Source organism: Medicago truncatula, chromosome 2 (assembly GCF_003473485.1).
Source record: "Medicago truncatula cultivar Jemalong A17 chromosome 2, MtrunA17r5.0-ANR, whole genome shotgun sequence".
NCBI lineage: Eukaryota > Viridiplantae > Streptophyta > Magnoliopsida > Fabales > Fabaceae > Medicago > Medicago truncatula.
Window position 1 is genome coordinate 43,599,611 of NC_053043.1, and position 108,953 is coordinate 43,708,563.

Below are 108,953 nucleotides of genomic sequence, written 5' to 3' on the forward strand. Positions count from 1 at the left end.
CAAATTTACAATACCCATACATGGTTTTCGATTAAGAAATTGAAATTACTTTTGATTAATGAAACTGGAATCAATACCATGATTAATCATTGATGTATAAACAGGTTATGAAATGGAGAGATTCATCAAAAACTAAGATCATGTGTTATGTATTGAATTAATTAGATTTAATGGTTGAGATTTGATGTAGGTGTTTTAACTTACGTATGGTGTCAATGGATTATGACTCAAATGTTAAATTTATTTTTGGTCCTTGTAAATATACAAACTTTTCCTTTTAGTCGTCCTAATTTTTTATTTTATTTTTAGTCCTCAAAATGTTTTAAATCATCACTTTTGGCCTCTACTTTTAAGTTAACTCATGCATAGTCTTCCTATTTTTGAATGAAAATTTCTAGAATTGTTTAGAATATTAAAAGCATCTCTCCCAAAAACTATTCTATTTTTTTTTTTTTTTAAGAAAACATGAATTAAATATAAATTTTTAAGCGTAAAAAACGAAAAATATTCATATTTAATTCATGTGTTATTTTAAAAAAAAAAAAATCATGGGAGTGATTCTTATAATATTCTAAAATTACTGAAAAAATACAAAGACTACACAAGAATTGACTTAAAAGTAAGGATCAAAAGTGGCGTTGAATTTTTTTTTAGGAGTCGAAGAAATTATTTTGAAGGACTAAAACGAAAAATCTATATTTAAAGGGACCAAAAACATTTTTAACCAAATATTAAATAAACATAATTCAAATTGCATTAAAAAATTACACCAAGGATAACATGGTTCAACACAATTGCATATAGGTTCATCGTTCAACCTAATTTTAAAGAGTTTAGTTACTCATGGTAACATAGGACACCATAAAAAAAATTAAACATACACCAAGTGAAGAGATTAGGCTTCAATCTTGTTTCCAAGGCTGAAAAACGTCATCTTTGGTTGATTTGGTTGCACCTCTGACTCTAAGCTGTCAAGATTCAAAAATCCTTCTTTTTGGGTAAAAAATTGAACACGTACACTTTCTCATTAACAACATAGGGTGGGGTCTAGACGATCAGAGGGAGCAGCAAAATGCAATATAGATGCGACAATTTTTAAAGAGTAAGGATGTTATGGGATCAACATGGGTCTTAGCGATGATCGAGGGGAGTACATTGGAGCGAAGACAACTTCGTTTAAAGGCCTTCCACAATCCAACGTGGAGGAAGCAAAAGGTTTAAAAGAAGCGATAAATTGTCTTGGTAATTTGAGGTTTCCTTCGTTGTCTATCAAACTTGATTGTAAGCAAATCGTTGACGACATCTCTAGCAATCTCAATACCAATTTCATGTGTTGACATTATTTTGAATGATTGCAAAGCTTCACTACTGAATCATCAAAACTTTCAGATAAGTTTCATTAGAAGACAAGTAAATAATGTTGTCCACTTGTTAGCTAGGACGTCATTATCTCATGCTAATTTTCAAGTTCATGAATTGAGTTTGTTTGTGTAAAAAAAATTATTAATCAAATTCACAACCAAAATATTGTGGGTTGTATAAATGTGATGGTACAGATAAGCTAGCTAAAGTGGGTTACTGGAATATTCTTAAAGATGCTCTAATATGATATTTTGATAATTTTCTAATTTACTAACGAATACGAATATTCACTGAAATATATTTGCTTGTTTTACGTGCTACTATATGTGTACAGTCTTTTAGTTATAGTGATTTTTTTTTTAAAGGAGTTGTAGTAATATTTTTGTTGAGTAATTTACACACACTGTCCTATAAAAACTCCTGAAATATATGCATACAATGAATGACCATAGTTTTTCACTACAAATGTTGCCACGTTAGAGGACAACTCAACAAAGCAAACTTAGGAAAACCATGAATTAATAACCACCACCAATTTGTACCCTAAAAAATAAATAAGAAAACCACCATCAATCTTAATGCTACTCCTATATTTCTATACGTCAAGTATATCATTAATCATGTCACACTCAATCTACCTTGCTTGTTGCTACTATATGGTATAATTTGATGACTTATTCTTCACCATCTTGCTTGTGTTGTGTTAGCCAACAATATTAATTCACTTCTGAATCTTCATTTTCTTTTGTTGCTTTCATTCTCATTAATGGAATTTGTGTTTCTTGATCTTGGGTGATTTTTGTTGTAACAGCAGCGTTTCTTGGGGGTAGGGGGATTCCACATTCTTGGTTTGGTAAGGATTAATCTCAATTTCTTTTTCTTTTTCAAATCTTATGTCTTGTATATATATATATAGCAAATACACTTCTGATGGAAGGTGTACCCCGGTGTCTGACACCGACACATTTAATTACATTGAATTAAGTTATTTTCTCAAAATTTTATCAGTATCGATGTGTCAGTGTGTCCGTGCTTCGTATCATCTACTAGCGATCATTACATATATGTGATTTTAGTCATATAAACCTTAGTCATACAAATGATGTTTAATGGTTGTGTGACAGTGTGAAAAGTTTTAGTGCATCAAAATTAATCTTTTTAAACATATGATAAGGCCTCATCAAAATTGAATCATTGATAGTATAACAACGTTTTATGATTAGATCATGGTGTATGTGCATACTGCATAGTGGTTAAAATCATTCTGTTTACATTTAATTTCAAATCAGAATGATGCTACTCTTATTTTTGTAATGATGCTTTGATTTCTTTGGTTGTTTTACTTGAAATGGCAAAGGATAAGGAGCAAAGCAGTTCAGATTACAGAAGCTGTGTTCCGTCCAATCCGATCCATTCCGATCCAATCCATTCCATTTCATTTCGTTTCATTCCATCAGGTAGCTGTGTTAAGAGTTTTGTTTAGTTATAGTATGAATAACATCAGTGATATTTATAATAGGAGCATTTATGGAAGCTCTATGTGAGTTTTGTGGGGTTGCAAGAGCTGTGGTTTACTGCAAGCCTGATTCCGCTCGTCTATGCTTGCATTGTGATGGGAATGTCCACTCTGCAAATTCTCTGTCTCGCAGGCATCCCCGCTCGCTCCTCTGCGATAAGTGTAATTTCGACTCAGCAATCGTGCGCTGCGTCGATCATAAATTGTCTCTCTGTCAAGTTTGTGATTGGAATACAAATGACTGTTTTGTATTGGGACATAAACATGTGCTACTCACTTTCTACACTGGTTGTCCCTCTTTGGCAGAGTTATCTAAGATTTGGCCACATTTGGTTGATGCAAATTCATCAAATGCTGCTTGGGAATCACCTAGCACTAGTTCTTTGCCTAAAACTGAAAGCAGTTCCGGCCGCGGTCAGCATTTGGAACAGCAACCTGAAAAGAATGGTTTCGTTGGTTTGGCGAATGACAAGTTGGGCGAAGGAGATACGTGTGTCAAATATGAACCTTGGATTGAAAATTCTCCTATTATTCCATCAAATTCAAACTGCACACAATACTACAAAGATCAACCATTTTTATTTAATCAAGACTCAAACCAACAGAAGGTTTTGATTTCGTTCTAATCTTTTTTTATTTTAGTTGGTGACATATCTGCATACTTTTTTAAGTTTAAGTTTTTTTTAGGTCTAGACCCTCGTTACTCTCCGAGCCGGGTGGACGCACATAAGGCGGCAAAACTTTTCCAGTGTGCCTATGTTTTCCATTCACAAGACTCGAACATGAGACTGCGTAAAGAGATTCATGCTCACTGCCTCATCGACATAAGTTTTAAATTTAAGATAGCACACCAATGATCGGCATATAATTTGTGTGTTTTATTATTCCGTCATTTCAAAATATTTATCGTTCCATGTACTTTCAAACATATTCATAGTATTATCACCACACTAATGCTCTCACTCATTTACCAATATGGTGTGACAAAGTTGGCAGCTAACTGAGTTCCTTAAGCATGCGGTCATGAATTCGATTCCTGACCGATGTGTACGGAAGAGCACCTGTTGACTGTTGTGAGAGGTCAGCCCCTTTAATCGATCTCCAATTAGAAGAGTTAGTCTCTAAGCTCATTCACTCATTCAATTTAGTAAAACTAAAGATAACTAGAGACATGAATAAAGTTAAAAATGCATATATGTCATATGTGTTTTATGTGCTTTAGTTTAGACGAGTTAAAGAACGATGAATGATCTGAGCTAAGTATAATTGTTGATAAGTGATTAATATGCTCATGTTGATATGATTAGTTTAGTAGTAATATGGTAACTGTTGTGCTGAACCAAAATTGACACCAAATATTTTTCTTCTTTTAACACATTAGCTTCAAGGATTCCATGATGTTAAGGATCTAATAATTCATGAGGGGACCAGTCTATGTGAAGGTTTCAATGTGGATGATATTCAATTAAACTTTGAAAGTGCCGACGAAATAATATTTGACTGCTCTCAAACTGCCACAAAATACAACCATGAAGATGGAGGAATAGAATGTCTATTAATGGATAAAAACATTCCAGTCACAAAATGTAGCAGTCACATTGAGACTGCGGTAGAGGTTACCGGTTATAAAACATTTTTTTAGGATTTAATTTTTATACACTGTTAATGTCAAGAGTTTTACACTGTCAGCACATCACAACCAATCATAAATGTGACTTTATAAGTAGTTACGATCAAATTCAAACATGTTTAACAGTTATGATTGATTGACAGTGTAAAACATATTCACACTGACAGTGTATATGAATTAAGTCTTTCTATTTTTTTTATCATTCTCCTCTCTAAATCTCTTTAGTGAGGTGAAGTGATGTATGAAACTAATTGTCACTCATGTGATTTATTATTAGGCTTCTTCATCAGTTCAACAAGATTGTATGATTTTTCCATCATCAGGGGCTGGTGGATCAACAAATTTGATGCAGGGATTCAACAATAGTGCAAATTGTGCACTTATGCCTCCTAGTTGTAACAGAAGCATGCCTCTAGAATTTCCTCAGAGTCAAACTCATTCAGGCATATCAATTCAATTACCTAACATAAATGGTGAAAGCAATGTTGCTGAACTTCTAGATTGTGGGTTACCTCCAGTGTTTCATCCTGGTGAATCGCATTGGGAATCAAATTTGGAGGGTGCATGTCCTCAAGCAAGGGATAAAGCCAAAATGAGATACCAAGAGAAAAAGAAAACTCGAACGTAAGTGCTTTTAACTGTGTATATACGTATGAAATGATATTTTGATACAAAATTTGGCAACAAATTTCGATAACAATTTGGATGGTTAATGCAGTTCAAATATGTGATTAATTACGTTCAAAGTATGGTTAACGAACATGCATGTCGAGGTGTCACAACTCATTAACCATCTACAAACATAATTAGCCACGACTTTGAACATCATTAACCACGATTTTCAGGTTTTCATGTATATTTGAACATCATTAACCACAATTTTCAGGTTTTCAAATATATAAGATATCCATTAATCATTTAAATTGTGTTCAAATATACATGATTTTCATGTGCTCAAATGGAATGGAGACAATTTTATTATAAAAAATGTATACAACTTTCAAGACTAATATGCCTATTTAAGTTGACATGCATGGATAATCATAGGCTGAAGTCATTAGAAGTGTCTACAAATCTAGAACTATTTTGTTATTTTCTTTGTTTCTTCCTGCATTATATATAAATGTGTATTGAAGTTTATTCTCTATTGTATAATAATACTGTAAAACATAAATAAGTGAATTAGAGTGCTAACAGTTATTTGGACTGTGTTAACTATCATATGATTCTAAAGTTAACAACTCATCGAGCGTTAACTATCATATGATTCGTAAATTTATAAGTTGACTTGGTACAACAAATCAGGTTTGGTAAGCAAATAAGATATGCGTCTCGCAAAGCAAGGGCTGATACAAGAAAACGTGTGAAAGGTAGATTTGTTAAAGCAGGTGAAGCATATGACTATGATCCTCTTTTGAGCGACCACTAAACATTATCTGCAATCACAAAATTTTCCTTGCAGGATATGATTCTGATTGGTAAGCTAAGGTAGTCCCATTGTGAATACATTGTTTTGTTCATTCTTAATCAAAACACTTTTTGTCCAAATTTATGAAAAATGGACCAAATTTTAATGCAGCCAGATTATTATTCAAAACTTGACTACTTAGGTGGTTGGTACAGACATGTTAAAGCATTCAACAAGTTAGTATTTAGAAATTTAGATGAAAAATAAGATATAGAAAAGGTTTTGCATTTAGAAATTGCAGAATAAGAGATTTCTTGTATACAAAGATATTGCATTTAGTTATATATAGTAAGTAAAAGAGGTACTACTCTAGTCACAAATATTAGCAGACAAGAAGACATATTTGATGGTCTAAAGTATTAGTAAAATCTTAACAAATTTGACCTTACTCAATGCTACTATTCTCAAATAACCTTCAATAAAACAAGTTCCATACAAAATTAACTGAAAAGAAACGGTATGGTTCTGGATATGTCATTATTTTTTGATTACATCAAGAAAATTAAACAAATCAAACCCCGGTTAACCACTATTGCTAATATATGTGAAGTTTGTTATAAGTGAGACGAGTAATGAACACATTGAAATTGCATAACAGTCGATATCATTTCAGAACAAAATATGGAGGGTAAGATAAATACCATTTCATATATCAGATTATCTTTAAAAAAACTATAAAAAGAGTTGAATTGAATACACTTTTCTCTAGACTACCACCATACCTATACTTGTTGACATTAATATCTAAGTGATGCTAAAAAAATTGAGTGACCAAATTCTGATTTGTTTTCCATTTGCTTCTTCTTTTCTAACAAATAAGATAAAAGTTTGTTTCAATGCATAAAAATTGTTGAAGATATCACACATTTTCCATTCTGAATTTCCACTATATTATTTGCAGACCTACATAGTATTTCTAGCTTGCAGAGGGGAGTCGATGGCGATCCACCCTAAACTTTAACAGGTTAGAATGTATGAATCTCTAAGCTTGTGTGTCTCAAATAAACACAGGCTATAATAAGGAAGAAACGGAGAGCTGGTGTTTGAAAAGCAGACCTTATTTTGTCATTTCTAAGAAGTGATGAACCTTAGTCCTTCACAAACACTACCTTCTCCATCTCAAGATATTGTCCAAGAATAGCAAACCTTATTTTTGATTACTGAGCATTGTCAACTGTTGATTGAGATACATGTTCCTGACTTGCTGGAAGCCACTGTCCACCTGCAGCAACTGTATGCATCTTTGACAACCTTTATACTGCCTCAATTATTTCATATACTGATAGATTACACCATTTTTTATGATTATTCATAATTGTATAAACATTGATTCATTACACCATTTTTTATGATTATTCATAATTGTATAAACATTGATTCATTTCCTTCAAGGGAACTTCCTCTTAAATATGAAATTTTATTAATCTTTGCTTGATTGTTTCAAGTAAGAAACTTTACCTTTACTGTTCCAAATTGTTTGCCATTAAATTAAACAGGTCAAATTGTGGTCCACCATATAGACTGTTTGCACCAAAAACATGTGACATCATCGACGCAGGGACACAAACACAGACATTGGACACAAAACAAACACTGACACATCGACACTGATAATAATTTGAGAAAATGCCACAATTCAATGTAATAATATCTGTCGGTGTCAGACACCGACACATGTTCGGCACCGGGACATGGCTAATCCCAGAAGTGTCCGTGCTTCATAGGTGACATGTGGCTTTTATATTCAAATCAAATATCAAAACAAACAGAAAAATATTCTTTAGGTTGGTGGCACAATTGCTAAAATATTTGTAAACCCTAAGCTCTCTGTGACAAGGAATCAAATCTAATGGATTTGAGTTAAGAAAACATTTGTTGATAAGGACTAGGTGGAGTTAACTTTACTTGGCAGACATATATGGTATAGTTAGTAGATGCAACTAGCCTTAGTTAATAGACATATCTGGTGTAGTTATCAATTGCAGATAGACACAACTAGTTGATACAATTATCAAGTTCGTTTCATTTTAAGTTTAGTTATTTTCATTTATTTATGTTATCCAATTCATGTTGTATGAATCTGAAGTGTATATATGCATAACTTTTTCTAGCAAGGAATATAACCAAATTGATTTAAGTTGCAAAAGCTTAGTCTTAGCTGATTAGGACTAGACATATGCACTACTTAGCAAACAGGTGCAGTTAGTAGATGTAACTAGCTTTAGTTTCCAAGCAAACAGACACAAACTATTGATACAAATGCTATTCAATAATGAATTAGTTTCACAAGGTTGGTCACTTTAAATTATTTCTCTTATCTAATGTTTGTTGCATGAGTTTAAAGTGTATAAATACATACATAGCTTTTTGTGGCAGGGGATGAAACTTAATGATTTGAGTTGATAAAAAATGTGTTGGTTGATAAGGACTAGAGACAGTGACGCAATTAGCATATCAACTAGCTTACCTAGCAGACATACAATCACAATCAGAAAATGCAGCTGGCTTTAGTTAAAAGAAAGATGAAACGCAGTCAATGGATGAAGATGAACACAAATATTGATATTGTTACTATAATTATGTGTTAATTTCGGTTGACATTTGTTACTTTATAATATTTTAGGTTTGCAATGTATGTTGCAGTAATCTCAAGTTCTTATGTGAGTCTACACACACAAACACACACATCTTATGCAATTCATCCTTGAAGCAATGATAATATACACTCCTTTTCCCTAAAAAAACATAAAAATAAAAATAATCACTTCTTTATTCATAATAAAATACTTCACGTTTGTATGATTATTGATTATTAGTATTATTATTATTATTATTATAACTAATGTAAAGACGAGTACTCACGTGTCTATTTTTCAGTTCTTTTTATTACTCTAATTTTTGAAAATTAAGAACTATGAATTTTTTATTTTGATTAAAAATATAAATATAAATATAAATGTTTGTTACTTTCAAATTATAACAAATCAAACTAAATATGTTTATATATATTTTTTAAAGAAAACTAAATATGTTAATGTATTTCAATGACACCAACAATGAAGTACGAACAAAAACAACACAGACACAAACATTGACACATCAACATTGAAAATAATATGAAAAAAATGACACAATTTAGTATAATCATATGTGTTGGTGTCGCGTCGGTGTCAAACATCGACACATGTTTGACACAAAGACATGGCTAATTCGAGTAGCGTTTGTGCTCATACGTGACATGTGACTTTTATCTTCAAATATCAAGACAAATAATAAAATATTGTCTTAGGTTGGTGGCACAATTCTAAAATATTGTAAACCCAAAGCTTTTTGTGATAATGAATAGGAAAAAGATAGGTAGACACCCTTTTTTATACACCTCTTATGTACATCCCCATGTGTTAGGGGTATTTTAGTAATTTTACATCATATCATCACCCTCTTTTTCATCTCTTCTTTCAATGTTTTTGCCACATGTCACAAATGTGTGTGAGTGTAAAAGGATGTATGCCAGTTAAGATGGTTGATATATAAGAGCTCTAATAAATATAATCTAATGGATTTGAGTTGAGAAAATGTGTTTGTTGATAAGGACTAGGTGCAACTAGCTTTACTTAGAAGAAGACATATCTGATGTAGTTAGCAATTACATATAGACGAAAGTAGTTGTTATAACTATGTTAACTACAAGTTTATTTAAGTTTAGTTACTTTCATTTATTTATGTTATGTGCTTCATGTTGTATGAATTTCAAGAGATATATACATAACTTTTTTTTAGCAAGGAATATTACCAAATGGATTTAAGTTGCGACAACATCTTAATCTTAGGTCCCATTTGGCCTACCTTTTTATTGACTTATCTTCTACTTCAAAGTAAAAGCAGGGCCAAACAACATTTATATTAAGCTCTTCAATTAAAAAGTGACTTTTTTATAAAGAAGAAAATATGACTTTTGAAATAAGGTGATGAGACTTACTTCTACCAGGCACGCGCAACTTATTTTCCCAGCTCCACCCTTCGAATCCCAATGAACATGAATTTTATGTTTCTAACATTTTTATTTTGAGAGCAATTTTTCTGTTAAATTGGTTTTGTTGACGTCATGTGTTCTTAAACTCAATTTTGTTTACCAAGTCATGTGCTCTTCAATTGATGTATTTATTTTTTTACCGTATTTTTTTGTTAATTAATTTAATTTGTTTATTTAAAAAATTGGTTTTCTTTTTATTAAACAATCTAAAAAATTGGTTTTCTTTGACATCATGGTACTTTTTCTGGCAATGGTATATTAGTATTTAAATAATATTTTCTAATGATATTACTAGCATTTGATTATGACTTTTAAAAAAAAAATTATGATGTAAATTTAAAGGTCCATTATTTATATACTTAATCAATGTTTTTTTAAGGAAATAAAAATTATTCTTCAGGCCTTTTAATATAATTTACATTCTCATTATGATTTCTCATTTCTAAATTTTTGTTTCATTTAAAAAATAATTATTTGTTTTAATATTAATGCATGATAAAATATGAACTTTCTTAAAATTAATTCATTTTATTTGAAAATATTATCAAACACTTTATTTGGTATAAAAAAATATTATCAAACACTTTAACATAAAAAAGATTTTGAAAAAAAAGCAACATTTGCCAAACAACTTTTGACTTCATTTTTAAAGCTAATGATTTTAACTTTATGTTTAAAGTTTCTTCAAAAAAACTTTATGTTTAAAGTTGCTTCTGTCTGAAAAAAAGTTGGGCCAAACACACCCTTAGTTGATTAGGATTGGACATAGACATTAGTTAGCAGACATATATGATGCAAATAGCAGATATAACTAGCTTTAGTTAACCTGCAAATTTAATTAGCAGATGCACACAGACGCTGACTATTGATATAAATGTTATTCAATTATGAGTTAATTTCACAAGATTAGTTACTTCAAATTATTTCTCTTATTAAATGTATGTTGTACGAGTTTGAAGTGTATAAATACATAGCTTTTGTGGCAGGGGATGAGACTTAATGATTTGAGTTGAGAAACAACGTGTTTGTTGATAAGGATCTCAGAGACAAACACAATTAACAGATCAACTAGCTTTACCTAGCAGACAAAAAAACACAATTAGAAGATACAACTAGCTTTAGTTAAAGGACAGATCAAACACAATCAATGGATGAATATGAAACCTAAATTGTTTATGTTGTTACTATAATTATGTGTTAATTCCTGCCAACATTCATTACTTTATGTTATTTCGAATTTTCAATGCATGCTGCATAAATCTCAAGTGTAATATATATATATGTAATTCATCATCGAAACAATGATAATAAACACTTTTTTACTCATAACAAAATACTTTAATATTTTGGGAGTCAAATACGTAAGTAAGATGTTAACTAATATTTATTGCATGTGATTTACATTTTTATGAACTAACTTTGTTTTTTTTTTTTTAAAGAATGAACTAACTTTATTTATCATCCAATGCATGAGAATCTTAATTATTTTTCCTTTGCATAGAAAATACTAATGTGTTTTATATTTTTTTTTTAAAACATAAGAACAAAGGCGTACTTAAACATTTTCAACAAAAACAAACTCGCAAAATAATTAAAGATTAGAGTTCCTACATAATTGCATAAACTCTGCAATCTATTTTATGCTGCCAATATGCAAAGACAAACATAAACTCTGCAAAATATCAATATAGAACATGACTAGTCATTCACAATTCTTGTCATTCCTCATTTTTAGTTTCCAAATGAAAATAAAGAATCTAATTTTTACTGTTAAAAAAACTCCATTAACTCGGAGGAACCATTGAAAATTTGTAAGAATTTAGTCAGCCAAGCAGAAAAGAAAAGTGAAAAAGGGACGATAAAAAAACAAACTACTAATTCATTATCTAAATTTTCTATTATTCAACACAAATTAAGGAATATTACTATGAAATTTGTCAACAAAATCATATTTTATTATTTTAAGGATTAAGGATAATACAAATTATGACTTAATTGTCTGTGTTAGAGAGATATTAATTAAAATTGTAGCAAAAATTTAAGAGTTTAACTAAGTATGTAATTTATGATATAATAAACAATTGTTGTATATATAAATATATTTTATTTTGTAATAGATTTGCTAACATAACAACATTACTTTTCTTTTCCCGAGAAAAAAAAAAAAAAACATTAGTTTTTCTTGCTTTGAAATTGATTTTGAATATAACAACAAAAGTTGTTATTCAAACACTTAACACAAGTTGAAAATTGCACTAAATTATACATTTTAACAAGCTTATATCATTTCTATTGAGTTTGTAATTGTTAGGTTTTTGTTGATTTGTTGGTGATATTAACGAGGATTGATGCATCCCATTTTTCTCTAAAAGCATGAATAATTCTACAAGTTGAAGTTTATTTCGTCCACTATTATAATCTAATATGTGGAAAGTCACTTTATAAAATAAATTTTTAATTTGTTATTTCTTCCCATACCTTTAACATGTTGAGTTTTTACTATTTAATGTATAAACGAATCAAATATATAAGAATTATATTTTTTTACTATGAAATCGTATGATTTGTTTAATATTGTTGTAAAATAAATTATAGACAATAATTATAAAATAATTATCATCATGTAGTAGAAATTTTTATCTATAGAAGATAAAATTACTTTAGTTAACTCTATACTTTCTGGTTTACCTCTAACTTACTACCAACACACTGTTAATATGTTTGTGTGTTAATAATCGTCTTAACGAAGCTCTTCTAATCTTTGATAAGATTAAGTCTGCTGGTTATGAAGTGGACAATTTTATATTTGGAATATTGATTGATGGTTTCTGTAGAAATAAGGATTTTGATGCTGCCATACTCTCTTTAGATGAAGTGATGTTCAGCACAATCTTAAATTGTTTATGCAAAGAGGGTAAGCCAAAAGAAGCTCTCAAACTGTATAATGTGATGCATTCCAAAAATATTTCTCCAGACATAATAACTTTAATACTCTTGTATGCATGTTTGCATGTATCAACCAATTTCAAGCTCTTTATCTCTTGCACCAAATGAAGAGTTATAAAGTAGTTCTTGACATGTACACATACACAACATTGATACAATCATTATGCAAAGAGGGGAAGCTTCAAGTGGCCAAATCTATTATCCCTAGAATGCTTAGGTTAGGTATTAAACCTGATATTGTTTCATATAACTCTTTAATCTATGGGTACTGCCTTATTGGTGAAATGGATGCAGTTAGGAAGCTATTTGACAATATGCACTCTATTGGTATTGAACTTGATTTGTCTAGCTATATCACTTTATTTAATGGTTATTTCAATCGTCGGATGGTTGATGATGTTTCCTTACTTTTGCTAAAGATGCGTAGCACTGGTTTGATGCCAGATTTACATGTCTATAATTGTTTGATCCTTGGTTGTGCTGAATTTGATAGAGACAACTGAGTTTTAGATATATTCAATGAATTGTTTTACACTGGTCTACGTCCCGATACTTATACTCTTAATTTAGTGCTCGCTCTTTTATGCAAAACCAAGAAGGTGGCAGAAGTAACGGAATTGCTCAGTAAGATGGAGAATTTTGATATTCAGCGGGACACTGTGTCCTTTAATATTATCCTTCATGGATATTTTTTGATTGGAATGTTAAATGATGTGATTGGTGTCTTCTGTAACCTCTTCATAAAAAATTCCATGAGTGTGGTAACTTTTAATAGTCATTCATTCAAAGGCTCTGTATCCGCAATATGTGTCGTGAGGCATTGATGTTATTCATGAAAATGAAAGTGAAGGGATTCAATCCGAACGATGTTACATACAAGCTGCTTATTCAGGCTCTGGTGCATGCGTAACTCGGATCACGAAAAGGCTTCTCTTCTTCGCAAAAAAATGCATTCTGCTGGTCTCCCACCAACTAGTCTACCAACAACCGATGGACTAACCACTGAGATGCTGGCAGCAGTTCCCTAGAAGTTTCTTTTCGAGGAATTTTACGCATAGATGAGTTGTTATTCATTTGATGTTTTTTATATAAAAAGATACCCCTTTTATAAAATACAAAGGTTGCGGATGCACATGTGTGGTTGAAACCTGAATAAAATCATATATTCAATTACATGCATACCACAAATTCATAACATACGCCAATTGGTTTATGGACAACGGAAGAACCATGGTTGATTTTGGTATTGTCACTTTGAAATATATTTTATTATGTAAGAAGTCAATCTGATGTTAACTTGTTGGACCTAAATTGTAAAAAAATAAGACATTTTTTTATTTCTAAAAAATGGATAAATTTATTAACAAAAATCTAAATAACCAATTAGGTAATAGAATCAAAGTGTTTAATGAATTCATTTAACTTGAGTAGCTCGAGTGAATTCGAGTTCACATTTAAGCTAGAACAATCTTTGTCATATTTTACTTTTCTCGCGGCCAAACTCTGATTATAAAATCTCATTATGCTACAAATTGGAGGGTTAAAGTCTTAAAGACCAAGAAAAAAAATTACTAAACTATATACAAATTTAAACAGATAAGTAATAAATTAAGAATATAGGTATCGGGACGTAGACCAGTGTAAAGCAATTCATCTTACTGAGCAATTATGTTACTTCTTAATAATATGTTTTGATCATTTTACACAAATCAAGAAATCTAATTTATATATTTGATTACTTAACTTATTTATTAATTTTGTTTTGGTCTCATAACCAATTGTCGTTACGTTTAAGTTTCTTAATTTCCCTTATTTTAGAATCTTATGAACTTAAGTTGAGAGAATGTTTTAGAAAAATATGAGATAATTTCATAAGGTTAGTTAATTTAAATTATTTTTCTAATCTAATGTATGTTGCATGAGCTTAAAGTGTATAAATACATAGCTTTATGTGGCAGGGGATGGAACATAATGGATTTGAGTTGAGAAAAATATGTGTTAGTTGTTAAGGACCAAACTAAGATGCAATTAATAGATACTTCTTTCTTCACCTAGCAAACATACAAATAAAGTTAGAATATGCAACTAACTTTAGTTAAAAGAAAGATCAAACTCAATCAATGAATGAAGACAAACATAAATTGTTGATATTTTTAATATAATTATGTGTTAATTTCAGTTAACATTTGTTACTTTATGTCATTTCAAATTTCTAATGCATATTGCATTAATCTCAAGTTCGTATATATACGTCTTATGCAATTCATTCTCAATGCAATGATAATAAACACTTTTTACTTTATAAAAAAACACTTAATTATTTTGGGGTAAAATGTAATAAGTAAGATATCAATTAAAATCTATCGTGTAAGATTCACATTTTTATGAACTAACTTTATTATAAGGATTGGTCTCTAATTCTTTCTTGTGGTGGATGTTGAAAGCATATCTCATTATGCTCCTAATTCATATCCTTTGAGCTTTGGAGTTTATATAAAAGGTAAAAATATATATAGGGTATGATATTTAATACGGTTTGTTGCGCCGTGGGTGGTGAAGTTATATATGAATATTGTAATATTGAAGGGGAGATACTTGTAATGTTGATGGAATAGTAAGTTATATCAAAGTTCTTTCATGGAATTGATTCATTTGTTAAGAATGTAGAAACATTGGGAAAACAATCTATGATCGACATATTTTTCATGTAACATATGTATTTAAATGCTTGTAGAGAGTGAATTATATTTGTATCAGGTTTAAGTACCCCATTGTACCCCTTTGAATTGATTTCATTAAGTTTTGCTTATAAAGAAAAGTTGAGCACAACAAATTATAAATTGTAACATATACTCTTGAGTTTTTTTTTATTAAGGGGAAAAACAAGAAAAAAACTAAGTAATTCACTGCCTTAACGCACCAAAAATATCCTCAAGTAAAATGATATCTAATTGAGGAGGAGGAGTTGTCCATATTTTCAAGGAGTCGGCGTTGGTATCACCGAGCTTGACCAACCAATCAGCACATTCATTGCCTTCTCGTAAGGTATGAGTAAAGAAAACCACCCAATGAAGAGAAATGAACTTTCTAATTAAAGAGAGTAAAGTTGCATGTGGATGAAAATTATTCTCCTTAGTATCTGCAATCAAATCCAAAGCTGTCTGAGAATCAGATTCCAAGATGATTGACCTATAACCAAGATCCCAAGCCCTTTGAAGACCTCTCCAAATAGCTGAAAGTTCAGCCAATAAATTAGAAGCTCTAACACAAGTTTCGAAAAAACCATGAATCTAGACACCACTATTGTTCCTCAAAAAACCTCCAAAACCTGCATCGCCAGGAATGCCAAAAGAAGAGCCGTCCACATTTACTTTAATACAACCTTCAGGGGGAGGATACCAACGAACATGACGCACCACACGATGCTTATTGGTAGAACCAAGAGCAACAATCATGGAGGAATGATAAGAGAATATACCATCGACAGAAGCCCAGTGATCTTTCTTCACATTTTGAAAAATCTCTTCGTTTCTATTTCGCAAATCTCAAAACAAGTTACTATGAACATAGTGCCCGTCTCAATAGTAGAATGATGTGTAAACCACTGTTGACAATCTTTCATGTAAAAATCATTAGGATAATTCTATTGAGTTTGCAATAATGAGGATTGGTGCATCTTATTTTTCTCCAAAAGATGATCTATGCCTTAAGGGCACAAGATAAGAAACAAAAAATAGAAAAAAAAAAATCTTGGAAATTATGTATGCTTAATTTTGAAAACTTTAAATTTAATCTTTTTAGCTTGTGTATTTATTGATTAATTCCTTTTTAGTTTCTTAACTTGTTCCTTTAGGACACAAGTTAACATGACCCTTATTTATTTTATTTTAATGTGAACAAAGCACGAATAATCTATTAAATAATTCAGCACAACAAAATTAGAAATTGTAACAAATGCATATCGTTTCTATTGAGTTTGTATATTTTTTTTGGAACATATTGAGCATGAATAATTCTACAGATACATCAATAACAACTAATCTCAATAAGGATTATGCAATGTTTATCAAAGTTGAAGTTTATTTCGTCCGCTAATGCAATCTAATATTTGACGAGTCACTTTATAGAATGATTTTTTAGTTTTTTATTTCTAACATGTTGAGTTCTTACTATTTACTATTATAAAAGGACCAAAGAGATTATATAAAAAACAAAATTTGTATATATTTTAATAAGAAACTGTGCATTATTTTCTTTAATATAGTAGTAAAACAAATTATAGACAATAATTATGCAATTTTTTTTTTTAATAAAAATACAAAATAATCTAGGAACAATTGATATTTCCCGTGCACTAGTAACCAGTACAAATTCAATTTTAATTAGCTTACTCTTCCCCCCTAAAAATAAAAATTAACTAAATCTTGCAAAAGTTAAAGAAAACTAAAACATTGGACATGTCTTCTATCTACTGAATCTAATTGCATAAGCAACTTTTTTTTTGAATCATGATATTGGAAGAAAAAAAAAGTTTTGCATTTTCTAGTGTTCAACAATACCAACAATGTATGCTTAAGAAGTTGTTCATTGAGCTTTCTATCTATCAACCAAGAGAAAATTAAACAGACCTATTACACAAGATCATCTAATAAGAAAACATAAATTTAAAGAAACATGGAAGTACTACTATGAGTTTTTGAACACTTTATGATGGTGGTGTTATTAGGCAGGTTTCCTTTGTTCCAGCTAATGTTGGCTGGAAGTATCATCTCTACTGAGGCTCCAATAAGATATCTTCTTGTAAGATTTTGACATGTGTTGCAAAGAAAGCACCTAATATGCCTTAGGGCTAAAAAATTTGCTTCATGAACCTTTTTGTCACATTTTCTACATAAATATGCATCATCAGCTTGGCAATACAATGAAGCTTGTAATCCACATAGTTCACAACATTTATAATCTCTTGTTTTGTTATGTGAAGCACTCTCTTTAGATGTTGGGAAGAAGTTGTGTTCTTTTGGCTCTGCTCCTTTGCACATATTGATATGAGAATTGAAAAACTATAAATGAAGCTTGATAGTTTCTTGAATTTTATGATGTAATTGGAGGATGAATAAAGGCCTTTTATAACTATAACAATAGCTTGATTAATGTTCCTAGCTTTAGACAAATTCTTGTGGACAAGGACATGGATACCACACCACACCTTCAAGTAATCACGTGTCTTTATTTTACCCATTTGTCTTTTTCAATAGGAACATATAAGGTTAATTTAGTCATTGAGAAAAAGAATATGTGACTCCACTAGTTTTGACAAAATAAAAGGTTTGCAATTGATTAAAGTTTTCAAATTTCATTAGATGCTTGAAGAGTTATTATGAGCCATAATTTGTGAGTTGTTGAGTGGTTATTAGGAAGACAAATTGAGAGTACTAAGATGAAAGGTTTATTGTATGGTGTAGAATTACCACCTTTAAATTTGTGACCCACCTAAGCCCATATGGTTGCACGTAAGGCCACTTGAAAATGGAAACTGATTATTGACTTATTGATATTGGTTGGAAAGTTCTACAATTTTATACCATAATTTTGTCATGGACGGTTGGACCCATAAACTAATAATAAAAGTGTACAATTGCTAGCCATAAGATGTCTTTGTCCACAAATTGTTTATGAGGTTGACAGTTTAATACACATGTGTGGTAGAAACATGAAGAGCATCATCATATGTCCCATTACATGCATGCCACGAATTCATAAGATACACCAATTAGTTTATGGCCAAAGGAAGGAACCATGATTGATTTTGGGATTGTCACTATAAAAATATCTTTTAGTACGAATGACGTAGATCTAACATTAACTTGTTGGACATAAATCGTATGACAATAATAATAATTTATTATTATTATTATATAAGATATTTGTAAATTTATAAAATCATCAATTAAGTAATAGAATTCAATGGATTAATGAATCTAGCCGAGTCGTTCAAAAGAATTCAAGTTCACATTTATGCTAGAACAATTTTTAGAAACTTTACTTTTCTTGCGATTAAACTTTGATTTTTATGAGTTCATTCCGCTACGAATCGAATGGTTAAAGTTTTAAAGATTAAGAAAAAAAAATAACATGACTAAACAATACTAAAATAAAAAAGATAAATAAATTTTCTTCATCCCAAATTATAAACCGTTTTGATCATTTTACACAAATAAAAAAATTTAAATTACATATTTGATTCCTTAATTTATTTATTAGTTTCGTTTTGCTCTCATAACTAATTGTTGTTATGTTTAAATCCTTTAACTACACTTTTATAAATTTAACCATTTTATTTGATTTTGTCAAAAAAATATATATTGAATGTTGCATGTCTATTACATCCCTACTAACATATCAACTTTGTGATTAACATATCAAGTTTTGTTTTTGATACTTCAAATTCTTAATTGAAATCGATAATAAAGTGTTTACATTTTGTTTTTATTTGAGGGGTGTTTACATTTAGTTATCATTAACATTGAAAATTTTGTTTATCTATCTTCATTTTGTTAATCAATGACGTTGAAAAGTGTAAAAGAGAAAAACTTCAACAAAAAATGATTGTTTAAATTCAATTCGTTCACTAATATTAAAGAGTTAATTTATGTGAATAACGTATAAGGATTATGTATATATTTTTGTATATTGTAGAAGAGGGATAAGAGAGAAATAGAATCTCTTAAAAAAAGAAAGAGAAATAGAAGAAGGTCTGTCGTGACAGCGATACCACATGTCGACGAACTATCTATAATATCTTAAACATGTCTATAAAATAATTCAAAAATGTATATTGATTTCTTTTTTTTAGAGAATATATTGATGGAAGTACTCCTGGGAAAGATTGATGGCTTGATGCGTAATCATGATACATATTTCAATTTGATTCTTATGGGAGAGTAGATTTTCCAATATTCTTCATGCGAAAATACATGCGTTTTTAGTGGACATTATCCAATGTGTTTCTTAGATTCCTTGCATGTCGTTCAACTTGTCGTTATGTTAATGAGTGAGAGATTTCATATGAAAAAAGATTTGATAATATCTTTTCATCACACCTTTCTCATGTAATAAAAAAAAAATCAGAGACTAAAGTCGTTCCGTTTGCATACTAATTTTATTTTTGTGTTGGATTTTGTGTTTACACCGATTATTTGCAATGTAAACTTTATTATTCATCAGCACTTTAGGATTGGATAAATGTCTTTTTATAGTGTCCGTTTAAGTCTCACAATTTATGATATCACTTTATGCGTTCTTTAAGAACAAAATTATTGTTATTAATGTTGTAATTGCATCCAACAACTTTTAATAACAAGTTGTCTCATGACAACATAATAGAAAAATACTCAAGTGAGCATATTCAAAAGAAAGGAAAATAAAGAAAGATGAAAATAAATGCAAATTGTGAAAGAAAAAAAAAGGAAAATAACGGAAGAACAAAACAATACTAACTCCGTTCCTTGAAAAAAGATTGAGTGTTCGGGGTTCGAACCCCGGCTCATATATATATTATGCATTATCTCTTATTAAATGAGTTAAGCTAACAGAGACATTTATCAATTTAATTTAATAACCTAAATATGATTTGGCATAGTTTAAAGCTACTATATTTGGAATGGTAACGCAATTAGTGATTTGTTTCTGTTAGATTAAGATCAAACTGTTTAGAATTCACAGTCACTATTATTATTAATAAGAAGAAAAAAGAAATGCATTTATTTAGGACTGTCCGATCAAGGATTGATCGAATGAGGGACTGCATATTTGCTGCCTTTGTTGGGATAATTTTAATATGCATGATCACAAAACAAGTATTAATATAGACTTTATTTAATATGATCACAAAACATGTATAATATAGACTTTATTTAATATGATCACAAAACATGTATAATATATACTTCTTTAAAAAAAAAGTATAATATATACTTTTTTTTATGATAACTTAATATATCCAAAGTTGGAGTTTACTCCCTAACGAAAGGGTAAATTTCATATCGAATATTGCAACTTCCACCAACAACTCTGCCTCCTTTTTTTCCATCACAACAATTTGGAAGTTCACTAATTGCACCATCAAGACACTTCTTACAATCAACACTAGAAATGTCTCTAGTGCATTGAGTTAGCCCATAAACTCTCTCTGATTCTCCAATCTTCAATTCTCCAGTAGCATAAAGTTTATGATTCATAGAAGCTTCATTAGCAAGGAAGCTCAATAAGTCATTAGTCATGTTGTTGAATTTGATAGGATCACTAACATTTTGTACATTCAATAAAGCGAACTTGTTTGTATTATCAATTTTACCAAAGAAATCATTGTCCAAATATTTGAACATGCAATTATCATACCATATAATGGCACCCTTTTTATATGGACAAACATTGAGAATTTCTTTAGTTGCTTGTGAAACACAAGTTTTGCATTCCGAGGTTGATACATCGCCACGGCAAAGAGCTAGCCCATATGCTTTTTGATTTTGGTATTGGGTCAGATCTATTGATCCACTGCCAAAACCTGTTGAAGGGGTCTTGTAGATAAGTGAGTTAATTAGTGTTTTCAAGTTCGATTCATATGGACTATGAGCCGTGAAGTTCTCAGAGGTTGAACAAATGTGAAAAAGTGGGTCGGTTCCTAAAGTTGTTTGAATAAGGAAAACAAAAGTAAATGAGAAGAGAATAATTGTGAAGAGCTTTGAGGAACCCATATTTTGGATGAAGGTGGTGAAGAACAAGCTGGTTTGATATGAGATTTTTTTTAAGGTTTGATATGAGATTGTGGGGGAGTGAGAGAATTTATAGAGAAAATAAGTTGGTTTCTTCTTTGAGTAAAGATTAAGAAGGTTGACATTCTCTATTGACCAATTTATATTGGCTAGTTAAGCAGGCACCATGTCAACATTGGACTGTGCCTTCAACATTTTGTCTGTAGATTAGGTTTATAAATTATAATAACTTGGCACAAGAGTGACAAATTCAAGCATGGCTTTCTTCCTCTTAATAATCTTCAACACGCAGTTAATTTGACGTGTAGATTAAAATAGTTCATATATCTTCACCTTAACAATTTTTTTTAATCTAATCCTAATTTTACTTTTAATTGTTCAAGATTTGCATTTTGTCTCTTGGACAATTAAAAGTAACAAGGCAACAGATTTTCTAAACTATATTAATTCAATTTTAAATTAAAAATATAGTAAATATAATAATTAAAATAAAAATAATAAGGCAACAGATTTTCTCTATAAATACAGTAAAAATTATTCAAAACGTGTACCCAAAAAATATTATTCGATTCAGTACCTCTATTTTATGTGTTGCAAATTAAATATCTTCAGTATTTCATTTGACAACACAATGAATATGAGCAAGATGACCGATACGTACTAAACAAATAGCACACTGTCCTTTAGCAGAATAAGAAGGATTATCTTCGTAATTTTCTCCGAATTGCATTGCACGTTCACCTATTTGAAAACAGAATTTCGTCTGATGTTTTTTCATTAAAAAAATAAAATAATGTTTGTTATTAATATTATAGAAACAAGCACGGGTAAACACGCATTTTGGTTTCTAGATGTACAACTCGTTGTTATAAGGGTTCTGACTCAAAAGAAAACAAAAAAAAAAGTCTATAACTCCAAAATATGTTAATCACTTTGGTTGACGACGTTAGATTTAGTTGTTAACTCTAAAAAAAGTAGTGTTGATATTTTTTTGAGATATGTAAGTTGTGAGATGGCAACAGGGACGAGGGACGGGTCCAGAAGTGTGTTAGATGGGAGACTAACAACTTTTTGGTCCAGCCCACACAATTAAACGTGAAGAAGTGGGGTGTCCGAGGTTCGAACCCCGGCCTCTACATAAATTATGCAATATTTCTACAAACTGAGTCAAGCTAACGGAGACGTAGGCTAACAAAATTTAATTTTAAATAAGACATATTTAAATTTTATATGCTATTTACTCCAATTTTAATAAGCAAAAAATATATAAATGAAAACATTATTCCTTAACTTAATTTCAGATACCAATTTTATCATTTGTTTTTCAAGCATCAAATAAAAAAAAAAATATGAAAACACAACTGAATAACCGTAGATTTAAACACTAAGGAGATAATTGTCATCGCTATCTAAGATTGGTGTTTCGTTACTACAAGTAAATAATATTTTAAGAACCCAAAAGTCAAAACAATTCGAGTTGTAAATATTGACATTTTCTGATTGGTTTGGATAAAAAAATAATAACATGGCTGCAACAGAAAATAATGTAGAAGTAGCCACTAAGAGGATCGTCTTGTGGGATTGTCATGGTTAGTTTTTGAATGGTAGTTGTATACTTGAGAACAAGTGCAATGAATGAAACAATTTGGCCTTAGGTGACTTGGATTTAATTTGTTAAACGTCCACTATATAAAGTTAAAAGCTTAAAAAATTTAAGTGCTTCTCAAAGTTTGTGTCCTCTCCCAGATTTGCTTCGTTCTCCATAAACTTTTTTTTTTTGGACCCGTTGTATTACCAAAAGAATAAAATTAAAATTATGAGTATAACTAATTAATAAGTTATTCTCTATCCACGCTCCATATACAGGACTTGCGACTAATTTGAAATCTAATCACTTCTAAATAAAAACATTTAATTTGGATGGACGGCTGCAAATCATATTTTGCTTAAAATCAAACAAAAAACCACTTTAACGTAGAAGTTTCAATTCTCAACTTCTTAAAATCACGGCAGATTTACATCGAAACATATGTAGATGTGCTTTTGCTTCATCAAACGCCACTCCAAGCAGACAGACACTCAATCAAAAAAAATAACATAACAAAATATTGAGGCTTTAAAATTACAAAATATTGTGCAGTTGGCCAGTTTTCGTACAGTAAATTCAAAAAAATTATTTGCATAACTTGCTTTCATGTGCTATGCTTTTACTGTATCAAGAGCTCTAAATATGTGTGTGTATATATAAGACTATCAGTATAGAATCCCAGAGATCAAACTAGCTGTAGCTGTTATGTTGAACCTATGATATGAGGTGTAGTTAGAAAAAAATTAATAATCATTCTTATAGCTTTAATAAGTCCCTCTGCTGAATTCTGCCAAATATAGAACTTGGAATGTCTTCTAGCAATGCTCTTCAAGAATCTGCTTAACCATATTGCAAGAGATTTTAATATATACATTTGTTCTGTCAATGCATATAAATCAATTCTTCATATTTGCACTCTCTAATTGCAATTTCCATTAATTGACCAGAGTTAGAGTCCAACACATCACAACACTGCCTTCTTGGAGTCTGCAACTAAATACCAAAGTATAGTTTATGAATTAGCATATTATTAATTACCAAGGTAAAATCATCATCCTAAAATGTAAAAAAACATTTCAGCATGATTTTAAATTGCGGTCCAATACTGCAATTGCGACCAACATGTAAAGAATTTTGTGGTCTCATTGTAATTCGACCACAGTTTTCACATTTTACGGCGATATAAAAGTTTGCAACGCAACCATAATTTAAAACCATGAATATCGGTGTCTAAAACGCATTACCTGTTTGCTATCAAGGTCTAAGTTATTTGTAACCACTTTGATCACCTCCAGATTCTTCGACGATGTCTTGTCGTTTGAACAATTATAAAAAGATTTCGTGTAGTTGCTAATGATTCCATCTTTACCAGAAGATACATTGTCTAGATAGAAAATTTTAGGTCTTTTACAAGGGTCATGGTGAAGTTCTCTTTTGCTAAAAGTATATATTCCTGCCATAACATGTTTTTCCTTCCATGGTTTGAATGTTTCTTGCACTCTAAGAACATCTGGTAAAAGCACATTGCTTTGGAATACTTGAACAGCATATCCCCATGACACTGAAATTGTCCGTGAAAACCGTCTATCGTAGCAAACAGTTTGTTGTAGCATTCTTTGTGAATCAACATATGCAGCTTCAAATAAATGCTGTAGTGATTTTGAATTTGTCATATTAGGGAAGATTGCATCAGTAATATCCGGGTGATGTAAGGATAACAAGGGACTTAATGGATGTGCAGCCAATAAACCAAAGACGTTTCCCCTCAAATCAACCTATAATCCAATTTCATAATCACATTAATAGAGGATAAATTTGGAAGAAGAATAATAAAATGAGCGAATCAATAACCAATTTAGCCTCTAAAATCAGGACGCGGATTCCCTGCGGTCAGGGAATCCGGAATCCTAAATTTTGGAGACTAATTAGTTCTGATATCACCAATTTAGTCCCGAGAACATTGTTCCTAAATCACCATTTTATAAAGAAATCACCAACAAAATTCGTTAAATCAAAGTAATTATTTATTACCTGGTGAAAACCGGGTTCATATGTTAATCCAACACCAAGTTCTGCTATGCAAGAGAACACCCTAGCATCACTTCCATAAAGATGAGAATATCTTTCAATACATGAATCAAAAACCTTAGCTAAAACATTTGCTAAAGAAGCACTTAAAGCAAAACCACCTCCACCAAAAGCCATTCCAAAACCAAAAGTTTGAGACCCTTCATAATTTTCCGAATAAGCTCCAACATAGTACCAAAGTCTATGATCATATTTAGAAAGTGTCTTAACAAGATTCTCAGGAAAGAAAATTGTGTCATCATCACCAAACACATACCACCTAACATCAGAATGATTCAATTCAGCAGTTTCTTTCACAACACGCGCCACGCGGATCGCTGATCTTAAACCACCTGGTCTATATGTGTAGTTAAACTTTGAAGTGTCTTCAGAGACACAAATTTGAGGAACAGAATCATCACTATTAAGGTTGTTGTCATTTTCTTCAGGTGGAAGATTATCCACAAAAACACAACCTTTCATATTTTTGTTCCACCAAAGTTTGGCATATTTTTTCCTATTAGGCCATGATTTTCCACTTGAAGCAATTCCAAATACAAGATGATTAACATTGGTTGGATCAGATTCAGTAGGCTGTAGTAAAGAAGAACCAATGTTAATTGTTACTATCTTTGATGTGGTAAAGAATAGTATGGAAATAAATATAAAGAGAGAAATTGCACAAAATGAAGATGAGAATGGAATTAATTTGGTTAAAGATTTGGTTTTGATTGCTGATTTCATGATTAACAAGGGAGGTCAATGAAGTTTATGCAATGTTACATATACATGCTTGAATTATAAATATATATAAGTATATATCATATAATCATGTATAAAGTTTTGTCAAAAAATAATCATGTATAAAGGGTCACACCACAAACTGCGGCTTAAGAAAGCTAAGATAATGGAAAATTGAAACTTTATGTGAGAAAATGGTACCACATATGCATTGAAGTCAACCATCAACATTGGGAAATGCTAGCATAGGCATCCTTACTTATTACTCCTCCTCATTTCATGTGTATTTCCTCAAATAATACAAATAAAATGAACTGGATTTGTCCCGTGAGTATAACTCAGTTGATGTAGACATGTATTGTTATATGTAGGGGTTGGGGTTCGAACCTCGAACACTCTATTTATTCACCTTAAAAAATATGAATTCTAGCCACTAAACTACTTAGAAAGAAAATGCACAGAACTTTCAAAACTAAAATAAAACATTTTTCCAAAATAATATTCATTTTAAAATCTTTCGAAATACTTTTTAGTCTTTTAATGACCTTAAAGTAGACGAAAGTATTTAGTTTGGCATCCATGCTAGTTAACATATTATGGCAATTCTTCCGGTGGTGTCCGATAGATTATTAGTGAATCAATATTAGAAGAAAATTAGCAATGGACTTCAAAATTAAAATGTCTTTCTAATATCAATCTCCTACGTGTAAATTATACATTTATCCTAAACCTAGCCAACATTAGAAGAAAATAGAATCAGAATAACAGAAGCAATATTTGTCTATAATTTAGCCTCAATTATTTTGATCAAATCAACTCAAATATCCTGTTTTGATCTCCCTGAATGGGTAGATACTTACCCATGAATCACGATGTTCATTATAACAAGAGAAATTTAATAGAACAAGTATATCGTCTAGCTTAGCATGGCTATTACAATTTACATCTGAGCAAATGAGAGTAAAATTATTGTACTAACAGCAGATTATGAAAATAATCTAGACTGCTAGACTTGGGTAACAAACAAGAGAGCTTGAAGAATGAACGCAGCATGCAACTAAGTTTCAAACTGATAGAGTCTCATAACACTGCTTTGAAGAATTGATACAAACTCTAGCCTATCAAGAGGTTCAATTAAGACTGCTTGCTAAATAGACAAACATATATTACTCCCAGTGCATACTGGAAATGTATCAGTTATCAACTATAATCAGCATTTTGTTAATAATGATATATCTTTGAAAGTAATCATAGGTTTAAACCATATCAAGCATAGTTGAAGTGGTCATACCATGTCATGAACCAATTCCTTCCAAAAGCTTAAGCCATGCTGAAGACATGTGAATGGTTCTATATATCTAGCACACCACTAGAGGAAGAAATACTTTCACATTTAGTATATTTTAGAACTTAACTCTGCCTATGTTACATAACAGAACTGGTCTCAAGCCTAGAAGATCAGTAACAAAAGTAAACACACTTTCATCGAATTTTCGTGACCAATGTAAACGTTTGAAACAATCAAGTGTCTCAAATTATAAATGTTCTACAACCAGCTAAATTTGTCTTTCTGCACTTTCTAGCAGTAAATAGTCATATACTCATATTTAACATAACACTTGAAATCTGTAACACTTTTCGTATATGGTTTTATATAATCAACGTCAGTCCACAGTTCACTTCAGCAAAATCAATATCTTCATAGACTATATTGATTTAAACCAACCACTCAAATATTACAGAATGTGCAGCAAAAGAATTGGTTACTAAACTAATGACTCAGCTCTAACAGCTGGAGGAATCAATTTGTCATTTTCCCATGTATTTCCCGGATCAACAAATTAGAATTATCAACAATATGTTTACTTCTATAAACTATATCACGACATAATTCATGTTTAGGGGCTGGTGTTAGTGATCTTAATTGAAAAAGAGGATCTTTTATAACACTGCTACTATACGACTCTCTTGCCGGCTGAACATGCTTCCACCAGAAATCAGAAAGTGCTATTTTCATTACATCCCAATACTCTGGATCACGATATATCCTGAATAGACTACTACCATTAACAGTCCAAACATAAAAATCCATCCAGTCCCTTCCTAGAATCTCCATTAAACCCTGAGCTTGAGGAATATAGTGAACTGGAATTCGATACCAAGGCAAAGCTTTACTCATGTCTCCACCAAAATACGGACACTTAACCTCCAGTACACCACGAGAAGGCAAATCATATACCATCCTGTCAATTATACCATCCGGTGAAGCAGCAAGCCAACTGTCTTCTGGTTTTGAATCGTAGACCTGAAATTCAGAAAACAATACAGTATTTTCAGTTATCAGTTTGTATCTTTCAAGTGCTTCTTCCTCTTTGATATTGCTCCAACATGTGGCAAGGTTTCCAGAAAATGGTTCTATAGCACCAATCTTCTCTAACCATAGCTGAGATCTTCGCTTATGCCAAAACCCAATGGCCGCAGCAAAAGTACTAGCTGTCAGCTTCTGTTTCCTAAGTGTCTGCCAGTTTTTAAACCAGTGTTGGAGGCATGGTGCTTCAAGAACCGAGTGTGTTTCCTCAGATGTGAATTTCAACATGCCACCACCATTACCAAATCTTTTAGAAGGGTTATCAGGAGCATGGCTACTGGCATTGCTGCTAAAAATTCTCTTATTACTCAAACACGCAACAAGAGCACCCTTATAATAGCTACTTCCGTGCTTGAAATGTTGCACACGAGCAACAGATAATGAAGAACCAATTTTGTCACTGTTAAAGAAGAGAAAGTACTTATAAATTAGGCACATGAAGCAACTAATACTAATTAAAAAAATACATAAATAACATTTAAAAGAACAAAACTCTAGATAATCATAGTGATCTCTCTATGATCATTGACCAAGTACATATATTTTTAATTTCATATTAAATTTGCTAGTAAGGAACTAGTTCTCAAATGTTCAATCTTTTTTATGCTCAAAATTACACCAATGTGTAAGACAATGAGTGAAGTGACAGAAGAATGGTATTTCTAGAGTTGCAGACAATTAAATGATAATGTTAGATAACTCGTTTAAGTGTCTGTTTGGGTTGACTTATTTGAAGTTATCTATCGGCATAAGCACTTGTGAAACTGTTCGATAGAGTTTATTTTTTTTTTTGAAAGAAGTTCGATAGAGTTTATGAAAACAGCTTATGAAATGTCCATAAGCTCTCGAAAATAACTTACAAAAATTTACATGAAAACAATTTTACTTCACATCATTTTTTGTTATAGAAATAGATTAACCATAAGCACTTATATAATAATATTTAGAGTTGAATGAAAAGAAAAGTTTGTGATATCATTGAAACATTTCATCGAACACATTACAAACAAAACCGCACATGAATATGAGAATTGAAAGAGATGTTACCAATGGAGTGTTGAGCGGCGCACATTAGCTGAGATGGAGCGTTTCTGAAGTCCAATCATGGTGGCCATGGAGCCATCGATTCTGTCATGCACTCGTCAGACTCCCTTGGTCACAAGTTTGTTTTACTTCCCGACAGAGTAAATCTCGAAAGTGATCTGTATAGGAACACAAAGACACTCTCAAACATGGGTTTATTTTAACTTTTGTAAAAAGGTGTATGAATATATATCATTGTGATTAGAGATGATTTTTTTTTTTTTTTTTACATTTCCATTGATTCCAAAAAAATGCACATATTGTTTACTTCTAGAGTCTAATATCTCATTATTAACAAATAAAATTAATACAAATTTCAGAAAACAAAATTAGAAAATATCTTCTCATGTAAACAAACATGACCTTAATTCGTAATTTTTGTCTCCACTCCTATTAGTTTCTGGGTAGACAAAGGAGGATTGGACAGCTCAACTGATTTGAACTTGAAGTTCAGAATCCAAGTCCTGATAAAGAGAAAAACTAACATAACAATTAACATATTAATATTTGTCATTTAAAAAAAGGGTCTTGCTAACTAGTGCCCTAAGGACAATGGTTAAGGATTCCATTAATATAAACTTTGTCTTGAAATACAAGTCTTTACCTTTTTCTTAACAATTTTCTTAACAATAATTAAACCATTTTTTATGCAAACTTTTACTTATTTTAATACTTTAACCAATGACTCAAGGGCAATGGTTAGCATTCTCCTTAAAAAAACACTTATAGGTAGACATTGCTCATTCAATCACTCAATCTAAAAACTTTAAAATATTTTCATTCTCTAGATATTGTTCAACTCGCTTTTAAATAAATGTATTCAAATGTAAACCACTTTACTTTCAAATCATTTGATAAAAAATTCTATAGAATCAATTCATTATTTTGATCAATTCAGAACCAAGCGTACACAAAAGAACCTCACAAGCTAATGTTTTTTCCATGGTTCAGTGAGGCCTCAGTGGCAACAAGTAGTTATTTTAAAGTGACATTATAAAAAGTATGTTGAAGTGTGTCTACAAATTCAATGAAAGTCACACATCTGAAGGCCATAAAAGAAACATACATGTATATATTTGTTAGTGTGTAGTTGTTTATCATTTTGAATATGGAGTGAGGATTAATACAACCACATGCCATTATAAGAGCTATAAATAAATGGTTACCTCTTTACTAAGGTTCAAGAGAAACAATTTCTTTTAATGAACCAAAGAAACTCATGATTAAATCTTTGAATCAAGACATACATAAACAAAAAGAAAAGGACCATTACCTTTTTTTATTATTAAATAATGATTTTCTTTTACTGTGTTGTGATATATATAATAAGTTAAGGGCAAGAAACACAAAATTGGGACAAAGCTTACATTACAATGTGGATGGGTTGAGTTTGGTTTAGCGTTTTCTTTTTCAATTGCTAATTTGTTAGACTAAATCCCTTATTAATAAAATCTACCTTATTATTTGAGATAACATAATCCTGCCAAGGCCGGTCCCAAGCCCGGGTAAAAGGAGAGGGTTGTGTTAGGCCTCGACAGCCAACGTAAAACTTTGTCGAATCTCTATGACATGGCGCCGACCCCACTTAGTGGGATAAGGCTTGGTTGTTGTTGTTGTATTATTTGAGATAACATAGTGGTGAGATTAGAGTATATTACCATTTTTGGGTGAGATTTTCTTTTGAAAGTTGTAAAAGAAAAAGATTATTAATTCAAAATTCATCACAAGATAATTTGTTAAGCAGAGAATTTATGCATCAGAGAATAGCTAAAGCTTAGGGATTCTACTACACTCAGACATACCAGAACAAACTATGGGTGAACCGTGTAGCAGTACCGGTGCAATGGCATATCCTATTGATTTCTTTGATGCATAATGAAAATAAAGGTTACTCTTTCAGCCAATGGTGTATTTGTTACCTGCAACAAACAAAAAAATGTGACCAGTTTCGCAATACTCTACTCGCTACTTATTGACAATATTAATATAAATGGAAAAGGACATTCCTGATCTATCAAGTATTAGAATTCATACAACACAGCTTCCAACAGTTGAATACTAAAAAAAGAAACTGAAGAATAGGATTAATAATGAGAATATGTTATAAATCAAAGTAAAAGGAAATAAAAACAACATTGAACAACATGTCTTGGTTATTTTAAAGAGATCAATAGGATATGCATAAGTTATTGGTAGGTGAAAAAATGTCAATTTCTTAATAAATAAGCATTGGGCTATCTGAGTAGCATTTATCAATACTCAATTAGGACTTTAGTGTTTTCAGTAAAATATACAGAACTATGAAAACTTACGAATATATTTTATACAGGAGAAGGAGAGCATGATGAATATGTTGTTCGATTGTTGAAACAAGCCCAGAGTTGCTTGGAAACTTCGTTCAAAGGAACTACCCATTTTTTCAACCATCTTCTGTTTGGATAGAAAGATGGATCATATTGAGGAGATGAAGAAAACTTGGTTACTTTGGCTGAAACAGGCCGTCTCGGTGGTTGTGGTGGGAGAAAAGATGGTGGTGCCGGAGGCTGTGGGAAGAGAAGACCGAGACTACGGTTTCAGAGAATGAAAAATGAGGTGGAGAGGACGCAATTTGATTTCAGAGGTTGGTACACCTAAAAAGGTGGTGTGAATAATAGTATTTTTAAAATTGCATTTTTATTGAATTTTAATAAAACGATTTCAAAATTCCCACTCTCGAATATGGTACGCCGCTTTTTTTTTAACATTTTTAAGGATAAGTTAGGTCAAACACAATATCAAAAGTTGTTGAATGCTACTTCAAAAAATTATTTCTCTGTAATTTATTTCACAAGCACTTCTCTTCAACTCACGCAGGCAACATTTCTTTTATTTTTTAATATTATATTTCAATTTGTTTTTTTCTTCCATTTAATTTTTTTTTGAACCGGTCCATATAATTTTTTTTAAAGGAGGATCAATTTAATTTTATTATCTATTTTCAAAGGAATTTTATTATCTTTTTATCACTTATATATTTAATTTTAATATCGTTTAATTATCACAACCTCACAAATATTTTTATTCATGTTGTCATTGAATGACACCAAATATTTTTATTCCCTTTCTTCAACCTCACAAATATACACATACATATTAGCGTTTAGAGTAATATTTTATGTCTGTATGTCTGCTTTTTTTGTTACGCTAATGCGTATAATTTTTTCAGTGTTGCGTAATGTGTACAATTATTATTTTTTATAAAATTTTGATTTTAATTAAAAGTACTAGTATAGATGCCTAAAAAAATTATAGTTATATATATTTTACACATTTATATTGTAACAAACTATGCATATCTTTTTCTTATTAAAAAAACTAAACATATATTTTTCAATGACACAAACAATATAACAAATATAATATCATATAATATAAATTTCTTATCTTTTTAAATGACACAAAAAAATGTGATATTCTTATAACAAAATTTGTTATACAGTATAATTGGAAAAGAAAAAACAAACTATTCTCTAGCTTAGCTCAGTTGATATAGACAATGTATAAATATATGCAAGGTCGCGGGTTCGAACCCCAAACATCACAAAAATAAAAAATAAAATCAAAATTTTGTACAACATTTTGCCAAACAAATTTTAACTTAAAAATAACTGTAATGGTAATAATAACTGTAACAAGAACAAACACTTTACAAAATTTATTCTATAAATATTTCACCTTCCTTCATAATATTCAGATCATTATCAAAATATTTATCAATGGCTTTAAAAAAATTTCAATGTTTTCTTATATGCATCACCCTCTCTATCATTGGTTTGTTTCTTATTAGTATTATCAAGGTTGAAGAGCTAGGAGTGGGTTTCATAGGAATAATTATCTTTGTCGTTTTTCCATTATTGGGCTTGGCTTGGGTCATTACCATCTCTTCTGATAGAGAGAGGGGTTAAATCACTCTCATGGTCTTTGTGATTGTTGGTATCGAATATGATGGTATTATTATGTTTGGTTTTTTCGATTCGTGGTGTGGTGAAAGACTTTGCAGGATACTGAATGGAATTTAATTAGCTATTATCGAAGTTGTTCTGAAGTTATGTCTTATATAGTTTATGATTAATCTTTAAAGTTGTGTCCAGAATAATTGTCGTTTACCGTAAGGTATATAGTCCTTAATCCATTGTAATTTCTTTTCTTAATTCATGATATTTATAAAAAGTGATCTAATTATATGTTGATTTTGTTGTGGCTATTGTATAATGGAGTACCATTGATTTTGGTATTAATTATTCATTTGTCAAATTAAATGCTATATTGTTTGAAATAGATATATAATTCATTGCCATCGTTTCACATTTGTCATAGTCTGACAGTATTGCTAAAGAAAACTTGTATATTTTGGCAATTTAATCTCTACTTTTTTTATGAGGACTAAAATTAAAATTGACTATATCTTTTAAAGACCAAACATTTATTTAACCCATAAAAATAAATATGTTCTAGGAAAAAAATTACCGTTGGATTACAAGTTTAAAATATGAGAATTGATGCAAGAATATTTCGTATAAATTTTTTTAATTTTAGTGTTCCACGTTTTGTGTCTGTGTGGTGTGAACATCGTTCTGTATGTGGTCCGTCGTCAGCTATATTGCACGTGTATTAATTTGTGATTATGTGTCATGTAGAATGTGGACGACGTGTAGTCAAAAGTCGACCGTTTTCCACCCGTGCGACGCACGGGTATGACACTAGTAGTAGTACATTTCATCTCCTTTAATGTGCAATAGCCCCAAGTGTAACACCCCGTTTTTCCTAACATAAAAATTTCAACATATTATCAGAGAAATCATCAAATAACGGGATATCACATTCTTAAAAACCTTAAAACATAGATAAATAATAATTTATCCTTCATCGACAAAACTGCAGCGGAATTAAATTCAAATCATCATAAGTCTTGGCACGCAGGCCTCAATAAAACATTCATAAAATTCAGTTAAACACCATAAATGAATACATAAAAGAATGAAGCATGCATATCATAAACCTCATCCCGTTACGTATCAGAGAAACCTAGGACTCGGTGAGGCAAGGCCACTCACGACAGCAACACTGCACACTAAGCTCGATCACCTGCAAGTTACTCATACGAAGAGCAACATTTCCAAGCAGAAGAGGTGAGATTTCAAAAAACAATAATATAATTCAACAATCGTAATTAACAACATAAACATCTTAAACATCATTGCATCTTTGATAATCAAATATCAAGTAATCACTTCATTCAATCATCATAAATAACATAACATCTTTCATCCATTGACTCGACAATGCAACAATGCAACCTAAACCTCTTATATGCATGTGGTACCAATACAGGGCATGAGCCCCCAACATTATAGTATTAATATACTTTCAGGGCATAAGCCCCCAACAATTATTTTGAGCAAATGCTCCATCATGGTGAGTACAAAGCTCCAGGGCATGAGCCCCCAACAAATGTATGCTAATGCATGGACTCAATCATCTAAAACATCTTAATCATCATCTCATATACATCCAATAATTTGGAGTTCAACATCATCTTGTATAGACTCATGCAACTTGGTTAAATAACAAAAGCAGCATAATCAGATCACATCAACATTGTAACTTCATAACAACAATTCATTTCAATAACATCTTGATCATTCAATAATATTTCAAGTAATGCAATTAAATCACATTATAATCAGCCTAACAGTTCATAGCAGCTTCACAGACTTCAATTAACATCTTAATAGGTCACATTACTACCTAAGGGTCCAACCTTAATCAACTTATGTGAAACAGATCGCAACATACTAACTTGCATTCAGTTCTGGAAGTGCTCGCGAGGCGAGAGCATCTGCTCGCCATGGCGAGTACAAGCCAGAATTCCAACTTAAGTTGTTCTAAGCTAAACCAGGTTCAATCTCGTTCTAAATCATCATCTAATCTTTAATAAACATCTTAAGGCACTCAAAAGCATCTAAGGTTTAACTCAAAAGTCAAAATTACAGAATTCAACATGCTCTCTGGTCATGCTCGCTATGGCGAGTAAGGTTGCTCGCTGTGGCGAGCTACGACTTGTAACTCCCGAGGCGAGGGGAAATGGCTCGGGTGGCGAGCGATGAATACAGGCTCGGGCAGAATGCAGTTTTTCTAAAAAATTCATGATCTCACATGGTTCTAAGCCTAATTTCAATCCCAGAATTCATTCTAAACATAATCTAAGGTCAAAGGACGTTTTATGCATCAATCTAACAGCTTATTATCATTGGATCATCAATTTCACCTATTAACCCTAATTTCACAAACTTTCTAATTCAATCCTAACTTGTTAATTTGATCATCATAATTGTATAGATTAACACTATTGAATCATTAGTCTCACCCTTACCTTGTATGAAGAAAATCGCAGCTCTCTCTTGGTCTTCTCCCTTCTATGGTTTTTTCCTCCTTTTTCCAAAGTTTGATCGTACGTACTAATTTTTCTAAGACTAGGTTTTCCTTTTTATATCTCCTCCTAATATCTTATCTTATCTCACTTTCTCCCCCAAAACTCTCTAAAATCTCAAAACAACCCTTAACTAAATGTTTTATTTTATTTTCAAATCTTATTTTATTAAACAATAAAATAAGTCTCATATCTCATAAAATCATCAAAACACATAACTCATCTAAAACTCATCCAAATCATCTAAATCGTCATAAATCATCATAATTCACACATATATTATATAAACTAGTATTTCCACCCGTGCAACGCACGGGCGAAAAAGGATTTATTGTGACTGAACGTACAACCAAAATAAAAACATATAATGCATTTCTTAGACAAATCAAATGTTGTTGTCATCACAAAAATTTGTCTTATTGTAATAAGCAAATGTTGATTCTCAATACATAATGTATAAATGAGTAAAAATATATCCAATATATTGAATACAAATGTTAAAATCAACATAATTTTATACTAATATTATATTTATCGGAAATGTATTATAACTCATCTAGACTCGATTAAATAATTAATTAAATAAAAGTGGGCGTTACACCAAATCTAACAAGATTTCGATGATATTAAAGTTTGGAAAAAAACCTAAGTTTTACACTAGAGATACATGACTCTTGATAAGAGTTTATGAATAGGAGACACTCCTAATTTTTGAGCTTAACATAACCTCACAAAATGGATTTAGTGCGTTGATGTTGAACTGGATTGTCGGAGAGATATGTTGTCACAACATACCAAAGTAGCTTTTGTGATAGGACAATATAGTTCCAAGAGTAAGTTGTGAAACCAACAGAATTCAGCCACTACATTATCTATGGTAAATTTACAAACAAAGATAAGGTTTTTAATGAGTTTTGGTTGTGTCTCATTTGCATTGAGAGAGTACATATATATACACACTTAAGCCTTGTGTGCCAAGCTTAAGCCTTGTGTGTCAAGTTACAAATTAATCCTAAGTCTTGTGTGCCAAGTTACAAATCAATGCTAATTAACTAATAAGGAAATATATTATTATTAAGAGTCTTATCTATTCGATGTGAGACTTGAGGTTTTTTTCAATAAGTTTAGTGTTGTGTCTGACTTAAAATTTCAAAATCAAGTTTGTGAGCATCTTGTCACTTTACGCCCAAGCACATGTGGTCAACATCTAGGCGCCTAGGAAAGTGGTACAAGCTATCAATTTCCGCTCAGGCGTAGGTGGCCAGCTCCCATGCGCCCAGACACAGGTGCAGAGTGCCCAGACGCTCGTGCACAAGTTGATGTATGAAAATGCAGCTTTTCACATATTTTGAGACCAATATTATGAGACCAAATTATGGAACTTTTAGGTAACTTAAATTCTACGGGTTGAGCGTTTATGGCTGAAATTCAAGGATTGAAAAACACATTCAAACACCTTGGATAATGAGATCTCATTAGAGGAAGGATCTATGTTTCTTCTCTTGATTTTTCTTAGGATCTTCTTGTGAGTTGAAAATCGGTAAAAAGGGTAAAAATTAAGGTTTGCTCTTGGATAACTCTTCAATCTAATTTCTTTTAACTTCTTTGTATCATTTGTAAAGATCGTTGATAGTGGAACAAAAGAGTTTCTCTCTTCTTCAAATATAAATTAATTTGGATCGACGAGGTAAATTAATTTTGATATACATATATGTTGCTAGATTCGTTCCTGGTTGAATAGTGTTGCTTGGATGGTTTGGTTGTGGGTTGTCTTTGTTATTTTTTCTCTACATCTTTAATCTTGTTGATTTTGACAAAGAGTTCAAATTCACAACATTCCCCATTTTTAAATTCTTGTAAGTCTTGAGTTGAAATTTGAAAATCATGAAAAGTCTTTTGAGATCACATCACGATTCACGCATACAAATATAAAGCTAGCTTGTTGTAGATTAAAATAAAAATAATTTGAAGATTATTCTTTAGAGACTTTTGAAAATAGTATAAATTATGGTTGAAAAAACATTCAACTTGAAAACTACTCTTTTTTTTTTTTTTGCCTTTTTTTTGACAGAAAAAACCACTCATGTTTAAAAAATAAAATTTTCTCTTTTCTATTAAAAATGATTTTCTTCAAAATAATTTTCTCTTTTTTTTTGAAGAATATTTCATTTTCAACAGAAAAATCATTTTTTTGCAAAATAATTTTTGAGAAAAGCTTACACACCAATACAACTAAAACATAAAAAATAATTTTAATTTTGTTTACAAACGCGGGCATAATGTATCCATTTCAAAGAATTAATTATTTTCAAATAGTGATCTATTCAATGTAATCACGTCTAAAACAGCCAAAAAGAAGGATTTTTTTCATTTTTTTTTTTATACTCTACAACTTTGTTGGAACTAAACCTCGACACAAATGATTCAAAAATTAATTTTTCTTTAAAATAGTAAAAAAAAAAAGAAAAATTATAAGCAAAATTACATTTTAAATCTTTTAACTTAATTTTAGGTAACAATTTAATTTTTTATTTTTTTTATTGCATTTTTGTTCTTTTCATTCATTTGCATATGAATTTTTAGCTTAAAATCCATGGTTTTCTTTTCTTATGGCATCTCAATCTTCAAATATATGACCTTTCATATATGTTTGCATAAATCTTAAAGATAAATAATTAAATTATTACCTGAAATTAAATCAAAATAAAAAATACCAAGCGTTCTCAAGTCACATGACCAAAAGTACGTACCAACACAAAAATGTGCATCATTTATGAAAGATGATTAACCACATTCAACTTGAGAGAAAATATTAGCAAGTATGCTTAAACCATCTTTGTGCTCGGTTCTTAACACAAGAACACAATTGACTTTATTTTATTAGAATGAATTATACATATGTTACGTGGGACTGCTACATGGTAGAACAGCTGTTCAACAAGAACAATTCTTTTTTTTTTTTTTTTACAACAACAAGAACAATTCTATCTACATGAGAAAACTACTTTGTCTAACATAAACATTTCATGAATGTGGAGAATTGAGACGAAGTGAAGATGACAGCTTAAAAATAAAGTGTGCTGACAAGTGCCTAAAACCAATATTTAAGAAATTTTATCTTAAAAATTATAGGTTAAATATATGTAAAAGGAATAATTACATAATTTTTTATATAAAAATTATCACTTCTGGTTGTTTAAACTTTAAATAATGTCTTAAGGTCACTTGTTATATTTTTAAAAAATAAAATAAGAACTTTATGTTGATTATTGAGCTAGTCTTCCTTGGATAAAATCATAAATAAAATTATTTGAACGCATACACTATAATGAAAGAAATTAAAAGATAAAATAAATTAGTCACATCACTCAATATTATTAAACCATTTTCTCTTTAAAAAATTACTCCCTCCGTCCCAATTTAACTGAGTCATTTGTTCATTTCACACTTATTAAAAAAAATATATTAGTAAAGGATAGAGAAAAATGGTTTTGAGTGTCTTTGTTAAGTATTGGTCTATTTTTCTTTATCATAAATGTAAAGTAGAATAAATTGAATTGGAAGTGGTGAAAGTAATATTAATTAGAGTTATAATTGAAAAAAAGTAATTAATATTGTATTGGAAAGTGAAATTGGTCAATTTTTTAGGACAATATTTTTTGAAAATAACTCAGTTATTATGGGACAGAAGGAATAACATTTATGCGAATGTACCCAAATTATTTTGATTTGGGTCTGTTCCCAAGTAAGAATTTCTATTGATTATTTATGCAATTGGAGTAAAAATATGGTGTCCTTAAATCTCACGTGGAATTGTAGATGCTTTTAGGACATAGTTTAGGAAATAAAAAAGAGATGATTTTTGTATATAGAATGAATGATGTATTTATTGTTTTAATAAGTACAACAACAATCAAGTCTTGTTCATTAACTACGTCGGCTACATTGATTGCATCACATTAGTGTTGATTATAAACTATATTTGGATCAAACTTATTAACCTTTAAATCTTTTATAATAGTTTTCCTTATTGTTTTTCAAAGTATTTCTTTATATCTTTTGATCTGACTCACCTCTATCTGATCTACTGTACGTACCACAACATCTACCTATATTCTCTCTACATGCATAAACTACTTAAGCCTATTCTCTACGACATATATTTCTTTAATAAGTATTTGATTTATGTTTTAAGACAAAATTTATCCTTTAAACAATGTTTTTAAGACACTTGTTGGCAGCATGATCTAGAATACAACAAAAATTCATATTTGATTGTAGTTTTGGAAAAAAAGAACTTGAAAAAAATGTCAATTTCAATATGAATATCAAAAGTTGGAAAAAGAAAGTTAAATTTAAGGGTAAACTGCAATTAACTATTAATTATAATGTTGGTAATTGAATTTTGCTTTTATTTTAAAAATCTCTTAACTAGTGCCCCATAAACTAAAATGATAGTTTTACATTTGAAACAACGATTTTAAATTTTTTATAAAGTTAGATTCATCATTTCTCAACACATTATTTTTATATTTGATTCTTACACCAATATTTAAGCGCATTTTTTTTAGTATTTTAAAGATTTAATTTGTTTCTTTATATACGGAACTAGAGGGGAGTGTATGATAATAAATAGTCGTATATTGCATACCATATCATACCCAATAAAATCTAGAATACATGAATATTCACCAAAGAAGAAATCATATTTTGAAAATTACTACTACAAAGGAATGATTGATTTAATCCACGCTTGGATTTGTCCCACTCTTGGTTAAATTTAAAGCCAAATCTAGAAGCTTGCTACATTAATTAATTTTTCGAATCCGAAAGTATCAAGCCGTAATCCAAAGTTGACCATGATGTGGCCCAACTTGCAAGTAAGTTAGAGAAATGCCACCTTCACAAACTTCTCCTCAAAGACAATTTTTCTCTATAAATAGTTTAACTCTCACTCTCTACAACCAAAAGCAAAACCATTGGAAAATAAAAATCCTTATTAACAACCTTCATCCAAATTAAATGGCTTTCTCAAAACTCATGACAATTTTTCTCTACTCATTTACCCTAGCTTTCCTTATCCAAACATCTTTTGGTGCCGATCCACTTTTTCATTTTTGTTCTAACTCGGGCAACTTCACGGCCAACAGCCCATATGAATCAAACTTAAAAACATTAATCAACTCACTTATCTACAAGACCCCTTCAACAGGTTTTGGCAATGGATCATCGAGTCTGGTCCAAAACCAAAACCAACAAACATATGGGCTCGCCCTTTGCCGGGGAGATGTCTCACCCTCAGAGTGCAAAACTTGTGTCTCCGAGGCAACCAAAGAAATACAAAGTCGATGTCCATACAACAAAGGCGGCATCATATGGTACGACTATTGCTTATTTAAATATTCGGATACGGATTTCTTTGGCAAGATTGCCAAGACCAACAGATTCTATATGTGGAATTTGAATAACGTGAGTGACCCTTCGACGTTTAATTACAAGACTAAAGATTTATTGAGCCAGCTTGCACAAAAAGCTTCTATGAATCCTAAATTGTATGCAACAGGAGAGGTAAAGCTTGAGGAATCAAAGAAACTTTATGGGTTAACTCAGTGCACTAGAGACCTTTCTAGTGCTGATTGCAAGAATTGTCTTGATGCTGCAATTAATGAACTTCGAAATTGTTGTGATGGAAAAGAAGGAGGTAGAGTTGTTGGGGGAAGCTGCAACTTTCGATATGAGATATACCCATTTGTTAAAGAGTAATTAGTGCTAGAATTTTATTGGTTGACCTCCTTGTCAATAAAGGTTATAGCACTGCTAGAATGCATGAATAAATAAACTTTGTTACTCCTTTATGGCTTTTGTTAATGCAACATATATAAAAATGCTACTTTAGAAAATGATGAATTCAACTTATTAGTAGTTTCCACAAAGAGAACAAAAAGAAAATTCCTATAGAAGAAGAAACTCTAGAAAAATCTAAAGAAAAAACAACAATCACGTCTCAAATATGAAGAAAAAAAAAACTTATTGAGAATGCCGAAAGGAAAAATCATTTAAAGCGGCCATGGATTAATAAAAATTTATTTTATTCTACGGTGATACAAATTTATTTAGGATGGATTGTTTGTTTATAAATTGATTATGAATGAATAAAAGTAAGCGTGTGTTTGGTTATACGGTGAAAAAAATTGATTTTTGTTAAATTGATTCTATAAAATTGATTTTCATTCAAAGTGAGTTGAATGAAAAATGATTTCTGTTTGGATACCTTTGTGATAGAAGTGATTTGTATGAATTATATATTTTTTTTGAAAGATTTGTATGAATGATATTGTTTAGATATTTTGTGTCAAAATTGATTTTCGTTGTATAAATGACCAAAATGAGTTTCTCATATGGTGCATTTAAAACCTATTTCATTTTTTTTAAAGAGATTTTATTTATTTTCTTTTGCAAATTTTATATCCATTTTTAGTTATTTTTTTTACACTTTTTTAGCTAGTTATTTTATTTTACGTTTCATTATTAAAATATACAACTGTATAGATTTTTTCTAAAAACTATTGGACCCATAAAAATGGCTTTTTGATGGGCTTCATGAGCAAGAAAACTAAAAAGAGTCTGAAAACCACTGTTTCCTCCCACGTTAGTGTCTTCTTCAACCTTTTTCTTTGAGATCTCTGCAACATAAAAATTAAAACTTCACAGCCACAAAAAAATCACGCAGAGAAACTCAAGCGAAAAAGCGACAAATCGGTACCATGTACTTTCACGGCAGAGAAACTTGATTTCTAGAAGCTAGGAATAGCAGTTTCTCTAAAAATGGATTCTGAAAATGGAAACGTACGATGGCGGTGGAGTGTCGGCCGAGAACCAAACATGTTAAAACCACGTTTGATGGACAGAACGCGCTTTTGATTGTTTCCACCGGGTATCCAAACACAGACTAAATTGAATGCAAAGTAGCTGATGTTTGGATAGATTGCTGTAAAAGTCAATTGAATGTATGTTAGAATCAATTATTGAGAATTTGGGTAGTTCAACTTTTGAACTAAAATGTTAAAAGAATTGATTATGGAACGAACAAAATAATAGATTATTTAAACAAAAAGAATGTTCTATAGATCAACTACTACAAAAAGTAAAATATTATTCTTTGTGGTGGTTGAAAACCAAAAAGACTATCTTTGTATTTGGTGAACATTTGTGGTGGTCGAGTTCATTGTCGTGTCTAGGCATTGACTAACCACATTTTGTATCCCTTGTGAACTGCTTGTATTTTAGTAGCTTTTTTGGTACACCTTATGCCGAGAAGATTGTTATAGCAGTGTTAATATAATTCATTTTTGCTTGTTAAAAAAAAAAAATGTCTTCTCATAGTGCTAATGAAATAGCCAAATAGAATATTTGGTAAACTTTTTATAATTAATTATAATGTGTACTGTTTTACGTTTTTCATTTACACATCAAACTAAACAAACAATGTAATCAATCACATTTGAAATAGCAAAAAAGGAGGGAATTTCTTTTTACCATAGATTTTTTATGGATACCGATACTTTGTAGGTAAAATTAATTCAAAATTTAAATTCTCTTTGAAATAATTATACACAAAAAAATGGTCTAACAATAAATAATCGATTGACTATAATTAGGTTTCATACACAAACATTTTGGATGCTCTCATTTGTTTTTCTCTTTTTTCCTCTCTTAACTCTCTATATCTCTCTCTTAAGAGCGGTGCTATTCTTCCTGACAGAATAAATCGTGAATTCCTCACGAACCTTGTTTTCTAGTTATAATAGGGTGAAACAGAGAAAAAAGCGGAATTTGCGGTAATAAAGGAGGAATGGTGATATACACTCATCGGGATGATTTCGGGAGTATATATTTCGTTTTACATAGCAATTTCCCTCTCTTAATCCTACTCTCTTTCTCTTCATTAAAAATTAAAAATAGAATCTTACTCTCTTGTCTTAATCTTACTATCTAAGAATTATATTTTTATTATTTTTTAATGAAGAGAAATAGATTAAGATAGGGTTAGAGTTATAAGAGAAAAAAATGAAAGAAATGATCATATCTTAGGGTGTGTTTGTTTCAAGTTTACTAAATTTATTTCTAGGAATAACATTCCTTGGAATAAAAAGATGGGAATTTTATTCCAAGGAATTTAGGAAAATTATGTTTGGTTAGCTTTATATATTCCTGGGAACCATAAAAATAGGGATTATAATAGGTAAATTATTTATGAATTTATTCCCATCTCCATGGGAACTTTATTCCCACCCTTTTTTTTGGGAAATTTTTTCTATTCCAAGGAACATTTTATACCCAGGAATAAAATTTAGTAAACTTGTAACAAACATAGACATATACATTCCTATCATTTTATTCCCGGAAATCAACAATTATAACTTGAAACAAACACACCCTTAGTTTACAAATAAGATGAGTCTTACGAATCATGCATACAATATTAGTGTAGGATTTCATATGGTACGATAATTGCTTATTTAAATGCTCGGATATGGATTTCTTTGTCAAGATTGACAATACCAACAAGTGGAATGTGAGGTGAGCCTACCGGATTTAATATCAAGAATAAAGAATATTCGAGCTAAAAATCAAGGCGTTGGAGATCCAGAGTTTAATTCCTGATAAAGAGAAAAACTTACATACTAATATTTGCACATAATGCTTCTATGGATCCTAAATTATATGCAACGGGAAATGTTTGGACTAAGAATCCACATCACATTTATGGGGACTCAATGCGTTAGAGATCTTTCTATTATGAGAAATGCTAACAAGTGTCATTGGTGTACTTGTTCAGAAGTCTAAAAAATAAAATTTTTCTTGAAAATTTTGTATTCAACAGATTAAAACTTCAAAAAGATATTTTTTTCTACATAAATTTTATAAATTATTTATTCTCTTGAATCCTTAACAAGTGCATTAGTCTTTAGGACACTTTTTAGCATAACCGTTCTAGTATTGATTGTAAGAAGTGTCTTGATGATGCAATTAATGAACTTCCAAATTGTTGTGATGGAAAAGAAGGAGGTAGAGTTGTTGGTGGAAGTTGTAACTTTAGGTATGAGATATACCCATTTGTCGAAGAGTAAACAATGCTAGAATCTTATTGGTTGATCACCTTGGCAATAAAGATAAACCTTGAATAAAATTTGTAATTTGAGTGACGACTTGAAAAAAAGAAAAAAAAAATAGTGCAAAATCCAATTTAAATTATGTAAGAAAAAAAGTTGAATGCGATTTCCATTATTGCAAGTTGATTTAGTGCTCCACACATTTGTACACTTAGAAAACCAATGGAAATGAGAGCAATTGGGTATTTGATGTGCTTGATAGTAGTGCTCGGCCTAACAAGTTTAGAGCTTAAAAATAACTTTAATTGTGAGAACCTTTATAATAAAAAAAAAAAAAAGTTGCATAAGGCTTTATTATGAAAACAAACAAAAAGAGATCTAAGTTTTTTTTCTTCTTTTTTTGGATCCAAGAGATGATCCTAGGTTAAAGAGAATACGAGCCTTTCATCTTTACCAACTAATCTCATGAAAGATCATTATTAAATTGACAGCGAGGAAGTATTATACCGAATCCATCAAGAATGAAAACAAGCCAATCAAAAACATCTGTTAGCGGAAATTATGGAAAGTGAGGAGAAAAATATGGAAATTGATGGATGGCATACATGCCACATGTTTCGTGAAATACTCGTGATAGTGTTATTTTGCTTGAAATAGCATTTTTCTAAATTGTTATATTACATATATATTTTTAACTAAATTGGATTTTTTTAGACATTTTTTAAATCCAAAATTTTGAAACATAAAGCTCTACCTTGAACCATTTATCCCTTGGACTAGTCCTGGTAGTGTTGGATGCAAGCATCAGATTGAAGTCAATTTTTTAAATATAGTTATGTTTGATCCACGTCTGTTGGAGAGTATGGAGTATGGACCACAAAAATAAGTAGTTTATATTATAAAAATAAAACAAAAAAAAAGAGGTGTAGTTACAAGGTCCAAGGAAACATTCATCTTGCATTCAATCTTTATAGACACACATAATTTTTCTCTATTCTTCTATGAATATCATGTTTTATAACACATTCAACATAAACTTTTTCAAACTCAAACTAAATACATTTTAAATGTTATCCCTGATTTGTGAATTGAGAAATCATTGGGGAATAGAAGAGAGAGAATTTGACATAAAAAAATGAAGTTAACTACCGTTAGAGTTTTTTTGTTGTCATTTCATATATTTTTAAGCAACTTCTTACATGGAAAAAACAAAGTATATTATGGATTGTTTTATCTCCGTCTTAACATGGGCTAATTAAATTTTTATTAAGATTAGGGATAATAATTAGACTCATATCCAATGAATATTATCTAGTAAAATAAATAAAACTTCTTTTCTTTTTTTCCATCCTATTGATTTCTCGCGCGCTATATACAATACATATTATATAATCTGAATGACATAAACATCTCGTAAGAACCTTTAAAACATGTTAAAACATTTCGAATTTTAAAATCAAAATAAAGCGCGCGAGAACCTCATAAGGTGACAAAAGTAATGCCAAAAAATAACCATAACGGATGGAGTAAAACCCTACATTATACATATGAACATGGATAGCTATCCACAAAAATAAGCGGGTAGGGGTACCTTAGTACCCACCGTGCCTCGTACCCGCAAAATATATATTTATACTTTGTATTCATATTATTATATAAAAATATTGGCAAAATTACAGTCGTGGTCATTTAATTTAATTTTTGTAACGATTTGATCTTTTATCTTTTCTTCATTGTAGTTTTACCCTTTTAGTCTATTTACATATAGATTTTAAAGTTTCAAATTTAAGATTCATATTCAAGATAGGTGAAAGACCATCATATATTTAAAGATGGAGATGCCATAAGAATATAAAACCGTGGATATAAATTCACTTTTTAATATCTTTTAACACTCAATCTTTCACCGGATGACGGATGAAATCAATGTGGATTACACATCACTTTAAGCGAGATTCATTTCCAAAGTTTATGATCCACATTAATTTCATTCAGTAAAAAAATAAGTGTTAGAAAGAGAGTGTTGCTAGAATAAATAATAACAGTTTCGTCTCCATTTTTATATTGTTGCTGTTTTTTCTATATAAGATAAGATTTCTTCTTGACAGCATGAAAATACTTTAATATTCTGGCACCATGGATTAGTTGCATACATGAATTAGGTGTGCACCATTAGGGAACTAAAAAAGCCTCAAAGTGATTGACCTGCACATCTCCCATATATTTAACAAATCATCATTCATAAGAATTTTTTATTGCCACCCATATTGTGCTGCCAGATTTTGATTAATTAAATTGTTTGGTCTAATGATGTTCGTGCAATGCAACAAGTAAACAATGCCACAAATTTTCTTATAGTGAAACTTATAAATTACCTTCTTTGTACTATTTTAAGTGTTATTAACAAATCATAATTCATTATCAGAAAATTAAAATAAGCAATAACCAAATTAAGTTTATATTTTTAAGGTTTAGTTAGACCAAACCAAAATTCTAAGATGATATCAAAATCTATTTAGGAATTGTTGGATCACCTATTATCAAAATTTTACTATCGAGTCACTGTTCAGATCTAAACAAGAGAAGGACTTGTATATTATGAGTCATAGAGATTAACATTCAAATTATAAAATGTGGAATAGGCCAAACTTGAGTTGTTGTGAATCCAACAACTATCACCTGAAAAATCTATACATGTGAATCAGCCAAAGTATGAACCACCCCAAATGCCTCTCACCCTTTCTCTTTGCACATAAAATTAAGTAAACATAAAGAATCAGTTACAAGAGTCAAGACAGACAGGAATAGTGCATGCATTTCAACTTAGATAATCCTTCTTATTTTCTTAACTATACCAACTCCAACATTGCATGATTAAACCACTGCCAAATCATTATTCCACATTCCTTTGTGCTTATATATAGTCCTCTAACTCAAGTCAATTCTCAAATCAATCATATCTGTCTTATTAACTTTGATCATCTTTAGCATTCCATTTTCATCATATTTAGAAAACATGGGTGTACATGAAATCATTCTAAGAGTATCTTTTGTGGCTATGCTAATCAAATTGGCCATGGCTACAAATCACATTGTTGGAGGACCAATTGGTGGATGGGATACAAACTCAAACCTTCAATCATGGACATCTTCCCAACAGTTTTCAGTGGGAGACAATCTTAGTAAGTCACTACATTAATTTCATCTTTTATTATAAAAATAGCTTATACATATGCACTCATTTAGTAAGCGCTTAATTAAGGCGTTTATCAAAACAATGCTTAGTGATTCGTTCGATTAACTTTAATTTGAAATATTGTGCATCATTTTATATGAAAGTTGTTCTAAATCGATGAGATTGACAATGATATGTGCAGTTTTCCAATATCCACCAAACCATGATGTGGTTGAAGTTACAAAAGCAGACTATGACTCCTGCCAGCAAACAAATCCAATTCAATCTTACAATGATGGTGCCACAAGCATCCCTCTCACATCAACAGGGAAAAGATATTTCATTTGTGGGACAATAGGACATTGCAGCCAAGGAATGAAGGTTGAAATTGACACGCTTGCCGCTCAAGTTTCTCCTGCCTCACCAGTAGCAGCAGCACCTTCAATAGCAGACTCTCCAATGATTTCCATCATTCCCTCTGCAGCACCTGCAGAATCTACTGTTTCATCTGCAGAATCTCCTGAAGCATCAAGTCCTTTGTTTGAAGCACAAGTGGAAAGTCCTACACTCTCTCCAATGATTCCATCCACCGAGTTTCTAGCTCCTTCCTCTCCTATAGCACAACATTCACAGGATGTATCGGCCTCATCAACCGAGAAAGGAAATCTTCAAGCCTTCATTTCAATAGTGTTGAGTTTAGTAGTGGTGTTTATGGCCTTCTAAGGATGAGAAAAATCCGACTCAACTCAACCATTTTTATTGAGTCTATTTTGTGTTGAAATTTGTTTTTGGTGTGTCTTTGTTACTTTGGTGTGATTATTGTTGCTTACAATTTCAGTGATATCGCTGTTTTCATTTTAGTTTGATAAAAATATATCTATTCTCTAGTCAATAATGTGATTTAAATTTGATAAACTACTAGTACTGAACAATTTTCATATTATAGCAGATAAAGTGAAAAGGACGGGACTTCTATGAAAACATTTTAGGAAAAAATCAGTTAAAATCACTTTTATTTTCAATGATGAGACTTACATTTGAAACATCACATAAAGCATTTACTTAATTTAGATTAAGATTGTATTGTAGCAGCACAAATTTATCAAATCAACCAGTTTCCAAGCAAACTTTTAGTCTCAGAATTTTAAAAACAAACAATAAGGACAAAGTGAATCACTCAGGAAAAAAAATATAATACAAGCAAAGCACACATACAATAACGGTGATGTTATTTGAACAACAATTTGGTACATGTAAATTCAACGACTTTTTACACAGTTAACGTAATTGAAGTGTTCCAACTACATGTAGATTTGAACACTTGAAAATTGTGGTTAATCACGTTCAGATTCATGATTAATGAAGTTCATTAGATAGTTAATAGATTGCGACATGCTGACATCTGATATATCTATTAACCAAATCTAACACTTCATGAACCACATGTGCGAACTGCGTTAACCATGTAAAAAATTGTCGAATTTTTATGTCTCAAATCGATGTTCAACTAACAACTTTGTACAATAAGGAAGTGGATGCTGTTGCTAACCACTTTAAGCAACTGGAGGTCGAAGCAGATGATCCTGTGATGTATCAACTGTAGCAGGTGACATAAACTGCCACATTGAAATTCCAGGATAACCAATGAAAGGCATCAGCTTGTGGTTAGCAGTTTGTCCTTTAGCAGCCATTGCATTAGAGAGGAAGTTGGACTGTACACTTGCTAATTTGACTTGCTGTTCCAACTTTTCTTTGTCTAGCTTCAGCTTATTTTTCTCATCACGAAGCTCTTTCTTCTCGGCCTTAGAATTATGTTTCATACAGTCATATACTTGCTCACATGATTATCAGTTATTTTGAGAAATATAAAGCATAGAAACCTAAATTTAAGAAATAACTTGTTCGGGACTTGGCCAGGGCCCATGGCCCATCTCTGAACTAGACTTCTGCGCCACAAGCCCAAATCCACTCCAGAGCATTTTAAAAGCTCTGCATACTGCTGTGCAATCAACCAAGCGATGATCTGCACGCTGTGGCGAGGTCTACGTGTGCTAAAGCATATCTCGAGGTTCAAATCGGATTATAACTAAGTGTAGTAAACTAACTAGTATGAGGGAATTCGTTTCTTATATAAAAGATGGATAAAGACGATGTCATGTGGCACAAAGTGGATAACTGACCGGTGTTTTATAAAAATAAAATAAATAACAAGTTGATGGGATCTGCGATCAGCACATGTGCAAGTAGACTAAATTAAGAGGGGTTTGATTTCGCGTATAAAATATAGATAAAGACGTTGCCACGTGGCACAACATAGATACTAAATTGTGTGTTTATTAAGATGATAACTAGTAGATAGGACCTATGTGCCACACATGTGCAAGTAAACTTACTTATATGAGGGGTTTCATTTCGTATACAAAAAGATAGATAAAGATGTTGCAATGTGGCACAAGTGGATAACTGAATTGTGTTTTATAAAGATAATAAACTAAATAAATAACCACTATAATAAGATAAGGAAAATCACCTTAAGTTCTTTAACTTTTTCGCGCAATTCATCATTCCTTTCCTTGAGCCTCTCAGCTTCATTTCTTAATTGGGTCACCACTCGAACCGCGTCATTTAATAGGCTAACCTTGTCTGTTTTGGGCAGTGTATCAGGCTCTAAGACAGAACTCAATTCCATAAACCTTTAAATCATGTCAAATTGAAAAGGCTTGAGATTTAGTTTAGAAGCATAAACACAATCAGAAAGTTGCAAAATAATAGCAAACCTGTCATTCAATTTATCCCTTCGCACTTTCTCACGACCTGCCTTGGAGCTAGATGCATATGATTCTGTCCTTAACCTAAAGTAACAGTTGCATATTATTCGTTTAGCTTATTTCTTTTTCTAGTAGATGTGAGATTAACCACTCGGTTGAATTCCAATAGTATATAATATCTTTTACAAAGGCAAAGAAGATATATTACCGCTTTGAAGGGCCGTTTTCCAGTACTGTTGAATCCAGTGAGTATTCCATTTCCATGCTGCAAATATAAAGTAATCATCATGAGAAAGTTGAGAATAGTCAACCACAGAGAGTGTATGTTTGGTTCCACTTCTGGAGTATATATGCAAAGTTGATTCAAGAAGTGTTTGAATTAATTTTACCACCATAATTAATTCTAACTCGAAGCTAGAATTTAAAGTTTTAGCTTCTACAAATGTTTTTTAGCCTCAAATTTATCGTTCAAGATTAAAAACATAACTTTTGATCATAGTCAATATTACAAAATCAACTTTTACATATACACGAAAGAGATATATTACCGCTTTGAAGGGTTACTTTCCATTACAGTTGAATCCAGGGAGTAATCCATTTCCAAGCTGCAAATATAAAGTAATAATCATGAAAAAACTTAGAATTTACAAAATTCACTTTGAAATGTTTAAAATAGATTTTTCCCGCAGATTCTACAATTGATTTTTAGCCTCAAATTTATTGTTTAACTTACTTTTACATGAATTATCATGCATTCTACACACTTTTAACCAAAATCAACATCACAAAATCAATTCATTCAAAATCAACGCAAAATCAAACACACGCAAATTTAAAGGATTTCAGGTTGTTAATTAAGACAACAAATATTTCAAAGTCACCTCATATGGGAGGAAGGAGGATTGATGATCTGAGTCTGAGACTGAGGCTGAGGCATCCAGGTGAAAGTAGAAGCAGCAGCAGAAGAGTCAGAAGCCATGAAATCAGCAGCAGAAATAGATATATCATCATAGCCATAATCATAGAGCCAAATGGAGGAACCACCTGTTGAATCCATATCCATAATATTGTTGTAACCAAGGTAGAGTGTGTAACTAACTGTGTACTAATGTATTAATATCAATATCAGTTGATGGATAGTTAGTAATAGTGATGAAATAGCGTGAGAATATAAAAATACTATACATGTATCACATAACATAAAATATATATTTTTTTTGGTAGATACATAACATAAAATATTATTAAAAGCATAATAATATTATTCATTCATTCATTTGTTTGTTTTTTACTTGTCCATTGTTTTGTAATTATAATTAAGAGTAAAGAGAAAGTCATTGTTGTGAGTGTGATGTGAAATTTGTGACAGAAGCAAGCAGAAGATTGAATGTCTTTGCTTAGCAAACTCTGCAATTCCATTACGTTGAAATAGTGTATTTTGGTTCGGTATTGTTCCTTTCACACCTATTAAATTTGTGTTATGTTGACACACTAATTTGATATATATACACACTCACACACTTAATAAAAACTATATACTCACTCAATTACATATTTCATATATACATTAATAACTATTTAATTTTATGTTCTTGTCAAAAATATTATTGATACTTTACCGTTTAAAAAATTACTATAGAAAAAAGGGCAACGTAAATAATGTCTTAATAAATTTAAATTTACCAGCTAGTCAAAAATATTATTGATTGTTAGCATCGAACCATCAATTCTTAATTACTTTACTCCTTAATTTACCACTAACCCTATATCTCAAATATATATAGATAGTGTTTAGTGTTCTTATAGAATTATATGAGGCAGAAGCTGTCGTTTTATTTAAACAGCTCCAGTGACGTTTTAGCAATCACGTTATTGAAATTGACGTCCTAATCACCTTTTTTTTTTTAATGGAATAACCTAATCCTTTTAGATTAGTAAATTCGTAATACTATATCTATGCTCTTTGGGGAGCATGATAAAATCCAAAAAGAAGCCGTTTTAGGATGGCTTGATTCATGCCTTAAGTTGACGTGACTGGTGGACAAATGTTTAAAAAATGGGATGTAAAACCTATATGACTTTTGGATTATAGTAATTGGATTTAATTCATGCCTTAAGAATTACTAGTAACATATATTACATGATCCAGCTAATCCAAGTCCAACTAGCTTTTACTCTCATGAACAAATTGTGACCGTCGGATCTCGAATATAAGCAATAAAAATACTTTGTTAGGTTATCCTGAATATATGAAATGTGAAACTAATTACTATGATAAATAATAAAAAAAAAATGATAAACTACTTTTGGTCCTTTAGTTTGACAGAACTTCAAGTTAGTCTTTTAAGTTTCGAAAGTTTTAATTAAGTCATTTTAGTTTGACATAATTTCCAAGTTAGTCCTTTAAGTTTCAAACAGGTCATTTTAGTTTGACAGAATTCCCAAGTTAATCCTTTTCTTAAAGGACTACCTTGGAAATTATGTCAAACTAAAAGGACTTAATTGAAACTTTCAAAACTTAAAAGACTAACTTGAAAATTCTGTCAAACTAAAAGAACCAAAAATGGTATTTGGCCTAAATTCTAAGTTTCTAAGTTATGAGTTCTTATGTTTGAGGTGCCATTTAATATGGGAAAGTAAACTTCTTTCCTATCATGAAAAAGTAAATCTCAACCATTAGATTCAAGATGAACATTGATTTTATCCTAGTCTTTTTAAATTATATTTTTTCCCCTTTATCTTCAACCTTACAATCATCAACCAACACAAATAAACCCCACCAGCACCACCGATTGGCTCAGACTAACCCAATCTCCAACCAGTACAGGGTTGTGAAGGACTTTCCTTCTCACCAGAGTGTATGCATCCATTAAAGCAAGCACAAAACTCCAAATGGCTTGTAAACCCATTGCAGCTATCAAGTAACTGCAATACAAATGGAACAGTCAGCATTAAGTAATTCCATATGAATCCAAGCATGGTATATTGAAAAAACTGTTCATCGTATACACGCTATAAGTGTAAATTTCCAGACCACGATATTGATAGTAAAACAGCTCGTCGTATACATATTTTCATTGCTATAATGGAATCAACAAGAGAATGTGGTTTATTTGTGTTGGTTGATGATTGTAAGGTTGAAAATAAAGGGAAAAAAATATAATGTAGAAAGACTATGATAAAATCAAATTTCCTCTTGAATCTAATGGTTGAGAAAATCCATTTTGGTCATTTACACATCTAAAAACAATTTTAACACAAAAAATTCAATCAACATTTTTCATACAAATCACGTTTATTATGTATCAATTTAATCATAATCAATTCTCGTTACCGCAAAACCAAACACACGCTCACTAGTATTAAACTTAAGAGTGTGTTGTCTTTCTTTATTTTGGATTTATTATTAATATATTTGACTTCTTATCTAATGTCTCGGAAGCACCTGTTTATCTTATTATTTTTGTACTTTTATGTGTATGACAATATTTTATAAGAAAGGTTTGACCTGTAATTCAATTTTAATTTAATTTTATTGCAAGTTCCTTTTTCAAATGTTTAAATTTTACTGTCACACCTCGTTTAATTTGCGGGTGTTACATCGTCCTGACCGTCATCTTCACCGCCATTTCAATTTATGAAATCTATACTTGAGGTGGGTTCTTCATCCAAATCCCCTCCTATGCATGAGTGTGATTTGGTTTTAAATTAGAGATTTTGAATAACAAACAGTGGTTTTCATGATTCTTGAGTATAATGGGTAGAGGGGAGAGGAACCTGTCATATCATGCACTCACTTGCTAATTGGTTAAATTAGTGTGATGATGTTGAAAATCGTATTACATTTCATGATCATATAATTTTTTTTTTGTTTTATCAAGACTTTTTACTAAGTTATTATAGGTTTTTTAGTGAACTTTAGTGTGAATTACTCATGATTTTTAGAAAAAAGTCGGTCTTGCATCGAAATGAATCTTTGTATGTCAATTTGCATCTCTAACCAGAAAACTTTATAGGTATCAAAGTCTTTTCGGTAAATTCTAACAAGTTTATCTGATTAGGTTTATCTGATTAGATAATGTTTGGTAGAAGCTACATAGTGTTTTGGACTTGCTACGATAAAGAAATGGAGACCAACATATAGTTGGGGGAGGTATATCCCACGTCACAAGATATAACAAAGGATGAGATAATTTGGAGTTGAGGAATCAAAAGCATAAAAGAGGCTTTCGTCAATGTTCAATGCGCGAGGCATGTGAGATAAAGCCACATGTGACACAAAATTCCCTTATCTCTCATCATTGTGCATTGGCAGATAATCCCACGCTCAAGGCGCATAAATAGTCAATCAAATGGTGTCAATGCATTAATTAGAATCATGTGTGAGGCGTGTTTGCAACCTAAGTTTATCTATATAAACCTAGTTTCACCCATAAGTGAAGGATCCGACTTTAACGCCTCTGAGGTTCAAAGTGTGATCCAACAACCATAAGGTAACATTTTTAAATGCTTGAAATTGAAAACAAGTTTTAAGATAAAACACTTTGTTTATTATTATCATGTGTATCTAAACTTTAATAGATTATGATTGAATGATGAACCTTTATGTAATGGTTGAAACCACGATATGCATGAGTCTTATCTTAAACACAATTAAAAGGTGTTACAAGATTCATAAGTAACTGAATGCCGAATGAAATAAGAGATTTGTTTATGGAGTCTCAGTCCAACAATTAATCGTATAATTTTATTAAGGAGTAACTCTCCGTTAAAAAAAAAATTAAGGAGTAACTCATTAATTAATAATTACAAATGCACATATTCACTCCGCTGTTTAGTGTACATAATCCATTACTATTACTACCATATTTGGCCTTACACCTTGAATTGCAACAGGGTAGCATGCACCCATTATCACAGGTTCCCATCCCATTGACGCATTCTTCTGTCTGACCATTCCCTTCAAAGAAACATGTGCATAGGTCGAAGTAAGAGCATGATGTCTGAGTTACACCTTTGAATAAATTCTTGCAGGTGGCATTTAAAATAGGAAAGGGAAGTTGTTTCCCACCATGGGAAAGTTAAATTTGACCATTAGATTAAGTAATGAACACATTCTTATCATAGACACTCAACACCATATCTAAAATCCATCTTCTTCCTTGCTTCTTTCCACCACCTCAAACCTTCTCTCTCCATCTCTATCACCAGCTTAATGGTTGATGGTTTTACAATGAATTATACATTTATTTCTTGCCTTCCATTTTATCTGCATCATGAAAATTATTTAACCCATTTTCAGATGCAGTGGCCGTTTTCCATTTGTATCTTTGGTATGAATTTTGTTTTTTTTTTTTTTATGTATAATTTTGAAAATGAGTTTTCAATGTGAAGTGTGAAATGACATAAGATTACAAAGCATAATCTTATGTATATTACAAGAATCAAGTTTTTAAGATTATTAAGATCCAACATCATAGAAATTAATGGTTATGGATCTTTCACTTATGAAAATGAAACTGGAAAATCAAAGAGAAATGGAGAATTGTTTTATGGTCAAATTGAAACAGTTTGAAGAAAGGAGAGAGTGTGACGAAAATTGAAACAAAAACCCTAGCGAGCAGCTGGAATTTTCTTTATTTATTTTACCACCTGCAATTCATTTTCACTTATTTCATCATTCCTTCTAATACTTTTCTTTTCTTTCAATAAAGATTTTAATATTTATTCATTATATTTTTATTGCCAAGGTAAAATGGTGAGTTTCTGTTTCCAATGTTTGGTTAGATCGGTTGATAGAGGAGGAGAGAGAAGGTCCAATGAGATGTGAAAGGAAGCAAGAAAGAAGATGAATTTTAGATATGGTGTTGAGAGTCTACGATAAGAATGTGTTCGTTACTTAATCTAGTGGTCAAATTTAACTTTCCCATGATGGGAAACAACTCCCCTTTCCCATTTTAAATGCCACCATTCTTGCAATATACAGGGCAATTATGGACATTACAAGGGCCCACAATCTGTGAACAAGATCGACCTTCAGCTATGAATTGCACTATAAACAAACAAATTACAAAAATTAGTAAATGTTAATATTAATGTAATTGTAATGTTTCATTTATAGTTTAAGGATAATCACAATGGTTTAGTCAAAAAAATTAGCATCGAAATGGAAGAAAAAACTTACTTTTAGCAACTAAAACTAGGACAACAAAAAAACAAAAAGAATTTGGAGTGTGGATCGCCATTACACAACAATTATTTGCAATTTTTTTCTCTCTATTTGTAACTCTATTATGGATACACACTATTATTACGTGTATTTACTATCTATTTGACCAAAATATATTTACTATATCTTTAATATATTAATCAATTATATATTCATTCTCAATTATTTAGTCTTTTGCTTCGCTTGCCAAACAATGTTATTTACCTCTTAATTCACTTGCCAAACTAGCTTGATCTATTAGACCATCTACAATGGGGTTCTTCCCCTATTTAACATCATGATAAATAGGCACCTCCATTATAATACCAATTAATATGGTGCTTATAAATATGGGTGCTTTTATAGGTATCCTCTATCTCCTATTACTCATGGATCCCACTTGTAAAATTAATTCTATTTTTTTCCTCTATTAAATTGTTGTATTATTTTAATATTAAAAAGTAAAATATATATTGTGTCAAAAAAAATTAAAATATATATTAGTTGCAAGGATTAGTTTTAAAACTCGGTTCGACCCGATCGGTCGGACCGGTCAGACAGGAACCGGTAGGTAGACCAGGTCGAGCAGATAGTCAGATCGGTCATGTAATTGGCCCAGTAAGAATCAGTCAGAACCGACATAAACCGGTAAAAACCGGTGACTCGGACGGTTTTCGAGTTGAACTAGTTTAATTGTTTTTTCCCTTTTTTTTTTGCTTAATCAGAAAAAAGGCATCTTTTCTTTATGTTCCTTACGGTTTTCTTCTTTCCCTTTTCTTTGTTGCTTGATTTCTTATTTTGATTTATTTATTCTCATTATTGGTTTTTATTGTCTTTGATTGTTTCCATTATTATTTTGGTATCTATTTCAATTTTCAAACAATTGTAGGATGGGTTATGCATAGACTATAGTATACTATAATTCTTCTTTCACGTTAATAAGAAGAACATTTAACTGTTGACCAAAACAAATTAAGAGCATTTAATAAATATTTAAATGAGTGTAGCAAAAGAGCATTTAAATATTGTTGTTCACATCCTACAGGAAAAAAAATATTGTTGTTCACATGTGTGATATAGGCGTAGCTTACAATATATATATATATATATATATATATATATATATATATATATGTATATATATAAGGTGCCATTTAATTTGGGAAAGGAGAGTTCTTTCCCATCATGGGAAAGTTGATCATGTCCATTAGATTAAATGAGGAACATATTCCTATCATACTCTCTCAACCACTAGATTATTTTTTTATACCATCTTTCACACTCTCTCTCTTTCATGTCCCCACACACCCATACCACCACCACTAAATCACAAATTCAACAACCACTTTGACCACCACTGCACTACCAAACCAAATATAATTCGTTTTATTTGATTTCACTTTGAAAAATGTTGGAAATAAAATAAAATCAAACTGATGTAGATTCGATTGATTTTAGTTTTTTTTTTTACTGAACGGTTATACACTCTTGCATTTTCTACATTTGAATTTTCACGCATTTGAGTGAATGGACCATATATTCAAGATCTAATGACTCATAACCCACTAATAAAATAGGATTGATATTTGAATAATCAAATGCTGACAACTTTTTGAAACAACTGAATAAAATACACAAAACAATTGTTAATTTGATTGCGAGGGAAAAAGTATAATTAAAATGACAACCAAATAGAAATACGATGTGAAACAACTTTTATGTTCAAATAACTTTTCTCTTAATAAAAAAATATTTATATTTGTGAATGACCAATATTAACGAAAACTTTTGCGATTTTGCAAATGTTGATTCATGCCAGATTCCTCAATTCTTTGTCTTTGGTATGGAGTGTCGAGAAATAACACAACAATAAGTTATGGAACAATGTCACACAAACTTGTTAAGAGATGTGCGACAAGTTAAGATCTTCTTCATTTATTATTCTCTTTATTTGTTCTATTACCAAAGTTTTGATGTATATATATTTAATAAATGTATCAAACTCTACAAATATGTTCATTTATATCATTTGAAAACTATAGCAATGAAGATTGCCATTTTTATTTAAAAAATGGAGAAGATATCAACCAGTGTTGCGACGGGGAAATAGGATTTTCTATTGTTAGTGCTTTCAAGTATTCACGCAGACATGACATTGAAGATTGTTTAGTCTAGGATCTTATGACTCAGAAAATGCAGATTTCATTATTTACTCTACCATTAAAAATATCAAATTGGATTTAAACCGTCTAATTTTGATTGAACAACTTCTATTATAAGACTGCATAAACGAGTATACATGCAAACTGCAACAATTCAAGGTCCGTGGGATTGAGCTACATTGCTGATCACAAGTTGAAGCTCTACCAAAAGGTTAAGAGACGAATTCACCAATCACTAGCTCCTATGAAAGACACGCGCCGGAAACTACCAACGGGATAGGTAGGTACAAATGTAATGTAGACGCATCCTTCTCATTTTTTTTATAATATTATAACATGTATCTACCTTGTTGAAACACTAATGATATTTGTACAATTCTTTTGTAAGATAACTTTGAAACAACCTTGTTATTCTCTATTTTTATTGATCATTAGAAAAAAAATGAAAAGAGAGAATAAAAATACAATCTGAATATGAGAAATAAAGTTACTTAAAAGTTCTATCAAAATGATTGATGAAATACCATTTCTCTAATTGAAATACTTCTATAAAAAAAATTAACCGGAATCCAAATCCTTTCGTTAGCTACTGGTGTAACTAGATTTTCATTTAAATTAAACCAAAAAACAGTCTAAATAAACATCCCTCAATCTAAACATCATCACCTCAATAAAAATATGAAAAAGTAAAAAAGTGTCAGATCCACAACGACCAACCAACAAATTTTTCCCTTTTCTTAAATTCCAATTACAATGATGATCGATAAAAGCAAAATGCCAATAAAAAAAAAACTCCTAATTACCTAGGAAATAGAATGTACAGGACCTGGAGTCACAAGCGCGGAACCAGGCGTTGTAGGCGTACTAGGCGGCTCCGCCACACTCGGCGGTGATTGCACCAACGGCGGAGGAGGAGGAGGAGGAGGCGAAGTTGGATTGGAGCTGGATTCAGGCGAGGGCGGAGGAGGAGGAGGAGGAGGAGTTGGATTTGTAATCACTGGTGGAGATTGTGATTCTGCCGGAGGATTAGGTGGATTACTACTGACAGGGTTGTTAAGAGTAAAAGGAGGAGTAGGAGAGTTGAAATTCGGCGGCGGAAAAGAACCGCAAGATTGATCGGAGCATTTGTTGTTGTGGTGACGGCGTAAGACGCCAAATCCTAAGATGAGACCAGTAATAACGAGAGCAGTGACGATGAAGATGAAGATCTTTGTTGCTTTTCCCACGTAGCACATTTCTCTGAACTTGTTTAAGATTTGTGTTGTTGATGGTGGGGCAATGTTCTGAATTTTGGTTTTCTTTTGCTATCTTACTGTTTTGTTTGTTTGTTTTGGAGATAGATAGATATATATGTGTTGTGTTTGTGGGTTGTTTTTCGTCTTTTTCTTCTCATTGCGTTTTGAGGGAGAGAGAGTGAGTGTGCATAGCTACTACTGGTTGTTTTCACCGGCTATATATTGAGTGGGTAGCCATGTGATGTGATGATGGTTAATTTAAGAACTTAGAAGAAGTTAATATATATTGGTAAAGGCAATTGCCAAATAAGGACCAAGGTCATGGTCAAGGACGCTTTCTAACTTTTTCACTGCCCATAACAAGAGGTTATATATAGTGACAGACTGTATCCATTACCCATCTTTTGCCCATTAAATTAACATTACCCATTATCAAAAAACAATGTTATTTTACCACCCCATGCTAGTGCGTATGTTGATAAATACTAATGTAGTAAATAATTGGTTAATTTCGTTTTGTTCATAATACAAATTCATTTTAACTTTGTCCGGAAGAATAACAATGGAGGATTTGATACATACAACTAGTACGGTGTAGAGTATGAAGTTGAATATTCTCGCTAGTGAGGACTGTGTTATTTGTTAGCACCTACGGGGGTCCATTTCACATGATGATGAAATGGGAATCTTACGGTGAACGAGGATATATCGCAAGTTAAAATTGTTTGAAAGTAACCCAACCGTTAAAAGGGGGAGAAGTGAGTCAATTATCATAGAGAATCGAGCTTCACAGATATGCATGTCTGCCACGTCAACCTTGGTGATACGGTTGTCTTCCTGTTCCATTTACTGACCTAGTAACATTGTCTTCCTGTTCCAATTACAAATAGTGTTTGTGTATGTTTGGATCTATGGGAGTATTGATTTTGATTAAAAGTAATTCGTATTAAATGTGATTTGTATTTGAATACATTAATGTAAATTTGTGTGTAAAAATCAATTTTAGAATAAAAAAATTATAAATTATAGTTTCGAGTAGAATCAATTTCAAAGACAGAAATGACCGCAATCAAATATATTAGAATCAATTATACACTTTCAGATTCAATTCTCATCACTCTAGAAATGGAACAAAGCATACACTTTTTATTTTGTGGTGGCTAGAGTTCGAACCCAAAACTTTGCATATATTATGCATTGTCCATACTAACCGAGGAACTTAGTATATGTCTGATTGTTTGGTTCAACTTATACACCCTTTAAGAGCACTTCTGGTAGCTTCAAAAGTGAAAACTAGTAATTCCAATATGTTTGGTTTAACTTTCTCAAAATCAATTCTCATATCCAAAAGCAATTCTGGTTGAAGCTACAATTCCTAGTTTCTGAGTTAACTAGAATCAATTCTCCAATAAATTTTGTATTTTGATTATTACAACTAGTGGCGAAGCTAGAAAAAATGTCGAGGATGGACCAACAAAATATACTCTAATATATAAACATAAATTTTTCAGTTGTAATAAACGCTAAGCACAAAGTTTCATAAAAAAAAGTATTGGATCTTTGGTAGTTTTGGCCCCCAAGACCACTTTTGACTTAGTATTCGCTGACGTGGCACCCACAATGGTCGACACGTGGCACCTCACTTAAGGGATGTGAGTGTCACGTCAGCGAAGACTAAGTCAAAAGTGGCATTGGGGGCCAAAACTGAAAAAGATCTAATACATAGGGGACTGTTTTATATTTTAATTAGATAGGGGGACAAAATCGCAACTTTTGAAAAGATATGAGGCCAAAAGTGCAATTAAGCCATTATAATATTTGAGCAAATGGTAAAATTTATTGATCTAACGTTGAAAACTAACTTGTGAATAATGTAAGATACGTCTCAATTTCTCATCATACAAGGCATGACTCCTATTTTGGAGAAAGAACATGAGAAGATGAATGAAAATCACATCACCAGCTCATCACTACTAAAAAAACTAAATTTAGTGAGGGAAAATGTAAAATCCCTCTCTAATTCCGTCATTAAATTTTGCGACCAAAGAATTTGTGAGGAATTTCATTTTTTCCGTCACTAATTTCCCTCGCTAATTTTGCTTTTTCTAGTAGTGCATGTGGGTCAGTTGACAATCCTGAAAGTCGTATGACATATTTCAAATGGTATCAAAGAAGACATCACTTATACAATGTGATTCACGGACGGACCAAACAGAAGCTATTGAACATGTAATGTTTGAGGCTGAAGAGATGCGAGATTGATCGTCGACGCACAAGACATGATAATGAGCGGCTCCAGATAGCTTCTAGGAGAACCAAATTCACATTAGAATGAGAGGATTCCTGAGACCATGCAAGTATGGGACTGCATGGTCAAACGAGACTTATAAGAATTGTTTGGTACTACATATACAAAATGATGCTCTTCTTTTTGGCAGCGCATTCCGTAAGAATTCCACAGTTAAGCATGCTTGACTTTAATCAATTCTGGGACGGGAAACCTTCTGAAAAGTTTCCCGAAAATCATGCGATTGAGGAAAAAACACGCTTAAAATACCCGTGTTGGTTTGTAGGGTCAGTCGACAGTCTTGAAAGCTGTCGGAGATGTTACATGATCAATATTGTGTTCATACAACAACGGATACTGAGACTTATTAGGTCAATGATAGTAATCCAACTTTAGTATACTTGCATCTTCTTGTTCAAAAAAAAAAGTATACTTGCATCTCGGTGGTGTGTAATATTTAAGAAGGAAAATAATATGTTAAACATACTTGTTATAGATTTAAATTGTATTACTTGTTATGCATACAATATTTCTACGTTGCACATACAACATCTCACATTAGTGTCAAATGTGTGTGCCCTAATAACACACATGGATAACTAACAATATGTGTTGGTTTGAGACTTTGAAGTCTCCTTCTCTCAAGGTCTGAGGCTCAACTCTCCCTGAAGCCAATTTCAGTAGACTAATTTGATTTAAAAAAAAAAAAAAAAGAACAACGTAGGAGTAAGTGTGGTTTACATAAATATGAACATTGTAACATAAAGAGTGGTGATGTATTGAATACAATTTTTCATTCAATAATTTTCACATCTACTCTATATTCAAATTGTATTTCTTTCTCCCCCATTAAATTGTAGAGATAGAATATTAATCACGGGTATGATTAACATCATTTAGAAAAATTATGATATTAAAGAAAGAATGTAGGCATAGTCTGCAAACATAAGTGAAGCCCAATTAAGAATTATAGCCCAAAGGAAATTTTAAAAAAATAAAAAAAGAGGTCGGCATAAATAATGAGAAACACATGAACAAACGAGTGAAAAAGGACATACTGACTGACGGTCTAGAACCTCTCCTTATTATCTTTGATCATTGGTTCATGAATGAAGAACCAACACTGTCCACTTCTCTTATTATGTGTTTCCTAAAACTTGGTCCATATATATTATAAAATTAATCTACACCCTTCATTACACAATATTCATCAGTGATTAGTGTTTTCTTCTCTTCATTACATCATATGCATTGAACTGCTTAAGGTGCATATAATTTGCAACATTAGGAGGAAAGATTAATTAGTGTATAGAATGAGGATGACGATTAATACTTTTGAGGTTCACGAAAGGTATTTTCAAAGGAATAACAAAGCTATACGTGTAGATAGAGCAAGGAAGCCAAATTCAAGAACAAAGCAAGCCTTCAAATTTGATAATATTCATCGTGCTTCTGTCAACAAACAACGTTCTGTGTCTTTGGCAGAATTCAAAACTTCTGCAATTGCTGAACCTGCAGAGGTAACCATTTTATCATATTTTCCTTTTCATAAAGTAGCAAATAATTATAACATTATAATATTAATTGTTATATGATTAGTAATTTAGTATTGCTGAACGTGTTCTTTCTTCTTAAATTTGTTTTTTTTTTTTTGTTGTTTAAGATGCATATTCACGCATTGATGATGATGAACTCATTTTAGCTTTTTGCATGTTCTTGTTACAAAAACAAATATCATAAAAATCCAAAATGGTTCCAACTTTTCGTCTTCCCTTTTCTTTGAACTTGTAATATTTGTGCTGTGGCTGGTGTTGTGAGTGAGAAGATGAAACTACCCACGGGGTTATTTGAGTGGTCCACGCAATTCAGGAAATATGAGAGAGAGAGGTGTATCACCAGTAATAAAAAAGAGTACATGTGAGTTGTGACTGGCTAGTATAAGAGATTATTTTTTTTCTTATTTTATTGTGCAAAATAATGAAACCATATTCCTTATGGGAGGAGTATATGAAAAAACAAAAATAATACGAGCATTATCTTTTTTACAATAATAATAGTAATAAGGGCGTCACAAGCAATAAGAGTATGATGTGACAAAGTCATACAACAAAAATAAATGAGAAGTTAAAAAAAGGTAAGAACATGTCATGTGTCCAAAAACAAAAGGTAAGAAAGAACATGAAAATTAAAATATGCGGAATATGGTTTACACGGATTGACAGGTTTGGATTCTCTAAGGTGATTAAGGCGTAAATTAAGAAAATAAAGCCGTCATATATAATTGCGTTTTAAAAAAATCTTTAGTCGGTCTTTAGATCGGATACCGAATTTTCATAAAAAAAAAATCTTTAAAGTAAACTATTATTCCTTGTATTATTGCTTAACTATTTATTATATCCTACCAAAAAGAAATATTTATCTTTCTACTGATAAATAGCTAAGAGTATTATCACAAAACAAGATAGTTAAAAGGAAATAAAACTATTTTCCTCTTTCCTCCCTTTTCAAATCATAATGATTATGAATTAATTTTTTTTTAGAGGAATGATTATGAATTAATCTTCTTCCTTCAGTAATTTCACACGCTAAATATTTTTTAATCAATTAATTTAATGATCTTAAAACTTAGAGTACCTTTTATGTTAGAAATTCAAAAAAAAAATGTAAGAAATTCATATTTTCTTGGCGGTACTAAAACAACAATGTGCAGTAGTTTGCCATGTACTAGAAATAAGAAAAATCTGTAGAGCAAGAGGATGCATGTATGGTGTTTTGGTTATCAAGATAACGCCGACATAGAAAAATATATATGGTATTTTTAAATTTTAATTAGAAAAAATTGCATGGAGCCAAGAAAAGCTTGCAGTAGGATCTCCAAATATACAGTTCTAACATAACATTTTTGGTCATCAAATGCAGGCACCAATTGTTCCTCCAACATACGAAGATCCAATGCTTGCAAATTATGTACCTATATATGTGATGCTCCCAGTAAGTAACTACACTATTCTCAAATATCTATATACATATATGTTCCATTTCAAAAATGTGTTGGTTCCTCCTTCCAGCTAGGAGTGATTACAAACGACAATGTCTTGGAAGATAGAGCAAAACTCGAGAAACAGCTGACGGAGCTACGAGCAGCAGGTGTTGATGGAGTTATGGTTGATGTCTGGTGGGGAATAGTTGAATCAAAGGGTCCTCAGCAGTATGATTGGTCAGCTTATAGGTCCTTGTTTCAGCTTGTTCAGGATTGCAAACTTAAGTTACAAGCTATAATGTCATTTCATCAATGTGGAGGGAATATTGGAGATTCTGTTTCCATTCCATTACCTAAATGGGTACTTGAAGTTGGTGAATCAAATCCTGATATCTTTTACACCAATAGTTCAGGTTTCATGAATAAAGAATGTATTTCACTGGGTGTGGATAATAAACCTTTCTTTAATGGAAGAACTCCCATTCAGGTTAGCTATTTATAGTTAATGGAATTCAACTCTGTGTGTTACTTGATAACTCAAGTTTAACCAAACTCTACATGTACGTTTGACAAAGTTTATTGAAAATGGTTTGCAAGCGCAACTGCATTTGAGGTCCTGATGTCAAGGTTTTTGATGTGTCTGTGACCGCTTTGCAACCTCAATTGCAGTCTCATCAGTCGTATTTGACAGAAATTTTTTGTAACATTAAGGATTGTGACACAATCAAGTTACCTGTGTTGAAAAAGTTTATAGTCTATATCTTCCGTGTGACAAATTGCATAATAATTTTTTTATATGGCAATGATTGTTATCATATTTGTTTAGTTATTGGTGTTTGATGCAGATGTATAGCGACTATATGAAGAGTTTTAGAGAGAATATGGCAGATTTCTTAGAATCGGAGCTACTGATAGACATTGAAGTAGGACTTGGCCCTGCTGGAGAACTCAGATATCCTTCTTATGCAGAATCTCTAGGCTGGGTATTTCCTGGTATTGGAGAATTTAATGTGAGTTTGTGAATTTTTTGCTGTAGAAATTTGTGCAAAGTTCCACGTAACATTGTGTTGAAAACAAATCGACTCGGATCCTCTCTCACGGAGCAGCAAACAATAATAAGAGTAAAAAAGTGCTATCGCACAAGTGGTATCTTTCCAGTCCTAGTTAAAAAAATTTCTGCACTGCTGCAACGTTGGAGAGTATCCGAGTCCAAAACAAAAAGGGTTTCAACTTGACATTATATATTTACTACTCATATCAATAACATAGAGTCAAAAACTATTTCAATTCACAAACTTTATGTACTCGCATCTTAAATATTGCAGTGCTATGACAAATATCTTCAAGCTGATTTCAAAGACGCTGCAAAAAGAGCAGGCCATCCTGAATGGGAGCTGCCTGATAATGCAGGGTCATCTAATGACACACCTGAATCTACAGAATTTTTCAGATCCAAGGGAACTTACCAAACAGAGAAAGGGAAATTTTTTCTTACATGGTATTCTAACAAATTGCTTACACATGGTGATGAAATCTTGGACGAAGCCAACAAAGTATTCCTCGGTTGCAAAGTGAAGTTAGCAGCAAAAGTAAACTCTCAAATATTCAGTTCTGTTATTTGAACAACAGTGATTGAACAACTTTTGCGACAGAAATTTAAGATGTTAATGCAGTTCAAATTGGTGGTTAGTTACGTTCAATAGATGATTAATGGATATATATACCAAGTGCCAAATTTACTAACAATTAACGGAACTTATTGACCACAATTTTCAGGTGATCAAATATACACGTAGTTGAACACCTGAAAATTATGGTTAACAACGTCCAATTTGTGGTTGACGAAGTTATCTTAGGGGTTAATGATTTTCAATACTTACCGTCTATCAACGTAATTAATCACCTATTTGAACTGTGTTAACCACTTAAAAGTTGTCGCGAAAGTAGCCTAAGTACGGTCGTAAAAAAATCATTTCTTTCAATATATGGTAAATTAGCAATTCAATATTTTCACGTCAATAAGCTGAAAGATTCATTAAAAACAGATTGCTGGAATCCACTGGTGGTATAAAACTGAAAGCCATGCTGCAGAGCTTACTTCAGGATATTACAACTTAAGTGATAGAGATGGATACCGTCCCGTAGCAAGGATGTTCGCTCGACATAATGCTATCTTGAATTTCACATGTCTTGAGATGAGAAATTCGGAGCAACCAGAAGAAGCCAAAAGTTGTGCCCAGGAACTTGTTCAGCAGGTAATTCATTCTGGCTTCAAATCTAATCTAATATGTTCTCTGCAAAATCAAAAAGAATCTGTGATTGATAAACTCCATGACATGTTGCTATTCATGAAACAAGTTACTCATAATTTAGCCTGTTTTATGTTCATTTCTTTATAGGTCTTGAGTGATGGATGGAGAGAGAACCTTGAAGTTGCTGGGGAAAATGCACTTCCAAGGTATGACAGTGAAGGTTACAACCAAATCCTTCTAAATGCAAGGCCAAATGGTGTTAACAAAAAGGGCCCTCCAAAACTAAGGATGTATGGAGTCACATACCTACGTTTGACAGAAGAATTATTCCAGAAACAAAATTTTGATATATTCAAAATCTTTGTGAAAAAGATGCATGCTAATCAGGTATTGTAAATTAAAAGACGTTGATATTTTCATATTTGTCGGTGTTTGAAGCGAACTAATCAAAGGTGAAATTCTGCAGGATCTTTGTCCAGACCCAGAGAAATACTATCATTACACGGTTCCTATGGAAAGGTCAAAACCAAAGATTCCATTGGAGGTTCTTCTTGAAGCAACAAAACCAGTGAAGCCGTATCCATGGTCTGAAGTAACGGATATGAGTGTTAGTGAAGCTACTGGATTTTTCTTTGATTTACTAGCAATAATCCTGAGTGTGTTTAGGAAAAACCGAAACTGAAATCGTGAATGAAAAGGAAATGATTGATCAATAATAAAATGGGAAAGGAAATGCCTTCAGATATCTACTTCCTTTGTGTTATGAACTAGGATTTCAAACTCAGCAATGTTTGATCACTTTGCTGCAAAAAATATATAATCAAACCTTCCGAAGCCATGTCAAATTTAAGGCCTGTAAAATAATCTTACTATAGCAATAATAAGAACATGTAAGTTTTAAAATTGGACCCGATAAGAATAATGCTATTGCCAATAACCATTTGCGAATTATCATCTCACAAAATCAAAATCTCTTGTATCAGCCAACAATAGAAAATCTGCATACAATCTACTGAAAATTTAAATCAGTTGTAGAAAGTTCTACCAGAATATCACTCGACCCTATGATCATTTGTGAACAATGTACAGAATCTCTACATATCAAAAGTTCAAGCCTTAGCTCCCTGCTGCTGCAATCTTATCTTCACTACCTGCAAAAAAGAACCAGGCCTATGAAGCACGGATACGGACACGGACACTGACACGCCGACACAGCTAATAATTTGTAAAAATCACATAATTCAATGTAATTACAAGTGTCGGTGTCGGACTTGACACGTGTCCGACACCGGTACACGCTTAATCCGAGGAGTGTCCGTGCTTCATAGAACCAAGTATATAATACAAACTTGAGATTCCACACGCCATGGACAAACTATGCATGCATGTTTCTGATTTATATGTTGAATAAGCTATTTTCATAAGCTCAAAAGTAAGTCAATCAAAACATGCATGTGTTGAAAATTATGAAAAATGAAATCAATATTGAAACTGTGAAAGTTGCCACATCCGAATTTCATGAGAAAGAAAGAACAAAAAAAAAAAAAAAAAAAAATTATGGAGATGCGGGGTATCGATCCCCGTACCTCTCGCATGCTAAGCGAGCGCTCTACCATCTGAGCTACATCCCCATTTATTGATTTCAATCACCCTTTATTTTACATATTGCACTCTAAATAATATGCGACTGAAAATGCAGGATATGCTTCAGGTACGAATCTTTCTGTCTGTTTTTCCTTAGCTCATCAAATACAAACCTTGCAATTGCTCTTTAAAATACATAAACCAATCTTTTGATCGAAGTTAATAATACTAAATCTAAGTTTATTGAAGACATAGTAGTAAATTTAAAGAAAATATCTTTTATGTTAACTTTATGATTATTTTTTTGTCAATTAACTATTTATATACTAATTAATGTGAACGAATGTAATTTTTTTTTGGTAGGATTTGAAGAATGTAAATTGTTAAGTGTTCTTTTAAATATGTATTATCATGAAAATTAAATAAAAACCGTAATTACAAGTCATTTTTATTCTCGGGTGTTCCGTCTTTGTACGGAACCTTTAGTTTGTATTCTCAATTTCACCGATCTCTGTTCGTCTTAAACAGGGATCTCATTTTTAAATAAAATTTGTTGTTTAAAAAAAAAAGTCATTTTTGTTTTAAGAAGAAGAGACTAAGGTTGTGTTTGTTTTAACCTTAAAAAAATAATGTTAGAAAAATGTAGAGATTTTTTTTAGATTTAAAAAATTTCTAAAACTATTATAATTGTTTACTATCTAAAAAAAATATTTTTAACTAATTCATGTTGCCTCATTGTTTTTGTACAAAAATAATTGGTCTCAATCAAGTTGTTTGGGCTCCAGTGGTAAGAAGCTCCTTCCAAGGACGTACCCGAGGAATACCAGGTTCGATTCTCAAGGGGAACAACGTTTGGTCAGTGCGCATGCCTCTACGCACGAGCCGGATTAATCGTCCACCTTTGATGGGTCGAAAACCGGTGTGAAAGCCAACAAAAAATAATAATAATTGGTCTCATTAATCAAAATAAATTGTTTGAATATCAAGATTGAGTGAACTCTCCTAGAAAAAAGATTGAGTGAGCTCAATCCACCAGAGGTATAAGGAGCATGTTTTTAAAGAGTTGAATCGAATCTAAAATGATCTTTTTAGATAAACAAAATAAAATAACCATAAAAAATGCACACATAAATTACTCACATGTAAATGGAGGAATTCAAATTCAAACTCCGATCAATAATTTTGACGTTTTTATCCGTTAAACTATGTATGTGGACCCAAAACTAGTTCATTCAACCGGACCAAAATTGACGCCACTATACATGGAAAAAAGATAATAACTTGTGTCCAAAAGATAATATCTTTTTGACCCCAAAAGAATAAGAAAAAGGAAAAAAAAAATATACATGATATGTTTTTAGTTTTTTTGAGGAAAAGACATGATACTATGTTGATCGCAGGTATAACATCATTCTCTCCACGTCTGTGTTTCCAACAATATTCAACTTCTTCAACAACAAAATTCATCTATTAATTTATTGTTATATCCAAACAATAATACCTGCATTACTGAACCAAAACCTTACATAACACATTCAACAAATTCAACCACATTCGTTTCATTGGTTTTTCGCCTTTAATTGCACTTTTTCATCACACAATAATTTATAGGCAGTTACAACATTTTCCACAAGTTCAACGAATTATTGTTACACTAACTTTAAACCTAAAGGTGCATGCATTTGTTATTGATAGAGTTATTAAAAGGAAAATTAAAGTTCAATGTGATGAAAATTAGATTATGCAATTTTATTGATGAATTTCAAAGGAAGAAGGGAAATGAAAAAACCTTGTTATATCGTTGTTTATGTTATTCTTCTTTGTGCTTTAGAAAAAGGATGCTCAGAGGGCAAGAGGTGGAAACATGATGAGTTTTTTAGAGATCATATTGGAGAAAAGGTATCTTATAAGTTATTTATTTGTAATTTTGATTAGTATTCTCAATGTATATTGAAATAGACTTATATGAATTCAACAAAATTGTTGTTATGAGTTTGATTATGTTATTTTGTCTAGTCTACTATAATTTACCATGTAACTATTGTGAAATGTAATTTCAATCTTGCACTCCAAACAATTTACTGAGTTTGTTGACCATCTTAATCTAACTAAAAATATGCATTGCTAGCTACAAGCTTTAGTGTATGTTTGGAATCAAGGTTAGTCTGATAGTATATGTTTGGGAATCACAGTGTGTCCGGCGGAATCACGGTGAGCCACCATGATTTTGCCAAAAGCTACACTTTGTGTATGTTTGGTTTCAATTTTGGATGAGGCGGAATTGATTCTAGAGGTGTAAAATTGATTTTGACATGTTTGAATTCCTCAAGTAGATTTGATTTTGCCTCTATAATTGATTCTAACTTGAAACTACGATTTGTACCTTTTGACTTCAAATGTGATTTTTACACTCAAATCTATTGTTCAACTTTTGTTATGTGAATGTATCCAACAACTCACATTTAACTAAAATCAATACATTCAAAATCAAGTTTTTATCACCGCAGAACCAAACAAACACTTTGTAACTTCTACAAATCACAACACCATCGTGATTTTGTCAAACTCGGCATGATTTCAAACATGCACTTAGTTAAAGAACAAGTTGAACTAGTCCAATGATATCAGTTTTGTAGTTATTTGGTTGTATGATTAAATTCATCCATTCAAACCGTTGATACAGGCAGAGCAGGTATGGAAACATTGTAGGAAAGAAATGATAAAGAGGAATCATGATATCAATGAATTTGATTTGCATCTATTGGATGAGACGAGCGAAAAGAGATTTAAATTTCTATCTCCCCGTATGAAACAACACTTTCTGGATTGCATAAGAAACAGAAAGCCTCTGATTTCCGAAGAGGACGGACATTTGTCGAAGAAGCATTATGAGTCACTCTTTGGTTTATCAGACAGACATAGATATTTACTCTCAAAGTCACAACATAATCAGACACCACAGAATTCTGTTCCATCATCTGGATCATCACCAAAACCGAAAAGTCATGTTGCAGCACAAGCCACTTCTCCAACTCCTGAGCACTCATATGACGATTTTTGGTTTCTATTTGCACCACCGCCACCACCACCTCCTCCTCATTCTACTTTTGATTCAACGCATGATGACAAACAACGGAAAGCAATTATTGTTGCTGTAACTGCATCAGGAATTATAATCTTAATAGGCTTGTTGTTATGCTGTCGCGAGGTGAGGAAGAGCAAAAAAGTAGACAAAAATGACAAGCCTTTACTCATATTAAGCGCAACTGGCTTCTCTGGTGGTATGTCTATGTTCGGTTTTCTATGCTTACCTATAATGAATGATAGTGAAACACTGACGTCTAAAAGTTTCTTCTGTATTTTCAGGTAGTTCACAAAAGTGTGTTGGTTTTGAGAATTCTGATACGAGAGAATTTGGTCATGGTATTATCTATGGAATGAATCCTTCTACTGTTAGGAATTTGTCCATTAAGCATGAAAATAACGTCTCACTGGCCGAGATAACATCAGCAAATGGCAAAGGAAAAGAACCAGTGTCTCCATTAAATCCTCCTCCAGGAAGATCAGCTCCTGAGGCTCCACCACAGCCGCCGCCTCCACCACCTGCTCTTGCACCTCGGCCTCCACCTCCTCCAAAAATGGTTAGGCCTCCACCGGCTCCTCCCAAACCAATGGTAGGAAGGAACCAAAAATCCCCTCTAGGACCACTTCGTACCAGTGAGGGTGATGATGAATCTGATGCTCCGAAAGCGAAATTAAAGCCGTTTTTCTGGGATAAGGTTGCAACAAATCCTGGTCAAGCTATGGTCTGGCATGATATCAGAGCAGGATCATTCCAGTAAGAAACATTTAAGTCATGTTAAAATCAAATTTTCCGTGAAAAATTGTAAACTTATCAATATGATTGCTGAATTTTATCACAACTTAACCAGGTTCAGTGAAGAAAAGATAGAATCTTTATTCGGCTGCATCAATCAGAACAGAAATGAAAGAAGAAAAGATTCTCCATCTTTAGAACCTGCTGTCCAGTACATTCAGATAATTAACCCCAAGAAAGCGCAGAATTTATCAATTCTTTTACGTGCTCTGAATGTGAGCACAGAAGAAGTTATTGATGCCCTAAAAGAAGGTGAGTTTGTGTGTGTATCTTTCTCTCTAGGTGATTAGAATAAAGGGAAGTCTACTTTAATGTTTAATCTCAGTCGTAAAAGAAATGTGACTAACAATGATACTTTAACTCCAATCAAGTAAATTTTCTCTGCAAGTGTGAAGTTATACTTCTTTCAAAATTTTGAACCAATTTCATGATTATTTCTCTTTTATTTAACTTAACAATATATGTTGTTCATTTGACATTTGTATGTTTATGATACCAAGAAATATTCATTTGTTCTTTCTTTTATCTGTACTACGACATGATAAACTCTTACCCTGGTGATGGTTTGGTGAATGTATTGGAGTTTTTTTCTTAGATTGCACTTAGAATGAAGGTGTTTCTAAGATTCTTTCAATTATAAGATTATGCTTCATTCATATTCGCATTCAAAATCAAAAGCGGTATATGTTTTCAGCATTTCTCTTAGATTAACATTGTCAAAAACTACATCAATGTGATATACTTGTAATATGTTGATTCGATCAGGCAATGAGATTCCTGTTGAGCTCATCCAAACAGTATTGAAGATGGCGCCAACATCGGATGAGGAATTGAAGCTAAGATTATTCACAGGCGAGGTTTCTCAACTTGGACCTGCAGAGAGGTTTCTCAAGACATTGGTTGATATACCGCTGGCTTTTAAACGTCTCGAATCTCTACTGTTCATGTTTACACTTCGGGAAGAGGCTTCAAGCATTAAGGAATGCTTTACAACATTAGAGGTGAGAATTGGATTCATGGACTCTTTTTCGAAAAAACATCCAAAATATTTTGAATATTATACAATTAGTTTATAGCTATATTACAGTTCTTGGGTATGAGTAAAAATAAAAAGGATTATTTGTGATGGTCTAGTAGATGTACTTGTGTCAAAGTAAGTAAAAGGTTTATAGAAAACTGCAACCACATCAATCGTATGTGATTGCAATTTCCACAACATCAAAGACCAATGATGCGACAACAATTTAAAACCTTAACTTCAATTTCTACCTTTTACCCGATCTCCCGCTTATACTATTACAAATTCGATTGATATTTATACATTCAAGATATAAGATTAGTGGTTTGTTACCTTAAATATAACAAATTAATAATATAACATGTTTGCTATTGTTGTATCTCATTTTAATTGCAGGTATCTTGCAACAAACTAAGAAAAAGCAGGCTCTTCCAAAAGCTATTAGAAGCAGTTCTAAAGACAGGAAACCGATTGAACAATGGCACCTATCGTGGTGGAGCTCACGCGTTTAGGCTTGACACACTTTTGAAACTTGCAGATGTAAAAGGAACAGACGGCAAGACCACACTGTTACACTTTGTGGTTCAAGAGATCATACGTTCAGAGGGCATAAGAGCTGTAAAAACAGAAAAAGCAAGCCAAAGCCATTCTAGTATGAAAACCGAGGATTTCATCGATGATTCAAATGGGGAATCAGAAGAACACTATCGCAGCCTTGGCCTTCAAGTAATTTCAGGCCTAAGCACTGAACTAGAAGATGTGAAACAGGCAGCAGTAATAGATGGTAATAATCTAACAGCTGCAGTATTGAAACTTGATCACACATTGGCAAAAGCTGAAGAATTGTTGAATACTGATCTGAAAAATCTAGAAGAAGACAGCGAGTTTCAACATTCCCTTGCAAATTTTGTGGACAAAGCAAAAGAGGAAGTGAAATGGTTGATAGGGGAAGAGAAGAGGATTACGACTGAGGTTAAGAGCACTGCAGATTATTTTCATGGGAATGCAGGAAAAGATGAAGGGCTGCGTTTGTTTGTGATTGTACGCGATTTCTTGGTAATGTTGGACAAGGTGTGCAAAGAGATAAAAGTATCGACCAATAGAATAGCGGTGAAGGATTATTATTCTTCTTGCAAGAAAGAGGCTCCTTCATCGGCATCCTCTCCAGATGCTCATCAACAATTGCCTTCTGATATGCATAGGAGACTATTTCCAGCCATAGCAGAGAGAAGAATACACGACTTTAGTTCCTCCTCCTCTTCCGACGATGATGATGAGAGGTTACCAACGTAGCATGATATTAAGCTATGCAAGTGAGTTTAATTTGTCAACGCGTTCTCTAATTCATCATGTGGCAGATTTTGATGCCTTTAAAGTCAAGGAAAATTGGAGAGCAGGGTCCCAAACTTTGGAGAAATGTAAGTTTTATAATGCCGCGGAAGGGACTTGTACTCTATCTATGTGACTCTTGTTGATCAATGGAAACTACTGGATGTCATCAAAGTATGAACAGCAAGAGGGGTTCTCTTACCAACCTGAAAAATTGGATGTCAGGAGGGGGAATGATTGTTTTTGTTGTTTCTTTTCTCCTCAATTAATTCGATGAAAGTCGATTTCGATCTGAGTTAATCGGTGAAATCTCGAAGTCAATGGAATACATGACAGTAGTAGTTGAGGTATAGTTTTTTTTTCTTCAAGATTCTTCTCTATTTAATCACTGGTTTTTTGAGGGAACAATCTTGCTACTGCAAATTTTGTTTGGAAAGGTATATGATAGATGTTATGAGTTGTTACATGTTACTCATTGAATGATATATTTTAAATCTTTGGTGATCAATGTTAGAGAAATATCTACAGTTAGTTAATAATCAAAGCTTGAAAATTACTAACACATAATAAGGTACAAGAGAAATAAGCCTTTGCTGTAAATTAAAATAGTCCATCATGGCATTAAAATAAAAAATAATAATAAAAAAAATAATGCTTTAAAAAAAGTAGAAAGATCAATGATCTATGGTAACCTAAAATCTTTCATTGGCCAATGGCTTTGGAACAAAGAAGAAAATAAAGGAACTAAATTAGAATTGTGGTAGACATACACTACACATGTCAGTGGATTAGTGGATAGGATAATTTGGTAAACATTTAAAAATGGGATTTTCTTTTATACCCCATAGTACAAGTAGTGTAAATAAATGTCTTGGACATATTTAGTAAAGCAACAAATTTGGTAAAGCCAAATTCCTAAAGCACAAAAGCAAGAGCAGAAGTGGCCTCCACTCTATGTGTGTTTCCTTAGTCACTAATTAAGAGGCAGTGGCAGAAACGTAATAAGAAACACAGAATAGGCCATGGACAAAGCACAAAATCCCACCAATGGATAGAAAATGATGGTCTGTGAAACCACAAGTACCACTTGATCTGTTGTTTGTTTTAGTCCCTATCACCAGCATGCTCAATCCAACAGCCAAAACAATCCTGATCAACAACATAATTAAGACAATGGTTATATATAGATATAGATATAGATATAGTAAACTCCTCATGGTATTAGTGTTACATTTTTTACTCTAAATTCAGTGTTTTAAAAACTGAACCGAATATCGAATCAGTGGGACTTTTTATCGTGGTTCAACCTCTTTAAACCGTCTAGTTTGATTCGGGTTTTAAAAGATTGTTGAAAACAAGCAGAGGAATTAAGGATATATTACCATGTTAAAATGAGGATAGCCATTGAGAGTTGCCTATTAGGTGAAGACTTTTGAATGTCTTGTTGAAAACAAAAACAACCGCAGCCACCTAGCAAATTGGCTATAACATGGGCTAGAGACAAAAGTATTGATGCAGCTAATCCAAACATGAAGGCCTTATGACTTGGATCTCTACACTCAAATATCCACAATCTCAAGTGTTTAACCTGATTTTGTAAAATAAAAATAAAATTATTACATCTTTATATGTTGATATTTAGCAACAAAAATTGTCTCTCTTAAGATGAAATTAATGCACATTATCATGGATACTGTTGGTGCTGTTCTTCAATCGCAATACAATCGTAGTGTGATCGGAGAACAACACCAATAATATTTATTGTATCAAACAAACATACCTTGTTTTGAGCAATTTCAGCTTCGATGCCAAGAATCCCAGCTGTGACATCCATGATAACAATCAAGAGACATAAAAATATGCCAACTTCTCTAGCCATTTCTCAGAGAATTAATTTCTTTCTTCCTTTCTTTCAAGTATGCTTTTCTTTGCCAAGTGCAAGCTAAGAAAGAGAGGAAAAGATGTAGCAATGAAATCAAATATACATCAAAACAATGGTGGGAAAAGCTTGTTTTATACAAACTGTGCAAAATAAACTTTATTATACTTTATTAAGTTTGGATTCTTTTGACATGGGTGCAAGAAAAGTAGGGTATAAACCAACTCATACAATAGCGTGATTATAGGTATATATGAAGTGGGCCTAATGATTGTAAATAATGTAAATATCCTTTTTTCTACTTCAATAATATATGGAGTGATTTTAATATAAAAAATATATAGGAGTGACAAATAATTTATTTCATGTAACCACATGCAAAACCTATATATTGCAATTATTATTACCTCATCAAGCTTTAGTTTAGGAAACAATTTTGTACAAGAAACTTTTTTATTTGACAATTTTTTTTTACAATAAACTGGTACCCTCCTTTTATTAAAAGAAATTTTTTCGCATAGTTAGAAAGGAAAATATATGAGAAGAGTGGCAGAAAAAATTCTCTTCTCTTTCTTTTTGTTTTCCCATTAATCAAGTAACCAAAGAAAAGAAATGGTATCACATGAGCACGAGCCAAGGCATCAAAATAAAAAGCCCAAGAATATATAGTGAGGTGTGTTGTTCTTAATGTCGTGAGTTACACTAAACTCTCTCCACAAATACTTTATTTTAATTAAAAAATTAATTGATATGTATTTGAAGATTTCTTACACAGTCAATCAAATCATAATTGTTGGTTTATTAAAAATATTTGGTTTTAATAATTTCTAATTTAAAAGTAATACAAATGATTCTTTCAACAAAAAAAAAGTAATACAAATGATGGTTTTTAATCATTTCTAACGAGTAAAACATAATATTCTAGAGAGGAACTTCTCTCTATCCTTTGCCATGGAGAAACCGTTTTACGTCTTCTCCACTCCCACCCTTGAACCTGTTGGTGAATAGTGTGTATGACCCAATGCATTGCATGTGGGTGAAGTCAAACCAAAGAAATTTGCTACAAGCAAATTGCAATGCGACTTGTATTTGCTAATAAATGCATGGTGCATTTTTCCTTTCTGTGCATAGGCTAGTAGTTGGCACTTGGCAGTGCAGGAAGCAATAAACACCTGGTACAAGTTTTACTCTAAGAGCATGAATTTTGGTGTAAAAGGAGTGCATGGATTTTCAACTCTCACGGTTCATTACCTCTATAAATAGAGGTGTATTTTGGAAGGAAATTGACTTGTGGGTAGTGAGAGAATATGAGTGTTTTTTTTGGTGCTTTCCCTAAGAGTTTTAACACTGCTGCATGCCTAAGGCTGGATTCGAACCCAGGACCTTGGTTAAGCTAGAAGAAACCCGTTCCATCTCATCTAAGTGCTCTTGGGTTAAAAAGATGAGTGTTTGTAAACACATATATTCTCCCGTTTATTAAAAAGATTTGCATTAGTCCATAGAGTAGGCATTATTGGCCGAATTTCATTAACAATTTTGTGTGTGCTATTATTCCGCATTTATTTCACTTCCATTTAATTTGACTATGGAAATTGTTTGCATAGTCTAACTTCCATTTATTCCGCATTTTTGAAAATATTGGTCAGCGTTACCAATTTGTTCACAGAGGTGTTCTAAAGCACAGTGGTTCACAAAAATTGTCAAAGAAGATCTGGAGGAAGTTAGATTCAAGTTGGAGTCATGGCTACAGACGACGGAAAGGTGAAAATAAAAATTTTCGATGGTGCGGTTTGGATTTTGGAAGATGCATATCAAAGATTACATGTATAGAAAAAGCTACATCAACCTCTCAGGAAAAAAAAAAAAACAAATTCGATGAAGGATGATGAGTGAAACCTTCTCAGTAGACAAGCACTCGGTGTTGTGCGATTGTCGTTATCTCAAAATGTTGCTTATAACATAGCAAAAGAGAACACCACATCTGCTCTTATGAAGGATCTTTCTAGCATGTATGAAAAGCCTTCAACCTCACATAAAGTTCATTTGATGAGACAGTTGTTTACGCTTCGGATGACAAAAGGCGCATCAGAGACGCAACATAGCAAATGATTTTAGATTTTCGTAAAAATTTACGTGAATGATCTATGTGATATAAACTAACAATCCGACGATCAAATTTGAAAAATATACACCGAGTAAAACGATATTTAGCGGTGTAACATTGAAATAACTTTATCTTGGTGTAATTTGATCCCTCCTCATATAGTTAAGACCATGTACAATTTTGGCAGAAAATTAAAAAAATATAGAGACAAAAGATCAGTATGAGATTGGAGAGAATTGAGAAGAAAGAATAATATTAGAGAAGAGCCAGAGAGAGAAATGAAAGTGAGTGTCTATTGATCTTCTGTCTATGTTAATGGTGTGAAGAGAGATGTCAACATAACGAAGAGAGATGTTGTTTGGGGAAGATGAACAAATGAATGAGTTAATGAGAATTGATGGAATAAGTTAAAACCATGTGAGCTTTTTAATCTGAACCATTTATTTGTAATCTAATGGTGGACATTCATTCTCACCATTCTCACATATAAAATTCATTCTCATGAGATATGTCCTATATATATATATATATATATATGACAAAACTACCCTTGCAAGAAAAAAAATCTAATTTGATAAAAAAGTTTAAATTAATATTCATTTCTTTGTAAATTTTAATTATTATTTTATTTTTAAATATTTATATTTTAATAGGTTTAACTTTTTAGATTATATAAATTATAAAATTACGCTTTTGATAAAATCATACATATTTTTTAAAAGTTATTTATTAATATTTTTTATTTAATATCAAGTTGTATATAAACAGCCACTAGGATACATTAGAAAGTGGTTAACGAAAGCTAATCTCTCATTTATTTCCTCTTGTATTTGCATATTTTATCACCTTTATGCAAACAAAACCAACATGCACCCTTAATTTAAAACCATATGTAAATAGTTTAACTTTGAATACTTACTTTTTTTTATATGTTAAAAACTATAACATAGACCAGACCACTTTCTTGTGACTTGGCTTCTGCCTGAGGATTTCCAAGGGGTTATTTAAGCCTCATCACAGTATGGAATATGCATCAGCTTAAAGTTTGTAATAAGTCCTCTTTTGGGAATGTATTAGAACTAAAAGACGTCTGATTCAAAGAATCCAAGGTATTCAGGCTGCAAGTGATTGTGATTATTTTATTTATGGGAATAATATCCCTTTCTCTTAAAATGCAACTTGAGCAACGATCAAATAAATACATTTATGTTTTTTAAGTTTAAAGTTTGTATCAAATTTGTCATTTTAGTTAATTTAGTTTTAAATTGGTCTTCTATGAACAAGTTAGTCCTTTAAAAAAATTCTAACAAATATTATTCTCAATTTGATCCAACTTTGTTAGAAAGTGTTTACGTATCCATTTAACATTAAATTGGAAGGTCCAAAAAATATTTATGACATCAAATATGATTAAGTACATTTCATTTCTATTGTTTCACAATCTAATCCTAATTTTATAGATAAACATTTCATTCACAACATTATAAATCAAAGTAATTGGTTGATTTTGTTTCAAACTAAGACCCCGATTAATACACTATGAACCATAGTTTTAAGACGGTGAATTTGAACCAACGATAATCTTCTCCATAAATACTTTTTAACTGAATTTCATGATTATAAAGAATAATTGTGCATATATTATATGACTTAAGTGATATTAGATGTTCAGTTTTATCTAAGCAAAAAATCAATTTAAAACTAAAAATACCAAAAGGACTAATCCGTTAACATTAAACTTATAGGATTGATTATGCATTTGGCCAAGATATTATTATTGTTGCTCATGAGTTAATTCATTCTATTAGTAGTCGCATGAAAGGTAAAAAAGAAAAAGGGATTTTGTGTATCAAAAATTATTATTCATAGGGCATATGATAGGATTTCTTGGAAATTTATCAGCTACTGTTTAGATGAGCTTATTTGGGTAATGGGCAGGACACCATATTTTGGACAGACAAACTGTCTGGTGGACAGTAACTTTACTCTTAAAGATCAAAGAAGATTACATTTCAAATTTGATTTGATTCAAAAATGTAAAATTATATATGTTAAAAAAAAAATCAATTATTTGATTAATAAAAGTAGGGAACTGAAAATATCACTTACTCCCTCCGTTTCAAAGATAAGTTAGTCAAATTTCATTCTTTTATTATTCTTGTTTTGGTTTATAGTAATCAAATTTCACTTATTAACGTGAATATCATTGAACTAAGACGTAGATAGATCTCCCAACTCCATCAAATAAAACAAAAGGAATTTAATATAACCTGAGAGTACTTTATTGTTATGAAAATTAAGAGTCACTAATTAAAGTTAAACATCCAGAAATACAATGAAGATACTCAGATAACAGAAAGAAACTTAATTAGTAACCATAAAACAAACATTAAACATTAATTTAAAACGCATAAGTCATTAAGCACTTACTACACTATAATAAGCATTAGAGATAGTTATCGCTTGACAGAAGCAGGTCGAGAGAGCACTAAGCAAAAAAGGGTTAAACTTGAACGAACACAAGAAACGGTGTCGTTTTGTTTTGTTTTGTTTTGTTTGGTAATCAATCAGTGAAAGAAAGTTTTTGAAGAACCATGTTCAGAAAAATTCTCTTGTTGTTGTCTTTTTTCTGATAATTTCTTCAGCAGAGAGAATTGTTCCATGGAGAAAACACAGTAACCTCGTTCACAAAGCTTTGTTTGTGCAACCGGTGAGTTCACCAGAATCTGCAAAGCTTGGTTTCTTTTCAGCTTCTCCAAGTCATCAAAAACACCACCAGAAGCAGTAGTTCCACCACCGCCGTAGCCGACACCGTAAGAAGGCATTGATTGAAGAACAGATAACTGTGCCTGCAAAAACTTAACGTATTTGTAAGCTTCTTCATAAAGAGTAGCTTGATCCATTCTCTTGTCCCATGGCATTAGTTTCTGAAGACAGCGTGTTTTCTCGCTTAGTTTTTGTCTTCTTTGTCTTGCTAAGTTGCTTTGTGGAATCAAAGAAGAAGGTGGTGGTGGTGATGGGGTGGTTTCTGGGTGGAGACGTTTTCTGTTGGAGGGTTCCGGTGAACGGAGTTGAGGAAGACGGTGGAGAGGTTCAAATGGTGGTAGGTGTTTAGGGAAGAAGTTGAAGGGTTGTTGTTGTCGTGGTTGAAATGGGAGATATTCTTCTAATGAAGGTAGGTTAAAAGGGTGTTCTGGTTTTGGAACAAGGAAGTGTTTTTTGTTAACGTTGTTGAAAAGATCTTGTGTTTGGTCAATGGATTCAGGGAAGTTAGGAAGAGGAGGTGAATCGTCGGTTAAAATGTGGTGGTAGTTGTCGGAGAAGTAAGAAGGGTTGAGAGTGAGAAGAGATTGGAGGGTGAAGTTGGAGAAGATTGGGTCTACGGTGGTGTCACCGGAAAAGATTGAGTGTGAATTTGGGTCCATTGAAAGTGATGAGAGTGTGAAGAAGAAGAAAAGGTTGCATGAAAATGTTATGTGATGAGACTATATATAGTACTAGTGCTACGTGTATTCATCATTTGAAAATGTTAACATGTGCATCCATAAAAAACAAAATGTTAACAGTGAGTATTATATTATAAGCATATCATCACACACATACATAGGAGTAGTAGTTAACATTCATTTTGTGTGAAGATATTTTAAAAAAAAAAATTCATCTTCAATTGATCCTCATATGATTTCAAAATGATATAATAGCATAAAAAATAATTAATCATCTTGTGATTTCAAAATGAGTTCTATTAAAAGTAATTTATTTTCCAAATGATATTGAGAAATACAAGGTAATAGTAAAATTAGAAGTTGATTACACAATTGGTTAGGGCATTGAGTCTTTATGATCGATCTTGTTTGAAATGATAACGGTGCAGGAGAGACACGTGGTAAGGAGAGATTAGAGAGAGATTGTACACACGTACGTACAGTACAGCTAGCTAGCTGTGCGAGGGAGTGAGTGAGCAGTAAACAATGGTTTGTTTGTTATGTCTCTTCTTCTTCTGCTGTAGCCGTTTTGTGCAGTGCAGTGCAGGTCCAGTCCATGTTTCTGTTTTTTGTCCTTTCTCTCTTTTTGGCCTCATCCTCATCACACACGCACGCTACACCTTCTTTTCATCTTTTGTTTTTGCATTTATCATATCATATAACATGTCATCACCATATGGTTTATTTGTGCACTGTCATTCTGCTCATGAAAATACACACATTTCATCACCATGTTATTGTTATACTTTTACATTCATCATATAATATCATCATTGGGCTCATTCTTTTTTCTAGGACACTTGAATTGAATCATATACTCTTATTTACTAGTATTAAGATAGACCTATTGTTTATTTATTGAACAAAATAAATCTTTCTTATTACTTCTTGACAAAATAGATCTTTAAGTAGTGGAGACAATATCTATAATTGATCATTGTGGTTCTTTATACTAAATTTTTTTTTTTTTCACAATTAATATTATAGATATATGTCTAGATAAGTAAATAAACAATCATTCAACTATCTCTCCCTCCCATATTATTTCACATCGGGGTTTTTTTATGATAGTGTATATATAATAGAGAAGATTATTTTAGTTGTTGTTAGGAGTGTTCACATCTAAACAAATTAAAAATAAATCGCAATCTAATCTGAAGAAAGAAAAAAAGACCGCACAAAATCGAAATATATTGGATGTATTTGAATGTAGTTTTGTATCAATCGCTCGAGTTAGGTTGAATTATAGTTTTTTTTTTTAGAACTGAACCAAACCGCGCACCACATACATATCGGAGAAATCAAGAAATAATAGTATATATTGCGTCAAACAAACAAAATATATAGTTTTTTTTTTTTTTTTTGTGAAAATATATAGTATATAATATATATAGTATCTATCCCAGGATATATCATATAGTCATGTGGACATATGAATTGAACAAACACATGAATTGAGTGAGCGCGTGTATTAGCATTGCGCTCTTCACACGTAGGGGTAGCTAGAGTGATGAATTTGATGATGCATGAGGATGAGGCCAATACAACCAAATTTACAATACAATACCCTCTCTCTCTTCCATGCATGCATGATGCATCCATATACCATACAACCTTGGTAAGTAGTACTATAGCTAGTTAATACCGTTTGTATTTATCTGGAGTACTATACCATAACCACCTGCAATTATAAATCACTACTGCCTCATATGTTTTTTGTTCTACTGCACTGCACATATTAATATTAATTACCACTACCATTTCAAGACAAACTACTCCGACACATTTTCTGTCAGATGTTCCTTAAACATTACATGCATATATTAATAACCATTAACCAGTCTAGTGTATCAATTTTCATCCAATTTAAAATACTTATACTAAGACTCTAGAGAAATCAAACCCTCAAATCTAAGACATATGTATAATTAAGAAGTAGTATGATTTGGTTTGGTAAAATAAATTCGAAGAAATTATTGAACCAATCAAAGATCAACCTCGAAACAATTTGTGCAACAATTAGGGAAAGGATCTCTTTTGATTAATATGCCACCACCACATATGTAGCCAAGTGATTGCAGTTAAATAGGTTTGTCTCCTCTCATACCTGATTTTTCGCTTTATGTAACAACTTACAAATAAACTCCGATATTCTCCAACTTACTGCACCTAGCTACAACCTCAGTAGTAGTACGACTTCTTGTATGTTGTTGTGGGACCCCCAAGGCTCTAATTTTGTGTCGGTTAGGATTCATTTTTGGTGTTGCTATATGCTTTCATACAAACTAATATATGCATATTATGTCCATATTCATGTAGATATAACAATGTTTTATTTAAAAACTGCCAAATTTTGTCCTTCAATTTGATGTTAGGAAACTTTAAAATTGTGTTTTGTTTGGATGAAATTTAAACTTCAGAAAATAAACTCACTACCGAATGTTAATTTTCATAGGGAGTACATGGGTTGGGTAAACCCAAAAAAACCTAAAAAAGTGGGTTTGAGTTGGGTGATTGGGTGGATATGATTTTAAAAAATGAAAAACCCATAAAAAATAATGGGTTTTGGGTAAAACCGGACCCATACTCAATTAACCAACTTACCCAATAATTTCCAAATTTTAATTTCATTTTCATAGGGAGGAAGAAGAATAACAAATGTTTTGATCATAAATTTAGTTTAATTTTTAAAATTGACACAACACATCCTCTATATTGAAAATAAAAAAAATATTAAAGTTACAAATTATGATGTTGCAATTTATAGTTACTTTGATGCTAAAGCAATTTTGCGTCATCCAACTTTAATTTATTTCAAATATTCGATGATCAAATTTTTTATTTAATATTAAAATTTTTTATTTTATGATGCTAAAATATAGTGAAAATAGGTTACATAATTATTTTAAGAAAATAAAAAGTTGAAAACCAAAAAAATACAAGGACTCGTCGTTTAGTCATTTCATATTAACAAAAAAAAATTTGGGTGACCCACTACCCAACCCAAACCAAACCGGAAATTAATGGGTTTGTCCAAACCCATCCATTAATTTAACGGGTGAATATTTTACCTAACCCAAACCGGAGTAGAAGCCGCTTTATACAAAGAATATGACTATAAATAGATAAATCTATAACAAATAGGAGTCTCAGATTGGACCAACTTCTTATCTCAGCCACAAAAAACATATCGGTCTGGCCGGGGTTCGGTTCTTGGGTTTGGCCAAACCCAACCCAAATCAACCCACTTACACCCCTAAGTTTTCATGACTTTTTGTTATCTTATATCTCAGGCATATAGTACATACACATATACTTTTTATTAGCCAAAAATATTTCAAGCTTGCGAGATATGGTTCAAAGTTTAAAACTTGTAATCTTTTTTACTGAAAAGCGTTACCAAAAATGGTTCTGTGCTGTCTTTTTCTTTTAATTAATACAATTTGGTTGGTATTTCTTTTCTTTTCACTATTGTACACTGCTGTCATGTATAATAATAATAAAAAAATAAAAAAAATTCAAATTCATACTGGTGCACACACAAAATCGTACAGTTTTATGCGTCTATTATGCACCACCTGGTAAGAAAATAAAGGCAAAAAAACTAACCATATTTGCTTTATTTAACTGCTTCTCACACAGCTAAATTTGGCAGCTCACATTCTGGAGAAATTTTTTCTCTTAGGTTTACTGGTTTATGAACCCATCTCTAATATTGCAGTTATGAAGGTGTAGCAAACATTCTTAGACGGAATTATCTTGCCAATAGAATATTTTGACCACATTACTGGAGGCTCAACTTGAAACCCACTAAGTAAATCAGAAACTCAATGTTATATTTCATTTACCGTGAAAACTATTGAAAGTTGCTATACTAAAAGAGAGTTCAGCCCTTTTATCAAAACAAAAGAAAGTTAAGCACCTAAATTGAATTATACTGCTAATGATGCTTTGATGGCCTCCAGAAATTCGAAAGAATTGATGTAGGTAATCCTTTGCTTAATTTATAGAGTTAATATCCTCTCTACTTCCACAACGTTGGTTATCTACTACTTTCTCAGTACTAATCTTTGATCATTTTAGCCCCTTATTTTAGTTCCAAAACTTCAGTTCTTTTAGAAAACCAAAAAAAATACAACTAATCATATTTTTTCCATTTCTACTCTTACCGAAACTAAAAGCACGCATTAAGTAAATTTTACTTTTAGTAAATGAATTATGAATAAAACGGTCTAAATTTACGTAAATTATCTCTTTAGTATGTGTGCACAAACCATGAAGGACCGAATATTATGAACAGATGGAGTACTAATTACAATATCACCTGACCCAACGTTTAAATTAGCTCAAAATTCCTGCCAGCCTCCAAGTCTGATAGACAATCACAGCTCAGCACAAAGATATCGGCATCAGATTGCAAACATCCCGCAATAACGCGCTTTCAATGCTAATAACACACTTCGTCCAAAGTCAGAATAATTGTAATCATTGTGAGACCAGTCATCAGGGAAACTACATTGCAGGTTTTATCATATAAAATATTGCCCTAGTTAGCAGACTAGATGATAACACAGCAAGGCCTTGAATTAACCTTTCTATTTTCCTTCCTACCTTTCATTTCATATTACACAGGAGTAAACAATGCCCTACAATCAAAAGAATCAGAATTCAATGGCCAAGAAAACTGTACACAATAATGACCGAAAAGACGCACAAGGAAAAACGCCTAGGATTAATAATTACAGAACTCCACTCTAAAAGAGGCAGGCAGCTCTGAATGATGAACCCCTCTATATCTGATAATATAGATGTTTCACAGGGAAGTCTCCGTCCACCTCTCCATAAAATACAAAAATTTAACGGTCCCACATAACATCCGGTCTGTGCTTCAACCAATGAACCATCTCCCTGTCTAGTGTAGAGTTATTTATTACAGCATCTAACATTGGGCTACCAAAGAATTTTGGAGAACTTCTAAACAACCATATCTGGTCTTTGGGCCAAGATCTCTGTGGCTGCTTCTCCTGGTTATACACAACAGATTATCATCACTAACAACAAAGACATAAACTGCAGAAAATATATCAGGAATAAATAGAGAAGTTACTGGAAAATAAATGAATAGACAGACGGTTATTGATGGGAAAATGGGAGGGGATGGCCAAGCTCTCGAATTATTGGAATGGAGAGACCCAAAACTCTCGAATTTCTTGGCAACCCTTAGTAATAACTATCAATTTGTGTTTTTGGTACCAGTTTCTATCATATTATTGATGGAACCATATCACTTTATGGAAAATTTGATCCTATGGAACAATATTTCTAATTTGTTGTTATTTTCCCCAAAACACAGCCTACTTAGGAAATAAGTACAGAACTTCATTAATGATAACAATAATAATCATATTAAAAAGAACTAACCATTCTTGCCAGCATAGATCTGACAGTCCTTGGACCATAAACACGATTCTGTGATGGATTCTGAGCCTTGGCATAAAAGGAATTGATGTCTGGTAAAGACAAACACCCCCTGCTTGCTCTAACCAAGCTACGATCTGGATCTGTATTACTCTGATTATGCCAAAAAATCAGCTGCCCCAAACAATAATTTTCACCATATACCTTTCGGTACTCCTGAATCTCTGCTCCCAACTTATTAGTATACTTGGGCCCCAAGTCAAGTGGACTAATATGGACAGGCGGTGACGTAACGGTTTGATATTCCTGAAAGGAAACAAGAGATATTAAAATATGAAGTTTAAAATGCAAAGAAAAATCCACTGCACTTTGCCGCTTGGAATTCGTGTTTGGAAAAGCATACCTGTATTCTAAAGAAGTGCTTGGTATAAGCATAAATATGGAGCAAGTCGGCAGCAGCATCATGTCGACATTTATATGTACAAGAAAGACTTCGGATCTCATCTCTCAACCTATAAAGAAAGGGGGAGAAAACAAACATTAAAGATTGCATGTTCCACCAGGTTAAAATTACACACAGCCCAGCTAGAAACAAGAATTAATTACCATAATAGAGATTTCCGAAGCTCTTTTAGAATATCTGCCGAACTTGAAGGATCACGAGCATGAATTTTTGATTTGAGATCATTCAAGATGTCTTCTTCCACATGAGCAGCTATGCCCTGAAGAAGCTCCTCAACAAATGAGCCCTCTCCTTTCCAGAGAGACGAAACAACTTCTTCAGGACTGAGCTTCTCAAGAGGAGGTGGTGCTTTCCGCGGATCACCAAAAATACATCTCATAACATACCTTACCTGTAATATCCCATCAAAGATTAAAATCCTCTCCAAACTACAAAATGAAATGGAAAATTGCTGATGTGCAGTGGCATAAAATTGTATAAAAGGAGTTCAATTTCTCGGCTTCAACATACACAGAAGTGAATATTAAGTGCACTTAACCAATTTCTTGATCATCTAGAAACTGTCATTACATTTAACCTTCCTACCTTAACAGTATTAGCCAGGTGCTTGTTTTAACAAACCCATAATAGAAACACTAGCCTTTAGCATTCCTCCTTTGTGAAAATATTTTGCCAAACTTTTTTTCCTTTCAACGATATAAAAAAGAATAATGAATAAGCAATTATACCAGAGAGGCACACTTACCTTATCGAGAGTGACAGCAAGATTCTGAAGCCTTTGGTTGTATACTCCCTCCGCCTATGTCAAACAAAGATATTAAAGGCAAATAAATTTTTCAATGGCATAGGAGAATTTGGATTTTCAGCCTAGACTATATCACATTCAATGTGGGACTCAAAACACCCCCTCCCTCGTGCCCAAGACTGGACATCAGGATTATGACCCAAGTGGCCTAATAACAAATGATCCAACCAATTTAGATTTGGTCTAACTCAACCCTACAAAATCAGCTTGTAAGGTGAAAGATATCTCCTACTTATAATATTTTTTTAGGCCATATTACATCCAGTATAAAACTCTAAACACAAAAATGCAAACGTCATCTTTATGATAATGAAGCACACGAAGGGATCAGAGAGCACACCTGAACCTCGGCATCACTCCTTTCAACTTCAAGATGAACATCTGAAAAATATTTTCTCTTTTCATCCAGATTATGCTTTAGAATTTCTTCAGGAAGTTTAGTTCTTTCAAAATTGATGAATCTCACCTTCACAACAGGAGAAATGTCAGCCAAATTTCATACACAACAATCACAAAAACTAAAAAAAGATTGGTAAAAACACAGAAGAAGGCACATACAAGGCGAGCGGCATAGGCAACAAGCCAATCTGGCAGGCCCCCAAGCAAACAACTTCCTAAACCAGCTCTTCCAAGGTCATTATAGTCCTCTTCAGATACGATGTTTGATTCACAAGCTTCTAGCATCAAATAATGCCGATCAAGAATTCCATGCGAGTCCTTCAGAACCTGAGAGGAGTGACAACATATTTTACTCAACAGATGAAGCAACCGAACAGTTTAGATGGAAATATTAACTGTATTTTTCTGCTCCAATATATCACATTTCTACTTTTATTTCCTTAGCACTTATAAGTTGAAAATTCTGTTCTAGTCCAAACCTTTTGAAAAGCCCCTTCACCAGTCAGATTCAGATAGCTTCCTCGGCATACTTGGCTTCCACACAGACAAACTGATGCTTCGTACTCTTCTTTGCTCTACAGTGAGATGAATACAGAATAGGTACTCGTTAGACAAAGATATACTTCAGATACTTCCATAGCGTTGAATAGACAGAAATCAGCAGGCAACAGGACAAACCTCGGTAACAGAATTGTAATCAAAAGTGATCTCTTCACCATGTTGAATTTTACGAACACTATAAATACCAATTTGATACTGACCATCAACAGCAGTAACTCTGAAAAACAAGTCAAACAAAAAAAAATTAGCATGTTAAAACAAAATATTTGACCATAGAAACCATCATAATATTTAAAAGCCTTATTATGCCATCACTATGGGCCTCAAGCAGTCACAGGTTTTCAAAAGAAAGCCATGTGAAGACACATCCAAAATGAAGTAAAGCTAAGGAGATAATAATATAAAATGTACAACAAAATCAACCATGATGGTAACTAAAATAAAATCATGACTGTAATAGGGGAATGTATGTGCATAATCTTTTGTGGATATTAGTGGCTCCTCAAAAATGCCAGCAATAGCAAACCAATTTTTCCACAGAAAAGAGAACTAGTCAGGGCTGAAAAGGTCAGAAAATAGATTTATAACAATCAGATAGCATGAATGATCAAACAACTTACTTGGCTTCACAATTAGGTCGGCAAGAATGACATATTCGACTGGCGTAATTAGCCTTGTGCATGGCATCAACGACAACCAAGTCATACCCATCAGCATCTCCCTATAATGAAAATTACTAAATTAGTAAGAGCAGAACTAAAAGATGGGTGAACTGTATGGAATTAAACATCATAGGCTTGTCATTTTAAAGTGACAGGCACCTTTGGTCTCTCAAGGTAGATGTTATAGAATTCTGGTGCTGGATCTGTACTATCTTTCTGCAGAGATCTAATCCCATCTTGTTTCTCAAACCACTTCCACACAGGATAAACCTGTAAAAATATATTGAATATAAGTACAGTGCCTCCAAATCACAACATATGTCAAAAAAAGATTTCTTAACAGGACCGCCTCATTTATAGACACTAAACCATAACAGCACATCTATTCAGGAGAACAGACACCTATATGAACACATTGTGAATGAAACAGAAAACATTCAATACAAAACCTTGGCTGGCAAAGCAAAACACAGTCCGAATCCCTGAGGGGAAAAAAAAACAGTGATCTTTTTTTTTTTTTGAAAGAAAGAACCAGTGATCTTACACCTACTTAATATGTTTACATCTAAAGCATACAAATGTCTAGAATTGTAGAGAATAGATCACACCTAGTTTATTCATGACAAAGAGTACCAAAACAATTAGACCTGTTCACAGTTTCTTATTCTCTGTAGATAGATTATAGCCGAAGTATTGGACATTATGCAGCATACGTAAAAAAACAAATGTTTAGATTTTAGAAAGAATGGATCATAACTAGTTTAATCAAGTTAGAGAACACAGTATGTATGCACAGTTTCTTATTCTCTCTAGTAGATGGATTGATATTTGATAATATTTGACTTTATTCCAGAAACCTGATATTAGTCCAAAGGAAGAGCAATCAACCGCAAAACATGTATAATTTACACATCAAATAATCCAGAAAGAAATTACATGGGTGAAATTACACAAACATATATGATGCCGTACCTCTCCCAAAAACTCCACAACAAAATCATCTTGAGAGAAGCCTTCTTCCTTGTTGCAAACAACACCAAGCCCCTGCATGATCCATCCCAACAGACAGTCTGGGTAAAATAACAGTTTAAAAGCAGTGAACAGAGAATATGCCAGTGGATGAGAGAAATAACAAGAACATATACCTTTCTATAAGCTACATATTTGTCATCTGGACGACTGTTCATGGCCTTCAGAATACCTTGACACATTCTAAGCATTCTTGCATCACAACCTTCTTCAGCACATCTTTTAATATCGTCAATAATAGGCTGCAAAGGGTAGCTCATAGGAGTATTTCCAGTTCCAGTAGAGCTCCTAACATGCTTATTCAATGTTTGAAGGAGTGTGTCTTCTATAAACAAATGCTTCTCTTGCAGAGACCAATCTAACTCCTCTGGCATAGAATCAAGCAAAAGGTTGTGCGTATAAGGATCAATTCCATAAACTTCTTGCTCAATAACCTCATTTCCAAGCTCCTTCCTAGGTTTGAAACTTTTGACTTCAGGAAGTTCCATATCTGACTCCTCTGTGCCATTCTTTTGCGCACTCAGCTTCTCTGCATAATCATCTGGTAATGAAACCTGCATCTTCCTCCGCACCTCCTCCTCATCAGCTACAATGCAATAATGATCAATGACTTCATATTTCCTGGTAACTGGAGGAACCAAGCTTGCTTTCGTCATGCGAGCACCCCACTCTCGGTCATCAGTTATGAAATCCAACTCCCCCTCAGGTGAGAAGCATCCATCTCTTGGGTCCCTGGTCGTGATTTTTGAACGTACTTCATGGTCACTTCCAGACTCAGCAGTTGTGGAATCACTGTCACTCTTATCATCTTCAAAAGACCTATCAAGATCGTCAGATGTTTCACTCTCTGAACCCATGGATTTCTTATTCAACTTTGACAAGCGCCTCCTAATTTCTTTATCAGAAGTATAATCTAGATTATCCAAAATATTATGTTTTCCATTACTCCTGTACTTCCTTTCATTCACTAATCTATTTTTCTTATACTTTGAGGAAGTAGAGCTGAACATTGCTGGCGAGTCATTGTCCCATGACTTCAGTAAGACATCTCTGCCTTGCACATTTTTAGAACTAGCTTCCAACCGTGATGCCAGTTGAATAAATAATGTGACAATGTGATTCATGTCACTAGCATCACCCCGACTTTTCGCTCTATAATCAATAAGCAAACACGAGTCAAAATTTAACATAAATATTGGGGGCAAGGCAGGGAGGCAAGATTGTGAGTGTTCAGATGAAACACACCCATTTTATATTCCCCAAGAAACATTAGCTAAATGAACAAATTCAAAAATTGAGGCAACGGCAACCTATATATTATAAAATTTCGAAGATAATATCAGGATGCAAAAAACAACTAGGATTTATGCATACCCACCAAACTTAACATGGATGGAAACCAGCTATAACTGCAAAGTAGAGGCAGCTTATGCATAAAGATGAAAATCAAATGGACGAACCTCCAAGGCAAGAAGATACAGTAATTAATCAGATTTCGGACAAAATTATGAACTATAGGGTCTTTGCATCCTTGTCCTCTAAACTAATAAAGCACTACCATCTTCATTTCAATGTGTTCAACAACAGTATATAAACCAGGCATCAGGGGAGAAGGAGAACAATCACCTTATCCCAAGAAGAAAGGAAAAGCAGAAAAAAAGAGAACTTACTTTATTGCATCACGGCACATTCTACTTATGTCCTCCTTAACAGAGCTCAATCCACGGCTACTGTAATAGCCACTTTTCATTTTAGCCTCAATTTCTGCAACCTATTAATAAAAAAATAACAAAACAGAAATCATGAGTTACAAAAGGCATCTTCACGATAATTCATTTCAAAGAATCCATCACGTTACCTTGGGTACAAAGAAGTCACAGGAGTTTGTCTTCATAATTTCCTTTAGTCTTGAAGCAAGGAATTCCTCCATCCTCTTAAAACCACTTTCAGACTTCTTAATTGCCCAACGTCTTGTACGAGCATCCCTAGATAGAATGGAAGAGGACTTTCTAGCATCATATAGTTTGGACCTCTTGTATAAGTTTTGACGAAATAATTGCTTTGCCGAGTCTCTCTTGTCCACACTATCAAAATACTCTTTCAACTGACCAAAATCATCTATTCCTAAATTGCTGGATTTGGAAGCAGACAATGTTTGCCCTGTTATATGTTTAAGGCTTCTAATTTTATGAGGCTCCTCTGCAATTCCATCCATGCGTGAACTTCTGCTCTTAATCCATTTCACATTGGTAAACTTAGGAGTTAGCTCTCCAAACTGGCTGCATCCTCTAATGTCTATGGTACATAAACCAGGAAATGAAAGAAGTATTTTCTCGAGCATGTCGGCAGTAATATTGTTACAACCAATTAGAATTATAGAATTGATTTTGTCTTTCTCATAAGCATTCTGCAGACAAAATAAACAAGTCACGTGTGGAGGAAGAATGAAAAACATACCAAAAATGTGAATCAGAAAGAAGGAAATATGTGTGTGTGTGTGTGTGTGTGTCAAACCTACCATAATGTTCCACAACACAGAATCAGTACAAGAATGCCCTAAGGATGACAAATTGAGCTGCATTGAAATTTCCTTGTAAAACCTTACAGCAGCACTCCAATGCTTGCACGTCATTGATGCAAATACAAGGGACTTAAAATCAGATCTCAAAAAATGGAAAATCCGTGCTAAAACCGGACCATCCAATAAGCCCCAGCTTCCCACTTCAGAATCAGTGATACCAATTTCTTTTTCAGGAAAAGTAGCATCACCACGTAGATCCTCAAAAGTGGGTTCATTCTTGCCGATAGTAACACCATCTTCCAAACCACTGTCTTCTTCACTATCATCAACCAGCATCCGGGCTCTTTTGGCAGCTCGTGTGTCACCTTCTGAAAATTTATATGCCCCAATACACACAAAATAAATCAATAAAATTAATGAGACCACTTGAATGAAATTGCTGTAATAAGTCTAATCTCCACACAAGCATGAGACAAGGCCTCAAACATTGGTTGGAAGTTTGAACCAAAAATAATTAGCAGACAAAATCAAAATTTACAGAGATAGAGAAGAAGGGAAGGAATATGAAGGACTAATAATTACCTGATTTCCAATATATTTGTTTCTCAATATCTTTCTTTGGTTGTCTTGCATTTATCCAGGGATCCAAAACCTCGTTTATAGCAGCGGCCAACTCCCGGCTCTTGTATGATTTCATGACCAGTTCATGTAGCTTCCCGCGAGTAAAACCAACAAACTGAGGGTGTATCTTATTAAACAAACTTGAACTTGTGCAAGATTCACCGTATGAAACACCTTGAGTTTGCTGTGATGGATGATCAGAGCATGCACCCAATGTTGAACTGCTTTTTTGGTGGCTGGTGGGACAAACGTCTAGAGTTTCTGCGGCAGAGGCAATAGGAACCCAGAGTTTATCACGCTTCCTGAACACACTGCTATGCCTTTTAATAACTCCTTGATCTACTAAAGATTGTAGCTCCGAAAAAGATGAAGGCCCTTTCTCACGCCCAGAAGCATCAATGTAATACCAGTCACCCAAATGTAGCTGCAACTCCTGGATAGTGCAGAGATGGTCTTTAGGGACACCAATGAACTCCATGCTTTGGTAAGAACCTTGATCACTAACTGCTTTTGACTGAGAACTTTCTTCAGTTGATGATCGCTTACTATCGCTGGTTGAAGTGAATGGCCGAGTTGACCTTGGATGTTGTCTATCCTTGCCTCGGGTCTGGTGGCGTGATTCAGAGAGCAACAATCCCTGGTCATTGACAACACAGGCATTTATCCTTACCACCGAAAGAACATTGCCTTTCACTCCTTTGATGGAAGGAGGCTTACTTTGAACTGACCTGCTTGCAGCATTGCAATCAACCAACTCGTCAGCACCAACAGCCCACAAAGGGAGATCAAGCCTGCTTTGAGAAGGACAATACAAGTCATCAATTTCAGGCCATCGAGGATCTTCACATCCAGACTTTGGCAATTGGCACAATGGAAAACCATTATTTAGAACAACTTTTTTCCTAAAAAATCTATCTTGGGTATCATCGTTCCTCTTCCAGTCACCACCTTTGCATGACCAAAGGGTGGAAAACCAATCCTTAGGAATGCCATAGCCAAATCCATCATCCTTGTTGTCACAAGACATACTTAACTGAGATTCAGAATCTCTTGATGCTAAATCAGTACTTGAATCACAATCTTCCCTAAGGCAGGAAACATGCCAAGGAAAACCTGAACAGAGACAGACACTTTTGTCACAACCTCACAAGACATATAACTCTAAGTGCATAGCCATTTACTTTTTGAAATTCCCCAGGTGTAGAAAAATGATAATGAACAAAATAGTTTTGGGTGCATTGGCATAACACGACAAATTAAATTGCAACTTTGAGTTCAAAATAAGATGTAAATTACACCCACACTTTGTTTGCCTCTTTTAAATAAAAAAAAGTGAAGTATGATTTTATTCAGTTAATCTGCTGCCAATGTATTAAATGAATTCAAAACTTCACAACTCACAATATCAATGGCAAAGATAAAATGACAGCGTTGGATTGACGTTAACTTTTTGTTTAACGGAGAGAATTAGAAAATGTAGGCAAGCATAAGAAAAGTTTTTTTTTTTTTTTTCATTTTTTGCAAAAGAAAAGGATTATTGAGTAAAGCATGAAATGATATGCAAAATACCTTATATTTAAAAATAATTACCAAAGCGTTTTATAGACCATTCAAAAGCTATTTAGATTTCAGCCACCAACTCCTAATGCATATACTTAAATTAATATTATCTCCAAGAATTAAACTACAGTACAAATCAAGTCAATGCTTATATACATATAATGTTCAAACATGTATAGTCTCTCAACCGTTACCAACATCAAGACAAGAGCCCACTTGCCAATGCGCAAACCAACAACTCCGGTAATAAAACAACCTCAATATTGTCAGGTAACGTAAAAACCAAAATAAAATGAAAATTACCAAAAAGAACAACAATTAATATCACCACAGCAGAATACATACCTTCATAGTCTCCTAATCCATCCTCTTTCGGATATTCAAATTTCATTTGCAACGCTTCTGCAAATAAAAAATTATAATTACCAAGTTTGGAAAAGATATTCCAGATTAAATAGGGAAAAAAAAAGTTTTTAAATATTTTTCACACTTTCTAAGGAGATTCAAAAGAATAACATTGACAAAATAAAATACCTTTTATTGCCTCAAGTTCCATTCCAGGAATAACATCATAACCCTCTAACAGTTTTTGAACTCTTTCATCAATGTAGAAGTTGTCCAAAAGTTCAGACGTAAGCACATTGTCGTTGAGGTGTCCGCGTGGCGGTGAGGGGGCCAGCATTTCCGGATTATTCGCAGGAGCTGATTGAATATCTGCAGTATCTGCCAAAAGATTTCCAGAAGCTTCTGGAGGATTTACAAGCTGAGTTATCGTATCTGACACAACGGACGGAAAAATCTGAGCAACCAATGGCGACACTGCATTTTCAACTGTCAACCATCTGTTACTATCCAAGTGCTTGATAAAGTGATCTGACATTAGTACCCCTTCATCAACAAGGGCCTTGATGTCACACAATTTTGTAGGTCCATTTTCTACACCTCCATAATCAAGATAAAACCATTTCCCTGAGGACAAATCTGTCACCACAGGGACATGAGGAGGAGTATCACAAATGTCCATATCTTCTTCCATTGAAAGCAGCTCATCAGGAGGTGGCTGTGCCTCACACTGCGGAGATTCTTTGTGGTCAACTGTTGGGCTACAGGACTGCTGTGTGTCAACAGGTTGACTACTACTAATATCTTTCTCGATTGACTCATTTGTCTTTTGCACGTTTCTTTCACCTTCAGATTCTGTAACCGAACAAGCTGACTCCCTTGGAATGTGCTTATCTTCATCACTCTTACAACTATTTGGGAAGTTAAGATTTTCACTTGATGAGTTTTTGCAACTTGTTTCTTCATGAACATCTTTCGTAGTTCGCACATGGGGAGATTCTTCTCCTAAATTTGGAGTACAATCCCTGAGACCACGACGCCTACCTTGATCATGTGGCGACTGCTCGGTGCGTGCCGGACTTCTCAACTTATGATCATTCTGTTGCCAACCTTGACCTCGCGGTGACTGCTCGGTGCATGCTGGACTTCTCAGCTTATGATCATTATGTCGCCAACCTTGACCTCGCGGTGACTGCTCGGTGCGTGCTGGACTTCTCAGCTTATGATCATTATGTCGCCAACCTTGATTTCGTGGTGACTGCTCGGTGCGTGCTGGGCTTCTCAACTTAGGATCATACTGCCTCCAACCTTGATCTTGTGGCGACTGCTCAGCGCGTGCTGGACTTCTCAACTTATGATCATGCTGTCGCCAACTTGGATCCTGTGGGGAGTGCTCAGTGCGTGCTGGACTTCTCAACTTATGATCATGTTGTCTCCAACCTTGATCTTGTGGCGACTGCTCGGTGCGCACTGGACTTCTCAACTTATGATCATGTTGTCGGCTTCTGTCCCAGCTCCTCATATATGGGGACCTCTCCCGTGCATGTGGAGATTTATCCCGGCTATATGGAGATCTCTCACGACCAAAAGGCGATCGGCGCACTGGAGTGCGTTCTCTCTGATCATAATACCTGCTTCTGTCACGTGGGGACCACTCAGAATGAACAGGGCTGCGTTCATGTCTGTCGTAAGCAGGTCTGGTAGACAAAGAAGATTCATGATTTCTAGAAGAATACTTTTCTGCAGATAGTCTCGTAGAATTATTATTTCTGTAAGACTGCTCCACAGGACGACGAGAATAGTTCTCAGAGTAAGCACATCGATAATTATCATCAGAAAGCCTTCGACTTTTTAAATTTGTAAAATCTGCATAATGCTTCCGTTCATAGCCATCAAAATCATTACCGGGCCTCTTCAAGCGACTTCCAGAAGAAGTATAATCTCGGGTATGATCCTTACCATTGCTGTATGCATTTTTCTCATCATCAACAATCTTTGAACTGGTCCTTACATTCCTCGGCTGCGCATTCTCCCACCTGGAAGAATTTTTAGCATGCTGATTTCCACTTCTATTAATAAATTCTTTCTTTCGAAAAGAATCTTCCCCTGTGTACCTCCAAGAAGGTGGTGGCGTACGTTCGCGTTGAAATTTCCACCCTTTGTCCTTACCCGGGTAATTTCGTCGGTTACTAATATTACCGTAATCATTCTTCCCTCCCATTTCTCCTTTATACCATCTATCTGGAACAAACTCCCCCTTTTCATAATCATCTTTCCCGCCTCTCCATGAACCCGGACCATATTCATTCTCCCCTCTCCTACCCTTCTCACTCACTATCTCCCCTCTCTCTACATCATCCCTCCTCCAGTTCCCGGAACGAAACTCTCCCTTCTCAAACTTCTCAAACTCCCTTGTTTTCCATCTCTCCCCCACAATCTCCCCATTCTCAATCTCACTTCTTCTTGACATCACATTTTCAGGCACAATTTCACCATTTTCAATCTCAACTTCACTTCTCGGCCACTTAAAATTAGTAACCAATTCACCCTCTTCCACTTCTTCCTTCAACACCTTATCACCATTCTCAACATCACTCCCACTCTTATTCACTCTATCAAACCCTAACTCACTCTTCCTTGACTTCATATTCTTCCTGTCACCATTAACAAACTTACTGCCTCCGCAATGCGATTTCTCGGAACTCGATATTTTCTCCATAATATACTGCAAAGGCATGCATGTAACACCCCCATCACCCATGGAAATCACAGATTCCACGTTAGAAAACCCTAATTATCCCCTTCTCCAGGGCTGTTGATGCTCATGCTGCAAATTCTTCTTCTTCACCTCTTCTTAATCCTCGCAGATTCAAAAACCCTAAATCACATCACAAAAAACACAATCAGCACACACAAATCAAAAATTCAAAACCAAATCAAATGCATATAATCATAATTTAGAATATGCGAAGAACGAGAAATGAAAATTTTACGTGAAGAAAAAATCACGGTTCGTAATTTCATCAGTAAGAAGCTTGAACAAGGTGAATTGAAAAATATTGAGGAATGAAGAAATGAAGAAGATGAAGATGAGAAATTACCGAGAAAATGGAAGAGATGAGAAGATAGATCGGAGAGACGAAGAAATGAGATCGAGAAGAGTGAAATTCTCGTGAGATGAGAAATTGATGAATGAAAAAATAGGGTAATTGTAACAGTGTTTTTTCCTTCTTCTTCTTCTCTTTCGCGCTTCTGGTTTTTTTCTGTGTTCTTGGTGTTGCTATGGATTAAAGACGAAAACACGAAGGTTTTTATTTTTAGAGACTTTTTTTTATTACAATTTTTATTATTTACCAGCGAGTTGAAAGACGGAAATGCCCCTATGAAGGGGTAATAATAATTAATGATTATAGATTTGGGCTTTGACTTAATAGGAAAAGTCCAATTGAATTCATATGGACCAATTAATGGGCTGTTTATTGACCTACTTCATCAATAATTCAACTGAAAATCCTTCTGATATTTTTTTAAAAAAAAAATAAATAAAAATGCTTTTGAAATTTCTTTTTGAGTGAAAGCCCAGATCTATTAATCATTAATTCTTATCTTTTAATAGGACCAAAAGTGCATATAATCAAAAAATAACAATTATATAATTATGGAGACTATGGATGTTTACGATGTAATTTGGATAGGTTTTGAAACAATAATCCGATCCAAAATAAAAATCACATGTGGTTTGATTTGGATGACATTTTTAAAGAAGTTTGATTAGATCTAATTATATGCGGTTTAATTTAGATCGATTTTTGAATATTTAAAATAGAATTATAAAAAATTACATTAATATTACATATACATGGTGAAATATAAGATTTATGCAAAATATAATGTAAAGTTTATTAAAAAATAACATTATGGAATGAAAATGATGGATTATACTTAAAACACATGGAACAGTAGAAATATAGATTAAACTAAAAAGTGTTATTTTTAAAAAGTAAAAAATCAATTAACAATACATTATTGCAATATATTATAATAAAGTATTGAAATTAATTTATGTTGTTTGGTTTGGTTTTGAAAAGGTGATAGATCTGAGCGATTTTCACAAAATAACATTCAAACGCATCAAAAAATATTTTGTTTTATGCAGTTTTTGATTTTTTGGATCTATTTACGATTTATTTTGGATGGATATAGATTTAAAAAAAAAAACAAAAGGGTCAAAACTTGAAAAATGAAAACGGATAATGCTTAACTAAGCTATGAATATACACTTCAATAAAGTCGGATAAATAAAATATCTAACCTGAATGAGACACTGCAGTAAGAATGACCACCTTCACAAGTCAAGTTTGTCAAAGTATCGACAAAAGTATTAGCTTATCTTTATGACTGTGTAATCAATTCGGACTTCACAATATCGATCTTTTTTTTAATGGTAACTAGTTAGAGATGAAAATACCAATTGCGAAGATGAAATAACCTAGTTCTATCTTTATTCTCGTTTCTCTATACGTGGCAAAATCATTTTGATTGGTGAGAACTACGTAATTCGGGTGAGGTGTCACCAATCAGAATCGTTTACGTCTCCTAATATTTATGTTATTAAAAAATATGATAGTTTACAACTTTTTAGGGAAGAAATTGCAGTTTATAATTTTTCGGAATTTGGCAAAACCATTTTGATTGGTGAAAACTACATTATCAAACTGAAGTGTCGCCAATTAGAACCATTTATGTCTCCCGTCTTATTTTTTATTTTTTTTGTCAAGTAGTCTAGCGGCTAGAGAAATTCACCTTAAAGGTAAATAAGTGGGGTGTCTGGGGTTCGAACATTGACCCCTTAAAATATATATATATATATATATATATATATATATATATATATATATATATATATATATATATGCATTATGCCTTACTAAGTATAATAGTTTATTATGCTACAAATTTAAAATTGTATAATTGAAGACACACACCTAAAATTTAGCTTGTAATTTTTTTTCATTCCATCTTATTTCAATTTCTAAATGCATCCCTTTGTTTTTCTAACCAAACCAAATTATTTTCTCTTTTTTTTAATCTGTGTTTGATTTTCCTTTTACTTTTTCGCACATTTTCAAATCTTGATATAAAAAAAATGATGCTCAAAATCATAGGATTTTTTCTAGAGCAGGTGTTGGCGGGACAAATTTATTTGTATTTTAAATAAATAAAAATACAAAGACTAATCAAGTGTACGAACAGTGCAAGAGAAGACTTGTGGAATTAGAAAATAAAAGAGAAAGAACAAGTTTTTCTCAACATTATATTGTGTTAACATAAAAACAAGGGTTAAATATGTTTCTGGTCTCTATAAAATTGAAAACTTTTAAGTTTAGTCCTTACTTAATTTTAATAGGTTTTTTTAGCCCCTGCAAAAAAAAAATTACTTCTAATTTTAGTCCTAGTTACATCAAAGACGTTTGTTTAATTATCCTTAAACTCTTAAATTTTTTAGACAAATTTAGAACACCATGAAAAGTTCATTTACTAAAATTTAGAATTTTTTAACATGAAACGGATTAAATATGAATTTAAAATGACAAAAGTTAAAGATAAAATTAACAAAATTTGAACGTAAAAGTCAAATTTTGCGGCAATTTTTTGCAAAGGAACTTTTAGTAATATTCTTAACACAGCTGCAAAAAATTGTTCAAAAACTCAGGAATTTAAGCATAAATTAAACAAATTTGAATTGAGAAGGACTAATACCGAGTGCAGAATTTTTTTTAGGGACTAAAACAACTATTAAAATTATAGGGATCAAAAACATATTTAACCATAAAAACAATTACAAAGCCAAAAACAAATATGTCGGTCAGAAGTTAACCCTGCATAACAAACCAGCGTCCAATATCGTTATTAGCCATTGTAATAGAACGTCACTAATCGTAATAGAATGTCTCTTTAAATAAGGATCGAAGACATTGTAATAAAGACTGCGTAATACATTTTAGAAATCACAGCCAATACTAAACAATTGTCGATTATCTGCATTTGGTTAGGTATATCATTTACTTTCTTGTGAAATTTAGTTTGGTGCAATATATCTTTTTGTCGTTTACATTTTCCGAAATTGACATGTTTTCATCTACCTTTTTAAACTCATTTACATTTCTTCAATTTGCTTTTTGAAGTGATTTACATTTCAAGGACTTGTACATCTCTTGCACTTTATGTTTTATGCCAGTTTATTTCTATGCATTTTACTTTGTGCACTTTATATTTTTCTGTATATCTTTACATTCTAAATTCGCAATTATTATATGCAAATTTCGATCAATTATTTTTTCGAACGAGTCAAACTCAGTTCCTTCAAAGATCAAAATTAAAAGAAATGGTCTTGTTTCAAATATGATAAATCGAAGATTAATATTGCGAATATCAACAATAAAGGAATATAAATATGAATATTGAAATTCACTTGAGAATACGAATTGCACAACTACTAAAAATTGTCATATTAAAGTGTGTTCAAGAAGTCTTTTAGGCAAGCAATCGTGAATTTTCACCGTCAAATTAGTGAGAAACTTGCAAATAATACACTTGAGAAGATAGACGACACATGTCATTCATGCATGTTAGGAGTTAGTTTATTTTCTATTTTGCAAATATTAGAACCAAATTTCATGCAAAGGAGTTAATTTGTTTCATAAAATTTGCCTACTAGATAACACATTCACTCTCATAGGATAAACATCTCACTGAATGTTGAAGCAAACAACGTATGTAAGTCAATTTTATCTATAATAATAGTATATGTTTTCCTTTTATATTTATTCTTACTTTTTGCATATTTTATGTGTATATGTTTATTTTTCTTATGCTTTTTATTTGTACATTAACATACATATGTTTCTTGCATCTTAAACTATATGCTTGTGTCCTTAAACTTATCAACTGAGAACCTCTTAAAGATCTAACTTGAGTTATACATTTATCTTTTGAGTTTATTTGTTAGAAAGAATGGTTTCCATCCCAACAAATCGGCACGTAGAGTTGATTATTTTTTTTGAGATAGGTTGTGTCAAGTTTCTAGTTATAAGAAACATATAACAATGGATAATCCTTCAAGAAGAAGAAATGCCAATCAAAATAAAATGAAAATAACAATTCGAACGAGAATGAATAAGAGATAAGCATGCCACAAAATGTTGATCTATTTTCTCGATGGAAATTACTTTTGAATCCTATAATCAATCAAATTGAAAGTGATTATGTGACAAGCCCATCAAATCAAAATAGAAATGTTACAATATATCCATATGGATTTCCACCGTGATATGTCCCTCCTATTATGGGAAACAACCTTCTAGCGTCTTTTTCATTAAAAGACACAAGGCCAGCCCTAGGCATAGGCCGGGGGTGCGACAGCCTAGGGCTCATCCCTGTAGGGACCCCGTGATTATTTTTTTTGTACATGGGGGTGTAAATAGCAAGATTTCATTTAAGGGGATATATGTAGTCAAATGTATAAAGAAAGACTCATTAGTTCAACATCTTTTCCCTTTTTCTTTTTTCTTCCTAAATTAATTCTAAAGGCCCAAACATTAACAATCCTTCAACTTTTTTATTGGGAATTTCTTTTCTCACCCTACTCACTTCTCAAGCCCCCTCCAAATTGGCAATTTTATCATGTTCATATTTTAAGATTTGGAGTGTATTTTGTGAATTTCAGGTTTTATAATCCGAATTGTTATTAACTAGTTTTTTCTCAAAACAGTGACATAAATTATTACAATGATATAAATAAAAGTGACAATTTAAAGAGACATAATTCAAATTGCCAAGAATTAAACACATTTTATTATTTGATCAAGAATTCATAATACATTTACATTAACATAATATTTATTAAAACAAATTATTTGATCCAGAATTCATAATAATCGACTATTTTCTTATTGTTGTTGATATGATAATTACTTCTTTGAAAAATATTTTTGAGGAATTAATGACATTTGAAATGATTTTGCATCTCAAAATGCTCTAAGAAATGCAATCTTATGACTTCCAGCTAAAAGTGAAGTATTTTTGTTGTAAAACAGTTGTAGATTTTCAATGGTGGTCTATATATCATAGTTTTTCATGACTGATTTATTTGAGATACATTTAATATGTGTACATATCGTTTTACTTAGGTTTGTTCCACCAGTTTTTTTTTGTTCTTATTCTTTTTTATTAATATATATACTATGACGTCCTTTCAGCAACCGATATTTTGGGGTGTTAACATAACTGAAATTTCAAAACATCGTATTATTGTGACTTGGTTCCAACATAGTTGGGATGTCTACCCCCGTAATTAATGCATATCGCATTTATCGTTTATTAAAAAACAAATACAATGTATTGTGTAAGGGGACCGTCTCTCGACCTTGGCCTAAGACCCATAAAATGTTTGGAACGACCTTGAAAAGATATTAGGATTCGATTAAACCATACAAGGGCTAGTAATGATGGTTATGTGTGTGGATTTATAAAAAATCATATTGGTCATTTTGTTTTGAACACTAATTTTCAGTATCTCAGATAACAAATGAATGACAGTAACCACAAGAAGATGAATGTGACTACTAGTCAAATGACTGGTTTTTTAAATCCAATAATTATAAATACCATTATCTACCACGACGAACCGACAAATACAAACATGCCAAATAGTTGACATATTCGAAGAACCTAATGATAGCAAAAATAATCAATGTGTAAATAATACTCCCTCCATTGCAAATTAAGCGACCTTCTTGAATGTTGCACACATGTCGATGCATATATTTTATCTTCAGTGTCTTTAATTATGTGTTAGCACATATTATAAAAATTTGATATTATAAAAATATTCATCAATACAAATACAATATCATCTTATATGTTACAATTTATCTTTATATAATAGTATGAAAATATGATCAAAGTAGGGTTGTACATAAAAAGAAAAATTGCCCCAGACCGGATGGACCGAACAATATCGGGTCATGTCGAGCGATTTATGCGGTAAAACGATTCAACTAGAGTGGTTATGGGTGACTTATGTTGGTTGGTTACAGGTTGGAATACTTGGCCCAACAAAATTCATTTCAGACAAAACTATGGATAGACCAAAGTCTAGCCCAAACTTACAAAGAAGTCTGATCGACCACCGGTTTACATATATAACATTGAGTTAAGAGTGGAGAAACCCTAGTTCCTCATTTATGTTCCTAATTTAGGATTTGCGATGAGCACAAAAAACACAAAGAAGAAGAGGAAGAAGAGAGTTCAAAATCAATTTAGAAGAGTTGAGAGATTTGTATCATGTAAGAAAACCAAAATGCTAGTGTTGAGAAAAAAAAAACATGATTGCATGGAGGAAGGTGAAAAGTGAGAGGAACTTGTTTGGTTCTTCAGCAAAACGAGGCACGCGACTCACTAAAGTTAAAATTTAATCGCAATCATCTAATTTAATTTAAGGGCCGTTATCTCATCCTCTCATCTCTCATTATAAAAGTCATCTCATTTTATACATCCCCTGTATAACATGATTTGCAACTAATGTCTTCACAGTTCAATGAATGTTTCAGTTTTTTATATATTTTTTTAATATAAGAAAATACATTTATTTAAGGAGCATAAGAGATACTTCATGCGAAATCACCAAATAAGAGATCATGTTTAATTGCATTCGGCAATTTTCCGTATTCACGCATCCATGTATAAGATCAAAACTGTAAATAAAAATTAAATCCTCTTTTCACTAAGTTTTTTGATGAAGATCAGATGGTTATTTATAGGGCCGTGCTAACTTGTGCCCTTATGACATATGTTAAGCAAACCAAAATCAAAAATATTCTATCAAGTTTTGTGCATTACATTTGTTACAAATTTAAAAACTAAATTAAATGCATGCATTTCAATAAAAAATATTATATTTGATTCATTAAAGACACAAGTTAGTTTTTCCCTTATTTATATGACAAATGGTGTTTCTTATGAAGAAATTGAGTATTGTTAACGAGTGCTTTAAGGGCACTCTTTAAGGTTTCCCAATTAAGAAATTGTTCTTTGAAAAAAAAAATTCACTTCAATTTCCAATGCATTAAATGCACAATTTCCCATAAAATTTTATTATTTAAAGTTATTAAATAGTGCCTTAAAAAAAATGTCATAAGGGCACTCGTTAACATTTCCTTTTATATAATTAACATTTATATTTCCTATCAGGGACAAACCTGAACAAGGTCGGGTGTGACAAGTGCTACACCTACCCATACCCTTTTTTTTTTTTTTTTTTTTTCTTCAGTTCACTGTATATTTTTACTCATATATCAATAAAAACACCTTTATTTTTTTTTTTTTTATAGAGGTGTCTATATTTTTACTCATATAATAATACGAGGGCCTTTTTTTGTTATTTATGCAGGTTTCTATATTTTTACTCATATATTAATAAATGAACCTTCTAGATTGCCACATATATTAATGGTGGTGGGTTGACGGTCTAAAACAACTTTGCATACACAACCGATCAAAACATTCTAGATTGCCACATAAATTAAAAACATTAAATGTTTTGATTGTTGTGTCAGTAAAGTTGTTTTGGATCGTTAACCTGCCACCATTAAACTCTGATTTTTTTTTTTTTTTTAATTTATACATGTGTCTATATTTTAACTTATATATTAAGAATAATGCTAAATGTCGCGAGAGAATTCATCCCGAACTCTCGCGAATTACGTTTTCAGTTTCTTTCTCTACAGTCTAGTTGTACCTTAGCAAACATACTCACTCCAGTGCAATGCGCAAACGCAGACGAACCTCATCCTCCTCCATATTACATCCATATAAGTGGGTTTTATAGTGTTCTTTGTGATGGAATTGTATACAAATTAAACTTGACTGTCCCTGTTTTCTCTATGGAAGAAGGTGGTATAGAATTGTAAACAAACTATGGCGACGTTCATAATAGCAATATGGACATGTGCTTCCTTCAATGGAGTTGTTAATTTTTAAGATTCTGAAAAAGAGGTCTGTGTTGCAATAGAAA

General features: G+C 32.3%; 14 protein-coding genes and 1 non-coding gene across 29 annotated transcripts; 5 read left to right on the forward strand and 10 right to left on the reverse strand.

Moving 5' to 3' along the window:
- Positions 1–1,875: 1,875 nt before the first annotated feature.
- Positions 1,876–7,972, forward strand: LOC11417545 (putative zinc finger protein CONSTANS-LIKE 11). 7 transcript variants are annotated; one of them, XM_039830760.1, is made up of 8 exons: positions 1,876–2,021; positions 2,177–2,215; positions 2,720–2,819; positions 3,185–3,486; positions 4,260–4,493; positions 4,786–5,132; positions 5,814–5,986; positions 6,878–7,970. In XM_039830760.1, the coding sequence occupies exons 1-7, from the start codon at positions 1,941–1,943 to the stop codon at positions 5,935–5,937; spliced, it is 1,227 nt and encodes a 408-aa protein (XP_039686694.1). In that variant the 5' UTR covers positions 1,876–1,940; the 3' UTR covers positions 5,938–5,986; positions 6,878–7,970. The 7 variants fall into 7 exon arrangements, 6 of the variants coding, with proteins under 6 accessions (XP_039686694.1, XP_024631767.1, XP_039686690.1 ...); XM_024775999.2 differs by having other exon boundaries at positions 2,174–2,215; positions 6,878–7,969; XR_005644203.1 differs by having other exon boundaries at positions 2,174–2,215; positions 2,720–3,486; positions 5,814–5,996; positions 6,878–7,972.
- Positions 7,973–15,858: 7,886 nt separating this feature from the next.
- On the reverse strand, positions 15,859–16,410 carry LOC112419454 (uncharacterized). Its single transcript, XM_024777152.1, has 2 exons — positions 16,284–16,410; positions 15,859–16,187 (listed from the first exon to the last, which is right to left on the reverse strand). The coding sequence occupies exons 1-2, from the start codon at positions 16,408–16,410 to the stop codon at positions 15,859–15,861; spliced, it is 456 nt and encodes a 151-aa protein (XP_024632920.1).
- Positions 16,411–20,698: 4,288 nt separating this feature from the next.
- On the reverse strand, positions 20,699–21,776 carry LOC11417546 (cysteine-rich repeat secretory protein 38). Its single transcript, XM_003596987.3, has one exon. It carries the CDS (start codon positions 21,706–21,708, stop codon positions 20,968–20,970), a length of 741 nt encoding a protein of 246 aa, XP_003597035.1. The 5' UTR covers positions 21,709–21,776; the 3' UTR covers positions 20,699–20,967.
- Positions 21,777–23,694: 1,918 nt separating this feature from the next.
- LOC11418041 (uncharacterized) lies at positions 23,695–26,286 on the reverse strand. 2 transcript variants are annotated; one of them, XM_013609532.3, is made up of 3 exons: positions 25,346–26,286; positions 24,559–25,089; positions 23,695–24,301 (listed from the first exon to the last, which is right to left on the reverse strand). In XM_013609532.3, exons 1-3 carry the CDS (start codon positions 26,123–26,125, stop codon positions 24,197–24,199), a joined length of 1,416 nt encoding a protein of 471 aa, XP_013464986.1. In that variant the 5' UTR covers positions 26,126–26,286; the 3' UTR covers positions 23,695–24,196. The 2 variants fall into 2 exon arrangements, with proteins under 2 accessions (XP_013464986.1, XP_003597036.2); XM_003596988.4 differs by having other exon boundaries at positions 23,695–24,307; positions 25,346–26,282.
- A 1,455-nt stretch (positions 26,287–27,741) lies between these two features.
- On the reverse strand, positions 27,742–32,205 carry LOC11414973 (uncharacterized). 7 transcript variants are annotated; one of them, XM_024777286.2, is made up of 5 exons: positions 31,886–32,205; positions 31,376–31,492; positions 29,937–30,037; positions 29,538–29,692; positions 27,742–28,890 (listed from the first exon to the last, which is right to left on the reverse strand). In XM_024777286.2, exons 4-5 carry the CDS (start codon positions 29,603–29,605, stop codon positions 27,924–27,926), a joined length of 1,035 nt encoding a protein of 344 aa, XP_024633054.1. In that variant the 5' UTR covers positions 29,606–29,692; positions 29,937–30,037; positions 31,376–31,492; positions 31,886–32,205; the 3' UTR covers positions 27,742–27,923. The 7 variants fall into 7 exon arrangements, with proteins under 7 accessions (XP_024633054.1, XP_024633055.1, XP_024633057.1 ...); XM_024777287.2 differs by having other exon boundaries at positions 29,937–30,053; XM_024777289.2 differs by having other exon boundaries at positions 31,376–31,631.
- Positions 32,206–41,014: 8,809 nt separating this feature from the next.
- Positions 41,015–41,942, forward strand: LOC11422123 (cysteine-rich repeat secretory protein 38). Its single transcript, XM_003596992.4, has one exon. The coding sequence runs from the start codon at positions 41,065–41,067 to the stop codon at positions 41,803–41,805; it is 741 nt and encodes a 246-aa protein (XP_003597040.2). The 5' UTR covers positions 41,015–41,064; the 3' UTR covers positions 41,806–41,942.
- Positions 41,943–47,826: 5,884 nt separating this feature from the next.
- Positions 47,827–49,222, forward strand: LOC11420104 (uclacyanin 1). The gene is made up of 2 exons (XM_003596993.4): positions 47,827–48,337; positions 48,533–49,222. The coding sequence occupies exons 1-2, from the start codon at positions 48,172–48,174 to the stop codon at positions 49,051–49,053; spliced, it is 687 nt and encodes a 228-aa protein (XP_003597041.1). The 5' UTR covers positions 47,827–48,171; the 3' UTR covers positions 49,054–49,222.
- A 165-nt stretch (positions 49,223–49,387) lies between these two features.
- LOC11408870 (transcription factor bHLH115) lies at positions 49,388–52,243 on the reverse strand. Its single transcript, XM_003596994.4, has 6 exons — positions 51,980–52,243; positions 51,647–51,703; positions 51,307–51,363; positions 51,108–51,182; positions 50,861–51,023; positions 49,388–50,132 (listed from the first exon to the last, which is right to left on the reverse strand). The coding sequence occupies exons 1-6, from the start codon at positions 52,159–52,161 to the stop codon at positions 49,884–49,886; spliced, it is 783 nt and encodes a 260-aa protein (XP_003597042.1). The 5' UTR covers positions 52,162–52,243; the 3' UTR covers positions 49,388–49,883.
- Positions 52,244–60,271: 8,028 nt separating this feature from the next.
- On the reverse strand, positions 60,272–60,703 carry LOC11411426 (leucine-rich repeat extensin-like protein 3). Its single transcript, XM_003596995.3, has one exon. The coding sequence runs from the start codon at positions 60,701–60,703 to the stop codon at positions 60,272–60,274; it is 432 nt and encodes a 143-aa protein (XP_003597043.2).
- A 3,334-nt stretch (positions 60,704–64,037) lies between these two features.
- LOC11422644 (beta-amylase) lies at positions 64,038–69,138 on the forward strand. The gene is made up of 8 exons (XM_003596997.4): positions 64,038–64,510; positions 65,910–65,981; positions 66,059–66,457; positions 66,816–66,980; positions 67,296–67,559; positions 68,016–68,225; positions 68,370–68,609; positions 68,689–69,138. Exons 1-8 carry the CDS (start codon positions 64,304–64,306, stop codon positions 68,902–68,904), a joined length of 1,773 nt encoding a protein of 590 aa, XP_003597045.2. The 5' UTR covers positions 64,038–64,303; the 3' UTR covers positions 68,905–69,138.
- Positions 69,139–69,780: 642 nt separating this feature from the next.
- On the reverse strand, positions 69,781–69,853 carry TRNAA-AGC (transfer RNA alanine (anticodon AGC)). Its single transcript has one exon. It is a non-coding gene; the product is annotated as a tRNA-Ala (tRNA).
- Positions 69,854–71,205: 1,352 nt separating this feature from the next.
- LOC11432043 (formin-like protein 3) lies at positions 71,206–76,538 on the forward strand. Its single transcript, XM_003596998.4, has 6 exons — positions 71,206–71,705; positions 72,490–73,087; positions 73,173–73,644; positions 73,739–73,935; positions 74,449–74,684; positions 75,098–76,538. The coding sequence occupies exons 1-6, from the start codon at positions 71,562–71,564 to the stop codon at positions 75,992–75,994; spliced, it is 2,544 nt and encodes an 847-aa protein (XP_003597046.2). The 5' UTR covers positions 71,206–71,561; the 3' UTR covers positions 75,995–76,538.
- A 175-nt stretch (positions 76,539–76,713) lies between these two features.
- On the reverse strand, positions 76,714–78,092 carry LOC11412768 (uncharacterized). Its single transcript, XM_003596999.4, has 3 exons — positions 77,811–78,092; positions 77,413–77,618; positions 76,714–77,179 (listed from the first exon to the last, which is right to left on the reverse strand). Exons 1-3 carry the CDS (start codon positions 77,907–77,909, stop codon positions 77,008–77,010), a joined length of 477 nt encoding a protein of 158 aa, XP_003597047.1. The 5' UTR covers positions 77,910–78,092; the 3' UTR covers positions 76,714–77,007.
- A 4,207-nt stretch (positions 78,093–82,299) lies between these two features.
- On the reverse strand, positions 82,300–83,465 carry LOC11412769 (transcription factor bHLH117). Its single transcript, XM_003597001.3, has one exon. It carries the CDS (start codon positions 83,436–83,438, stop codon positions 82,581–82,583), a length of 858 nt encoding a protein of 285 aa, XP_003597049.1. The 5' UTR covers positions 83,439–83,465; the 3' UTR covers positions 82,300–82,580.
- Positions 83,466–87,943: 4,478 nt separating this feature from the next.
- Positions 87,944–101,177, reverse strand: LOC11418042 (histone-lysine N-methyltransferase ATXR3). Of its 2 annotated transcripts, XM_003597002.4 has the most exons (20): positions 100,981–101,175; positions 98,072–100,757; positions 97,883–97,939; positions 95,939–97,090; positions 95,354–95,724; positions 94,694–95,242; positions 94,506–94,606; positions 92,952–93,987; positions 92,779–92,850; positions 91,966–92,076; positions 91,765–91,865; positions 91,262–91,361; positions 91,063–91,158; positions 90,743–90,910; positions 90,525–90,650; positions 90,125–90,178; positions 89,523–89,770; positions 89,320–89,428; positions 88,920–89,222; positions 87,944–88,522 (listed from the first exon to the last, which is right to left on the reverse strand). In XM_003597002.4, exons 2-20 carry the CDS (start codon positions 100,638–100,640, stop codon positions 88,355–88,357), a joined length of 7,491 nt encoding a protein of 2,496 aa, XP_003597050.2. In that variant the 5' UTR covers positions 100,641–100,757; positions 100,981–101,175; the 3' UTR covers positions 87,944–88,354. The 2 variants fall into 2 exon arrangements, with proteins under 2 accessions (XP_003597050.2, XP_024632423.1); XM_024776655.2 differs by lacking the exons at positions 87,944–88,522; positions 88,920–89,222; positions 89,320–89,428; ... (1 more) ...; positions 90,125–90,178; positions 90,525–90,650 and having other exon boundaries at positions 90,768–90,910; positions 92,779–92,876; positions 100,981–101,177.
- Between the last annotated feature and the right edge of the window lie 7,776 nt (positions 101,178–108,953).

Excerpts from the sequence above, each read along its gene's own strand:
- LOC11417545 (XM_039830756.1), top strand. The coding sequence starts at position 2,890 with ATGGAAGCTCTATGTGAGTTTTGTGGGGTTGCAAGAGCTGTGGTTTAC. Across the intron at positions 4,494-4,785 it reads ACATTGAGACTGCGGTAGAG|GCTTCTTCATCAGTTCAACA; the intron begins GTTACCGGTTAT and ends ATTTATTATTAG. Across the intron at positions 5,133-5,813 it reads GAGAAAAAGAAAACTCGAAC|GTTTGGTAAGCAAATAAGAT; the intron begins GTAAGTGCTTTT and ends ACAACAAATCAG.
- LOC112419454 (XM_024777152.1), bottom strand. The coding sequence starts at position 16,410 with ATGATTGTTGCTCTTGGTTCTACCAATAAGCATCGTGTGGTGCGTCAT. Across the intron at positions 16,188-16,283 it reads TGGCATTCCTGGCGATGCAG|CTATTTGGAGAGGTCTTCAA; the intron begins GTTTTGGAGGTT and ends CTGAACTTTCAG.
- LOC11417546 (XM_003596987.3), bottom strand. The coding sequence starts at position 21,708 with ATGGGTTCCTCAAAGCTCTTCACAATTATTCTCTTCTCATTTACTTTT.
- LOC11418041 (XM_003596988.4), bottom strand. The coding sequence starts at position 26,125 with ATGAAATCAGCAATCAAAACCAAATCTTTAACCAAATTAATTCCATTC. Across the intron at positions 25,090-25,345 it reads ATGAACCCGGTTTTCACCAG|GTTGATTTGAGGGGAAACGT; the intron begins GTAATAAATAAT and ends ATTGGATTATAG. Across the intron at positions 24,308-24,558 it reads TAGACCTTGATAGCAAACAG|TTGCAGACTCCAAGAAGGCA; the intron begins GTAATGCGTTTT and ends TTTGGTATTTAG.
- LOC11414973 (XM_039830763.1), bottom strand. The coding sequence starts at position 29,605 with ATGGCCACCATGATTGGACTTCAGAAACGCTCCATCTCAGCTAATGTG. Across the intron at positions 28,891-29,537 it reads CGCCGCTCAACACTCCATTG|TGACAAAATTGGTTCTTCAT; the intron begins GTAACATCTCTT and ends CTTCTTTAACAG.
- LOC11422123 (XM_003596992.4), top strand. The coding sequence starts at position 41,065 with ATGGCTTTCTCAAAACTCATGACAATTTTTCTCTACTCATTTACCCTA.
- LOC11420104 (XM_003596993.4), top strand. The coding sequence starts at position 48,172 with ATGGGTGTACATGAAATCATTCTAAGAGTATCTTTTGTGGCTATGCTA. Across the intron at positions 48,338-48,532 it reads TTCAGTGGGAGACAATCTTA|TTTTCCAATATCCACCAAAC; the intron begins GTAAGTCACTAC and ends TGATATGTGCAG.
- LOC11408870 (XM_003596994.4), bottom strand. The coding sequence starts at position 52,161 with ATGGATATGGATTCAACAGGTGGTTCCTCCATTTGGCTCTATGATTAT. Across the intron at positions 51,364-51,646 it reads GAAAGTAACCCTTCAAAGCG|CATGGAAATGGAATACTCAC; the intron begins GTAATATATCTC and ends TTATATTTGCAG. Across the intron at positions 51,024-51,107 it reads AGGGATAAATTGAATGACAG|GTTTATGGAATTGAGTTCTG; the intron begins GTTTGCTATTAT and ends CATGATTTAAAG.
- LOC11411426 (XM_003596995.3), bottom strand. The coding sequence starts at position 60,703 with ATGTGCTACGTGGGAAAAGCAACAAAGATCTTCATCTTCATCGTCACT.
- LOC11422644 (XM_003596997.4), top strand. The coding sequence starts at position 64,304 with ATGAGGATGACGATTAATACTTTTGAGGTTCACGAAAGGTATTTTCAA. Across the intron at positions 64,511-65,909 it reads CAATTGCTGAACCTGCAGAG|GCACCAATTGTTCCTCCAAC; the intron begins GTAACCATTTTA and ends CATCAAATGCAG. Across the intron at positions 67,560-68,015 it reads AAGTGAAGTTAGCAGCAAAA|ATTGCTGGAATCCACTGGTG; the intron begins GTAAACTCTCAA and ends CATTAAAAACAG.
- LOC11432043 (XM_003596998.4), top strand. The coding sequence starts at position 71,562 with ATGAATTTCAAAGGAAGAAGGGAAATGAAAAAACCTTGTTATATCGTT. Across the intron at positions 71,706-72,489 it reads GAGATCATATTGGAGAAAAG|GCAGAGCAGGTATGGAAACA; the intron begins GTATCTTATAAG and ends CCGTTGATACAG. Across the intron at positions 73,645-73,738 it reads ATCAGAGCAGGATCATTCCA|GTTCAGTGAAGAAAAGATAG; the intron begins GTAAGAAACATT and ends CAACTTAACCAG.
- LOC11412768 (XM_003596999.4), bottom strand. The coding sequence starts at position 77,909 with ATGGCTAGAGAAGTTGGCATATTTTTATGTCTCTTGATTGTTATCATG. Across the intron at positions 77,619-77,810 it reads CTGAAATTGCTCAAAACAAG|GTTAAACACTTGAGATTGTG; the intron begins GTATGTTTGTTT and ends TTACAAAATCAG. Across the intron at positions 77,180-77,412 it reads GCTATCCTCATTTTAACATG|GATTGTTTTGGCTGTTGGAT; the intron begins GTAATATATCCT and ends GTTGTTGATCAG.
- LOC11412769 (XM_003597001.3), bottom strand. The coding sequence starts at position 83,438 with ATGGACCCAAATTCACACTCAATCTTTTCCGGTGACACCACCGTAGAC.
- LOC11418042 (XM_003597002.4), bottom strand. The coding sequence starts at position 100,640 with ATGGGTGATGGGGGTGTTACATGCATGCCTTTGCAGTATATTATGGAG. Across the intron at positions 95,725-95,938 it reads ACAAATATATTGGAAATCAG|AAGGTGACACACGAGCTGCC; the intron begins GTAATTATTAGT and ends ATAAATTTTCAG. Across the intron at positions 95,243-95,353 it reads CTGTGTTGTGGAACATTATG|AATGCTTATGAGAAAGACAA; the intron begins GTAGGTTTGACA and ends TTTTGTCTGCAG.